At 42.6% G+C, this 144,179-nt stretch overlaps 2 protein-coding genes across 4 annotated transcripts; one reads left to right on the forward strand and one right to left on the reverse strand.

The window, feature by feature from the left end:
* Positions 1 to 13,802: 13,802 nt before the first annotated feature.
* LOC110530179 (phospholipid phosphatase-related protein type 4) lies at positions 13,803 to 37,192 on the reverse strand. Its single transcript, XM_021613047.2, has 7 exons — positions 36,776 to 37,192; positions 29,853 to 30,038; positions 25,884 to 26,013; positions 25,487 to 25,685; positions 23,934 to 23,991; positions 23,017 to 23,190; positions 13,803 to 21,371 (listed from the first exon to the last, which is right to left on the reverse strand). Exons 1-7 carry the CDS (start codon positions 36,851 to 36,853, stop codon positions 19,746 to 19,748), a joined length of 2,451 nt encoding a protein of 816 aa, XP_021468722.2. The 5' UTR covers positions 36,854 to 37,192; the 3' UTR covers positions 13,803 to 19,745.
* A 19,562-nt stretch (positions 37,193 to 56,754) lies between these two features.
* On the forward strand, positions 56,755 to 119,646 carry LOC110530181 (phospholipid phosphatase-related protein type 5-like). Of its 3 annotated transcripts, none has more exons than XM_036985740.1 (6): positions 56,755 to 57,680; positions 79,425 to 79,557; positions 84,209 to 84,459; positions 90,057 to 90,233; positions 91,354 to 91,442; positions 91,676 to 94,839. In XM_036985740.1, exons 1-5 carry the CDS (start codon positions 57,477 to 57,479, stop codon positions 91,417 to 91,419), a joined length of 831 nt encoding a protein of 276 aa, XP_036841635.1. In that variant the 5' UTR covers positions 56,755 to 57,476; the 3' UTR covers positions 91,420 to 91,442; positions 91,676 to 94,839. The 3 variants fall into 3 exon arrangements, with proteins under 3 accessions (XP_036841635.1, XP_036841636.1, XP_021468723.1); XM_021613048.2 differs by lacking the exons at positions 91,354 to 91,442; positions 91,676 to 94,839 and adding exons at positions 110,309 to 110,449; positions 117,747 to 119,646 and having other exon boundaries at positions 56,758 to 57,680; XM_036985741.1 differs by lacking the exon at positions 91,676 to 94,839 and having other exon boundaries at positions 91,354 to 91,604.
* Positions 119,647 to 144,179: the final 24,533 nt, after the last annotated feature.

Here is a 144,179-nt window from a genome sequence, read left to right on the forward strand (position 1 = left end):
CAGCTACTTCAGCATTTACAAAATAGCTTCCAATCAGCAAACTGGATGGAGTCTATCACAGTGCCATCCGTTTTGTCACCAAAACCCTTATACAACCCACCACTGCAAACTGTATGCTTTAGTCGGCTGGCCCACGCTACATATTCGTCGCCAGACCCACTGGCTCCAGGTTATCTGTAAATCTATGGATTTACTGGTCACGATAACAACACCCACCTGACTGACTGCACGCTCTCCAGCAGGTATATCTCACTGGTCATACCCAAAGCCAACACCTCATTCGGCCACTTTTCCTTCCAGTTCTCTGCTGCCAATGACTGAAACGAATTGCAAAAGTCGCTGAAGTTGGAGATTAATATTTCCCTCACTAACTTCAAACATCAGCTATCTGATCGCTTCAGCTGTACATAATCCATCTGTAAATAGCCCACCCAATCTACCTACCTCATCCCCATATTGTTTTAATTTACTTTTATGCTCTTTTGCACACCAGTATTTCTACTGGCACATCACCATCTATCTACTCATCTATCACTCCAGTGTTAATTTGCTAAATTGTAATTACTTCGCTACTATGGCCTATTTATTATATTATTATATTATTATAGGCCATAGTAGTGAAGTAATTACAATTTAGCAAATTAACACTGGAGTGATAGATGAGCAGATGGTGATGTGCCTCATCTCCTCACGCCATTTGCACACATTGTATATAGACTTTTTTTTATTTCCCATTGTGTTATTGACTGTACCCTTGTTTATTCCATGTGTAACTCTGTGTTGTTGTTTGTGTCGCACTGCTTTGCTTTATCTTGGCCAGGTCGCAGTTGTAAATGAGAACTTGTTCTCAACTAGCTTACCTGATTAAATAAAGGTGAAATATATAGATATATTTTTAAAATGTTTTCATTTATAAAGCCCTTTTGTAAAAAGTCCCACTGAATCGAACATCTTTACAAAACTTTAGACATTTGAGTTACCACACTTGGTCTCAGGGATGGTTAACTCTGGAAATTCCTTTGGTCTCTACTGCGTTAACTAAACGCAGGATTTACCTTTGTTTCACAAATAAGGCGCAAGAATCTTCAAAATGTTCTTAAATGTTATGTTTTGGTGCCTCTAGAGCAGTTCAGAAGGCTTGGATTTTGAATTTTATTGCTGCGTGTATCTTCTGTAATTTACAGTACCAGTCAAATGTTTGGACACACCTACATCATTCAACGGTTTATCTTTATTTTTTACTATTTTCTTCATTGTAGAATAATAGTGAAGACATCAAAACTATGAAAAAACACATATGGAATCATGGAGTAACAAAAAAAGTGTTAAACAAATCAAAATAGATTTTATGTTTTAGATTCTTCAAAGTAGCCACCCTTTGCCTTGATGACAGCTTTGCACACTCAATGCATTCTCTCAACCAGCTTCACCTGGAATGCTTTTCCAACAGTCTTGAAGGAGTTCCCACATATGATGAACACTTGTTGGTTTCTTTTACTTCACTCTGCGGTCCAAGTCATCCCAAACCATCTCAATTGTTTGAGGTCGGGTGATTGTGGAGGCCAGGTCATCTGATGCAGCACTCCATCACTCTCCTTCTTGGTCAAATAGCCCTAACACAGCCTGGAAATGTGTTGGGTCATTGTCCTGTTGAAAAACCTATGATAGTCCCACTAAGGGCAAACCAGATGGGATGGCGTATCGCTGAAGAATGCTGTGGTAGCCATGTTGGTTAAGTGTGCCTTGAATTCTAAATAAATCACAGACAGTGTCACCAGCAAAGCAGCACCATGCCATCACACCTCCTCCATGCTTCACAGTGGGAACCACACATGCGGAGATCATCCATTCACCTACTCTGCGTCTCACAAAGACACGGCGATTGGAACCAAAAATCTCAAATTTGGAGTCATCAGACCAAATTACAGATGTCCACCGGTCTTATGTCCGTTGCTCATGTTTCTTGACCCAAGCAAGTCTCTTCTTATTATTGGTGTCCTTTAGTAGTGGTTTCTTTGCAGCAATTTGACCATGAAGGCCTGATTCACGCAGTCTCCTCTGAACAGTTGATGTTGAAATGTGTCTGTTGCTTGAACTCATTTGTATTTGGTAACTCCAATTAACTTATCCTCTGCAGCAGAGGTAACTCTGGGCCATCCTTTCCAGTAGCGGTCCTCATGAGAGCCGGATCTATAATGTAGAAAATAGTAAAAATAAAGAAAAACCCTTGAATGAGTAGATGTGTCCAAACTTTTGACTGGTAATGTATGTAATCTGTAAAGGAGACCTTGGTCTCAGTATGACTCCCTGATATAATAAAGGTTAAATCAAATAAATACAAATAAATAAACATGAGGTCACAGTACAGAATGTCACTTTTAGTTAAATGTTTTTTTTTTTTTTATTTAATTTTTTTTTTTACCCCTTTTCTCCCCAATTGGTAGTTACAGCCTTGTCCAACGCTGCAACTCCTGTGCAGACTCGAGAGAGGCGAAGGTTGAGAGCAATGCGTCCTCCGAAACACGGCCCTGCCAAGTCGCACTGCTTCTTAACACACTGCTCGCTTAACCCGGAAGCCAGCCGCAGCAATGCGTCTGAAGAAACAACTGGCGACCGTGTCAGCGTGCATGTGCCCGGCCCGTCCCGAGCGCGATGGGACAAGGACATCCTGGCCGGCCAAAACCTCCCCTAACCCGGACGACACATGGGTAACATAGCGTGGAACTGAGAAAAAGTACTTTAATTTACCTTGGTTTCACAGTAACTTTATGCAGTTACTGCTAACATGACCCTCATTTTCTCCAAAACACAATACAACAGAGGAAGGATACTTGTCCACATGATTAAGCATGTATTTAATGTAGCAAAAAATGACATTTTACCAAATGAAGAATTACTGCCTTTTTGCTTTGTAGGGCAGTATAGCACTGCGATGCAGTACTCGGGAGGCCCCTAATTTGATGGTATTTTAATACCATTTTTACCACTGCACCCTCCTGAATAGACCACTAGTTTCGCTGTGTAACATGTGTAACATGGTGGTTGGCTGGGTGGGAAATGAGAGAGGAGAAATTTCCTCATTGAATAGATTTTTCTGGTGTCACACCCTGATCTGTTTCACCTGTCTTTGTGATTGTCTCCACCCCCTCCAGGTGTCGCCCATCTTCCCCATTATCCCCTGTGTATTTATACCTGTGTTCTCTGTTTGTCTGTTGCCAGTTTGTCTTGTTTGTCAAGTCAGCCAGAGGTTTGTCTCAGCTCCTGCTTTTCCCCAGTCTCTCTTTCTCTCGCCCTCCTGGTTTTGACCCTGTCCTTTCTCCAAGCCCGCCTGTCTGACCACTCTGCTTGCCCCTGACCTTGAGCCTGCCTGCCGTCCTTGTACCTTTGTCCCACCTCTGGATTACCCACCTCTGCCTGACCCGACCCTGAGCCTGCCTGCCGTCCTGTACCTTTCCCCCACTACTCTGGTTATCGACCCCTGCCTGCCTTGACCTGTCGACCCCTGCCTGCCTTGACCTGTCGACCCCTGCCTGCCTTGACCTGTTGACCCCTGCCTGCCTTGACCTGTCGTTTCCCTGCTCTGTTGCTGTAATAAACATTGTTAGTCCGACACAGTCTGCATCTGGGTCTTACCTTCAATCCTGATATGGAGGATAATTTGGCTGTTGAATAGAAGGCTCGCTCTACGTCAGAGGAGAACACACAGGAGAGATGATGCTACTGTATATGGGTCATTCCAGCAGTGCCTTTTGGAAATGGCAAAAAAAAGAAAAACAGAAAAAAACATGTTTTCCCATCTAGAGAGGTGTTTCTTATTGTCCAGGTAGTCTTTCCCTGTTTCAGTCTATTTTCTTCTGTTTTGACCCCGATCTAGTAGCTACATATTACGACTGCCTCCAATGCGCGAGATCATATGGGTTGTTCCACGAGTATAGTGCATCCCTTTGATATTTGAAGTAGATATTGTGCACCACTATTGAATTGTAAAAGCCTGTTATATTAAAGGAAGTGCCCTTTGATATATACCACATGGAACATTCAATAAGTCAGATCTTTTTTGATATGAATCAAGACTTGCTAAAGTGCCACAAATCAGAATTTTGACGCCTCATGTTTTTCCAACTTCTAGGAACTACGTTTTTTTATACCATCATTATAAAGCCTAGTTGCCTTTTTTTTCTTTGACGAAGTCATTTCTGAAGATTATTATTTATTTAATGCGATTAATTAACATTTGTCCCTCATTTTAAGGTCAATGCCGTTATGTGAACTGAACTCTCGCTTGAATCATTCCTTCTTAGATCATTTTTTCTAAAGAACCATTGAACATCTAATAGTCAAATGATAGTATAAAGCAGTTGAGCTGGTTCTGCTCTTTTTTTTGCCATTTTCTGGTGTTTTGTGATGGAAAAGTGAAGCTTTCATTCAATTGCCCCTCCCCGTTGTTCACAACAAGCACCCATTCCCCTTGGCACAAGGGGAGTTATGTTTGATTTAAGATAAACGTCAAACCTTTTTCTTTTATAGACACTTATTTGGCGCTTGCTATAGTAAAAAAGTATATATATTTAAAAAAAACTTCTAATGAATGCGACCCTGCCTTTTAAGTATTTTATTATTGTTGTCTCTGGTCTTTGAACATGAGAGGACCCACCAGTCCAGCAGGTATGCAGCAGACCGATGTGCATTCCAACGAGCATCATCAATGCCTGTTTAGTTACATCAATGTTTCAGTATGACATCTTTTACACTGACAGCCTCCAAAAGGCTGTAAAATTAATTAGTGTGTTCCTGAGATTAAATGAGTGTGTGTGTGTGTGTGTGTGTGTGTGTGTGTGTGTGTGTGTGTGTGTGTGTGTGTGTGTGTGTGTGTGTGTGTGTGTGTGTGTGTGTGTGTGTGTGTGTGTGTGTGTGTGTGTGTGTGTGTGTGTGTGTGTGCGTGCGTGTGTGTGTGAGTGTGTGTGTGTGACTGATGTTGTATTAATGCCTGGCTGAGCCATCGGGAGAGTACAGAAACATACTGGCCCTCCTGAGACCAGTTTCTCCTCTCAGTGAAGTTCCACAGTTACTGAGACTGTGATTCATGAAAACAACTCCCTGAAAATGCACAATGGAATCCGTGTATGATCTTAATTAAACGTTAAATCAGATCAAAGGAGTCGATTATTGACCTTGATAGTGTTGTACTGATTGTTGAAAGATGAGTGAGATGATTGAAGACATTCATTTAGCTACAAATGGTATATTCCCAGCAGTACAGAGCAATATGCTGTTTGCTGCATAGCCAATTTTCCTCTGTACTATTGGGGATATATTGCATACTGCAGTTGAGTCTTTTAACAACACATTTGTATTACCCATAAAATGTCTCATCTGACACAAACTGTCTCTCTCACACAAACACACACACACACACACACACACACACACACACACACACACACACACACACACACACACACACACACACACACACACACACACACCTAACCCTCACTCCGGTGAAGCTATTCAGTGTTCTGCTCCTGTGCTCCTGGATCATAATGAATGAAGCAGTGAGTGAGAGCTCAGATCCTGGACCCTCTGTAGAGCAGCAGGCCCTGCCCCGTTCAATCAATCCCCTGTCATCTCCATCCCCTCTGGCCTCGGCTCTCCCTGGGGCTTCCACTAATATACCTCCCCCTCGGTGGAACTCCTGCTATGGAGCTTATCCTGTGGAGAACACCTGATGACTGATCGTTGACCACAAATGCTGACCTGGCTGCTGAGTCAGACCATAAGCCATATGTTTAGTTTTACTCTCTCCCTACTTCCAACCTGGCAATAAATTAAGCATGGACCAGAATGAGGCCAGGGTTCGTAGTAACACCTACGCCTATTTTGTACAGACACTTTGGGGAGTTGTTACTGCTCACTCTACTCCCCCCAAACCCGGCATGTTGTGTAATACAGGATATCTTGTTCACTCACATGCTCTTTCTCCTCTTACACTATAGTGTAGCACCCCTGCATTGGATCAGAACTTGACTTTCCCTTCAAACTGTCCCGACGCAGCTTCTCCTCCACAGATCCCCAGAACAAGCTCTACTCGGGGTAGTGTTTGAATCTCTGTCAGCACAGCCTTATACAACGCCATCAGAAAGTATTCAAACCACTTGACTTTTTTGTCTCACATTTTGACGTGTTTTACAGTCTGAATTTACTGGCCTACACACAATACACCATCATGTCAAAGTGGAATTGTGTTTTTAGGAAGTGTCACAAAAAGTTGAATTGTTTCGAGTCCATAAGTATTCAACTCCTTTGTTATGGCAACCCTACATAAGTTCTGGAGTAAACGTGTGCTTAATAAGTCACATAATAAGTTGCATGGACTCACTCTGTGTGCAATAATAGTGTATAACATGATGTTTGAATGACTACCCTATCTCTGTACCTCACACATACAATTATCTGTAAGGTCTCTAACTCGAGCAGTGAATTTCAAACACAGATTCATCTGTGTTCATCCGCGCAAAGAAGGGCACCTTTAGGTAGATACAGGTGTCCTTCTTAACTCAGTTGCCGGAGAGGAAGGAAATCGCTTAGGTATTTCATCATGAGGCCAATGGTTTAAAAGTTTCAGAGTTGATTGACTGTGATAGGGGAAAACTGAGGATGGATCAACAACATTGTACTTTCTCCACAATACTAACCTAAATTAAAGAGTGAAAAGAAGGAAGCCTGTACAGAATACAAATATTCCAAAACATGCATCTTGTTTGCAATAAGGCACTGAAGTAAAACTGCAAAAAATGTGGCAAAGAAGTGTACTTTATGTCCTGAATACAAAGTGTTATGTTTGGGGGAAATCCAACACAACACATCAATGAGTATCACTCTACATATGCTCAAGCATGGTGCTGGCTGCATCATGTTATGGGTATGCTTGTTGGCAAGGACTAGGGTGTTGTTTTAGGGTAAAAAGAAATGGAATAGCGCTAAGCACAGGCAAAATACTAGAGGGAACCCTGGTTCAGTCTACTTTCCAACAGACACTGGGAGACAAATTCACATTTCAGCAGGACAATAGCCTAAAACACAAGGCCAAATCTACACTGGAGTTGCTTACGAAGACAACATTGAATGTTCCTGAGTGGCCTAGTTACAGTATGGACTTAAATCAAACTTAAACTAACTTGACAGAGCTTGAAGAATTTTTAAAAGAATATTGTGCAAATATTGTACAATTCTGGTTTGCAAAGCTTTTTGAGACTTACCCAGAAATGCTTACATCTGTAATCACTGCTAAAGGTGATTATAACATGTATTGACTTAGGAGTGTGAATGCTTATGTAAATGAGATATCTCTATATTTCATTTTCAATCAATTTTCAAGAAGAATTCTGAGAAACCCCCCCACCACCCCCAATTGAATACATTTTCAATTCAGGATGTACACGCAACAAAATGTGGAATAAGTCAAGAGGTATGAATACTCTCCGAAGGCACTGTATGTAATGTAGCTTGAGCATGCCCTGTGGGGTGAAATTCACCTGAGGTGTCTGTTTGTGAGGTGCTGTTGAGAGGGCTACTGTGGTCACATTGCATTACTGTGGGCAGAAGGCATTCCATAGCCGTGGGAGCGTTTGTGTTAAGTTCCTGTCTGCGGTATAACATTGAAAGACCGCTGAACCGCACATGAACCCGACAGCGTCATGTCGTCACTGTGGTGTCAACCTCTCGTCAAGCTGTCACTGGTGACTTCCCTCCATGGCGTGGGATTGCCAGGTGATTTCACAGACAATGATGTGTTTGACGATGTGTGATCAAGTTGCACTTGTCACCTTCACTGTCATATATTCAATATTCCAATATTATGCTAGGTAGGCTAACACTTTATGTTGCTGTTATACCTGTGTCATAACAGTGTTGTTACATAGTAGTTACATGGTAATGGAGGGGATTTTTTTGTTAAATATTAACGAAAGGGGAATAAAGAATGGTCTTACTGCAAACTACAAATCCACAGAAGAGCTTCTGGGCAGCGTGTATCATTGTACTGTACTCAAAATCAAAATGGCTGACATTCTTTCTCTGTTCTCAGAGTGGATAACCAGTGGAAACTGAACAGATAATGACTCCGTCGCTTTACCCCACAAAGGGACTAGGAACAATTATTGTAATAGCTACATTAGCGGTAGCTTTTGTAAATGAAGATCAGTTAACGGACGTGCAGATTTTTCCTTAAGCGGTACTTTTATTCTCTTCTTCTTCTTCTCTTCCCATTCACAGGATCTCTCTCTCTCATGGCCTGACCTACATTCTCTAGACCAACCCTCTTCTTCGTTTTAGAGCGAATAAACCCCCATGAATATCCCAGACAGAATAAGACGTGATAATAACTCTATAGGAGGGATAGGAATAGTTTTCCATTCATTTTGGGTAGAACTGAAGTCTATGGGGGGAGGTGCTTCAGGGAAATACAAATGCTGTTTATCACAACAACTGCTTGTAAACAATTACTGTTTTATTTCACAGATACTGAATCGTCAGTAAACAGTAACACAACATGATATGTATGAAGTTGACATGATGCCATCAAACATGAAATCACCCATAACACTCCTATCTTTAACCAAAGTGATATCATCACGGATTCATACCACAGAGGTAGGCATATATCAGTACATCTTACAGTATTATAGCTGGAGAGTAACTGTTTGACCTCTTTAGTGATAAATCATATTACTGAGGACAAAGCTGACAATGCAGAAATAATCTACAGCGCCTGCTTCAGTCTTCAGCTGCAGAGAACAACTCTTCTCTCTCTCTCTCTCTCTCAGTCAGACAGTCAGTCAGTCAGTCAGACAGACAGACAGACAGACAGACAGACAGACAGACAGACAGACAGACAGACAGACAGACAGACAGACAGACAGACAGACAGACAGACAGACAGACAGACAAGCTTGATTGATGTGCGATAGAGTGTGCCACTTCATTACTGACTCAGTCTGATGCACTAAACAACAGAGGATGGACTCTGGGGCTGGACTGGCTCAAGGTGTCTGGGAAATAACTACCTTCCGTAGATTTGTATTGTGGGTTGAGAGGTGGCAGTGGAAGGATCGCATTCTCAGTCATGTCTGTCTGGTGATCTCACACTGAGACAGGAATAACAGAGAGGAAGAGAAGTGTGATGATGACCAAATAAGGAACTAAGGAGCCATAAAACTCTCCCAAGTATTTCAAAAGGAATAAGAAACAAAGGAAGAAGGAAGGATCTGTGTAACCCCGAGCTATGAAAAGCCTGGATGATGCAGTAGTGCATCAAAGTTGCAGCATAATTTAACATCAACAGTAAAATTTCGAACAAGAACATGCATTATTTAAATACAGCTGTAATACCTTATTCACAAAGATAATGTGCTTCATCCTGATATGTTAAATAAAATGTTGACCATTTTGGACTTCTAGTACTCATAAACCTAGTTCTGGAGTAGAACATGCTTTGATTGGACAGGGAAGAGAGATGGATTGAAAGAAAAGAAGCGATGGAGTAAGAGAGACTGACAGAGAGAAAGAGAGAGGAGAGAGACAGAGGCAGAGATCGGAGCCCTGAGAAGAGAGACATTGAAATAAATAAATACAGTAGCAGTCAAAAGTTTTGGAAACAGCTACTGTACTCATTCCAGGGTTTTTCTTTATTTGAAATATTTTCTACATTGTAGAATAATAGTGAAAACATCAAAACTATGAAAAACACAAATGGAATCATGTAGTAACCAAAAAAGTGTTAAACAAATCAAAATAAATATTATTTTTGAGATTCTTCTTTACCTTGATGACAGCTTTACAAGCTCTTGGCATTCTCTCAACCTGCTTCATGAAGTAGTCACCTGGAATGCATTTAAATTAACAGGTGTGCCTTCTTAAAACTTGTGGAATTTCTTTCCTTCTTAATGTGTTTGAGCCAATCAGTTGTGTTGTGACAAAGTAGGGGTGTATACAGAAGATAGCCCTATTTGGTAAAATACCAAGTCCATTATCTGGCAAGAACAGCTCAAATAAGCATAGAGAAACGACAGTCCATCATTACTTTAAGACATGAATGTGAGTCAATCCGGAAAATGTCAAGTTTCTTCAAGTGCAGTAACAAAAACCATCAAGCGCTGTGATGAAACTGGCTCTCATAAGGACCGCCACAGGAAAGGAAGGCCCAGAGTTACCTCTGCTGCAGATGACACGTTCATTAGAGATAAAGATAAATGCTTCACAGAGTTCAAGTAACAGACACATCTCAATATCAACTGTTCAGAGGAGACTGCATGAATCAGGCTTTGATGGTTGAAATGCTGCAAAGAAACTAACGGCCACCAATAAGAAGAAGAGACTTGGGCCAAGACACACGAGCAATGGATATTAGAGCGGTGGAAATCTATCCTTTGTTCTAATGAGTCCAAATTTGAGATTTTTGGTTCCAATCTCCATGTCTTTGTGAGATGCAGAGTAGGTGAACAGATGATCTCTGCATGTGTGTTTCCCATCGTGAAGCATGGAGGAGGAGGTGTGATGGTGTGGGGGTGCTTTGCTGGTGAAACAGTCTGTCATTTATTTAGATTTCAAGGCACACTTAACCAGCATGGCTACCACAGCATTATGCAGCGATACGCCATCCCATCTGGTTTGACCTTAGTGGGACTAACCATACTTTGTTTTTCAACAGGACAATGACCCAACACATCTCCATGCTGTGTAAGGGCTATTTTATCAAGAAGGAGAGTGATGGAATCAGATGACCTGGGATGAGTTGGACCGCAGAGTGAAGGAAAAGGAGACAACAAGTGCTCAGCATATGTGGGAACTCCTTCAAGACTGTTGGAAAAGCATTTCAGGTGAATCTGGTTGAGAGAATGCCAAGATTGTACAAAGCTGTCATCAATGCAAAGGTTGGCTACTTTGAAGAATCTAAAATCAAAAAATGTGTTTAACACTTTTTTGTTTACTACATTTACTACATATAAAATTGTTATTTTACAGTTTTGATGTCTTCACTATTATTCGACAATGTAGAAAATAGTTTTTTAAAAAGAAGAAAAACCCTGGAATGAGTAGGTGTGTCCAAACTTTTGACTGGTACTATAGATACATAGAAAAATAGAGTGAGTGAAGCCCTGCAGTGTCGTGTCAACCATTCAGCATTCAAAGGAATGCTCCAGACACATTAAAAGCAGTAAATGAAACAACTTCATTCGAGTGGTTTGTCGTATCGATGCCCCTGCCTTTGATCTAGTCATCACTATACATTTTTATGACTTATCTAGGCCTCAATATCCTGCTGTTTATATACCTCCCTAGGCTCCACCATTATGCTTCACAGCGGCTCACCAGAAATGCAGGAATAAAAAACATATCCCCCTCAGAAGGGATATTGGACTTGGTTTTCATTTTGTTTTAGCACCTCCGGGCCAGAGAGCACATTAGAGCACTTGGATTATTTGGTTTGTTTCTGGATGCATATGTGTTTGTGTGTGGTAGTCGGGTTTCACAACGCTACACACTCATGCCCATCTTTTGACACAAAGCATAGACTGGTAACGCTGCCTCTCCTCTATCTGGAGAAAAAAAGGACGAGAGCTCTCGCGCTCTCCTTCCCGGGGTTGCCGTGGCAACGTGTCTGAGACAGCAAATGTGCGGTACTTCTCTCAGAGGCTGCTGGTGACCGCTAAATAGGACCCTAGTTGAGAAAGAAGACAACACAATGCAGTGGTAGAGTCCTCGCCAAAAGCTCCAGTCCATGTACTGTGTACGTGCTGCCCGGGAACAAGATTGAGTTTAGACGGAGTACATTATTACATTATACTTTTACATTTGAGTCATTTAGCATGACGCTCTTATCCAGAGCGATTTACAGTGGTTAGTGCACACACTTTCATTTGTTGCATTCATGGTCTTTCTTGTTCCTCCAACATGTCGACAGGATTCAATTGTTCCACCCGACTGCTTCACCTACTGGAGCCGAGGAATCATGTACTGGCCCTGACAGAATTATCTATTTGAAATCCATCTGAAACGTGAATATATGATTTAGACTACACCAGTACCCTTTGTGTATTTCATCAGTACTGCAATGAATCATTGAGTCTTCATAACATATTTTAAGTGATACAGGATCAATCAAGGCTATTGACATCAATTGAAAATACATGAACTGTTTACAATTGTCTTGTTGCTATGTCATTTACTGTATCTAAGGGAAAAAACATGGTAGAATACAGAACTTGAAGTGTATGTTTATCAAACTGAAGGCCATCCACTCTCACACTGGAAAATGTTTTCTAATTTTCTAATCTCAATTGGCATAATGGTTTCAGGGGTTTTAAAAAGGGCAGCTATCACTCCGTCCCTTAGCTCCATAAGAGGGCCTACTATTGCTCTGTCGCAGAGTTTCATCACAGTGCCTGATATCGCTCCACCACAGAACCCCCTCCTTGTCCCTAAGCCCCACTACCTGTCCTAGTGCTCCATCATGGAGTGACATCATGACAGGGCCTATTATCTTTCCTTCATAAGTCCCTTTCTCATTCCATCTTCAGAACTCTAGTCTGTTCCATCAGTTGAGAACGTCTGGTGCATTTATCTGCTAGAAATGGGATCGGTACTGGTACTTCCTGTATATAGCCATGTGATTTTTACTCATTATTCACTGTATATTTATTTCTTGTGTCATTATTATAGTTTTTTTTTAAATGTATCTTTATCTCTGCATTGTTGGAAAAGGACCCTTGAGTAAGCGTTTCACTGTTAGTCTACACCTGCTGTTTACGAAGCATGTGACAAATACATTTTGATTTGATTTGATAATGTCCCTAAGACATCTTAAGAGGTACATTGATTTCTGCCTCTCTTCTAAAGCGGCAGTGGCCAGTCTCCAACTCATGTGTTACTCCTTGGTTCCCACCGAAGCATCTCAAACGCTAGCCCCTGTTTTTCGCTCTGTCTCTTCTTCTCTCATAGTCTCTCCACCACCGGTCTGTCTCTCTCTTTTATCCCTCAGCACATTCCCTTTTGGTTCTCGGGGATGCTGTTTAAGCTGACGAGGAGCAGGAGCTCTCCCTTTCAATTTAGGTCAACTTTCTGCCCTACTTAAGACCTCCCTCTCCCCCATGATAACTAGGTCACTTTCCAACATCACATGCCTGCACACCCATGTGTATCATCTATACAGCAATTCTATTAATTATAAAGAGTATAGGATGTTATGGCAGCGAACAATCAGTATGGGCATTGGGGTCATGGAATGCAGAGGCCGATGAAAGAAATGAAAGCTGAAATTAATCATTCTCTCTACTATTATTCTGACATTTCACATTCTTAAAATAAAGTGGTGATTCTAACTGACCTAACACAGGGAATTTTTATTAGGAATAAATGTCAGGAATTGTGAAAAACTGAGTTTAAGTGTATTTTGCTAAGGTGTATGTAAACTACCGACTTCAACTGTAAGTATGTGATACTGAATTGACATCACAATATGCCATTGTGACACAGAGACATGACATCACAGTGTGCCTCTGTGACACAGGGAAATGACATCACTATGAGCATACAGTATGTGACACAGATAAAGGACATCACGGTCTACTTCTACCCCTACCAAAGAACTACATCAACATATGATTCTGTGACACAGGGAAATTACATATACCATTACATATACCATTACATCACAATGTATACATGCAATACAAAGATGACATCACTATGCGTCTCTGTGACACAGATGAGACAGAAAAAGATATCACCATCAACAAACAATCTAGTTTGATAATCAAACATTTATTTCAATATTTAGACATAGTCAACTCCATAGAATAGTGAAATACAGAGTGTATTTAGAATGTGGAATACAGAGTATGTCTGGTGGTATCATTATACACAATGATAGGAATTCGACCCTCTAAATAAGAGCGACTTCTGACTGAGGCTTCTGTTTCGCTAGCCACAAAGCTATCTGCCAATCACCACATCTGTTCTGAATGTGCACAGGCCAACGTTGCAGATGTATAATAAAGCCAACTGTCAGTTCGACCATAGAAATAGAATGACTAGATTATTATAGATTCCATTTCTATAATCTCAACTCTGTACAAATGCATCCTCAGTCTATTGAACATCAAAACATCTTCTGCCAAACATGATTTTATTTCTGTAGATATGCTTTCCTAACAACATTGTCTGCATGGCAAAGTTACAAATATTGTATTTACAGTGATAGAAATAATTCAGAGTTAATCAATTGGTTGATTGATTGATCAATTGAGTAGGTATAAATCAAGGTACCAGCCAGAACTTTCAAAAGGTGTCATATACAAAAAAATAAGCCTTTAGATACAGTACATATCAAAATGACCATGCAGATATGACCACAGTTTAAAGCCATCATGAAAGTACACAGGCAAATATGAAACATTTTCCCCTTAAGCTGTCGCTTCCAATATACCCTTTGAGACATAAAAAATATGTAGAATATTTATATAATATCAATTCAGTGTCACTGAAAAGAAAAACACACACACACACACACAAAAAAAACGTGATTATCGATGGACATTTTTAACAACATCTTCATTTAATACATCTTACGTTCATATTGTGTACAGACACAAACAAACTGAATTACATTCCTTATCTTGGCAATCCAAATGCGACTGACATATCATGACCACTGTAAAAAAAAAAATTAAAAAAATGATACTGTGGTAGATATCTCATGTTACTTCATAAGTAGATAGTGTTCTTTACGCATAACACTCATGTCAGGGGTCTCAAACTGGCGGCCCACGGGCCACACACGTATTTAATGCGGTCTGACCTTGATTTAACCTCGTTGAAAGAGAACGTGGTCCCCGGCGAAATGGCTTTGAGACCCCTGCTGTATATGTGCAGTAAGCTCTTGGCACAGTTTTGTAAAGGTATCAGCCTACTATAATATACGTACTATACACACCCTACTTACATTTATAGATTGCTGAATGGTTCTACCTTTGTACACAACAAACTGGATATAAATCATTGATTATTTGTCCTTGAACAATAGTCTTGTTCAGTGGCAGCATGTCACACACATATAGATCAGGTGTGATAGTTACAGTGCCACTAACCAGTGGTAGTGAAAGTAATGTTATTTTTTCACTTCTGTACTTTAGATCAAGGTTGTAATAGTTGTGTGTTTATATTCACTTTTATTTCTATTAGTTTTGACATTTTTATTTGAAATTCAGCTTAGTTTCAGTTCGTTTTCCGACCTGATTTGTTAGTTTTGATTTAGTTTTGAGTTGTATAAAAATATTTATATTTTGTTTTGATATTATTTAGTGCTGGATTCAATCCGTATCGCCAGAGTGTCGCCGAAGATCCACGTTAAAATGTAAAGGTCATTTCCGATTGAGCCGACATATGCAACGTTTACAGTGAATGCAGTCGCCGCGCCCGCGGGGAACGTTGCCTTAAATTGTCAATCACGCTATATAGCGGATCTTCAGCGCTATGGATTTAATAGAGCCCTTAGTTTCAGTTTTAGTGTTAGGGACAGACAGCATGCATGGGAGGCTAGGAGCCATTTGTGTTGCATAGTTTTTTGGGGGTGTTTTTTTGGGATGTCGTCTTCTTGCAACTGGGAGGCAGTTATACATAAGGTGACTTTTAAGGTCATAGGTTAGTTTTAAATTATTCAATAAAATTATTAGAAATTATTAAATCAATCTCAATGTAAAAAAAGGAATAGCGAAAGATCTGGAATAGCAAAACATACGGTGATAGGAAACTTTCTCTAGAGTATGTTTACACCAGTGCTTTTTACATTTAGTAGTACTGTACATGTAAGAATACCTAGACTATTTTTAGCTAGTGATAGTGTTCGAAGATTATGACACTGATCCTTTTTCTCAAATATTTTATGAGTTGGAGAACACATCGGGAGGGACCTCAGACCATTCCTCCATACAGAATCCTTCCAGATCCTTGATATTTTTTGTCTGTGCTTATGGACTGCATCTTTCTGGATTTTGATGTGTGCTTGGGGTAATTGTCTTGCTGGAAGATCCACTTGTGGCCAAGTTTCAGCATCCTGGCAGAGACAACCAGGCTTTTGGCTAAATGATGCCATGAAGCCGTTGACCTTAACAAGGGTCGCAGGACCAGTGAAAGCAAAATAGCCCCATAACATCAAAGATCCACCACCATTTCACTGAGTCATTTGAGTCATTTTTTATCAAGGTATCTTTACTTTTACTCAAGTATGACTACTGGGTACTTTTTTCATCACTGCAAAATTGTTTTTCTCAAAGTTGTCGGAATTCCACGTGAGTCCACTTAACAATATAAACATTACGGCTATTCGATCAAATAAGCCTCACACAGCAAATTAGCAATTCAAATGTGTTTTGACCAAATTTGACAGCTGCATACAAATAAATCCCCACTTCCTCTGCTTCTGTCTGTTTTTTTCCACATGGACAGATTTTGGGGTAGATTCAAGTCTCTCGCTTCGCCTCTTCCTCTCTGTAGCGATTCACAAGCTAGGCCTATTTGAAACGTCGCCATCTCCTGGACGCATTTACCACCCAATTTGTTTGTAAAAAAATAAAAAATATAAAACTGGACACAATTCATGATGCTTTATTTTAGTTAGTTTTGGAGTCAAAGATAATAGTTTCAGTATAGTTTTAGTTTTTCAAAACAGGTTTGTTAATTTTGTTTTACTAAATTGTTTTTTCATGATTAGTTTTGGTTTCAGTTTTAGTTTACTATAATAAACTTGCTTTCGACCGATTATGACTCACTTGTTTACTATTCCTCTTGTGGGAGGGAGAGGGATGGTATTGGCATTATACAACCTCGTCTCTCAAGACTTGTTTATACCTGGCGCTAACATGCGTTCTTAGTGCTGGTCTTGCCCACACTCTGATTGTGCCCACATTTTCAGAAATGCATCTAATGTGGTATTAAAATGTCTCAAAGGCTGCATTTACACAGGTAGCCCAGTTCTGATCTTTGTTTCACAAATTGGTCTTTTGACAAATCAGATCACCTCTGAAAAATATCCGATGTGAAAAGCCTAATCCGTCCACTGTGTCTGCATTGGTACCAGATTTCCTGGTTCCTCCCTGTATGTAAATTATTTGACTGCTATTCTTTCAAAAAAATATTTATTTATTTTAAGACACATATTGACATCTGTCAATGATTTTAAAGGGCGAGATAACGATGATTTAAAATGGTTGAACTGTCCACATCTGTCTATACTTGTGTGCCTGACCACCTATGTGTACCTGACTACCTCCGGATGTGGGCTGAAAGATCTGATCACTATCCAATCACAATGCACAGTCAGAATGTGAACAAGATCAAGAAAGGACGCATGTTAGAACCAGCTATAAACAGGGATTCAGTCGTGACTCGTACACTGTACATTATAGCCCAAGGGAGACGAATGTATGATTTAATTTAATCTAACAGTACAACCAAAGTCCACAGTACAGGCTTGGCTGTCACATTGTCCAATCTGGAAAATCAACCGGATAATTAGACCAATTGGTGTGCGCATAGCAATGGGTTGGGAAGTGAAGCCTCTCCCGAGAGTGGTTTCCTTTTTATGGCACTCATCAATAGATCCATTTACTTGAAAATGAGTTGAGTGCAAAGTGAGTAGCATTCACAACATGTACAGCAGTTATAGATTTTAGTTGGCTATATGAGCTGATAGGAAAAAGGGTACTTTATCAAAATATTTATCAAAACAGCGAATACTTATTAGTATACTTATTTTAAAGGCAACAAAGGACACAAAGACTCAAAGTCCTTCTTGAATTTCCCATCTTTAAGAAATGTTTTTTTAAATTAAGGCTCCTAGTAAGCAATTATCTTACATAGTTAACCCACTGCCCCTACTAATAAATTATCTTACATAGTTAACCCACTGCCCCTACTAATCAATTATCTTACACACTGTATGCACTGCCCCTGTTCATCTATTAATATACAGTATTTGCCACTGTATACCACTGTGAGCAAAAAAAAAGAAAGCATGATATACTGTTTTCCAGAAATCCTGGTTGTAAGAATCCCAGCGTCAGAAGGATATCCACTCACGACTTCTGAAAAACCTGGGGATTTTGGGAGAGTTACTGGGATTTCTAACCCCAGTGATAACATTTGGTGATTTCTCAAAACATCGCTCTTTTATAAATCACCTGCCAAATCAATGCATATCCTGCTAAAGTTCCAAAAACAACAATAAACACATCTCTGGTAAAATAGACTATCAATAATTAGCAAAAAGCAAATGAGGACATGTGAATATTGTTGTCAGCACAATCAGAGTACTATAAATATGTACAGTACATAGCAAAAAAATAGAAACATTTATTTTCACAATTGTCAGAGCACTATATGTATGAAAGTTGTATTATGAAAAGCACCTCTAGAGTTGCTATGCATTTACTATGCAGTTGCTATGCAGTGCAACACACTATGACAGTCACATTACACAGAGATATTAATATGCTGAGAAAGAGAACAGATCGTCAATGGAAAAAGCCTACAAAACATCATGTCTATCAACTTTGGGTGCGTTCATAAAATTCACTCTGGCTATCTACTCAGATTTCAGAGCACTCTCGTCAGAGTGTGCCAGAGAGCAGAATAACTGATGAATTTATGAACGCTCAACAGCTGTTGAATATGGCCAGTATCAGTAAACATAGGCAAAAAAAAGCGTTACTAAATTGTTGCCAGCAGCACAGTTACAGTCATCAACGCTCTGGATAACATAAACAGCCTAACCAGCTCTGCTAGGGTGAGTAAAATGGTCAGAGTGAGCTGTTCTCTCATTTATGTCTGGAAGTAGCTAGCAAGCTAGCTAACTTTAGCCAGTTAGCTTGGGTGATTGACTGCCGTTGACTGCCAACTCTACTCCTCGGCCAGAGCGTTCAGTGTGCGCTCTGAACGCTCCGAGAGTGAAACGCTCTGAATGTACAAACAGACAATCTGACAACGCTCTGAATTTACGAACGCACTCAGAGCACCCTCTGGCACTCCGGAGAGAATTTACGAACGCACCCTTAATAAACAACTTGCACGGTTTATTGCCATCGAAGGCTCTTGCCGGGTGATAACAAAATAGTATCAAATTCCTAGTTCAAACCACTTTAGCCACTATATAAAAAGAGTTAGAAGTTGTGCTTCTCAAATGGATCAAAGTTAATGTAATGAAAGGAGGGTTGAAAAGTGTGCGCAAAATGACCTTGTGGCGATTATCCAGCGTCTCCTGCATTCTTAAAGGATTATTGTGCGTGCTATAGTTTCATTTTCTCAAAGAACACACAGCAATAAAGGTAGCCCCGGTCCTATCAAACCAGGTCTAACAGTAAAACAACTGCGAAAAATGAAGAAGGATCAGATTATTGAGTAATGGAGAAACCCCTATGTACTGTACAGTGGCCTTCCTGGACCAGACACACTAAGATAGCTCTAATGAACTATATGACCATAGGACAATTTATCCAGCCCAGCTAACTCCACTGAATCCATGACGGGTTTGATAATATACAGCCGTTTATGAGCTGAATGTTCTCATTGGTCTTGTTGTGAGGTCCAGACTAGATCCAGTGTAGAAGGCCACTCATGGGGGGGGGACAGATAGGACCACCACATGGGCAGTAAGGGGGAATGGTAAGAATAAGTGCTGACTGTGCAGCTGTTCACTCCCTATACGCCAGACCCAGGGTGGGGGGCGGTGTTTGGGAGGCACCTTTGAAATAGTTCCTGGAGTTGTCCGGACTTGGACCTCTATCCGGGAGCAGGATGATTTTGCCCTTCCTCCGCAGGGTGGACTCCCGACTGGAGGCGATGGAAAGGGTCTCGGAGGCGGCCTCGCTGCCCACTCCACTTAGTCCCTCCACAGGGGTCACACGGATGGTGGTGATGCCCTGGTGGGGGTGGTGGTGGTGGTGGTGGTAGTGTGGGTGGTGCACGTAGGGGTGACCCCCTCCCCGCTCGCTGCCAGTGTCCGTACCCGTCTGACTCATCCTCCCGTCGATGGAGCCGTAGCCGTCCTTGAGCGAGTCGCAGCTCTCCGAGTCGCGGTTGAGGTCGTTGAGCTCAAAGGACTGGCGGATGCTACCCCGTTGCTCCTGCGGCTTCCACCTCCAGGAGCCACTGCCGTCCGGAGGCTTGATCACAGGCTTGTTTTCCGGGTGGGCCTCCACCCTTACGATGCCCTGGCCCGGCTCCTGGTCTGTCAGGGCCTTGTAATGGATGGAGCCTGTGCAGCTGACCACGCTACCGTCCTCAGAGCTCTTGGGGCTGCCGTGCTGGAGTAGACCCTGCTGCTTGGACACGGTGATGACCTGCATGATGCGCGGCTGGTTAGTTAGGCTATTAGTCCTGCACAGGGCGCCCTCTTTGGCCACTTTCAGCCACTTGGAGCGCGCCGAGCCTCCTCCGCCAGGGATCCCACCGCCGACATAGCTATCCTCTCTGTCCTCGTCATCCTCATCCTCCCTGGTGGAGGTGCTGCTGTTGTGCTCCTGGGTCTCCTCGGGGATGTGGACCAGCTGGGAGGAGCCTGGCCGGGACTGGATGGAGACGCGGGCCCCCGCGGCCAGGCCGCTGCTGCCCCCATTGTGGGGGAGGTGGTTGGACAGCGGCACGATGCTAGCTGCCAGCTTCATGTACTGGGCGGGGATGTGGCCCTGAGCACGGAGCTCCGCCTCCAGGCCCATGGCGGACGGCTCAGAGCTGCACCTCAGCTCCATGGTCCTCTGGGGCGAGGAGGAGGAGGATGTTGAATGGTGGCGTCCCACCACCACCCCACTGTCCATCACCTGCAGTGAGAACTTGCGGTTCTCGTTCTTGCTCTTCCACTGCGACAGCAGCTGCTTGGAGCGCGTGGAGTCCATGGAGGCGTGGATGCTCGCGTGGCGGCGCGGGACCCGGTGCTCTTCGGGGAGCGAGCCGCCGTGCGACCTGGGTAACGTGCTACTGTTAAAGGTCACCAAGCTGTCCTGTTTACACAGCGTGCTTGACGAGGTGATGCACTCCACATCAGCACTGGCCCTCTTCAGGTTGTTCAGGGAGCTGGACTCGCGGCAGGAGGGGACCCGGGTCAGGAGGGTCGCGGGACGGGCGGCGGTGAGGGTATCGGTGGTGCTGATGCTGTTCAGGCTGTTCATGCTGTTGAGGCTGTTGGGCTGCAGGTGGCGCCCTGCGCTCTGGCTGACGTTGGGCACGGTGTTGCTCCTGGGGGGCTCACGGAGCGGGGGAGGCTGGGGCTGCTGTCTGGACGTGTCCCGAGTAGGCTGAAAGTTACCCACTGCATACAGACCCTGAAGGGAGGACAGACCATGACAGCATTCTTTATAGGTTGAACTACAATCCTGAGCTACCTCTACCTACCTATCTATACCTAATATATCTGTATCTACCTATAAACTGTCTAAAATTGTCTTAGGCGTCTGTAGACAGACATTAGTACACAATCAAGCATCATTCAGTGAACATATGTAAGACAAAAAACATTTTTAAAAAAACAAGCAAGGGCAAAGAGCCATTCGTTCAACATGAGGTCTGCACGATTGTGTCAGTGGATTTGGTGTGCCACTGGTCATGTGACATGTCTTAGTCACTGAGTCATAGATAATGCAGCAGCCAACTGCATTACTGTCGTGGTAAATTGTCAGTGGCACGATCATAGCCACATCATAGCCTCAAGCACTTCTGATTTAATATTCCTCAATGTGAGGATATTGTGTGGGTGGGTGTAGGTGGTGTGACATGAATGTTTGTGGGATGTGCATGTCTGTTATTTATACATGTCCATGATCCAGTACCATGAAAATCCAATATTTTGTCGCATATTGCTGAAAAGGATTTGAGCAAATGCACAGTATCTTTACCAATCGTAATCATGTTATGTATTTCTGATGCTGCCCATTAAGCTAATTCAATGCACATTTCATTTTGGTGACATATCCATTACCATGTAGCCTAATTATAGCCAACAGTATTTGAATAATGTTGAAACATTGACACCCTCATACAACAGCATGAATCATATTGCTCAAAACTAGTGCATCCTGCTCTGTTCAGCATGCCGGTAATTGGATTTCTGGAACCCCATTTACAAAAGCACTACAGACTCAACAAACAAGCTAGCAAAACATGCCACTATTCATTACATCCATCAATATACAGACAGACAGTTGCACCTTTTCCTAGAGGCTCCACTCTTAGAAAAAAATGGTTCCAAAAGGGTTCTTTGGCTGTCCCCATCGGAGAACCTTTCGGTTCTAGGTAGAACTCTTTTTATTTCAAGTTAGAACTATTTTGGGTTCCATGTAGAACCCTCAGTGGAAAGAGCTCTGCATGGAACACAAAAGGGTTCTACCTGGAAACAAAAGGGTTCTACCTGGAACCTAAAATAGTTCTTCAAAGGTTTCTCCTATGGGAACAGTCGAAGAACTGTTTTAGCTTCTAGATAGCACCTTATTTTTTCTAAAATGCCAGAAGGAGATGAGAGGCTAGCTATATCAGAGGTGTGCTCTAGTATTAGAAAGAATGGCTTCAATGAGATGAATCTTCAGATCAGTGTTCTTCAATCCTGGTCCAGGTGACCCACCGGGTATGCAGGCTTTTGTTCCATCATGATACTTGCACACCTAATTCAACTAAATCAATTTGGCATGTTATTTCATTTACAAGGTGAATGAGGTGTGTTACAACATGGACTGGAACAAAAACCTGCACCTCTTGTCAGTCTCCAGGACCAAGAGCCTGGAGTGTCCGAAATGGCACATTATTCCCTATATAGTGCACTTCTTTTGGCCAGAAAAAGTAGTGCACTTTATAGGGGATAGGGTTCTCTTCCATACGCAGACCCAGATCTACAGTCGTCGAGTGTCACCAGTTAGTCTCCCCGGACCAAGACCTAGAAGATCAGTGATCAACTAGAGATCTACTAGAGCATCTCACCAGGTAGACGGCGATCCCGCCTCCGATGAGGAAGCCACAGTAGACGTCGATGGCGTGGTTCTTGAACTGGATGATGCGGGTCAGGCCACAGATGATGCCACCCATAATGAAGGTGAAGACCAGCAGGGGCTTCAGCAGCTTGGAGGAGTCCGTCAGCGTAGCGTTGAAGTACATCTGGAGGAGAGAGGAGACTCAGTGTGCCATTACTCAGGCATCCATATTAGGAAGTCGCCAACTGACAACTGTGGAAGTTTTGTCGGAAAACTCACCATACTTACATTCTAAATAGTAGGCATTTTGGGTATGCGAAAATATAAACTTTTAAAGTATATGCATTCTTTAAATGCCAGGATGTCATACTCATTTCGGTTAATTATCTAGTAGAATTGTCTGCACACTATAGAGGAAGAGGATCATCTTTTCAGATCCACGTGCGATTGACAACAGCTGATAATCAGAATATGGGACTCGCTCTACAAAAATGAACGAATGACCGGTAACAATTGCACATTAGATGATGCCTTCACAGTATAGATGTATTATATAGTATGCTGTTATTTGTTGCATACTGCATTCAGTTTTACCAAACAGTATGTTCTAAATAGTATGTAGTATGTAGTATGAGTATGTAGTATGCAGTATGTAGTATGCCGTTTTAGTAAGTAGCAGGCAAGACAGATTTCAGCCACAGCCAGGGAGTTTTGTCTGACAACTGGCGAGTTCCTACTATGGATGGCGTACAGCTAATAATTCAGCTATCGTCTATACAGTTATCTATTTACCATATATCCAGTTGCATTATGGATTCGACAAATTGTTCTTGTTTGTAGAGAGGCCTTAGGCTGCGGAGAAGGATGTGTGTGTGTGTGTACGTCTGTGTGTGTGTGTGTATGTGTGCTTGTAGCTGGATTACTTACAGAGACGTAGACAGCAGCGAAGGCGGCCAGAGTGGCATGCTGCGAGGGAAAGGACTTCCTGGAACGACAGGAGAGGGAGACGGTCATTTTTTTATCTTCCGCTTGAGAGACGGTGAGACGGACTGAAGGGAGATCCACCGTGAAGGGCGCAACCCGTGATCGATTTGCCACAGCAATGAGTTGGTTATATTTGCCCCACAAATCACTGACCATATTTTGAGCAGTTTGAGCATTAGCATTGCGAGTTATTGTCACATCCCTAGCCTGCATTAGCTTGCCACCGAGGAATAAAGTCAACAAACAGCTGTTAATTCACTTTATTAAAAATGTCGGACAATCAGACTTCAGGAGCAGCACATACCTACTGTGCTGTAGCCGTCATTCATCTATGGTCCTCCTCCAGACTCACTTGCCTATTAAAGTATTCCATAGCCTACATCATTTATACAATACAAAAACTGCACCCTTAAAGGACTTGAAACATATGCTAATCCTAAGAAAATCAACAATGTTTAATCTGACAACTGAGGGACCTTCTAACAAGGATTACAAAGGGGCCTATCTCCATGCAGATGTGCACAGGCCTACTTCCCTTCCTGAGAGGCTGGACGGAACAGAATACACACAGTACAGATTCCGCATATTGAGTAAACAGAAACTGACAGCCTCGGTAAGAGCTGAAAATGATAGCTGTGAAATACTCAGTTGCAATGGTCTGTGTGTGGGTTCAGGCAGATCTGCCACACATTCCCTGTTTCGTAAGTGCACCGGGATGAACTGAGTGGGCTGTAGGAACAGCATCTCCGGTTCTCCTTGCTCTCTTTTTATTTCTGTACCGGCAGACCGTAGCTAGGACAGCTACATTGTACAGTGAGTCAGACACAGTATTTATTAAGTTAAGCAACTTGGTGGAGAGAGTGGAGACATTAAAGTAAAGAAGATTCACCCATTTTTTTATGTTATATTGTATTTGTGCTTCTCTGAGCGATGTCCTATCAATTCCCAGGGTCATTTCATGTTTTCATGTGTATCCGAGCTACATGTGTTGCCGTTCAAGCAGGCCGATATAACATTTAAAATGGGTGATTATTTCCTTTAAGTGCCTTTAACAAACGAATGCCTCAGACTGGTGGTGAGTCACTCCTGAGGTAGAGGCTAGTGTGGGTGTTGTTTAGCAAGCTAGCGCTATTCTTAACATTGCAAATTAGCATTTCGTAACATAGCTTTCCAATGTAGAGTATATGAACAACAGATAGATGTACAGTAGGCATGTTGTTGGTTTACTGGCGGGGAAAGGTGTTCGCTGTAATAATGTGTGAAACTTCTGTATATACTACATTGGAGAGATATGCTAATGGCCATCTGTGGCGGCCCACTATAGACGACGTTGCGTGCCACTTGCAGTGCACAATTTCAGTGCCTGTGTTTACAAACTCCAGGGTGAAGTTTCTCCTACGTTTCCCCTTCAAATCTAGGACAATGTTCCCCTCCACCAGTCCTAATCTTTAATTATGATCTAAATGGCAAACGTGATCCTAGATCAGCACTCTGACCTGCCAGCGTCGATGACGGCTGGGTCTGCTCCTCCAGAACAGAAGTCCTCTGTGATGAAGGAGCTGTCGTCACAGGTCAAGTTGAGCGTGGTGTAATTGGGTTTACACACTGTCAGGAAGTATGGGGCGTGGTAGCCCGTCGACAGCTGGATGATATCAGTGATGAGAGCCGTCAGGCACAGTCCAAATACATGGACCCCTGGTAGAGTGATGGGGGGGGGGGGGGGGCAGGAAGTGGGAGAGCAAGGGAGGTATTACTCAGCTAATCACCAAAAGACAAGACAAAACACTATGTAGAAAATGTGGGTGTTCGCTACACAGCTGTGTCAGTGTTGTGAAGTTAGATACCGCCATTATGTTTTCAAGACCTCGCAATTGAGAAAATACCAAAACTTACCAACAAACCGAACAGCACGCCGTATGTACGAGTTGAAATTGCAGCCGGCTGCATTGATATTGGCCTCTGTTTTGACCCCAGTCTTTCTCCTAGACAGACAGCAATACAGGATACCTTCTCCTATCATTATCTAAGAAGAGATTCGACAGAAAGGACAGACAGAGGGAGGGTTTAATTAACACAGACCAGGTTTGGGGTCCATCCTAGTTCAGTTTCTGTATGTTGAATAATTGGACCAAATAATTTATTCATAGGATTGCTCCTGAATTGACTAGAAATGTATTAGGTAACACTGACAGATAATGTATTCATAATCTCAGTGGATAGCAGCATCTGTTAGTGAAGGAGAGATGGCTAAAGTGAATGCAGGGCTGCTCCACCACCTGAGGCAGCTAAAATAACTACATGCCTTTGAGGCAGCTACACTAACTGGCTGCCTGAGAGGCAGCTACTACAGTCTGACACCTTCCACGGCTCCCAGTGCCATGCTAAGGTAGAGATTGGCTACTACACAGGACCACAGCTGGGACAAACCACAGGACCCGCGTGGGAAACTCCCCACGACAGCTGGCACGTACTATCTCACCTGCGGGGTGAGAAACAAATTACCCTGTTGGGGAAACACTGTACATCTGGGTTGAACCATCTAAGCAGCGGGGGGAAATATCTACTCCATGAGAACAGGTGGGAAACACCATACAATGACAGACTGTATGAGAAAGAGGAATACATCGACATGGAGAAAACTCCAGGGGATAACTTCAATTATGTATGAACACATACAGAATGTGAGATGCTCAGAGATGCTTGGGAAAATGGTCACAACGGGGGACCAGCGTGCGTGTGTTTCAGGGGAAAGGGGTGTATCCGAGCTCCTTCAGCTAGGACTTGAAAACCTCCCCATTCTTGCTCAATGTTGCATGCCTTCTCAAACAGCTGCGACTGTATATCCATTCGCACGTCAAGTCTTCTCTTGAGTTGGGTTCGAGGATGGAACAACTGTTGAACATCTGAGCTTGTGGTTGTTTGTGGGGGAAGGGTGGGGAGAGTGTGTGTATGTATCCCACATCTGTTGCTAAGAGGTAATGATGTTCGGAACAGTATAGGATGAATCACAATAACCGTTTCCCAAAAATAAAATGTTGAAAAAAGTGTAGGGATCTGAATACTTTCTGAATGCACTGTACATATTTAAAATAATATTTATATTTGTTAAAAAATATATATGTGGGGGATTGGAAAGAATGCAGACAATTACTGTACAATGATTGAAGCCACAATCTATTTGCAATATTAAAGCCCCTACAAAAATTATTCAAAACAAATAATAATAATAATAATAATGAACACATACACACAACACATTTGTGAATGTGTATGTGTGAAACACTGGAAAAGTGTGTTCAATCTCCAAATTGTAAAAGTCGTGGTAGAAAACAGAATCCTAAAGGGGTGAAATTTGTTTTGGCAGAAGAATCACCCATAAAAAAAAATGGAATTTCAACAAAGAAGACATTGGACAAAATACACATTTCAAACATAACCAATAAATGATGACACTTGAACCCTTAAAAGCCCAAGGGCAAAACACTTCTAGAAGAGTGAGATACATTCATGCTACACAGGCATGCCCTCTAAATAAATGAATACCCGTTGTCAAATTGGTTAAACGTTCTATAACGGTTTACAATTGTCCATTCTAGGAGCAATTACTACAGTATAGCCTATACTGTATAATGTAAAGTGTGCGTTCGGCACAGTAGGAGGAACATGACATTAAATACATTATTGCCTGCATTTACTTTAATGATGAGAGGATCAGCGAGTGGGAACAAATTAAATAGGCAGGATTTATAGTCCATCAATAATCTCCTGCTACAGAATATTGATGTTATAGAATCTATATATATGATTTATCTCAAACAAGGGGGATAATATGAAGTTAATGACTCAAGGAGGGAGATAGGGAGTTGCATTAACCATCATAGCCCATGTTGCTAGAGGCGGACTCATTAGCCATTGTACTGAAAATATTTGTTGTATGCTTATATGGCCGTCTTGTAGTTTTTGTGTATAATACTTAAGATGTATAGTGACCTACTTCTTAAAAAAAAATAACATCAGTACAAGTCACAGCTTAGTATCTGAACCATATTCATTTTGGACTGCAAAGCTGGTAACATAGTCCGATAAATGTAGTCATGTAGCTAAAGTAGAAGAAACCTAAATAGAGAAACCAGGTGTAGATTCCTCTGTGTGCTTCCACCTCGAGACCAGGTCATGCACGTATTAAAAAAACACAAGAAAACCCTTCAGTGGAAAGCTGTATTATAAAATCCATAAATGGTTTTAGCAGGTGAATTTCACCTATAACAATATTTGGCCTTATCATGGCTATGCTTTATTGTAACCAACTGCCATTCTAAGCACCCCAAGGGCCCTGTTAAATAAAGCATGCAGTAGGATACTATAGGGCTTTAACAACAACAAAAAATCACCACAGGACCAGAGAGATGTCTGTCTGTCTGTCTGTCTGTCTGTCTGTCTGTCTGTCTGTCTGTCTGTCTGTCTGTCTGTCTGTCTGTCTGTCTGTCTGTCTGTCTGTCTGTCTGTCTGTCTGTCTGTCTGCCTGCCTGCCTGTCTGTCTGTGTTGATGTTCAGCCAGTGGCCCTAGGTGGGCAATAGTCCAATAGAAGCTGACAGCGCCAGCCAAACTGTATGGGTCTGAGAGACAAAGCATGACACCGCAAGAAGCACAACACCCCGCAGGTTGCCTAGGTGATAACAGCCGAAAGAGAGAAAGAGAATGTGTCGCCGAGCGAGATGCTGTCAGGGGAATTTTTGCTGAGGACCATAGAGAGAGCAGCAGCAGCAGAGTGATGCTAAGGATTGTATGAATTTAACACGCAATTATTCACCAGAGAAATCTGAAGATGTTTTGGAACGTGTAGGCCAACACTTTCCATAAAAGGTCCATGGGAAACTGTATGGCGGACACCTTCAGGTCTGTTGTTTTCTCACACGAGCAGTGTCTAATATAGAGAAGAGACGATAGATAGAACACCATAGATGTTATCTTTATGGAAGAAACGATTCCAAAACCAAGACCTTTAGCAAAGTGATGGCACTTGAAACCCTTACAAGCCCAAAGACAGAACACTTTTGGAAGAGTGAGATATTACATTTGAAAACAATGAAAACCTATTCTTTACTAGACCCTAAAGGTAAATCCACTGTAAAGGGGGAAAAAAACCTAGGGAGTGTACACTTCTGGGTGAGTGAACCCTTAGAAGTGATCCTACAGCCTAGGAGTGAATTCATCTGCATGAGTAAACACATTGTGACATACCGTTGGGAGAAAACCCTTCTGATATAGTAAGTCTAGGTAAATGAGCATGCTAAGATATGAAAAGGCATACCTTTTTGAAGTGAACCTCAGACAGTGTAAGTAAGCCCGTTGGATTCTCCCTGAACTCTCATTCAGCATGAATAAACCATATGTGACTACTGAAATGTGGAGGAACCCTTAGGAGGGAACACACTAAGATTAAGGGCATGCTGGCCGTGAGTAAGCCCTTAGAAATGAAACATGAAGAGTGAATTTAGCTGACAATCTGAATATGGAACCCTTAGAGGGGGACTAAGCACACACACAGTGAGTAAACCAGGACCGAGTGAGTTTTCCAGCACAGGCCCTAAACCCTAAGAAGTGATCCCCTAAGAATACATTTGGTTGAACACTGACTGTGAGTTCAGCTAACACCGGAATGAAAGTAAATTGAAGAGCACACTGATGCCACTAGCTTGGTCCCAGATCTGATCGTACTGTCTTTCCAACTTCTATGGTCATTGTTTGGCGTGACTAGGAGTTGGTAAGACGCCAAAAACAGATCTGGAAACAGGCTATGATGCTAGACCCTTCAGGCAACCAATAGGGAGCGAGGGAATGAGGTTTGTGGTTATACTGACCGTAGCTGTAGGTCCAGCGAAGGCCAGGCTGAAGAGCATGAGGAAAGGGATGACTTCCTCAGCGGGCCTGATGTAGGGCATACTCAGACTGCGGTCATTGCAGCTGTAGCCCAACCGCACCGGTTTGAACACGTCGGTCAGCTCCAGGAAATACAGGCTGACCACAGAGGAAGCCATGATTGGGAGCTGGAGGGAGAGAGTGGGGAGGGAGGGGGAGAGGGGAATGGTAGGGAAGAGAGATGAGGTTGAGAGGAGGATAGAGGAAGACAGAAAGAGAAAGAGAGAGATTAAACAGAGGAGGGCAATAGGCAGATGTTTCAGAAAGAGAAGAGAGAGAGAAATGAGAGACAGAGAGGGGGGAAAAGGTTAGAAGCTGTCATGATAACATATGGCAGGCAGCAGACAGAAAGCAAACTACTATAAGAGCCCTGTCGGACAAGCCAACCAAAATAAAACCCACTATTCTTCAAAATGACATCCTTCCTGAGCACTGAGATGTTAGCCTTTTTAAACAGCAATGCTCTTCCAGACAGGGCCACAAAGGGGCCCCTGTTTCCAATTAGCGACTTCATTTAGCAAACTAAGAAACATAGAGAATACAATGATGATAACTGGTTTGATATGAAACACCATTGCGCTAAAGAGTGATTGGATCCCGACAGAATTCCACAGTCTTAAGAGATTTACCGCCTAGCACTTTGTTGATAACCATCTGTTACCCAAGCACAACAGCACTGTGTACCACACCGCATAGTGCATACAGAACCAACACAACAACACGAACTGTGAACATGGAGAACACAAAACGAGCGGTTTATGAAAGCACAGCGATTACAATGGGGTAGATTTCCCATGAATTCTTCCTTCGTAGTGCACTCCACTTCAGAACAACCCAAGAGCTCCGTGAGAAATGTGTTTCTCCAGAAATCACACAGGCGGTTTCCATGTACCCCTTGCAGTGGGGATGACACATTATTACAACAGCAACAGAATGGCATAGCACGCAGGCTGCTGAGGATGCGTGAGGACTATTGATTAACCAAACAAATATATATATGGAAGCGTAGAATTTCAAAGGAAAATACATTTGAGGGGAAATGTTTATCTTTTTACCGCTGACCAAAGGCATCTTCAGAGGCTGTGATGGCATTTACAGATGTAACACCAGTGAGAGCAACCATTCTCTGTTGGTGGGGGTGTTACTGTAGTAGGAGGGACTCGTACGAATACAGGATTGGTGTGTGTGTGTGTGTAACTGTCTGGTAAACACTTCAGTGTCCGACAGCTGCTTTACCTTAAAGCTGCACACATAACAAGCATCATTACTATCGCAGAGGGACAACGCAGATACATTTTCCGCGGTCTACCCATTTCCTCCAGCCCTTGAAGGTCTGAAACAAACTGTCAAAACATGTATCCTAGTTGGTAACTCTCCTACCTGGAATGGGTCATACCAACTCACTTCTACAGAGGTGACATTATCTTTCTGAAAATACATCACAGTATTTACACTTTCTAATAATAGCATACAATCCCTAAGCCCGAAACAATACAGAGGCCGTACATTTACGTACTCAACAGAGAGAAACTAAACCCCTGCTCCAAAATGTGGCACCACCACACGAGGCAATGTGAATGGGCATCCAATGCGGCACATTGCCTCCCCCTAGGATCGGAAGCACACATCGGACATGGGGGAAACAATGTCACAATTAACATCTCTAAAAGGCTGCTGCAAGCTCACGTTTCGAGTTTCAATTGATAATGCCATTGGTAAACAGGCCATGATGATTGAAAGGTCCCCAAATCCCACTTGATGTCTGAGGATGAGTTGAGGTGACTGGGAATGCAGCAGTCTCTTGGATGGGTTCACAATATGATTCATGATACCCAGCCTCCCACTCTCCTGTTCAGACAACCACTATCAAAGTGATCTACAATAGGGAACATTCCTTAGAACATTTCTTCCTGTCAACATTCTAATGTGGTATTCAGTGAATACTTGTTTTAGCTCCTGTTATTTTTCTATCACTCTAGTACACATTAATTGTTGTATGATTTCACAAAATTGCTGCATGTAAAAATATATATAAATATATATATATATATATATATATATATATATATATATATATATATATATATATATATATATATATATATATATATATATATATATATATATATATGTGGCCTCCCGAGTGGCGCAGCGATATAAGGCACTGAATTTCAGTCCTAGAGGGGTCTCTAGAGATCTGGGTTCGATCCCGGGCTGTGTTGCGACCGGGAGACCGATGAGGCAGTGCACAATGGGCCCAGCGTCGTCCGGGTTAGGGGAGGGTTTGTCCGGCCAGGGATGTTCTTGTCCCCTTGCGCTCTAGCGACTCCTTGTGGTGGGCCGGGAGCATGCACACTGACCTCGGGTCACCAGCTGTACGGTGTTTCCTCCGACACATTGGTGCGGCTGGGTTCCGGGGTTAAGCGAGCAGTGTTTCAATAAGCGAGCAATGTGTCAGTGTGGCTTGGCGGGGTCGTGTTTCGGAGGACGCATGGATCTCGACCTTTGTCTCTCCCGAGTCCGTACGGAGTTGCAGCGATGGGACAAGATTGTAACTACAAACTGGGGCGAAAAAGGGGTAAAAAAATACATTAAAAAATGTATATACATATCTAAAGTGAGTAATTTATTACTTTTAATGATAGCTAAACGTGGACCATGTGAACTGAGAACTGTGAAACGTATCTTAAACCATCTGCTCGTGTGTGAGACGTTATTGACATGACAGTATAACCAAACAAACACAGAAGCAAAGGTGAATGAAGCGGCACATTTCTTCAAACACAACAATGTTGAATAATATTTAGCTTAACGCTAGTAATAAATAGGTAGGGTAGATGGACGCAAGGCAAGCCGCGTTGTCACAGGACCATTGAAGCAACTGAGCCCCTTCCATAACATGAATGATGATGAAGAGATATATAGAGTAGGCCTATAAGCCACAGTGCCAGAATTTCTACCGTATTGTTCATCACAATCCAATCCATCCACATGCATTCATTTCCGAAGCATCTTACAGTTGCCAAAAAATGATGGGTATAAAGCTAATCGCAAACAAACACCTGAGGAGCTGTGCTGCCTGGTTGCCCACCATACTGATAGCACTTTGCAACCTCATGCTCGTTTAATAAGAGCTTACCGTGCAAGTCTGTTCCTGCATCTGTTCGATTAGTGCAATCCAGGTTCTGTGTAGGCTCTCTGCTCGCTATGATGCCACCAGTTAATTGACTAATTGAGCTCCATAAAGAACTTAACTAAACGATGATCTGCACGATTATCTTGCCTGTCCTTAAGCGATCGTAAAGGAGCATCGATGTAAATCGACTGAAGGAGGGGCAGTGGGTTGTTCCCCGCCCAAGGGCATATTTAAAAAATGCAGTGTCACATTGAATATTTATGTTAGAATAATACAGTTTCCCCGGTCGAGCGACCAATGGTTTATCAGCCACATTTTTCTTTCCTTACCGTGGCTCTGAATAAATAGTCGCCATACCTTTTACCAACATATTATACATCAATTGAGTTTGTGGATTACACTTTACATGTTTCCACTTTTCATAATGATTTTTTTGTTGTTGTGGTAGAGATATAACTTTTTGTTTTTCAGTGGATATACCCTTCTATTCAATCCCATGGTAGAGCAGGCTGGGCCACCAGGGCAGTGATTTAAGTCCCATGGTATGACACTTTTATATTACAATGATCACTCACTCTCTCTCTCTCTCTCTCTCTCTTTTCTCTCTCTCTCTTACCCAGGGCAATCCTTCTTGTTGATGTCACACATAGACAAGAGTTAGCCGTTCTTCATATCCCGTTGAGCGTCTTTATGCTTACTCAAGCATAGTAAACACAGTCGACATCGGCTAAAGAGAAATGAACCGAGGAAGAAATAGAGGCTGGAGCAGAGAACTCTCCATGGTGCTAAAATGAGATACTCTGTACCACCGTGTGGTTCTCCATTTTCATTACTCTAATCTTATTTTTTACTCACCTTTCCACTGGCTTTTTACTGATATCAGACATGTTGTGCATTTATGGGGATGGAGAAGGCAACCCACATTTGGTCAAAACTAGCATTGCCATCCACTACAGTCACTACTTCCAAGAATGGTATGGAATGGTATAGAATGGAATGAACTATTGAACTAACCTAACGTAGCAGCCATAAAAGACACACGTGAAACTAGATCCCCTACATCCCTCAAACTCAACCCTGGACCTCGAAGCCAGTTCCACTGCCTTTTTTTCCCATTGTACCCCTCTAATCAGGGACCGATTTAGACCTGGGACACCAGGCGGGTGCAATAAATGATCAGGAAGAACAGAAAAGCAGCAGGCTCTGGACCTCGTAGGGTAAGATTTTAATACCCCTGCCCTAAATACTGGTCTTGAACAGAAGAAGAAAAATAACTGTTGGGGGAGGTTCTCTTGTGCACTGTTCAATGAATCCAGTAAATGTGGAGGAGTTAAGATGGAGTGTCGCTTTGTTAGCGTCCAAAAGCGGAAGTCTCGTCACAGGCTCTCTTTCCATTTCCCTTGAAAACCGGACCGTCCAGTTGTTGGGGACTCGGCAGAGGCTACTATTGAACTAAAGCCAGCTCTGTTATGAGTTGGACCGTTAAAGGTCCAATGCAGCCGTTTTTTTATCTCAATATCAAATATTTTCCGGGTAACAATTAAGTACCTTACTGTGATTGCTTTCAATCACAATGGTCAATAAGAAACAGAAATAGCTTCTTAGTAAAGAGCAATTTCTCAATCAAAAATGTTGCTAGGACTGTCTGGGAGTGGTCTGAGTGGGGAGGGGGAAAACTGAAAACTAGCTGTCATTGGCAGAGAGGTTTGGAACTTCCTTTCTTATAGGTCTATTAACATAATATAAATATTATTAACTCCAGGTGATGTCACCAGGCAGGCCAAAAGTCCACCCAGCCAAAACAGGCTGAAATTTCAGGCGGTCTTTTTAAACAGCTCTAACTCCAACATCAGTGCTTAAAGGCACTGGGCCTTTAAGCCTGCACGGCCCACATATTCTCCAATCCAGACATACACTGAGCATACCAGACATTACAAAGACCTTCTTAATATGGAGTTGTGGCCAGTTAAACAGTCAGAGCCACATCCAACTCACAAGTTAGCAGGACATTTATGTTGTTCATCCTCAACTCATATCCATAGGGCATATATTTCCAATAGTGACTGAAACCAAAGAAGTCAGTGTTGACTTCCATCTGCTTGACGGACAAAGTGAAGGGAACCTCTGCATCTCAACGACATGTTTGCATTACAGCCCTCCTGCCTGTACTTTAGAAGCCCCATGAGAAAGCTTGTTCAACTTAATATGGGGATCTAGCCCTCTCCAATGTGTCCATCCAAGAACCAGGCCATATAGCCTAGTATAGGGGGAAAACGTGACCAAAGGAGTCCATCCTCACCTCTTCTATCACCGTCTGGTTTGGATCTGCGTCTACCCGCTGCAAGGGCAAACAGCAGCGCATCGTCTGGTCTGCGGAGGTCACCGGTTGTCACCTGCCTTCCATCAAGGACCTGCACGCCTCCAGGACAAGTAAGCGTGTAGGTCAGATCATCGCCGACGCCGCCCACCCCGGACACCCCATCTCTCAAAGACTCATGACCAAAACCGCCTGCCACCTGAACAGTTTCTCCCCTGCGGTGGCCCTCATCAACCGGCCATCAGGCTCATAGGGATTAAGTGACTTTGCATTGGGCCGATTACTGCACCTTGTCATCAACGACCTCGAATACCAATCTGCACTCTATTGCAATGGCCCAACACTGTATACTGTATTCGCCAAGGCAACTCTGCTTATTTAGATATTTCCCATCTGTAAATTGTATATTCCCACTGTTATCAGCCTATAATACACTCTAGAGTTTTATGTTTTATGGTTAGTGTTCCGATATTGTATATTCTGTATGATGTCTATTTGGATTCTGATTCTAAAATCCATTATTTCAAAGACCAACCTGATGTTTTTTTCAGGTAATCATCTATAGTTAATCATCAATCGATCTATAATGAATGGAAAACATGGCCTACATATTTGGTGGAGCGTCACTAAACCCACAGTAATGCTTTGTAACTACACAGCAGTCTTCACCATCATGGAGAACTCCCAGATTCAGCAGGTACCATTACTACCTTTCTGACGATTAGGCCTCGAATCACACAAAATGCTAATGAATGAATCAACCCTTGGCTACATGAATATTTGACATGGGTGTAACAGGCTGTTTAAAACAGTAGGCCTGTATAAACTGGCATGGCATATTAATATTCATGATCCCTGCTTGGGAGAAAACAAACAAGGCTAAACATGTTTAATTCTTTGAGTCATTTTTGCATAGTCCAACTAGTTTTTATGAACACTCTCTAAATGATGTGGGTGTTGAGTTATATGAGCAATGAAACAGATATGAAACAAGAGTGATGTGACTATTCAGATGAGAGTGAAATGATTTATGGTTTGTCATGTTCAACACTTCAGTTGATTGGCTACTGTATGAATCTGTTATATGACACATGACAGAAAGACATGAAGATAGTCCCCACCGCCAGCTCGTTAACCTTGAATAAGTAATTTCAGGGCCGCCTCATCATTCATCCTAGCCTTCAACGTGACTGCCATACCAATACACAGTGCCGCCGTGACTGCCACACATTCTGCGCGGCTACCTGTAGGCAATGTGGTGTTGTGCATAAAATATGATACAGCTGTATTTCGTTACATTTCCGCTGTCAGTCACCGCATATTCATTCAAAACACATTGTTTCTCTAGGCTACTCCAGCGCCAGCGGTTCAATGCGCATTGGAGCTGTCGCGGAATGGTAAAACTCACCTACCTCAACGAAATAGAAACAAGGCAGCAAGGTGACGCTGTCTTTGGTCACCTTCCCTTTTAGTCTCTCTTTAGCAGACATGATGAACCTCCTGTCTCTCCTTTGAGAGGCCGGAGACAGAGAGTTGTATTTAATTCCGCCCGTAATTTTGGCAATGTAAGAGATTACGCTTCTGTAGCTGGTGGTTTCAGCTTCATCGCCAAGTGTCGCGCTTGTGTTGAATGAACGGCTCCACTGCAGCCAGTCACTCGCGCACCAAATCACTATCGAAGCAAACCGCAAAACCAAATGGTACAATAAAAAATGTTGTGAGTATTTAGATATCTAGTGGGAAAAACATGATCCAAATATTGCATTGTATTCCTTGAGAGTATTGAATATTTTGCAAGTGACAACAACGACGTGCAACGAGAAGGAAAATGCAAAAAGATCGATGCAAGTGACGTCAGACCAATGTGCTAAAAACCTATTTTTCACACGGGTGGCACGCATGGAAGTACGCGCACACCCGAATGAATACACGGTGCTTTGGAAGCGTGTGTGTGTACGTGCTACACATATAACGATTGTAGACCCTCTAGCTCTGCACTCATTGTTAATTTTCATGTAAACATCTGTCATTGAACACAAAATACATGTAATCATTGCAGAGGGGAATTGAGGCAGAGTTGCATATCTAGGCTACTGGTAATAGATAGATCACCTAAGCCTTTTATGCATATTTTGCTATAGTAGCCTAAGGGTCTTGAAGAGAGAGATTCAGGCAGACAGACAGACACATACAAATACCCACCTCTAACTTCATTGCTGTACAACACAAAAACATCCTCAACTTTCCTTGTGTGTTTCCTTTTATGCAGAATGCTTTCCAATCCAGTCACGTTAGCTGGTTTTCGCTTGTTTGTTATTCCACACAATATCTTTGGGTGAGAGATTCCTGACATCTTCCATTTCTTATGCCAATTTAGTGAATACTGGGGCAGTTAGCTGAATTGTGCCACCGAGCATGGGATTTAAACCCTCAGCTCCAGCTTTGTTAACTCCTTCACGTGGTCAGTAAATTCTAATACTTTTCTTACCATTTTATTTTTCATTTGTTCTTATGTGGTGGTTGTGGTGACAGTTGTATCATGGTATCGTTTTGTAAGTGTAATTTCAGCTTTATTCAGGAAGACACTCCCAAGTAAATGTTTGTTTTCCTCACCCTTCAATGTAAACACCAGACATTCTAATGTTATTACAGTTATTACAACAGATGTATGCAAACGAAAAGGGCAACAACCCAACAAACAACCAAATTTGAACTCATTCTTCAATGACTTTTAGATATCAGATTCAAAACGGATTAACCAAGGCCATAGTCTTAAAAAATGTTTGGGGTGGGATGTGTTTCACCTCGTGTGCACAATTCAGAGCTGGTAACTTCCGCCATCTAGTGTTAGAGCTTGAATATTACAATAAAAGGGAAGGTTGCGTCCCAATGGTTTTGAACAGCCTCCTTTCCTCACTACCTTAGTAACATCCCTTGATGACCAATTATTTGAAACGACCTGATAAATATTGCCCTGAGACATGAGTTGACCAGGAAAAACTCTTTATCCTTATGATAAACTACAAACACTCCCGAGCACCCTGAGTTTTTCATGGTCAAGTCACATGGTCAGGAAAAATCCAGGGGCCCTAACTAAAAGTTATATTATAAAGGTAATTTCCAGTCTTTATAACTGTCAGTGATTATATAGTAAATAGTGTTATTAAATGGTATTGGAACATTGCCAATGGTGTGCTGTTAAACATGCAAGGTCCTTAATTAACACCTACACACTCACAGCTCAGAATATCCACCACAGCCAGGCTGGCAAGCTGGCAGGCAGGCAGATGCATGCTTTCCCAACTCCCTTTGTTAAATGGGAGCCAAATAGGTGTTAATGGTAGGCTACTCAAACAAACACGCATGACTAGACACTTCATTAGCTTTTTAGATTAAAAATCATTCATTTCACACTTTATTGTAAGATTAGCAATTTGAGATAGTGATATCTTCAATGTAATGTGTATCCATCGTAGTCCAAACTTTATTTGCCACATGCGCCGAATACAACAACGGTAGACTTTACCGTGAAATGTTTGCTACAAGCCCTTAACCAACAGTGCAGTTCAAGAAGAATAAAATATTTACCAAGTAGACTAAAATAAAAAGTAATAATAAAAAGTAACAAAATAAGGCCTCCCGGGTGGCGCAGTGGTCTGTGCCACCAGAGACCCTGGGTTCGCGCCCAGGCGGCAGCCGGCTGCGACTGGGAGGTCCATGGGGCAACACACAATTGGCCTAGCGTCGTCCGGGTTAGGGAGGGTTTGGCCGGTAGGGATATCCTTGTCTCATCGTGCACCATTGACCTCTGTGGTGGGCCGGGCGCAGTGCACGCTAACCAGGTTGCCAGGTGCATGGTGTTTCCTCCAACACATTGGTGCGGCTGGCTTCCGGGTTGGATGCGTGCTGTGTTAAGAAGCAGTGCGGCTTGGTTGGGTTGTGTTTCGGGGGACGTATGGCTTTCGACCTTTGTCTCTCCCGAGCCCGTACGGGAGTTGTAGCAATGAGACAAGATAGTAACTACTAACAATTGGATACCTCAAAAAGGGGGTCTTTTTTTAAAAGTAACACAATAAGAATAACAATAACGAGGCTATATACAGGGGGCACCGGTACGAGTCAGTGTGCAGGGGTACAGGCTAGTTGAGGTAATCTGTACATTTAGGTGGGGGCGAAGTGACTATGCATAGAGAACAAACACACAGCAAGTAGCAGCAGTGTACAAGAGGGAGGGTGTAAATGTAAATTGTCCGGTGGCGATTTTTATGAATTGTTCAGCAGTCTCATGCCTTAGGGATAGAAGCTGTTGCGGAGCCTTTTTAGTCCTAGACTTGGGGCTCCGGTATTGCTTGCCGTGTGGTAGCAGAGTAAACAGTCTATAACATTGGTGACTGGAGTCTCTGACAATTTTATGGGCTTTCCTCTGACACAGCCTGTTATATAGGTCCTGGATGGCAGGAAGCTTGGCTCCAGTGATGTACTGGGCCGTTCGCACTACCCTCTGTATTGCCTTACGGTCAGATGCTGAGCAGTTGCCATACTGGCGGTGATGCAACCGGTCAGTATGCTCTCGATTGTGCAGCTGTAGAACCTTTTGAGGATCTGGGGGCCCATGCCAAATCTTTTTAGTCTCCTGAGGGGGAAAAGTTTTTGTTGTGCCCTCTTCACAACTGTCTTGGTATGTTTGGACCATGATAGTTTGTTGGTGATGTGGACACCAAGGAACTTGAAACTCTCGACCTGCTCCACTACAGCCCCGTCAATGTTAACACCTTTTCCTGTAGTCCACGATCAGCTCATTTGTCTTGCTCACATTGAGGGAGAGTTTAAAGGTTTTGTTCACATCGGCTACCGAGAGCGTTATCACACAGTCATCCAGAACAGCTGGTGCTCTCGTGCATGCTTTAGTGTTGCTTGCCTCGAAGCGAGCATAAAAGGCATTTAGCTCATCTGGCAGGCTAGCGTCACTGGGCAGCTTGCGTCTGGGTTTCCCTTTGTAGTCAGTAATAGTTTTCAAGCCCTGCCACATCCGACAAGTGTCAGAGCCGGTGTAGTAGGATTCAATCTTAGTCCTGTATTGACGCTTTGCTTGTTTGATGGTTTGTCTGAGGGCATAGCAGGATTTCTTATAAGCGTCTGGATTAGTGTCCCGCTCCTTGAAAGTGGCAGCTCTAGCATTTAGGTCGATGCGGATGTTGCCTGTAATCCATGGCTTCTGGTTGGGATGTGTACATACATTCACTGTGGGGACGACGTCATCGATGCACTTATTGATGAAGCCGATGACTGAGGTGGTGTACTCCTCAATGCCATTGCATGAATCCCGGAACATATTCCAGTCTGTGCTAGCAAAACAGTCCTGTAGTGTAGCATCTGCGTCATCTGACCACTTCCGTATTAAGCGAGTCACTGGTACTTCCTGCTTTAGTTTTTGCTTGTAAGCAGGAATCAGAAGGATAGAATTGTGGTTAGATTTGCCAAATGGAGGGCAGGGGAGAGCTTTGTATGTATCTCTGTGTGTGGAGTAAAGGTGGTGTAGGATTTTTTCCCCCTGGTTGCACATGTGACATGCTGTTAAAAATGTGGTAAAACTGATTTAAGTTTGCCTGCATTAAAGTCCCCGGCCACTAAGAGCGCCGCTTCTGGGTGAGCATTTTCTTCTTTGCTTATGGCCTTACAGAGTTGGTTGAGAGCGGTCTTAGTGCCATCTTCGCTTTGTGGTGGTAAATAGACGGCTACGAATAATACAGATGAGAACTCTCTTGGTAGATAGTATAGTCGACAGCATATCATGAGGTACTCTACCTCAGGCGAACAATACCTCAAGACTTCTTTAATATTAGACATCACACACCAGCTGTTCACCATGACGAATAGTGCTTGTGCAGGATCCTACTGTATGTGTTGATCAACATACTGATCAATGGAATGCGCGCAAAACTGAAAGCGCGAACCACCGCATTTAACTATGGAAAGAGGTATGAGAATGTGGCTGAATATAAACAGTGTAGTTATTCCCTCCACAAGGCAATCAAACAAGCAAAATGCCGGTACAGTGACAAAGTGGAGTCGCAATTCAACGGCTCAGACATGAGACGTATGTGGCAGGGTCTCCAGGAAATCATGGACTACAAAAAGAAAACCAGCCACGTGACGGACACCGACGTCACGCTTACAGATAAACTAAACACATTCTTTGCCCGCTTTGAGGATAATACAGTGCCACCGTCGAGGCCTCTAACAAGGTCTGTGCCCCCCCCTCTCCTTCTCCGTGGCCGATGTGAGTAAAACATTTAAACGTGTTAACCCTCGCAAGGCTGCTGGCCCAGATGACCTTCTTAGCCGCGTCTTCAGAGCATGCGCAGACCAGCTGGCTGGTGTGTTTACGGACATATTCAATCGCTACCTATCCCAGTCTGTTGTCCCCACATGCTTCAAGATGGCTACCATTGTTCCTGTACCAAAGAAGGCAAAGATATCTGAACTAAATGACTACCGCCCCGTAGCACTCACTTCTGTCATCATGAAGTGCTTTGATAGACTAGTCAAGGATCATATCACCTCCACCTTACCGTCCACCCTAGACCCAAAAAGGTCATCAAGGACAACAACCACCCAAGCCACTGCCTGTTCACACCGTTACCATCCAGAAGGCGAGGTCTGTAAAGGTGCATCAAAGCTGGGACCCGAGAGACTGAAAAACAGCTTCTATCTCAAGGCAATCAGACTGCTAAACAGCCATCACTAACTCAGAGAGGCTGCTGCCTACATTGAGACCCAATCACTGGTCACTTTAATAAATGGATCACTAGTCACTTTAAACAATGCCACTTTAAATAATGCTACTTTAATTATGTTTAATAATGTCATCAGGCCTTCACACAGGTGTTGCTATGTATGTTCATAGTCATATTCCTGTTCGGCTAAGAGAGGGTCTCATGTCAGATTATATGGAAGTAATATGGCTACAGGTTCATCTGCCTCACCTAAAGCTTATTCTCGTAAGAAGTTGCTATAGACCACTGTGTGCTAAAAGTCAGTATTTGGACTATATGTGTGAAATGCTCGATAATGTACGTATGTGATATAAACAGGGGTATATTTTTTGGGTGACCTAAATATTGCCTTGTTGTCATCAAGCTGCCCGCTCAAAAATAAGCTTCAAGCTGTAACCAGTGCCTGCAATATGGTTCAAGTCATAAGTCAACCTACCAGGGTAATTACAAACAAAATAGGAACTTAATAATGCATGTGTATTGATCACATCTTTAGTAATGTTGCAGAAACCTGCTCTAAAACAGTATCCACACCCATCGGATGTAGTGATCATAATATAATAGCCATATCTAGAAAAACCAAAGTTCCAAAGACTGGACCTAAAATTGGACCTAAAATTGTGTAAAAGCGATCATGTTGGTCTGATGTGTGTAATGAGGAACATCCAGACGCTGCACTTGAAGCATGTATGAAACTGCTTCTTCCGGTTACTGATAAGCATGTGCCCATCAAGAAACTGACTGTTAGAACGGCCAAATCCCCATGGATAGATGATGAATTTAAGAACTGTATGGCTGAGTGGGGTGAGGCAAAGGGAATAGCAAATACATTTTAAGTATCGCTGTTAATTCAGTTGATTGTGGTGTACCGCAGGGCAGCCAACAAGGACCAATCTTGTTTTCTGTTTTCACAAATGACCTTCCACTTAACTTGAATAAAGCCTGTGTGTCTATGTACGCTGACGACTAAACAGTATACACGTTGGCTGCAACAGTAAAATAAATAAATGAGACACAACACAGAGCTCCGGTCTGTTTTCTAATGGGTAACTAGTAATAGGCTGATGCTAAATATCTCAAGAACTAAAAGCATAATTTTTGAGACAAATCACTCGCTCAACACTAAACCTCGTTTAGATCTATTATTGAGTAATGTGGCTATTGAGCAAGTTGAGGAGACTAAACTGTTGGGTGTAATCCTAGAAAGCAAGCTGTCATGGTCAAAACGTATAGACTCAATGGTTGCTAAAATGGGAAGAGGCCTGTCCATGATAAGGCGTTGCTCTGCCTTCTTGATATCTCAGTCGACCAGACAGGTTCTGCAGGCCCAAGTTTTGTTGCACCTGGACTACTGCCCAGCTGTGTGGTCATGTGCGGCAAAGAAGGACATGCTGTAGGTAAATTGCTGTTGGTCCAGAACAAAGCAGCACGTATCGCACTTAGATGCACATGGAGTGAAAGTGTCAGTAACATGCATGTCAGTCTCTCCTTGATCAAAGTTGAGGAGAGATTGACTGCGTCACTATTGGTCTTTGTGCAAAGCATTGATTCGTTGAAGGTACCGAACTGTCTGTTCAAACAGTTGGCACACAGTTCAGGCACTCATCGGTACAACACAAGACGTCTCTTCACAGTCTCCAGGTCCAGAACAGTGGCTGGGAAACGCACAGTATTAAATAGAGCCATGACTACATGCCACCCCAGGTAACTCAAGCTAGCAATAAAACCAGTTTCAAGCAGATAGAAAAGCACATTGCCGCACAAAGGGGACTGTGAAGAGAGAGACATTTTATATATATTATATTGTAATTTGCAATGTACTACGTATTAGATCTAGATATTGTGTGTATGTACTGATATGTAGGCTATGTGTGACGTTTTAAATGTACTGTATGTATTTCAGTCCTTGACTAATAAAGTTCTATACTATGTATTATGTCATGTCTCATGTGGACCCCAGGAAGAGCAGCTGATGCTTTTACAGCAGCTAAAGTGGACCGTAATTAATACCAAAAAAACAATAGAGAGGTCTATTTTCATTTATACTCTATTATGTACAGTTCTAAAGTTTGGTTTGAAAAGGTCAACACGGCTGCACATATTGGCTTCTTATGTTTTGGTTAGTGGGAAGTGGCGGCTCCTGATAAGGTCACTGTCCACCATCCTTTTTTGCTGAACTTTGGAATTGTGATTCAGTTGCGGTCTGCTTCAATGGTGCTGAATTGGCGATTGGCGCTGTTACACCTTGTTTACTTTACCATTGACCTTTTACATTGTGACAACAAGTTTACCACAGGAGTGTCGCTCAGTGGGCAAAGCTTGAGACCCCCGAAATAGAGGACATATCAGCAGTAGGGAAGTGTCGGAAAATCCAATTTCACCACGGAGACCTTGTCAGTTGGTGTGTACACTGCAAGTCTGCCCACACAATTTACAAGGAGGGATTGTGTAGTTCCCTTGGGTTTAGCTAACTCTAGGTCCATGTGAAGATGAAGAATAAGACTGTCGTGTCCTCTGGGTCCTTTGAGGAATAAACAATGCTACCTCCAGTTAACACTGAACCCTGAACCAGTCCTATAGTTACCAAGCTGCAATGTACCTTTATATCAACACAACCGTATTGTTCTGTGAAGGTTTCCTAGTTCCATTATTCACTATTTAGTGCGATGGGGTTCTCAGGAAGCGAACGGAGGAGACTGTTTTCCTTGTTGTCTCTTCTTATTACAGCACAGATGTGTTAAAGAAATGATTCATAGAGTGTGTTCTCTGTCCCTGCAATGTCTCCAAGCCTTGTCTGTGCCACCACTCAAGCCTTAGTCACTATACAGCAATAAAACAATGCAAAATAAATCATTATCCCACCAAGAGTGTCCATAGAGAACGCATGCAGTAACTGAACCAAGATGGCTGTTTAGTTTTGCTTGCTGACTGAGCTACCCTGCTTTATTTTAGGCATTGTGACAAATCCATTTGTAGGCTCCACATGTCCTATTTAGATTCCAAGTCTCATCACCTCATACTCAGATTGAGGCTACCCTGTCTCATTGCAAAGGGTCTAGCAGGATTGTGTGCATTTCTTTGTCTATTGCTGTTGTGCCGACCTGAGAAGGATTGATTTAGTACATATATTCAGGTGTCCCGCAGTGGACCTTTACTGAAAAGGTGACATTGATCTGACGTTATGAAATATGACTTGTTGACTGGGATATAATCTCAGTTAAGACATAACTAAAATCTAGGGTTATTTGGTCTGATGCTTTTTGTAGTCTACCCATGAGATGCTAGAATGGATTATTTTTTTAATCAGTTCATCTCTAGTGTGACGTTCAGTAACAGCGAGGTCATCATCTTGTCAGGACTAGGACACAAACATTTTCTTGTTCATCATATTCCACTAGAGGGCACACAGGCATGCCACAATATTGTTAAAGTGAGGGAACTAAAACCAACCATGATTAATATTTGTTATCAAGAGCCAAATGTTCTTAGTTACATTTCCACAGTATAAAATGTTACTGAATATGCTGGATTCTCCCTTCTAGTCAATCTGCTTGATTGTCAAGGTGATCTGAAAATGAGAGGTGTCAGCTTTTCTTGGTGAATATTGGACAATAGTAAATTATAGTAAAACAAGACACTTCATCAGTCTTGTTGTTACTGTAGCCCACAGTATTTCATTCCTCGTGTACTGTACATTCAATTAATTCACAGTAAAAGCTTCCCTATCCTCTCGAACCACGTGTCTGTGCTGTAGCATCGAAGGGAGACCAGCAAAAGCCACGATAGTAATATCGTCTCAAGAAGCTTGTGATCGAGACAATGAGGGCAAATACATAATAGTATCAGCATCTGATTTTTGTCATCCATAATCTGAGGATTTATCATCTTAATCTGTGGGCTACTGTACTTCAGATCGCCTCGCTTCTGCTTATAAAGTGAGCCTTGTTTGTTACGTGAAAAAAAACGAAATATTGAAGATTTCCAGAGTGGCCACTCGAACAATACCTAATTTCCTTTGAAATAATAATGAGATTGCTGAATAAATTATGGAGCATTCAGCTTATTTAGCTGAGCCACAACTTTTAGAAAGAGGGATTGTGACAGTCACGGCACATCTTAGGTTGGACTAGGAGCCGCAGTCTCATTGGATCACCATCAGAAACCCTCTCTACATAAATTAAGTGGTTAGTAGGGGAACACGGTTAAAGATGATAATCAACAAGATTTATGAAGACGGTGAGGAGGACCGTGGCAGTAACGATGTAAACAAGAAGAAGAAGAAGACAGACGGACATAAACACAATATTGGATATACTACGTAAGGCTATTGGCGTTTAGAGGGGCAAGTCCATGGTCCCAACCAATACCAAACTGTGGTCTCTTTATGTTCCGAGTCAGAGTAACGGCCTATTGCTAATTCACTTCTTCCACAAAGTGAAGGAATCAAACATAAAGGATGTGTCAAATCTCACTGGGCAAATGTTCTCTTATTGTTCTACAGCCACCCATTAGTGTTGGATTTGCATGGATTTAAGCACTATTACAATGATTTTCATATAATCTTCACAGAGCTCTGTCTCTAATGATTTTCTGTCCAAGGATAAAGAGAAGGATTTCGGTTATTCGGGAGAAGGAACTAAAGTCACATTTACTAAGTCTTACCACTATGTTCTGGCTATTTTCAGAGTGAAATCTTTCTCTTTTCAAGATACACAGTTTATTAGGTACACCCATCTAGCACCATGTCGGACGCCCCTTTGCCTCCAGAATAGCTCATCGGGGCATGGAAACGTTGCTCAATTGATATCAAGGGACCTAATGTGTGCCGCCAGCCTGTATCATTGACACCAGGCAGGATGGGGCCATGGACTCATGTTGCTTACGCCAAATCCTGACTCTGCCATCAGCATGACGCAACAGGAACCAGGATTCGTCGGACCAGGTGATGTTTTTCCATTCCTCAGTTGTCCAGTGTTGGTGATCGCACGCCCACTAGAGCCGCTTCTTCCTGTTTTTAGCTGATAGGAGTGGAACCCGATGTGGTCATCTGCTGCTATAGCCCATCCGTGAAAAGGAATGACGAGTTGTGCATTCCGAGATGCCGTTCTGCGACCACTGTTGTACTGCGCCATTATTTGCCCGTTTGTGACCTGCCTGTTACCTTGCACTATTCTTGATATTCTCTTTCTTCCTTTTATAAACTAGCTGTTTTTAACAACAGGTCTACTGCTGACTGGATGTTTCTTGTTTGTTGCACCATTCTCGGTAAACCCTAGACACTGTCATGCGTGAAAAGCCCCAGAGGCCGGCCGTTTCTGAGAAACTGGAATCGGTGCGCCTGGCACTGACGATCATATCACGCTCAAAGTCACTTAGGTCACTCGCCCAATTTAATGTTCAACAAATAGTAACAGAATGCTATGTCTGTCTGCATGCTTTATATAGCAAGCTACAGCCACGTGACTCACTGTCTGTAGCAGCGAACCATTTCTGTGTACCTAATAAACTGGCCACCGAGTGTGTATATCTGTTGTTATCCACATGCTTGAGTTTGAAGTAACCTCCTGTCAGAACAAATCATAATGAACTCCAGATTGGAGTGAGAAAAGTATCAATATTGTGTCCGTATACTGTCCCACGATCCGTGTGTATATTCACCATAACTCACAAATAAAACCATGATCTGTGAATATCTACAACTATTTCACAAATAAAACCATGGTCTGTGAATATCTACAACTATTTCACAAATTAAACTGTGATCTGTGAAAATATTAAAATGTTTCACAGAAAAAACATGATCCATATACTGTATACAGTGCCTTCAGAAATATTGACTTATTCCACATTTTGTTGTGTTACAGCCTGACTTCAAAATGGATTAAATAAAAAAAAATCTCACTAACCTACACACAATACCACATAATAACAAGGTGAAAATGTGTTTTAAGACATTTTTGCTAATTTATTGAAAATTAAATACAGAAATATCTTATTTACGTAGGTATTCACACCCCTCAGTCAATACTTTGTAGAAGCACCTTTGATGGCAATTACAGCTTTGAGTCATCTTGTGTGTGTCTGTATCCACTTTGCACATCTGGATTTGAGGATTTTCTACCATTCTTGCTTACAGATTTTCTCAAACTCTGTTAAATTAAAGGGTGAACAGCAATATTCAAGTCTTTCCACAGATTTTCAATGGGATTCAAGTCTGGGCTTTGACTGGGCCACTCAAGGACTTTCACATTCTTGTTCTGAAGCCATTCCAGCATTGTTTTGGATGTATGCTTAGGGTCATTGTCCTCTTGGAATGTAAATATTCACCTCAGTCTAAGGTCGTTTGCACTCTGAAGTAGATTCTCATCCAGGTCTGCCGGGATGGGTGGGGAGCGTCGCTGCACAGCTATTTTCAGGTCTCTCCAGTTCGATCGGGTTCAAGTCCGGGCTCTGGCTGGACCACTCAAGGACATTCAGAGACTTGTCGCAAAGCCACTCCTGTGTTTTCTTGTCTGTGTGCTTAGGGTCGTTGTTTTGTATGAAGGTGAACCTTCACCCCAGTCTGAGGTCCTGAGCGCTCTGGAGCAGGTTTTCATCAAGGATCTTTCTGTACATTGCTCCGTTCATCTTTCCCTGAATTCTGACTAGTCTCCCAGTCCCAGCCGCTGAAAAACATCCCCACACCATGATGCTGCCACCACCATGCTTCACCGTAGGCATGGTGCCAGGTTTCCTCCAGACGTGACGCTTGGCATTCAGGCCAAATAGTTAAATATTGGTTTCATCAGACCAGAGCATCTTGTTTCTCATGGTCTGAGAGTCTTTAGGTGCCTTTTGGCAAACTCCAAGTGGGCTGTCATGGGCCTTTAACTTCTTATGGCTGGGGGCACTATTGAGTAACTTGGATGAATAAGGTGCCCAGAGTAAACTGCCTGCAACTCAGTCCTAGAAGCTAAGATATGCATGTTATCAGTATATTTGGAAAGAAAACCCTCTGAAGTTTTTAAAACTGTTTGAATGATGTCTGTGAGTATAACAGAACTCATATGGCAGGCAAAAACCTGAGAAAAAATCCAACCAGAAAGTGGAAAATCTGAGGTTCGTAGTTTTTCAACTCTTGGCCTATCGAATACACAGTGGGCTATTGGTCATGTTGCACTTCCTAAGGCTTCCACTAGATGACAACAGTCTTTAGAACCTTGTTTGATGCTTCTACTGTGAAGTGGGGGCGAATGAGAGGGGAATGATTCAGGGCTCTGGCAGAGTGCCATGAGCTGGCCACGCTCGTTCACGTGAGAGCAAGGTCTGTTCCATTGCATTTCTACAGACAAAGGAATTCTCTGGTTGGAACATTGTTGAAGATTTATGTTAAAAACATCCTAAAGATTGATTCTATACTTTGTTTGACATGTTTCTACGACCTGTAATATAACTTTTTGGACTTTTCGTCAGTACTTTCCGCTGGACTTGCACGCTCGTTGTGAAATGAGGTATTTGGACATAAATGATGGACATTATCGAACAAAACAAACATTTATTGTGGAACTGGGATTCCCGGGAGTGCATTCGGATGAAGATCATCAAAGGTAAGTGAATATTTGTAATGCTATTTCTGACTTCTGTTGACTACACAACATGGTGGATATCTGTTGGGTTGTTTTGGTCTCTGAGCACCGTACTCGGATTATAGCGTGGTGTGCTTTTTCCGTAAAGTTTTTTTGAAATCTGACACAGCGGTTGCATTAACCTCTCTGATCTCCCCATCCCGGATCCGGTATCAGGAATACAGACTCAAGCTCATTACCATAACGCAACATTAACTATTCATGAAAATCGCAAATGAAATGAAATAAATATGCCATCTCTCAAGCTTAGCCTTTTGTAAACAACACTGTCATCTCAGATTTTCAAAATATGCTTCTCAACCATAGGAAAACAATAATTTGTGTAAAAGTAGCTAGCTAGCGTAGCATTTAGCGTTAGCATTAGCGTTAGCATCCAGCACGCAACATTTCAACAAAAACATAAAAGCCTTCAAATAAAATAATTTACCTTTGAAGAACTTCTGATGTTTTCAATGAGGATACTCTCAGTTAGATAGCAGATGCTCAGTTTTTCCAAAAAATTCTTTGTGTATTAGAAATAGCTCCGTTTTATACATCACATTTGGCTACCAAAAAAAACAGATTTTTTTTTCCAAATTAACTCCATAATATCGACTGAAAACATGGCAAACGTTGTTTAGAATCAATCCTCAAGGTGTTTTTCACATATCTCTTCAATGATATATCGTTCGTGGAAGCATGGTTTCTCCCCTCAATCAAATGGAAAAGTACAAGCAGCTGGCAATTGCGCACCGAATTCCACGACAGGACACCAGGCAGACACTTGGAAAATGTAGTCTCTTATGGTCAATCTTCCAATGATATGCCTACAAATACGTCACAATGCTGCTAACACCTTGGGGGAACGACAGAAAGTGTAGGCTCATTCCTTGCGCAATCACAGCCATATAAGGAGACAATGGAAAACAGAGCTTCAGAAATTCTGCTCATTTCCTGGTTGACGCATCATCTTGGTTTCGCCTGTAGAATGAGTTCTGGGGCACTTACAGACAATATCTTTGCAGATTCTGAAACTTCAGAGTGTTTTCTTTCAAGAATATGCATAGTCGAGCATCTTTTCGTGACAAAATATCGCGCTTAAAACGGGAACGTTTTTTATCCAAAAATGAAATAGCGCCCCTAGAGATCAAAGAGGTTAAGGAGAAGTGTATCTATCCTTCCGTGCATAATAGTTGTTTCTTTTATCAATGTTTATTATGAGTATTTCTGTATATTGATGTGGCTCTCTGCAAAATCACTGGATGTTTTGGAACTATTGAACGTAACGCGCCAATGTAAACTGAGATTTTTTAATATAAATATGAACTTTATCGAACAAAGCATACATGTATTGTTTAACATGAAGTCCTATGAGTGTCATCTGATGAAGATCATCAAAGGTTAGTGATTCATTTTATTTATATTTCTGCTTTTTGTGATTCCACTCTTTGGCTGGAAAAATGGCTGTGTTTTTCTGTGACTTGGCTCTGACCGAACATAACCGTTTGATTTGCTTTCACTGTAAAGCCTTTTTGAAATCGGACATCAGATGACACTCATAGGACATCATGTTACACAAAACTCTCAGTTTACATTGGCGCCTTATGTGCAGCAATGTTTAAATAGCGAAAACATCCGGTGATTTTGCAGAAATACTAATAATAAACATTGACAAAAGATACTAGTTTTATTCACAGACAGAATTAAAGATAGACTTCTCCTTAATGCAACCGCTGTGTCAGATTTCAAAAAAACTTTACGGAAAAAGCATAATCTGAGAACGGCGCTCAGAACCTAAAACAGCCAGAGGAACAGCTGCCATTTTGGAATCAACAAAGTTAGAAACAACACCATAAATATTCACTTATCCCAGAATCCCAGTTCAACAATAAATGACTGATCTGTTCCATAAAGTTCCATCATTTATGTCCAAATAGCCACTTGTTGTTAGCGTGTTCAGCCCAGTAATCCATCTTCATGAGGCACGAGCATTTCATCCAGACAAAAACGCAAAAAAGTTACGTTACAGTCCTTTAGAAAGATGTCAAACGATGTATGGAATCAATTGTTAGGATGTTTTTAACATAAAACATCAATAATGTTCCAACCGGAGAATTCCTTTGTCTTCAGAAAGGCACTGGAACGAGAGGTAACTCTGTCGGGGACGCGCGTCATGAGACCAAGGCTCTCTGCCAGACCACTGAAAAACTACAAACCTCAGATGTCACACTTCCTGGTTGGATTTTTCTCAGGTTTTCACCTGTCATATGAGTTCTGTTATACTCACAGACATCATTCAAACAGTTTTAGAAACTCCAGAGTGTTTTCTGTCCAATACTAATAATAATATGCATCTATTAGCATCTGGGACAGAGTAGGAAGCAGTTCACTCTGGGCACGCTATTCATCCAAAGGTGAAGATGCTGCCCCCTTTCCCAAAAAGGTTAACCAGAAGTGTATCTTTTTAAAATTGTGTAAAATACTTGTATGTTTGAGGAATTTTAATTATGAGTTTTCTGTTGTTTGAATTTGGCGCTCTGCACTTTCACTGGCTGTTGTCATATCAATCCCGTTAACGGGATTGCAGCCCTAAGAAGTTTTTAACAAGGGCAACTACAAGGAGCCCTTGTACGCTATGATGCTTTACTTACTGAACATATGTAACTTTTGACTGTCTTTTCCGGGATGTTGAAAACAATTCCGAATGATTTGATAGCTTCCATCACCTCATCCATTAAAAGTTACATTACATTAAAGAGAGAGGTTGACACAGCATTTTTTTTCGTGTGCGCTCAGATAGGCTTTCCACTTTCCTCCTGTATTTATTTAGCAAAGATGATAACAATCACTCCAGACAGACACAAGCAAAAACTCATTACATAAATGTTGCAGCAGCCTAGGCTACACCTAAACGTTAGAGATCTGACATGCTGTATCGGATGAAAACGAGACGATTTTTCAGTCTTATCAACTGTTAAAAATTGCCCCACCGCTCTGGGACCTGCACCAGTCTGCTTGCAGTTGTCTGTTATCGTTAGGTATGTGGATGATCAAGGCTGTATTCAGGAACGTTTCTTGGTCTACTGTGTCAAGTGGGCGAGATGCACAGTCTGTGTTTGACTTTATGAATTTTGAGATGTTTAACTTCATAGAGAAATGTGTTGTCAAAACCTAAGATGGCACAGCTGTAATGGAATGTATCTGCTATTTGTATTTACAGCTAAGTCCCCTCCTGTTCCCTGATTTAAGAAGTGATGACTACTCCACTCCACTACCATTGTCAACTTTCTCCTGACATAATCTGAAGCCACGTCTCATGTGCCCGCTCATCCACTGGCACATTGAATGTTTCCCCTCCAAGCACAGTGAGTACCCCTATCAATTTTCTCACATTACTGTATGTAGAGTTAATCACTTACACAATCACATTATTACACATCAATGATTTTACTCCTTGCTTGGACTAACTCATTCTTAGCTCTTTTGTCTATCTATGTAGTGTGTTGTCTTATAGTCTTTTGTCTTCCCAGTCAAATCCTGGCCTGCACTGGTCAAGCCTCTGAACACTCCAACTCATGCCTCATACCCTCATTCAATCACTGCTGTGATCCCTTTCCAACACGGTGTAAGTAGCCCTCTCATTCCCATTCCCATTCCCCATAATATTGTACTTTAAATGTCTTTATTAAATGCTTTAGGTTAAAATAATCAGTCTTTGATGATTTTTGAAGTACACTTTGTCATTGCCGTGCGTTCCGTGCCTATACCGTGGGTCTCCCATCCTCCTCAAGTTTTCAAGTCACCAGCCTCCACTGGTATATTTATATATATATATATAAAGACAGGTGAAACAGATCAGTGTGTGACATATATCACACACTATGTCACACACTGATCTGTTTCACCTGTCTTTGTGCTTGTCTCCACCCCCCTACAGGTGTCGCCCATCTTCCCCATTATCCCCAGTGTATTTATACCTGTGTTCTCTGTTTGTCTGTTGCCAGTTCATTTTGTTTAGTCAAGCCTACCAGCGGTTTTCCAATGCTCCTATCTTTCTCTAGTTCCTGTTTTCTAGTTTTCCCGGTTTTTACCATTCTGCCTGCCCTGACCCTGAGCCTGCCTGCCGTTCTGTACCTTATCACACCACCCTGGATTACTGACCTCTGCCTGCCCTTACCCTGCCTGCCGTTCTGTACCTTCCGGACTCTGCTCTGGATCACTGACACCTGCCTGCCCTTGACCTGTCGTTTGCCTGTCCCCCTGTTTTCGTAATAAACTTTTGTTACTTCGAAACTGTCGGCATCTGGGTCTTCTCCTGAGCCTTGACAATATATACATATACATACGGATCATTACTTTATTTGAAAAATATTTGAACACATTCACAGATCATGGTTTCATTTGTGAAACATTTTAATGTATTCACAGATCAAGGTTTTATTTGTGAGTTATGGTGAATATTCATGTGGATTGTGGGACACTATACAGACAAAACATTGAGACTTTTCTCACTCCATGCTAGACGACCAGGCGTGTGTTTGTGCGAAGAACATTGTAAATATGATTTGTTTTTGCTGCCAGGATGATGCACAGCTTAGAAGATCAAAAAACATCAACAACTTTTTGGTCTAGCTAAACACTGACAATCTGTGGACCCCCAAGGTTTCTAGTAAAATCATGTTTTGTTTGTTTTTATTCAAAAAGACCACTAGTGTCACGTTCTGACCTTTATTTCCGTTGTTTTGTATTTATTTAGTATGGTCAGGGCGTGAGTTGGGTGGGCAGTCTATGTTTGTTTTTCTATGTTTTGGGGCATTTCTATGTTTTCGGCCTAGTATGGTTCTCAATCGGAGGCAGGTGTCATTAGTTGTCTCTGATTGAGAATCATACTTAGGTAGCCTGGGTTGCACTGTTTGTTTGTGGGTGATTGTCTATGTTAGTGGCTTGTGTCAGCACAGGTCTATTTTGTTAGCTTCACGGTCGTCATTTGTTTATTGTTTTGTATGCAGTGTCAGTACTTTCTTTATTAAAGATTTACCATGGACACTTACCACGCCGCATTTTGGTCTACCGATCCATCTCACCTCTCCTCTTCAGATGAAGAGGAGGACGGTCATGACAGAATCACCCACCAACCAAGGACCAAGCGGCGTGGTAGAAAACAGCGACGACAGCAGCAGCAGCAGCAGCAGCAACAACAGCGGCCGGTATCACAGGACTCCTGGACATGGGAGGAGATACTGAACGGAGAGGGACCCTGGGTACTAGGCTGGGGAATATCGCCGCCCCAAAGCAGAGCTGGAGGCAGCGAAAGCTGCGCGGCGGCGATATGAGGAGGCAGCACTGCAGTGCGACAGGTACGAGAGACAGCCCCAAAAAATGTTTGGGGGGGCACACGAGGGGTGGAGCTAAGCCAGGTAGCAGACCTGCGCTCACTCCTCGTGCTTATTATAAGCAGCGTGATACTGGTCAGGCACTGTGTTATGCGGTTAAGCGCACGGTGTTGCCAGTACGTGTCCATAGCCCGGTGCGCTATAGGACAGCCCCCCGAGAGTGTCATGCGAGTGCGGGCATCGAGCCAGGGCGTATGGTGCCTGCTCAGCGGGTCTGGTCGCCGGTACGCAGTTTTGGTCCAGGGTATCCTGCGCCGGCTCTGCATGTTGTGTCTCCGGGGCGCTGGGAGGGTGCAGTGCGTCCTCTGCCTGCGCTCCGCTCGTGCCGGGCGACGGTGGGAATGGAGCCTAAGGGAGAGGTGCGTGTAGTAAGCACTAGATCTCCCGTGCTTACCCACAGCCCGGTTCAACCTGTGCCTGCACTCCAGAGGGTCCGGGCTAGAGTGGTTATCCAGCCTGGGAGAGTGGTGCCAAGGTTGCGCACCAGAGCTCCAGTGCTCCCCCACAGCCCGGTCTTTCAGGTGCCTCCTCTTAACCCCAAGCCTCCTGAAGGTCTCCCCAGACTGGTGGTTCCTGTGGCAGCCCCACGCACCAGGCTGTCTCTCTGTCTCCTTCCTGCAGGTGGTCCTGTCTGCCCGGCGCCGCTGCCGGAGCCTCCCGCCTTTCCGGCGCCGCTGCCGGAGCCCCCCGCCTGTCCGGCGCCGCTGCCGGAGCCCCCCGCCTGTCCGGCGCCGCTGCCGGAGCCCCCCCGCCTGTCCGGCGCCGCTGCCGGAGCCCCCCCGCCTGTCCGGCGCCGCTGCCGGAGCCCCCCCGCCTGTCCGGCGCCGCTGCCGGAGCCCCCCCGCCTGTCCGGCGCGTTGCCGGAGCCCCCCCGCCTGTCCGGCGGCGCTGCCGGAGCCCCCCCGCCTGTCCGGCGCCGCTGCCGGAGCCCCCCCGCCTGTCCGGCGCCGCTGCCGGAGCCCCCCCGCCTGTCCGGCGCCACTGCCGGAGCCCCCTGTCTGGCGCCGCTGCCGGAGCCCACCTCTGTCCCGAGCAGCTGCCCCACCTCAGTCCCGAGCTGCCCCTCTGTCCCAAACAGCCCCTCTGTCCAGTGGGGTCATTGAGTAGGGTGGCCATGGTGAGAAAGCCACGGAGGCGGACAATAAGGCGGACCAAGACAATGATGAAGTGGAGTCCGCGTCCCGCGCCGCCACCGCGGACAGACGCCCACCCAGACCCTCCCCTATAGGTCAAGGTTTTGCGGCCGGAGTCCGCACCTTTGGGGGGGGGGGGGGGGTACTGTCACATTCTGACCTTTATTTCCGTTGTTTTGTATTTATTTAGTATGGTCAGGGTGTGAGTTGGGTGGGTAGTCTGTTTGTTTTTCTATGTTTTGGGGCATTTCTATGTTTTTGGCCTAGTATGGTTCTCAATCGGAGGCAGGTGTCATTAGTTGTCTCTGATTGAGAATCATACTTAGGTAGCCTGGGTTGCACTGTTTGTTTGTGGGTGATTGTCTATGTCAGTGGCTTGTGTCAGCACAGGTCTAATTTGTAGCTTCACGGTCATCATTTGTTTATTGTTTTGTATGCAGTGTCAGTATTTTCTTTATTAAAGATTTACCATGGACACTTACCACGCCGCATTTTGGTCTTCCGATCCATCTCACCTCTCCTCTTCAGATGAAGAGGAGGACGGTCGTGACAACTAGGAATTCAGCCAAAAAATGTGTTTCATTTTTATAGGAAATCTGTTCCCAAAATTCCCACAAAAAATATATATATATGTGATCGTGTCTCAAAATGCAATGAAGCTGTGAAATTATGTCATTTTCAAATGCAATCTCCTTTTGAGCTTAGTTGTGGTCAATTTGAGGTGGACAAATTATTATTATCCAACAAACAACCACTCGTTCCGACAAAAATTGGATTTTAGCTGAATCTAGTTGCCTACAGATGTTGCTGTCCTACACATGAACGTTAACAAGATCCTGTGGCTCATGCTAATGGTTGGCGCGCGCTGTCACTCATCATCGCTCAAGGCGGTAAGAAGTCTGCATGCCTATGGTTCCGTACATTCCACGCACATCTCTCACGCCACGGAAGGAAAGTCGATTCCATCCCACGCGCTCATGTTCCCAACCCGCTCCACACTCTCTTTCTGTCTTAGCGCTCACCCTCGCATGGATCTCTGAGCGGTGTCAAGACTGAGCTCGCCTCTTCACCTAAACACGATGTTTTATGGATTATCTTCCATTGTAGTAGCGAGAGATATATGTGGATGGAACGCGGAGCGAGGTGGAGTACTGGACGGGTTACAGCAGTAGCCTAAAAACCGGGCGGCTGGGTGTTCCATTCAACCATGCTTTACTTCCAGCTGGTGATCATGGCTGGGACTGTCATGTTGGCATACTACTTTGAGTACACCGACACTTTCAACGTGCACGTCCAAGGGTTTTTCTGCTATGACAATGCCTACACCAAGCCTTACCATGGACCCGAGGCGTCCAGCGCTGTTCCTCCTGTAATACTTTACGCAGTGGTCTGCGGATTGCCGTTGCTTTTGGTGAGTTTTGGAAAATGGGCAAATATTTGTATAAGGAAGGCATAAACTAATGGACACACCAACTGCATAGGGATGAACCACACAAATGTACAACTTTAGGTTACAACAGTAGCAGTTGAACAGGTCTCCATTGGGAAAGAGGTATTCAGACCTCAATGGTGCAACCTGTCTAGGTAAACATTAAGTGTTTGTTTTTCTACATTGGCAATGAATCGACGGAAGTTAGTCGTGCCAACCATATATCTTATTGATAAGACATACAATATATCCCCGTTGCTTTTACATGGCTGATACTGTGTAGCACCCGCTGTACTGTACCCTTTTGACAGTCCCCATGGATGTTTTCAGGTGTTTCGTGACATGTAACTTTCTTCTGGGCAAAAACTGGTTGAATCAACGTTGTTTCCACGTCATTTCAAAAAATAATATGTGATTAAGTTGAATCAATGCGGAAAACTAATTGGATTTGCAAAAAGTGGTACTGAGTTAGTGCTTTTTGAAGTCGGTTTGGTTCAATTATTTAAAAAAATATATAACGGTTTTCAATTTCGGTTTTGCTAGTTTTTTTAAAACATTAAATGCACTATACATTTTGTGGGTTGAATTCTGTAACAACACAGTATACAACAATTAATAAAAGCCCCATGATTACTTTAATAAAATAATTCAATTGCTATATACGGGTTAGAATGGTTCAGGGAACATAACCTAAAACTGGAAAATAACGAAATTATTTGAGGAACAAAACCCAAACCGGAAGCGATCTATACTGTTCCGAAAGAGAAGCATTATTTTAAAAGCATGGGAACCGCTTAATAACGTTATTTTACGTTCCGTGCATTTTTTTCCAGCCCCACAAATATCGCAACAAAGCGCCTATGCAAAGCACTCACTCACTCTGTCACTCAGAAATGTATTCCAGCGTCTGCCTGCCAGCTGGAAATCTAGTGCTGGTGGGTGTGTAGGCTACATGCCCCTCCCCTCTGAAGCATACAGTAGGTTACTGTTGCCTGCTAATGACATTACAAGAGTGATTCAGAAATTAGGGAGAAATGTTTAGAAGAATGCATTAACTTTTTAAGTTCTTGTTAATAACCTCTTAATGCTCCACAGCATACTGCTCTATCCACACTGATTGGTGAAGTAATTTAATGTTGAGCTAAATGTAAAAAAATAAATGTAAAAAAATAAATTTAAAAAAATAAATTTAAAAAAAGGAACAGAAAGGAATGATATTAACCGGTACTTTTTGGGGTTCTAACCGGTTCAGAACTTTATTTTTCCCGTCGGAACAGTGGAACGGATTAAAAAAATAATATTTTGTTCAGAACGAAACCATTGGCTCTATACACTGAACAAAAATATAAATGCAACATGTAAAGTGTTGGTCCCATGTTTCATGAGCTGATATAAAAAATCCCAGAAATGTTCCATACGCACAATTTTGTGCACAAATCTGTTTACGTCCCTGTTAGGTTTTGCCAAGATAATCCATCCACCTGACAGGCATGGCATATCAAGAAGCTGATTAAACAGCATGATCATTACACAGGTGCACTTTGTGAAGTTTTATCACACAACACAATGCCACAGATGTCTCAAGTTTTGAAGGAGCATTCAATTGGCATGCTGACTGCAGGAGAATTGAATATCCATTTCTCTACCATATGCTGCCTCCAATGTCGTTTTAGAGAATTTGGCAGTACCTCCAACTGTTCTCACAACCGCAGACCACGTGTATGGTGTCGTGTGGGCGAGAGGTTTGCTGATGTCAACGTTGTGAACAGAGTGCCCCATGGTGGCGGTGGGGTTATGGTATGGGCAGGCATAAGCTATGGACAACAAACACAATCGCATTTTATTGATGGCAATTTCAATATACAGAGATACCGTGACGAGATCCTGAGGCCCATTGTCGTGCAATTTTTATTTATTTATTTTATTTCACCTTTATTTAACCAGGTAGGCAAGTTGAGAACAAGTTCTCATTTGCAACTGCGACCTGGCCAAGATAAAGCGTAGCAATTCGACACATACAACAACACAGAGTTACACATGGAATAAACAAAACATACAGTCAATAATACAGTAGAACAAAATAAAACAAAAAGTCTATATACAGTGAGTGCAAATTAGGTAAGTTAAGGAAATAAATAGGCCATGGTGGCGAAGTAATTACAATATAGCAATTAAACACTGGAATGGGAGATCGGCAGAAGATTAATGTGCAGGTAGAGATACTGAGGTGCAAAGGAGGAAAAATGAATACCAGTATGGGGATCAGGTAGGTAGATAGATGGGCTGTTTACAGATAGGCTGATCTGTAAACTGCTCTGACAGCTGGTGCTTAAAGCTAGTGAGGGAGATGTGAGTCATCAGCTTCAGAGATTTTTGCAATTCGTTCCAGTCATGGCCAGCAGAGAACTGGAAGGAAAGACGACCAAAGGAGGAATTGGCTTTGGGGGTTACCAGTGAGATATACCTGCTGGAGCGCGTGCTACGAGTGGGTGCTGCTATGGTGACCAGTGAGCTGAGATAAGGCGGGGCTTTACCTAGCAGAGACTTGTAGATAACCTGCAGCCAGTGGGTTTGGCGACGAGTATGAAGCGAGGGCCAACCAACGAGAGTGTACAGGTTGCAATGGTGGGTAGTGTATGGGGCTTTGGTGACAAAACGGATGGCACTGTGATAGACTGCATCCAGTTCATTCATCACCTCGTGTTTCTTCATGATAATGCATGGCCCCAAGGATCTGTACACAATTCCTGGAAGCTGAAAATGTCCCAGTTCTTCGATGTTCTGCATAATCACCAGACATGTCACCCATTGAGCACGTTTGGGATGCTCTGGATCAAAGTGTACGATAGCATGTTCCAGTTCCCGCCAATATCCGGTAACTTTGCACAGCCATTGAAGAGGAGCTTGATCAGCTCTATGTGAAGGAGATGTGTCACGATGCCTGAGGCAAATGTTGGTCACACCAGATACTTACTGGTTTTCAGATCCATGCCCCTGCTTTTTTTTTAAAAAGGTATCTGTGACCAACAGATGCATATCTGTATTCCCAGTCATGTGAAATCCATAGATTAGGGCCCAATTAATTTATTTTAGTTTCCTGATTTCCTTATGTGAACTGTAACTGAAATTGTTGCATGCTGCGTTTATATTTGAGTTCAGAATCATTTTGGTTCCAACTCCTGGTTGTGTATATTACATTTGTTTTATTTGATTACTTTATTATTTCATTCCAAATCATCATCAGATCACTATAGAGCTGCTGCCTATGCCGTCTGACAAAATCACTATTTTAGTAATTCTTCAAAGTAAATAAGGCATACTTTTATGACTGCTGAATACCAACTATCAATCACTTAGATCATGTATTTTCAAGTATAGATACCTCACGAAGCAACCCCTCTCTATCACGCATTCTTCTCTCTCCTCTCCCTGTCTGGCCCACACTAACCTAATGTAGCAGGCATAAAAAAACACACACTGGACATGTAGGCGCTCAATGGATTATGTAGTTAATTACCATGTTTTCTGAGCTAATATGTTGATTTTTGGTCTTTTGGAAACTACAACTCACACAGTTCGGGGTTGATTTGATTTATCTCTAGAGAAACAGTGCAATGTGCGCATTGAGCTTACATAATAGAAACAAACAAAATGGAATTCAAATAATTGAACCTCATTTATTTCAGGCAATTAGTGGTTTAAAAAACTAGCAAAAAGTCATTAAAGTAAGGGCATTTCATCCTTCTTTTAACCCAACTTTTTACCTAAATCCAATGACATGGTGAAATTTTAATATATTTTTAATATATATATATATATATATTTAATTAACGTTAGTTAACAACTTAACCAAAGGTACATCAAAATTAAACGTGCCAAGTGGGTAATTTTGCATATAAATAAATGTATGTCTGCATCAAGCAGATGTCTGAAAGGAATAGTGAAGTTGCCATATGGTCAAATAGAACTACTAGGCATAATGTAACTTTCAATAGTCATTCAGGTGCTGTACTCTGCTGTTTTGGATTCAGGCTTAAAAAACAGCTAGATGCATTGGGTAACAAGGATAATATGTATAATTATTGGCCATGGCCCATGGGGCCCTGCCGTTTGTCAAACCTATCTGGTTTATTTGTGAAAAACACAGCCAAACCCTGTCTATGAATTTACTCATATTCTTATACCTATCTCTTCGTATCTGTCAAGATATGTCCTATTTGTCAAGATGTGGTCCCCTGAGTCTGTTCGCTTACAGGGTCGTTCCATGGCATTTCAGCAAGCCATGACACCCACCATCTCAGATTGCTCTGAAATCGTTTCCGTAGTTAGAAACAGATGAGTATCACTTCTGAAACGTTATTTAGTTGAAATATGATTTGATCTCAGAGAAATTAAGCTAATTGATTGAAGAAAATGTAGTCTATTTCAGAAGAACAGAAAAGCATACTCGGACTTGTCCTTATGTTAGGTCCTGATCTGACTATGTCAAATGGCTATGGGCTATACTAGTTCATTTAGCAGACAAGATTTGCTTAGAATTCTATGGCATTTTTTTTATAGTATAAAGAATACAATTGAAAAAAGCTGAATAAAATAGAAAGGATATTTTCTCCAAACGATTTGAGGGAGTGCGCACATACAGCTATTCTGTGTTGAGCGGTTAACAAAGAAATAGGTATTCCAGATGCTTAATTTAGTTATTAATGTAACTTTAGTTTTTATACAAACGTTGGGCTATGTGTTTTGATTTTTAATACATTGTAAGGCTGCATGATACGACTCTAATGATGATTCGAAAAAAGTTGCTTGAAGGCATCAGCTCTGCTTTTGTTTTTTTGCGCAGGCGGTACACACTAGATCAGTCACTCATTCACAATTTGACAAGCACTGGATAATGCCTAGAATTTAACGGCGGCATCCCCTTTGTGTGGGCGTAACGCACCATAAAAAAATCCATGCCTTTTGCAGCCAGTGGCCTGTGTGCCCTTCTCCCTGAGTGCTGAGCGCTCTGAATTACCTCTCACTCTCATGACTCTTCATCACGTGATCGGGTCTTTCTCACAGGCTACAAGTGAAGACAGACACATCGGGGACGCAATTGCGCGGGTCCTTATCCAATTCCCGAGTTGGAATTGAAGATATTGCAATGCGCACAAGGAAGTAGGCTATAAGCGCGAATGTTCCATTATCAAATTGTTATGCTTTTATTATAAATGCGCATTTTTATGGTGATAATGGCCTTCCCCAAACTTGAAACTCACATGCTGCTTATGTATGCCAGTTAGGCTCTGCACCCCTTGTAAAGTGGATTAATGTGCTTAATTTTAAGAAGTTATTTGGCAACTTTAGTTGTGATACAAACATTATCAAAACATACAGGCCTATGGGCTAGGCTACATGAGGTGTGCGACTGATTCGAAAAAGACACGCAAAAAAAAGGCATTGTTTCTTATGCTGGGCATCATTCACAAGTGATAGGCTAATATTGTCACCCTTCAGACTATTCTTGATTTAATCTTGTCTTTACATATACTAAATAATATATGTGTGAAATTTGTTTTTGATTTAGAATGGACCATTATCATGCACCTGTATCGAAACAGGGGCAGCGGGAATACAAGTAATCTATGTACTTGAATAGCGAATGAAGGATGTTTTGTGGCGTGGTTCAGTTAAACAAAGTTTAAATAAAATAAAAATAAAAACATTTCATGCAAGCCAGGTAGGCTATACTCCTGTTGTAAATATAAGCAATGTGCTTGTTATTAGGAAAGTTGAGAAATACATATAGTAGGCCTCCTCTTTTTTTCTCTCTCAATTACATAGCCTATAGAAATGTTGCTCAATATGAGCTCATGGGCTCTCATGAAGTGTTTGATTCGATTTTCGATCACATTTGCATTGATGCCAGAGTGATTAGAGGGACAATAGAGTGCTGAGTACCAGGCAGTTAGCAAGTTTGGCAGGCTACTAATGACCATCAGCAGCATCATAGCTTGGATATTAACTCAACTTTGTATAAGACTGTAATTGAAACTGTACAGCCTAACTGTGCTGGAGGACATCTGCAAGATGGTGCTGGCATGCTTAAATAAGGAAATTAATGTAAAATCATTTGCACTAAGTTGTTTATATTTTTGTTTGCTGTCACAATTTACTGTAAGTTGTAAAAAAAAACTAGTTCTTAAGTAGATTTCTGACCAGATACCTTTTTACTTTTACCAGAGTAGTTTCTAAAAAGGGTTACTTTTACTTGAGTAAATTACAATCTAAGTAAGGTACTTTTACTTTAGGTCAAACGTAATATCAGAGCTCTGACTTTGTGATAGACTGAGTGTAACGGCATTCCTCCCTCCTCTTCTGAGGAGGAGTAGCGAGAAGAATCGGAGGACCAATGCGCAGCGTGGTAAGTGTCCATTATGTTTAATATGAAAAACAACAGAACACTAGAACAAAACAAAATAACGTGCATCAACGAAAACCGAAACAGTACCTTGTGGCAACAAACACACACACGGAAAACAAACACCCACAACTCAAAAGTGAAACCCAGGCTACCTAAGTATGATTCTCAATCAGAGACAACTAACGACACCTGCCTCTGATTGAGAACAATACTAGGCCGAAACAGAAACTTAACATAGAAAAACAAACATAGACTGCCCACTCCAACCCACGCCCTGACCATACTAAATAAAGACAAAACAAAGGAAATAAAGGTCAGAACGTGACACTGAGTCAGGGCAGGCTTTGGGTCAGTCCTTACCTCATCTCCCCAACTGAGTCTGACTACCCTGCACCTCTGTGCCGTTAAGCGCTTCTATCCAACTGTCTCATTACTGTCACTCATCTCGCACACCGCTCCTCTAGACCCATCCATTCCCATTCATTCCCCCAGAGTTGTTAGCTTTGAGAAGGAAGGGGACAGAAAAAATTAAATCCATACCAATATAAGATTAGTTTTTTTTTTTTGCAAATAGAGAGGGAACAGCGAAGAGGTTCATAAAAAATTAAGCTTTTACTCAACTGCACCGAGACCTGAGCTTTGGGCAAATTTACAGAGGTATAGAGCTAGATTAAAAAGCATGATTCGACACCTCCGTGTACTTGTCACGGCCGTTGTTGGTGGAAGAAGGATCGGACCAAAGCGCAGCGTGGTATGTGTTCATGATGTTAATATTTAATGAATCAAACTGAACACTGAAATACAAAACAACAAAGTGAAAGAACGAAACAGTCCTGTCTGGTGAAGACACACAACAGAAAATAATCACCCACAACTCAAGGGTGAAAACAGGCTACCTGAGTATGGTTCCCAATCAGGGACAACGATTGACAGCTGCCTCTGATTGAGAACCATACCAGGCCAAACACAGAAATCCCAAATCATAGAAAAAAGAACATAGACTGCCCACCCCAACTCACGCCCTGACCTTAATAAAACAAAGACAAAACAAAGGAACTAAGGTCAGAACGTGACAGTACTATTGCAAATTTGAACTAGCTAGCGAGAGCACGTCATAGCTTGTCGAGTGGTCACCTTTATTTGGGCCATGAAGTACTACCATGGTTTTGGTAGGCTACTGATTGTCAGTAGCTATGGTCTTACGTATTGTTGTGAACTCGAGTCCTTTTCAAATACTTTTGTCTAAGGACCTTTGAATTGAGTGCACCAATCCTTGACTCTGTGGGTTCCTATCCTGGGCGGGCAGCGATGATGTTACATCATTAGATGGGACAGTCCAACTCCTGAATCCTAGGCAGACGAGAATCAGTAATGGTTCAAGCCTGGCCCAGTCCAACCCCCGAATCCTTGACAGACGAGAATCAGAAACATCCACTGAAGAGTGTCTCACCCCTAGCCTTCCCCTAGACTTCCCCTAGCCTTCCCCTAGACTTCCCCGGACATCCCTTATGGCCCTATGTAATGTTGAGGGGGAATTTATGATGAGCGGATATTGACGGACCCAGCTATCAATAAAACAGTAGCAGCGTGACCATTGAGACGCATTTCTCCGCACCATAACTTGATCAATGAAAGGTTGCCCTTGCCTGATACCAAGGCCTCTTAGATTCCCTCTCCCAATCACTATTATTATCTGCTATGTTCTGGGGAATTGTGTTCGATAATGGGCTAGGATGGATGGGACTACTAACAGGTCATAATCTCACACTCCACTAGACACGTAATGATAGCCATTATTATTATAAACCCTCCAGAAGCTGTTCAGGGATGCACTGAAAAGCGAACAAATTCTCTCCTGCACCTTGAGGGTTATGGTGGTGCACATCCATTTAGTAATCTTGACAATGGCTAAGGGTGCTAGCTTTGCTGCAAGGTTGATAACTTACAAAGAGAGTATACAAAACAAGGACAGGAACCATGCCTCAGTTGTGAACGTGTTATGAGCACAAACACATGTAATGCACATATTATACATGTTATGAGCTACAAAGGGTATTTCTTTGGTATTTTAGGGAATGGTGCTCCTTGGACTGAAGTCTCACAACATGAGGGTGACAAGCCGTTGTAAACATTGACTTTACGATCAAACCGTTTTTGATTCATAACCACAGGTCCTCACTACTCTGTCTTGTCCTGACCCACAGCAGTAACTCGCAGCTGTAAGAAATCAACACTGCAGGAGAAATCGATATGTGTGTGGAGAGCTGTCTCCGCACACACACACACACACACACACACACACACACACAGACACAGACATACATGCAGGCACTTACTCACACACACTGACAATTCGAACAAGGACTACTCAAGCTGAATCAAAGGAGACGGCACAGTTATCCACTGTGCCATCTGTCTGTCTGTCTTAACAAAGGAGTTAAGAGACTGTAAAAACAGAGACTGTGAAATACAGTCCCACAGTGGAACTAGAGAGGCATATTTGGTTGTTGTAGAGAATATAGTTGAAAGCGGCAATCTGCACTTGCTACATACATTTTTGGACTTATAAATGAATGATGCGTACCCATTGATTCGTGAAGAATATAACTTATTCATCGCTCATGAGCTTAGTTCAACTGTTCAATATAAGCTTGTTTTACTCCGTAGTTTGTTAGCGATGTACACTGAACAAAAATGTAAACGCATGATATAAAGTGTTGGTCCCATGTTTCATGAGCTGAAATACAGTGGTGGAAAAAGTACCCAATTGTCATACTTGAGTAAAAATATAGATACCTTAATAGAAAGTTACCCAGTAAAATCACCCAGTAAAATACTACTTGAGTAAAAGTCTAAAAGTATTCGGTTCTAAATACACTTGAGTATCAAAAGTAAAAGTAGAAGTATACATCATTTCAAATTCCTTCTTTTAAGCAAAGCAGACGTCATCATTTTCTTATTTTTTTAATGTATGGATAGCCAGGGGCACACTCCAACACTCAGACATCATTTACAAAAGATGGATTTGTGTTTAGTGAGTCCGCCGGATCAGAGGCAGAAGGTATGACCATGTGTTGTCTTGATAAGTGTATGAATTGGTACATTTTTCTGTCCTGCTAAGCATTCAAAATGTAACAAGTACTTTTGTTGTCAGGTGAAATGTATGGAGTAAAAATGGCATTATTTTCTTTAGGAATGTAGTGAAGTAGAAAAGTTGAAAAATATAAATAGTAAAGTACAGATACCCCCAAAAATTACTTAGGTAGTATTTTAAAGAATTTTTACTGCAGTACTTTACACCACTGCTGAAATAAAAGATCCCAGAAATGTTCCATACACACAAAAAGCTTATTTTTCTCAAATTTTGTGCACAAATTTGTTTACATCCCTGTAAGTGAGTATATCTCCTTTTCCAAGATAGGTGTGGTATATTTGCTGAGACAGGTGTGGTATATCAAGTAGCTGATTAAACAGCATGATCATTACACAGGTGCACCTTGTGATGGGGGGACTATAAAAGACTACTCTAAATGTGCAGTTTTGTCACACAACACAATAGCACAGATGTCTCAGGTTTTGAGGGAGCGTGCAATTGGCATGCTGACTTCAGGAATGTCCACCAGAGCTGTTGCCAGAGAACTGAATGTTTATTTCTCTACCATAATCCGCCTTCAATGTCGTTTTAGAGAATTTGGTAGTACTCCCAACCGGCCTCACAACTGAAGATCACATGTATGGTGATGTGTGGGTGAGCGGTATGCTGAGGTCAACGTTGTGAACAGAGTGCCCCATGGTGGTGGTGGGGTTATGTTATGGGCAGGTATTGTCTATGGACAATGAACACAAATGCATATTATCGATGGCAATTTGTATGCACAGATATAGCGTGACGAGATCCTGAGACCCATTGTCGTGCCATTCATCCACCACCGTCACCTCATGTTTCAGCATGATAATGCACGGCCCATGTCGCAAGGATCTGTACACAATTCCTGGTGGTCACACCAGAAACTGACTGGTTTTCTGATCCACACCCCTACTTTAAAAAAAAAGGTATCTGTGACCAGTCATGTGAAATCCAAAGATTAGGGCCTAATAAATGTAATAAATGGGGTGGGCATTCTATGTGTTGTTCTAGTTTTGTTTTTCTATGTGTTTGGCCTGGTATGGTTCTCAATCAGAGGCAGCTGTCAATCGTTGTCTCTGATTGAGAACCATATTTAAGTAGCCTGTTTTTCCCCACTTGATTTGTGGGTAGTTGTTTTCTGTTTAGTGTATTTCACCTTACAGATCTGTTTTGTTTCATTCGCCGTTGTTATTTTGTTTAGTGTTTAATAAATATGAATATGGACACGAACCACGCTGCATATTGGTCCGATCTCTCCTGCTCCTCCGAACGTTACAGAACTAACCCCCCCCCCCCCCCCCCCCAAAGGACCAAGCAGCAGCGATCTCAGGACTCCTGGACATGGGAGGAAGTCCTGGACAGCAAAGGACCCTGGGCGCCGAATATCACTGCTCCAAGGCAGAGCTGGAGGCAGCGAAAGCTGAGAGGCGGCGATATGAGGAGGCAGTACGGCAGCGCGGCTGGAAGCCCGAGAGGCAGCCCCAAAAAATTATTGGGGGGGGCACACGGGGAGTGTACACGGGGAGTGTGGCGAAGTATGGTAGGAGACCTGCGCCAACTCCCCATGCTTACAGTTTGTATAGTAGTGTGTATTACTGTATTTAGTAGCCTCAAGCATCCTGACATATACTGTACCTCTCCCCAACTCATCAAACAATATATTGGTTGCAATCACTTTGCTCTCATTGTAGCCTTGATAGGACTAGGAAAATCTCAGGGCCCTCCAAATCATTGTAATGATCCATATTGAGTAGTGATTTGACATCCATTATCCACAATGTGAAAAAAAGTCCATGCCTGCTATTTAATTATTGTCATGGTATTATTTATTTTCATACCATGACATGTATAGCGTCATGGGAAGGGACACATTAGCTCTACACATTGTGCACTGCTTCTGACTTCATCAGGACATCAGTCTCTCTCCATGTCCAGTAGAGTATGTCCACATTGATTAAAACACACATGAACACACCCATGCATCTACTCAATCATGCAGACACAATTATTTGGACACACACACACACTCATACACACTTATAACTTCCCCTTGGTTGTTGGACAACAATTCTCTTTTTCCTTTTGATGGATGAGGTTGCAAGTTAAAATCCCTGAGCTGATAAGGTACAAATCTGTTGTTCTGCCCCTGAACAGGCAGTTAACCCACTGTTCCTAGGCCGTCATTGAAAATAAGAATTTGTTCTTAACTGACTTGCCTAGTTAAATAAAGGTAAAATAAAAATAAATAAATACAATATCATTAAAACCGGAGCTATGTGAACCTGTCATTACTAGTACAGTCCCCACACATATAGTGAACTTGCTTCCTCCCCTCCTTTAGCTTCCAGCTTTATTTATACTGTACATCATCTGTTTAAAGCACTTCAGGCCCCTGCGACGGGATCTCAGGATGCTTAAAGATAGATCTAGGCATTTATTAATCCACGGTGCTGCGTTGTGAGATTTTCCACTTGACGCGTTGCTTTAAAAGAGATCATTTGACTCCACGAGGTGGACTCACTTTACCAGGGTGATTTACGCAAGTGAGATTTTAGGGGAAGTTGGTCTCTTTCCCTAATCTCAATATTGTGAAAGACTGAATTTGGGTCATCATTGGTAGTCACAAAACTTAATTTCAAGTGGAAATGTTTATTTGTAATTCTTTAAATGGATCATGTGGTGTATTGGGAAATGTGTTCATGAGTTTCGCTGTAAAAATGGTTGCAAATAGCCAATGGGATTTGTATGCAGGGGTTGAGTTATTTGAATTAACAAATGATAATGGGGTTTCCGTTCTTGCATTGAAGGGATTGGATTATGAGATGCAAGGGCGGTAAAAGTTAAATTATGTATTGGAGAGTTGGGCTGAAGACACTGGAGACAGTAGTCGACTCTTCAGTAAAAGAACCCAGCATATTAGGATGCAACAGATCAGTTATCTTTTTACAAGATTCTCCAAGGCATTAGATAACAAATAGTTAATTGCTATAGCAGTTGTAGACAGTCTTGTCTTTCAGGCTTTTATTTCACAGTTGTTCTGCTTTGTTCAGTTCTTCAATGTCTTCACAAGTTATTCAGAGGCAGACACAATATACTAGTTAATATACTAGTTAAGTTATACAGCAGTTGAGGACATTCCAAAATGTAAAGGTTGTCCAATATGTCCTCTTTGCCATTGTCACGCCCTGACCTTAGAGAGCCGTTTAATTTCTCTATTTGGTTAGGTCAGGTTGTGATGTGGGGTGGGCAATTCAATGTTTTCTATGTTTCTTTATTTCTATGTTTTGGCAGGGTATGGTTCTCAATCAGGGACATCTGTCTATCGTTGTCTCTGATTGGGAATCATACTTAGGTAGCCCTTTTTACCCCCCTTTCAGTGTGGGTAGTTATCTTTGTTAGTGGCACTATAGCCCTGTAAGCGTCAAGGTTGTTTTTCGTTTGTTGTTTTGTTGGTGACATTTACTAAAATAAAAGGTAAATGTACGAGTACAACGCTGCACTTTGGTCTACTTCTTACGGCGCCGTGATGTTAGCACATCATTTTCAGATGTAGCCTAGCTCTGATTGTCCAGGCCAGCTCTGATTGACCACTAGCCGCACAGCTTGAGTAACCTCTAACTAATACTCACCTCATTTCAATGTAATTTGAAGCTTCAAATGAGCAGTGTAAACGGCAAAGTTTAAAGCCATCTATGATGTACACACCAGAACACCAGATCCCCCTTTTTTTTTTTCACCCAATCAAATGTGTACTTATGAGAGGCATAAAGTGCAAGTATCAAATTCCACCCAAAGTTGTGCCCCATATGGGAATAAGGTGTCATCTGTGACAGAGCCACAGGTATGGGTTGGTTTCAATACTAGACCAGTGGTTCTCAACTTGTTTTGCTTTGGGACCCAAATTGAACCAGGTTGTCTCAGTCGCGATCCAATATTCACATCACAATGTTTTTGTTGTTGCAAAAATGCAATCTGGAAAACTATTTTTAATGATATATTGATAGTAAATGTATCAGTTATATTACAAGGGAACGAAAGTCCCCACTTTTTCGTTGTCAATAATTCCATTTTGCCCATATTCTTGATGAAGAATGTTAAGCTCACTGCTATGAGACCACAACATCAACCAAATACGCTAAATAGCGCTGCTAATAACTCTATATTGAAAATACTGTGATTGAAGACATAGTTCAAACTTCAAAGGTTAGTTTCTACCTGGTTTTAGTCGTTTAAGTTTAGACTGTAGTATTTTTCATTAAATAAATCTGAAACTCGTGACCCATTTAAAACCTCCCACCAACTCCAGACTAGCTCCCCTCCCCTGGTCTTCTGTCAATCATGATTATCAATCAATCAGTCAAATTTATTCATAAAGCCCTTCTTACATCAGTTGATGTCACAAAGTACTGTACAGAAACCCAGCCTAAAACCCCAAACAGCAAGCAATGCAGGTGTAGAAGCACGGTGGCTAGGAAAAACCGGAACCTAGGAAGAAACCTAGAGAGGAACCAGAATATGAGGGGAGGCCAGTCCTCTTCTGGCTGTGCCGGGTGGAGATTATAACAGAACATGGCCAAGATGTTCAAATGTTCATAGATGACCAGCAGGGTCAAATGATAATAGCCGACCATTCAGAGTACTCTACCGCTCCCTCTGTCTCTAGAGAGTTGAAAACAGCAGGTCTGGGACAAGGTAGCACATCCGCTGAACAGGTCAGGGTTCCATAGCCGCAGGGAGAACAGTTGAAACTGGAGCAGCAGCATGACCAGGTGGACTGGGGACAGCAAGGAGTCATCAGGCCAGGTAGTCCTGAGGCATGGTCATAGGGCTCAAGGAGAGAGAGAGAGAGAAATAACTTACATTTACACCGTATAAGATATATCTGGAGAAATACTCCAGATATAACAGACTGACCCTATCCCCCAGACACAAACTATTGCAGCATAAATACTGGAGGCTGAGACAGGAGGACACTGTGACCCCGTCCGACGATATCCCCAGACAGGGCCAAACAGGGAGTATATACCACTAGAGGGATATCTTCACTACCAACTTACTATCCTGAGACAAGGCAGAGTATAGCCCACAGAGATCTCTCCCACGACACGAACCCAAGGGGGGCGCCAACCCAGACAGGAAAGACTTAAAGGCAGAGACCGAGTCTGCATCACTCACATGGATAGGCAGACCATTCCATAAAAATGATTAGGTTTGCAAAATTCCGGGAACTTTAAATATATTCCCTGATTTTCCCAAAATCCCGGTTGGAGTACTACCTCCTCAACTATTGAAAGTTGCCAGAATTTTGCAACCCTAATCATGATTGAGCTCCATAGATCAGAATAGACTTGACTAGAGGTCAACCGATGATGATTTTTCAACACCGATACCAATTATTGGAGGACCCAAAAATGTGTAATAATGACAATTACAACAATACTGAATTAACACTTATTTTAACTTAATATAATACATAAATAAAATCAATTTAGCCTCAAATAAATAATGAAATATGTTCAATTTGGTTTAAATAATGCAAAAACAAAGTGTTGGAGAAAAAAGTAAAAGTGCAATATGTGCTATGTAAGAAAGCTAACTTTTAAGTTCCTTGCTCAGAACATGAGAACATATGAAAGCTGGTGGTTCCTTTTAATATGAATATTCCCAGGTAAGAAGTTTTAGGTTGTAGTTATTATAGGACTATTTCCCTCTATACCATTTGTATTTCATATACCTTTGACAATTGAATGTTTTTATAGGCACTTTAGTATTGCCAGTGTAACAGTATAGCTTCCATCCCTCTCCTCGCCCCTATGTGGGCTCGAACCACCCTCTAAGCAGCGTTACCCATGCAGAGCAAGGGGAACAACTACTCCAAGTCTCAGATCGAGTGACGTTTGAAACGCTATTGGCGCTCACCCCGCTAACTAGCTAGCCATTTCACATCGGTTACACCAGCCTAATCTCTGGAGTTGATAGGCTTGAAGTCATAAACAGTGCAACGCTTGAAGCATTGCGAAGAGCTGCTGGCAAAACGCACGAAAGTGCTGTTTGAATAAATGCTTACGAGCCTGCTGGTGCCTACCATCGCTCTGTCAGACTGCTCTATCAAATCATAAACTTAATTATAACACAGAAATACGAGCCTTAGGTAATTAATATGGTCGAATCCGGAAACTATCATTTCGAAAACAAAATGTTTATTCTTTCAGTGAAATACTGAACCGTTCCGTATTTTATCTAAAGGATGGCATCCCTAAGTCTAAATATTGCTGTTACAATGCACAACCTTCAATGTAATGTCATAATTACGTAATATTCTGGCAAATTAGTTCGCAATGAGCCAGGCGGCCCAAACTGTTGCATATACCCTGACTCTGCGTGCAATGAACGCAAGAGAAGTGACACAATTTCACCTGGTTAATATTGCCTGATAACCTGGATTTATTTTAGCTACAGTGCCTTGCGAAAGTATTCGGCCCCCTTGAACTTTGCGACCTTTTGCCACATTTCAGGCTTCAAACATAAAGATATAAAACTGTATTTTTTTGTGAAGAACCAACAACAAGTGGGACACAATCATGAAGTGGAACGACATTTATTGGATATTTCAAACTTTTTTAACAAATCAAAAACTGAAAAATTGGGCGTGCAAAATTATTCAGCCCCCTTAAGTTAATACTTTGTAGCGCCACCTTTTGCTGCGATTACAGCTGTAAGCTGTAACAGGCAGGCTCCTTGTGAGGCAGGTGGTTAGAGCGTTGGACTAGTTAACCGTAAGGTTGCAAGATTGAATCCCTGAGCTGACAAGGTACAAATCTGTCATTCTGCCCCTGAACAAGGCAGTTCTTAAATGTGTTCTTAACTGACTTGCCTATTTAAATAAAACTCTAAAAATAAAACTGAAAAAAATATATATAAAAAAAATTATGCGTCCAGAAATACCGATTTCCGATTGTTATGAAAACTTGAAATCGGCCCTAATTAATCTGCCATTCCGATTAATCGGTCGACCTCTAGACTTGACCATTCCCACCAAACTGGTGATCAAGTCAAAGTGACCCATTTGGGTAGAGTTTGGGACACGCAAAGCGGGATGTAAAGGCAGCCAACAGCGTCACAGAATCCTACTATAACTTTGAGATTTTTCATTGGCTCGATAGGCTGCAAATATAGCTTGGCGCTGTCACTATACGGAAAAATGAACAAGAATCAAATAATAACCTGCTGAAGTCCTTGTAAAGCGGCCAGAGGAACATTCCCACTTATCAGGGTTGTTGACATGTGTGGGCCAAAGATGGCATGATTGCTATTATTAGTGAGCAGTGAATAAGGCTCTGGCTTGTTTGTGAACGACTACACTAAATGCTCTGTAATGTCAAAGTAAAAATAAATACAAAATAAACAAATATATCTTGATTAGGTAAGTATTCAACCCCCAGAGTCAATACATGTTAGAATCACCTTTGGTAGTTATTACAGCAGTGAGTCTTTCAAGAGATTTGCACACCTGGATTGTGCAATATTTGCGCATTATTCTTTTTAACATTCTCTTGACATGCTCTGTCAAGTTGGTTGTTGATCATTGCTAGACAGCCATGTTCAAGTCTTGCCATAGATTTTCAAGCCGATTTAAGTCAAAACTGTAACTACAGTAGGCCACTCAGGAACATTCAATGTCATCTTGGAAAGCAACTCCAGTGTATATTTGGCCTTCTGTTTTAGGTTATTGTCCTGCTGAAAGGTGAATTTATCTTCCAGTGTCTGTTGGAATGCAGATAACCAGGTTTTCTAGGATTTGCCTGTGCTTAGGTCTATTCCATTTCTTTTAATACAAAAAACGTAATCTTCCTTGCCGATGACAAGCATACACATAACATGATGCAGTCACCACCATGCTTAAAAATATGAAGAGCGGTACTCAGTGATGTGTTGTGTTTGATTTTCCCCAAATATAACACTTTGTATTCAGGACATAAAGTTAATTTCTTTGCCACATTTTTTGCAGTATTACTTTAGTGCCTTCCTTCTTTTCACTGTGTCAATTAGGTTAGTATTGTGGAGAAACTACAATGTTGTTTATTCATCCTCAGTTTTCTCCTATCACAGCCATTAAACTCTGTAACTATTTTAAAGTCACCATTGGCCTCATGGTGAAATCCCTGAGAGGTTTTCTTCCTCTCCACCAAATGAGTTAGAAAAGACGCCTGTATCTTTGTAGTGTATTGATAAGTGATGTAAAGTAATGAAGTAAAAATACTTTAAAGTACTACTGACGTCGTTTTTGGGGGTATCTGTACTTTACTATTGATGTTTTTGACAACTTTTACTTTTACTTCACTACATTCCGAAAGAAAATTATGTATTTTTTTGTCCATACATTTTCCCTGACACCCAAAAGTTACATTTTGAATGCTTAGCAGGACAGAAAATGGTAAAATTCACACATGTAAGGGGTGTGTAACCGGTGGCAGGGAAGTCAGACTCAGGAGAGCAGAACTGTGTAATAGCCGGAGCAGTTTAATAGCAAAACCAAAGGCATAAAAATAACAAGATATTGGGTACAAAAACCCGTCGCGCACCAATCAACACGTGCACAAGCACTTACAATAAACAATCCCACACAAAGACATGGGGGGAGGGAACAGAGGGTTAAATACACAACAAGTGATTGAGGGAATTGAAACCAGATGTGAGGAAAAACAAGACAAAACACATGGAAAATGAAAAGTGGATCGATGATGGCTAGAAGACTGGCAACGCCGACCGCCAAGCGCCGCCCGAACAAGGAGAGAACCCGACTTCGGTGGAAGTCGTGACAGCACACTTGAGAGAGTGTTCAAGAGAACATCCCTTTACTTAAATATATTTTAGCAACTACATTTACTTTTGGTACTTAAGTATATTTAAAATTTTAAAAATGTACTTCTACTCAAGTAGTATTTTCCTGGGCGACATTCACTTTTAATTGTCATTTTCTATTAAGGTATCGTTACTTTTACGAAGTATGAGATTTGAGTACTTTTTCCACGGGTATTGATACACCATCCAAAGTGTAATTAATAACTTCATGCTCAAAGGTATATTCAATGTTTGCCGTCTTTTTTCTTTACAAATACGTGCCCTTCTTTATGAGGCAAAAGAGAGGAAAACCTCTCTGGTGGTTGAATCAGTGTTTGAAATTCACTGCTCGACTGAGGAACCTTGCAATTATCTGTATGTGTGGGGTACAGAGATTATGTAGTCATTCAAAAATCATGTTAAACACTATTCTTGCACACAGAATGAGTCCATGCATTTTATGTCAAATGTTTGAGTGCTTCAGAACTGTACCATTATGACTTGTGAAATGTATGTTTACAGCTTACATAGTGCTGAAAATCAAAGTACTTACAAGGGATAAGCCCAGTTGGCATACTTTTCTGGTGTGACTCCATCATCATTATGTTCTTGATTGGACCACACTCACAAACAGTGGCAAACAAAACAAAAAAATATGTGATGCATGCCAGCAAAGCCACTACACTACACAACACAACACTAAACAATACATTAATTGCACTATAACGGTGACAAATGGTGCCCACAAACTGTTATGGCTGTCCCAACAGCAACGTCCCAACAGCAGTCCCAACACCTTACCACTGCTACACCTGGCTATCAGCAGAGCCTTGTCTGGCAGCGAAACAGTTCATTCAGCCTCATTTAATGCCTTTAAAAAAACAAAGCTGATATGGCTCACTTTCTTAAACAAATGTGGTTAATACTGACAATTGAGATGTACAAACTATGGCATAAGGGGACAGCAAGCAGATAAGAGGCAATCCGTAATTTCGATTAAGACATTAATGAGCACGCTAGGACAGACGTAGTCAATTTAACTATTGGTTCAGCACTTTTGAAATATACAGCGACAGAATTCAGAACAGGGGCCATTCTTTCAGTGTTCTCCCTGTACACCAAGTCGGAACAGTAGGTAAAAGAAAGGGGGCATATAAGCAGACAATGAAAGCTCTTACAATATTTTATGATTACATTTCTCTAAAACAGGTTATTGGCTACATGTGCACCACAAATGTGATACCTGTGCACCACAAAGTCAGAACAGTAGGTGAATTTAAGATGGGAAAATATACCAAATTATTAGGGTGAGGCACATGGGCTACTAACAGCTTACTACACAACATACACTTAGTATTACTTTCTTACCTACATATCTCCCTGGCATATTACATAATTTATGCAGCAGCGTACAAGACGTTTATGGACTCACCTTGTTGTGCTGTGCTCACTTGCACAGGAAGGTGGTGCGCCAGTCCTTTGTGGGCAAATTTTGTCATTAAACTTTGTCATCAAAGTATGGCATTCTATGGATTTATGGTGCTTTCAAGACAACTGGGAATTTGTAAACAAGGTCGAATCATGATGACGTCAGTGATCTTCAGGTTGTAGCTCTAGAAAGAGGCCCAAGTTTGCACAATCGATTCACTTTTAGATGGTGCATTTGGCTGTTTTGGCTTCCAGAGCCAATTCACCCTTTAAACAGAACATGTAAGATCCTTGGACTAAGGAGTAACGTTACACTTCTTTTAGTTCAATACAATACAATACAATACAACTTACAATTCCGAGTTGGCTGACCGTTCAAAACGTATTTTCCCAGTCGGAGCTCAATTTTTCCCCAGAGTTCCCAGTTGTGTTGAACTCATTGAAGTCAGATTTCCCAGGTCTGTGTTAACAGTTGTTTTGAGCGTGGCAGAAATCATGCTGGATTGACAGCATGGCCAATGTTGACTGTTTATCATTTTAAGCTTGGAATAGATACACTTAGACCCAGAATTAGGACCACACACCCACTCCACTGAATAGCAGGCTAGTGATTGCTTTGCAATGCTTGCAGTTAGCCACTGATTCCTTCCAAACCACTCATTGTTAAGTTTGCGATTTCCAACTTGTAATGTTTATATGCAATGGTCGATGAGCACCGATACATTTTGTCTATAATTTCTCTATAATTTCTCTTCATATGACAAGAATTAAAAATGATTTGACAGTAGAATGTCAACTTGATTCATGATGATGACTGCTATCTAAGATTTTGAAAGTATGATGTTGATCAGTCCAATCAAAGCTACTGTAGATATAACGTGATTTGACGTCATTTTATCTGTGGCCAATGACCTTGAGTCTTCTTGGATGGGCACTTCTAATGCAACTCTATGGCAGCACCCAAGGGGCTTGAATTTTCACTGTGTTCCCATGAGTGACAGAACACTAAGCCAATCATGGCGCAACTAGAGAACATTACCAATCCCTGCGCTCCGTATTTTCTGCTAGCTGCCCCACCACAACAGAAAGCACTGAGCTAGGCTGAAACGCCTACATTTTGGAGCAGTCCTACTCAAGAAAGCAATAAAGAGACCATGCTTTATTAACTCAAAGATTATTATAATATATTTTTTTACATTGTTTGCAAACTGATATGTAACACTTATTAATGCCAACACTTTTTTTCCCAAATAATGTGGAGCTCAAAACAGGTGGGGCTCTGACTGCAGCTAGAGTCTAGGGACACCAGGGAGACAGTATAATATAATCTCACTGAAATGGATTCAACTCACTGAAGTGGATTAAACACAGCATCCCTGAGGCGCTGGTCTAGGTAAACCTGCAGACTAAACCTGATGCCCTGTGTCACGAATGTGTCATGGTCGCCAACCTACCTTGTCACATACCAAGGATTAACACTCTACCACCACAAAATGCCTATGTTTGTTTCCGGGAAATTATTGCAGACTGGGTGTCTGCACAGTGTCTTTACCTAAAGGTGCTTATCACCCCATTGAACTTTGGCAATTGGGCTAAATGGCCCAGTCAAGTCCAACAGCTGTAGTTGAACACTGGCATTACAGCTGAACCGAATCTCAGCCCAAATCAATTGAATTGTTCATTGGTGCAGTATTCTTCCGTCTTAGGTCTAAGTGTTGTACTCTATGCGTGGTTGCAGAGAGAAAACAAAATAGATGTTAATGTATGCCCTCAATAGGACATTTGGTTGATGTGGCACGAAGGCATTGCTACAGGGAAGATGGTTTAACGGGGACCATGGTGTGCATTCTTTGCCCAAAGAATTCACAATATTCAGATCCTGTTATCAGTGATTAAAGTCTCTCTCTCTCCCTCTGTATGTTAGATCACAGCCATAGAGTCGGTGTTGTTTCTGCTTCAGTATATGTCAGAGGACCTGGACAACAGGGAGAAGATCATCGTCATGGGAGACTGCTGTTACCTCAATCCTCTGGTGCGCAGGACCTTCCGCTTCCTGGGTACGTGTTTTGGCAGTAACCTACCTCCATACCACTTGCCGAATGCTTACTGTCCCCATGCAGAATGGCTGCCCAAATTCATGATGTGGTAGCAAGGACCTTCGTTGCAATGTGATGTCAAAGGTCTGCACTCAAAATAAGACAAAGATTGTTGGTATACAGTAAGTGGTGTACAGGAAATGTCTGACTCAAAATGATGAGTGATGATGAGTGATGTTTACCTATATTTAATGCAGCTAGTAAAGTACAATGTAGCAACATTTTCTAAGCTATCAGTAGTGTCAACAAAGTTAAACCTACCCACATATGCCTAGGTCTGGCTGCAGTCAAGATGGTGAATGGAGTGTTTGTCATTGCCGTGTGCTGGCTTGAAGCCATGCTCTGTGGTGTTTACCCTTGCTGTAAGAAAATAACATTTCCAAAAGCCCTAAAGAAATGAAGTGGAGCGGAATTGATTGGATAAAAGCTGTTTGAATATCTGTAATATAGTCCGTGCTATTTTTTTTGTACAGACTGAGACTGTGTTTTGGCCAGTGACAGCTTATAGGACAAGAAGCCCAATGCTAGTGTAATCAAATCAAATCAAGTGTTATTGGTCACATACACATATTTAGCAGATGTTATTGCAGGGATGCGGATGCGAACAAGTCACCTTTCGGTGAAATTCGTCGTTTTGAATCCAAAATAGGTGACCTACGTGAATCGTGCAGATCCGATGAGAAAAGTTTAGGGGGGAGAGGCTTTGGATCATTACTGGCTGTAAGCAAACGAGTGATGTGTGTTTGGAGAAATACCTGCTGTATCCAAGGCTCAGCCAGTCGTTCACATAACAACAGAATGCCTCACGCGACTGAAGAGAAGAGACAACCAATTTGATAGTTACAGAATCAGCGTGCGCTCTAGAAAGACAGCAGATAGTGCAAAGACAGTTACAGCAGTGTGTCCCCTGAACTATAACGAAGAGGTAGATGAGAAGCCTTTTAGCTAGCCAGAGAAATGTTGAGCAACATTAGCCTACTTAGCTGATCTAATAATTGAGTTTAATGTGTGAAACTTTTCTGGCTAATAAAGTCAGACAGCTAACATTAGCTAGCTAACGTTACAACATCAGATGAGCTAACGTTAGTAACTTAACCAATTCGCTACAGTATTAACTGGTATACGACTCCTTGCCGTTCCTCAAGTTATAACGCGTTAGTTGCTTTCTGGACCCTGGCAATTTGTGTGAAATGTTAACTAGCTAACTAGCTAACAAACTAACTACTATCTGTGAACTAATGTTTTCCCTCTACAGAATGCGGTTCATTTTCAGAATGAGAGAATTAGGTGAAAATGTGTAGCTGGAGTTGGGCCTGGTTTATTATGCTAGATGCTAATAGAGGTGAAAGAAATTCCATACACTAACCCTCTCAATACAGTGGATAAAAGGGGTATGCCGGGTGTACTCTCTGCCTGAAAGAGGTTATACCAACCAAGGGTATCATGCTCTGCTGGCACATTGTAGAACAGATGTCCACAGGCAGAAAGTGTACAATGTAATAATGTGCAGTGTAGCTCAAGGATATTGCTTTTTTTGTGTTGAACTTGACAGTAACACTTTTGTGTGAGTGAGGGGGGTTATTTTTGCACACATGTAGCCTTGTGCACTTGATCAATGTCTCCTATAGTGGCCACTATAATAGAGCAAACATAGAATGCCTGTTTGTTTCATTCTATTTCTACTTTAACCCTAGGATGCATAGTAAACATGGCGCCCCAAGAATGCATATGCCGGGTCAAAATGACCCGATAATGTAATATCTGTGTTTTATTTATATGTGTCTAAAATATTATCCATTTTGTGGAACATAATTATTTTGAGTGATGATTTGGACCTTTCAATAATTATTTTGTTTGAAATGCTTTTTGCCGCTCTTCAACAGTTTGATGCACATTTCAATGATAACGTATTATGAAAATTCATTACAGCTATTGAAAATCTTCGCATATTTTTTATTACAATCAATCTTACAATCAAAGTTTCACATTCAACCTTTTAGTGTGAAGAACAAAATAAAACCACCTTTAAGACTGTTTATAATATTTCAAAACATTTATTTGAAAATCCGAAGTTCATCATCAATTTCAACGACAACACTAACAATTGTGAATTCAGAAAACATGAACACTAAAAGGAACAAAGTGACTGCTCTTTGCAGACACGTGTGTTGCACTGAGAACACCAGCAGCTGACTTTTCCATCCTTTGCGCTTGGGCAGAGCTGGCACCTCTTCCTCTTCTGGACCTGGCTGCTCTGAGTGGTGGTGGCATGGCTCTCTTGCATCACCCCATATCTTTCCATTGCCTCAGTTCTTCTGTGGAGATGGGAGAACCGTCCAGAAGAATAACCATCTCTGCAGCACTCCACCAATCAGGCCTTAAGGTAGACCTGCCAGACGGAAGCCACTCCTCAGTAAAAGGCACATGACAGCCCGCTTGGGGTTTGCCAAAAGGCACCTAAAGGACTCTCAGACCATGAGAAACAAAGATTCTCTGGTCTGATGAAGCCAAGATTGAACCCTTTGGATGGAATGTGAAGCGTCACGTCTGGAGGAAAGCTGCTCATTCACTGTGACGCAGTCGCTGGGTATGAACCTTCACAGTTTGCTGGACAAGGTCCCACACATACCGGAATGCTGCCAGGTGGTCAGTTGCCTCTCTGGACACTCTGGTCCTCTTGTCATCAAGGCAAATGATTTACTGTATGACAAATTAATACTACTACCAATATTGTTAATACATATTTCTAAAACAAAAGTCAAAGAGAATAACACACAGCTCAAAAAAAAAAAATCTTCAAAAGTGGCTTGTATTCACCTATCACCTTGGCGATCTCACTGCAGAGTTACAGGGTCAGAGAGTTAGAGGGCTAATCCTTAGGAAGACATCCTGACCATCCAAGTTAAAGTTGTTATTGAAGCAAGAAAAAAACAAAGTAAACTTCAACCCATTTGAAGTAACTCAACCATTACCAACATATTTTTCCTTTTACTGGCAGGCAAGTGAAGAAAAGCTATTTGCATATTTACCAAAGGCCCAGGGAACCTAATTTGCATATGTACCATAGGGGACCGGTAATACCCCTTTAGATACATGACTCTCACATCGTGACTCACATCGTGACTCATGCGTCCCCCAAAACCAACACTGCCTAATAAATAAAAAATAACAAATCAAATTACAGCTCTTGATAACTCCATAAAGTAAAAATAATTGTATCTCATGAGGTAATGGTAAAAACAGACTAGAGACAGGTGTCCCACATTCAGGGGCAGCGCTCTCTCCCTGACATTCACGTGGCCTGAAGCACACATAGGACTATTGATCAATTATAAACTTGTTAATGATCCGGGCACCTTTAACTGCTCTCCCAAGGCACTTGCCTTAGGAAGCCTTTCAAAGGGAGAGATATGTAATCATTCATAAACAGTTGTATATGGAATTCAGACACATTAGATTATGCAGTGTCCCGATAAGGTGAATAGGTACCTACTGAAGTTAACAATCCCAGAGCCCCTCTCTTGTAATCATTGTCAGTTTGACCTGTTGCATTGACATACAAACAGTCCCTGGGACATAAACTATGTTGGTGGAGAGAGAAATGTGCAGTTTACAGCTAATTACCTGTGATTCTACATATAGAGAAAATGTAGTTTTAAAGAGAGTTTGCTGCAATTGTAACCATTCTGTCAAATGTGCAGTTTCACAGACAATGTCCTGTATTTCTACACATTTTGCCATAGGGTGGAGAGAAATGCTTGCCATTTTTAAAATGATATCTGAGTGAGAGTGACTTAAAAAATTGACTATGATTACTACAAGTTTAAATAGCTGGGTAGATTAATTTACCAATCCAACACTTTGGCTGGCATGGGCTAATTGAGTGACTGCCAGTGACTGACATGACAATAGAAAAACAGCTGATACACAACCAAACTTCTAAATTGCACTTTGTGTATTCTACTGTTCTAACTCTCAACAGTAAGTTGAGACCTCCACTGATGCCGCATTCACATGCTAGTCGGAACTAGGAAACTCTGAAATGTCTGATTTGGTCATTTGTTGAACACGACACGTGATTAACTACAAGTTAGACATTTCAGAGTTTCCTAGTTCTGACTAGCACGTGAATGCGGCATCAGTTCCCCCCCAAAAAACTATTCTGCCACAAGTTGCCCATCCCTGGTCTAATCAGACACTGCAGTCAAGCCTTTAACAATTTTTCATTTTCTGGAGGATTTCAAGCTGAAGGAAGACATTCAAGGTGAAGGATTCTCATCTAGACAAAGATAATCACATACTCATCATTAGTCTACGACTAATTTAACACAGTGGTTGGAGACCATCCTGTCTCTTCACTTCCTCACCTCTAACCTTTGTTGATTTCTCTCTCTCTCTCTCTCTCTCTCTCTCTCTCTCTCTCTCTCTCTGTCTCTCTGTCTCTCCCTCTCTCTGTGAGTATGTTGAGTATTGAAAGCCTTGTCAAGGATATTTACATTTTCTTCCTCTCTCTGTCTCTCTCTGTCTCTCTCTGTCTCTCTCTCTCTCTCTCTCTCTCTCTCTCTCTCTCTCTCTCTCTCTCTCTCTCTCTCTGATTCCCATCTCTCTCCAGGTGTGTATGCGTTCGGACTGTTCTCCACAGACATCTTTGTAAACGCAGGCCAGGTTGTAACAGGAAACCTGTCCCCCCACTTCCTGACGGTGTGTAAGCCCAACTACACGGCCCTGGGCTGCATGCAGACCGCCCGCTTCGTCAACCAAAAGGGGGTGTGCACGGGAAACGAGGACGACATCATGCGCGCCCGCAAATCCTTCCCCTCCAAAGAGGCGGCACTCAGTGTCTACGCCGCGCTCTACACAGCGGTAAGTGTAGTACACTATTTGTAGAAGTTACTATTATGTATTATTTATTTATTACTATTCCGTATTTGTTTGTTTGTTGGTGGACTATTAGGGATGCAGGATGATATTACCACAGTTATCTATTATACAGTACATACGGTGAAGTGGGGGAGCTCATGCTAACTATGCATATCTGATCCTGCCGACTACGCCAAATGTACTTCTAAGGACAGTTTGAAGATGATCTACACCACTTTGTTTAAAAGGCCTATTATCCATAGTTAATTTATATTGGTGGTCCTACTTCAGAAATTTGATGTTGATAGAGAATCTTCCCCGATCTGCTCAAGCGAGGTTGTTGCTATCAAATCCAAAACGGAATTTCTGCTTATTTCAGAATGTTAATGATTGCCCATTCATTTTTATGAGACTGAGCTTAGTTTCATTGTAAGGTTTTCGGCTTTACTTCTTTGAACAGCCAAATTATGTTAAATGTGTACAACAGACATTTTTTACAATATCCTTGTGGTAACCATCTGTTTAGTTCAGATTTAGAACCAAATTGCATCCAGGTTTTCAGAAAAGTAGGCCCATGGCTTTTCACTCCGAGCCTATATTGTGCTGCTGCTGTGCTATTGAATGAAACAGTTGGATCTAGACTGAGCAGAATGCTTTGCTCTGCTCAGAATGCTGCTCCGTTGATATTTTGGAGGGTTGCTGCTGTTGTTGGTGGTGTCTATGCTGTTGAGCACCTTGATCAAATTAGTTCTTATTGAAGAATTTCCTCTCTGAAGACGGTGCAGGGGAAAGGGTGCTCCAAAATCACTTCCCCATCCTATTCTGTTCTCCCTCCTTTCCAATTTCAGCTCAAGTGGCCCGCCCTCTAAGATTGGATGTCTCTGTTTTTCTCAAAGCGACTGATTGTATGTGAAGCCTGAGGGTAGAGGCTAGACACAGGAGTTTGGTGACATGCTTATCATTAACACTCATCCAGCATTAAGAATGTTTAGAAGACAATATTTATATTTGTGCAATCATGTCTAATGTTTTGTTTGAATCAAATCAAATCAAATCAAATTTATTTATATAGCCCTTCGTACATCAGCTGATATCTCAAAGTGCTGTACATAAACCCAGCCTAAAACCCCAAACAGCAAGCAATGCAGGTGTAGAAGCACGGTAGCTAGGAAAAACTCCCTAGAAAGGCCAAAACCTAGGAAGAAACCAAGAGAGGAACCAGGCTATGTGGGGTGGCCAGTCCTCTTCTGGCTGTGCCGGGTGGAGATTATAACAGAACATGGCCAAGATGTTCATATGTTCATAAATGACCAGCATGGTCGAATAATAATAAGGCAGAACAGTTGAAACTGGAGCAGCAGCACAGCCAGGTGGACTGGGGACAGCAAGGAGTCATCATGTCAGGTAGTCCTGGGGCATGGTCCTAGGGCTCAGGTCCTCCGAGAGAGAGAAAGAGAGAAGGAGAGAATTAGAGAACGCACACTTAGATTCACACAGGACACCGAATAGGACAGGAGAAGTACTCCAGATATAACAAACTGACCGTAGCCCCCCGACACATAAACTACTGCAGCATAAATACTGGAGGCTGAGACAGGAGGGGTCAGGAGACACTGTGGCCCCATCCGAGGACACCCCCGGACAGGGCCAAACAGGAAGGATATAACCCCACCCACTTTGCCAAAGCACAGCCCCCACAACACTAGAGGGATATCTTTTATGAATCATTTATTTATTTATCATTTATTGTTGCCAGAGGAGGGGTGCATTTGGAGTCAATGCAGGGCTAGTTATTCAAATAGCTTTCTGGTTAATACTGTATTAATGGTTAATACTCTATGGTTAATACTCTATGTCTCTGGGTCTCAGGGCTGCTCTGTGCCTACTAGCTAGCGCTTAGCGGTAATTGCTGCCTCTTGCTCTTCAGCCTTATTGGACGTTGTCTCTCAGAATCAGACACAGACTCGGCTGAATAACCCTTGTCTCTCCTTCATGCTTGTCGCTAGAGGGGTGAGGGACTGGAGGTTAGTTGGAAGAGCAGAAACAATGTCCTCTCCAAACGTTACTAGAGCAAATGTTTCATCTCCACTTCATTGAAACTTCAAATTAATTGAAAGTTTAAATATATACTGAACAAAAATATAAACACAACATGTAAAGTGTTGGTCCCATGTTTCATGAGCTGAAATAAAAGATCCACATTTTTTTCCATACGCACAAAAAGCTTATTTCTCTCAAATTTGTTAACGTCCCTGTTAGTGAGCATTTCTCCTTTTCCAAGATAATCTATCAACCTGACAGGTGTGGCATATCAAGAATCAGCATGATCATTACAGAGCTGCACCTTGTGCTGGGAACAATAGCAGGCCATTCTAAAATGTGTAGTTTTGTCACACAACACAATGCCACAGATGTCTCAAGTTGAGGGAGTGTGCAATTGGCATGCTGACTGCAGGAAAGTAACCACGCTAGCCCAGGACCTCCACATCCGGCTTCTTCACCTGCTGGATCATCTGAGGGGGCAGTTCTGAAGAGTATTTCTGTCTGTAATAAATTCTTTTTGTGGGGAAAAACTCATTCTGTTTGGCTGGGCCCTGCCCCACAGTGGGTGGGCCTGTGCCCTCCCAGGCCCGCCCATGGCTGCCCCTGCCAAGTCATGTGAAATCCATAAAGTAGGGCCTAACGAATGTATTTCAATTGACTGATTTCCTTCTATGAACTGTAACTAAATCTTTGAAATTGTTGCATGTTGTGTTTATATTTTTGTTCAGTATAATTAACCTTTGGTGGCAGAATCAACATGACTTTTCATTCAGCAAATTAACTACAGAGACATAGAACTTGGAAATCTTAACAGTGTTCATTGCAATTGACCCTGCAGCGGTAGGAAAAGTAAGCCTTGCCTGAGTCAGACTCCTTCCCTATGGGCTATTCTATCTCCTGTTTCTATAGTGTGAGGCAGCTTGACATACAAGCACAGCCCCATAGACAGCAGAGACACCAGGTCCCAAATGTTTTGTCTTTCATATGAAATGACTGGAAATCGAACACCCAACCTTCCAATCTGATGTACTGAGTACGGAGACTATGCTTCTCGGAGTCATGGCTGAACAAGGACATGGATAATATACATCTAGCTAGTTTTTCTATGCATCGGCAGGACAGAATGGCAGATTCCGATAAGATCAAGGGGGTGATGTGTGTCTCTTTATTAACAACAGCTGGTGCACGATCTCTGATATTAAGGAAGTCTCAAGGTTCCAAAAGGGTTCTTTGGCTGTCCCCATAGGAAAACCCTTTTTGGTTCCAGGTAGAAGCCTGTGGGGAAAAGGTTTTACATGGAACATAAAAGGGTTCTACCTGGAACCAAAAAGCATTCTTCAAAGGGTTTTCCTGTCGGAGAACCCGTTTAGGTTCTAGATAGCAGCTTTTTTTCTAAGAGTGTAGAATACCTCATTATAAGCTCTATACCAGGGTTATTCAAAGCTTGCCCTACGAGGTCTGTGGAACTGGCTTCGAGGTTCAGTGTTGACTTTGAGGACTGTAAGACCACACTATTCACCAAGATAGTTTTCAACTGTATTTTCCGTAGCTGTCTATTTATCATCACAAACCGATGCTGGCACTAAGGCCGCACTCACCGAGCTGTATAGCGTAATAAGCAAAACCAAAAATGCTCATCCAGAGGCGGCGCTCCTAGTGGCCGGTGATTTTAATGCAGGAAAACTGAAGTCCGTTTGACATAATTTCTACCAGCATGTCACCTGTGCAACTAGAGGAATACAAACTCTAGATCACCTTTACTCCACACACAGAGACACATACCAAGCTCCCCCGCCCTCCTTTTGCCAAATTGGACCATAAATATATCCTCCTGATTCCTGCTGACAAGCAAACACTCAAATCACGCTCTCTGTGGTGAGTAAGATATTTAAACAGGTTAACATTCAGAAGAATTACCAGGACGTGTACATAGAGCTTGTGCTTACCAGTTGGCAAGTGTCCTCACTGACATTTTCAACCTCTCTCTGACACGTCTGTAATATCTACATGTTTCAAGCAAACCACCATAGGCCCTGTGCCTAAGAACGGCAAAGTAACATGTCTAAATGACTACCGCCTCTGTAGCCATGAAATGCTTTGAAAAGCTGGTCATGGCTCACATCAACACCATAATCCCAGACACCCTGGACCCACTCCAGTTCGCATACTACCCCAGCAGATCCACAGATGATGCAATCTCTATTTCATTCCACACTGCCCTTTCCCACCTGGACAAAAGGAACACCTATGTGAGAGTGCTGTTCATTGACTACAGCCCAGCGTTCAGTGCCCTACAAGTTCATCACTAAGCTAAGGACCCTGGGATTGAACACCTCCCTCTGCAAATGGATCCTGGATTTCCTGATGGACCGCCACCAGGTGGCGAGTTTAGGCAACAACACATCCGCCATGCTGACCCTCAACGTGTGGGCCCCTCAGGGGTGCGTGCTGAGTCCCCTCCTGTACGCCTTGGTCACACACGACTGCGTGGCCGCGCACAACCCAAACAGCATACTTTTAAGTCTGCCGACGATTCGCCGGTGGTAGGCCTGATCACAGATGACGATGAGACAGACTATAGGGACTAGGTCAGAGCCCTGGCAGTGTGGTGCCAAGACAACAACCTCTCCCTCAACCTCGGCAAGACAAAGGAGCTAAATGTGGACTACAGGAAACGGAAGCCCGAACAGGTCCCCCATTCATATCAACAGGCAAAAAAAAAAAAAAAAAAAAACAGGGCAATAGTGGAGCGGGTGTACACTATCATGGTCCAAACACACCAACACAGTTGTGAAGAGGGCATGAAAACGCCTCTTCCCCTCAGGAGGCTGAAAAGATTTGGCATGGGCCCTCAGATCCTCTATGTTCTACAGCTGCACCATTGAAAGCACTTTGACTGGCTCCATCACTGCTTCGTATGGCAACTGCTCGGCATCCGACCGTAAGGCGCTACAGTGTGTAGTGCATACAACCCAGTACATCACTGGGGCCAAACTCCCTGCCATCCAGGACCTCTATACCAGGCGACCAGGTGGTGTCAGAGGAAGGCCCTAAAATTTCTCAAAGACTCCAGCCTACCCAGGCCATTTGGAATTTACATTGACTCCCTTTATTATCTATTTATTTATCTTAGTTGTTTTGCGCTGGCTCTATGCACTCTGACACTCCAACACACACACACACACACACACACACACACACACACACACACACACGCACACGTACACGCACACGCGCACACACACACGTTCACATTTCACATATGCTGCTGCTACTCTATTTATTCTGTATTCTGATTGCCTAGTTACTTTTACCCCTACCCACATATACATACTGTATTACCTCAACTACCTCGTACCCCTGCACATTGACTCAGTACTGGTACTCCTTGTGTATAGCCTCGTTAGCCTGTTTTTATTGTGTTACTATTTCCTTTTTTATTTAGCAAATATTCATCTTACTTTTTAACTGCATTGTTGAGAATGGGCTCATAAGTAAGCATTTCTCTGTAACTTCTACACCAGTTGTTGGATTTGATGTGTGTCTCCCTGCTGCAGATGTACATCACGTTAACAGTGAAGGCCAAGGGGACCAAGCTGGCCAAGCCTGTCGTATCTCTGGGTCTCATATGTCTGGCGTTTCTCACGGGCATCAACAGGGTGGTGGAGTACCGCAACCACTGGTGTGACGTCATCGCCGGATTCATCATTGGAGGGGCCATAGCAGTCTTCATGGTGAGGGATCTCAACATCTTTATACTACAGCCTTCTTTTTAAAGATAGAGGGATCGTTTCTTTGAACGGGTTTGTTACGTATTGTTAGGTTCTTATTTTTTAGAGTAAATGACTCACGGACACTAGAGAAGCTTTAACCAAGTTGAATTATTCCCAAAGGTTCTGTACAGATGTATTCAGACAGCAAAACATTTCTCTCCATCACAGTTATATACATCCCACTTAAGACACTCCTCCTTCTCTCCAATCCTTACATCTTATGGTTCAACAGAAAGAGGGTAAAGAGGGTAACAGGATACCAAACCCTTATTACTACCTTAAGGGAATCTGTCCTCACCTCCTGACCTCAATCCCTCCGCCACCTAATCCACAGATATCCATCTGTCTTCCCTATATCAACAGTTGCTCTCCTCTCGTTCGCTCAACACATTCCAAAGCCTTCTGGCTTTCTACAGAGAACCATTAACTTGTGACATAAAACCCAGTCTCTTTCACTCTTTCTATTCAAGGCTTCTTCTCTATCGTTTATTTAATATCTCAATGTTCAACGTTTAGCCGATTCCAACAGTCCTTCCTCTTGAACAATAGCGTCCTAATGTTCAATTTACAAAAACTTATAAATGACTTATAAATGGATAAACCATGATAATAAAACATGAATTTACACAAAAACAAAAACAAATTATTATAAAACATGAATTACACAATCTAACAAATGGAACAAACAATGAACAACATTCACCTGTACTATGATCACACAATTTTAATTCCCATCTATCATCACATAACAAAATGCCATTCCAGCTGAATCACGCTGTCTTGTTATATGTCAGATGGAGTGGCTTTGGTTTCTCCACTTCCCCCTTCTGGTTCCTAAGAGAGTAATAGCACAAGACTTGGAAAGCAACAAAAAGACACACAAAACATAACAGTATAAACAATGTGATAAGCTATGCATAATTATATATAAATGAAAACCAAAGTCTGAGACCCTGACAATTCCCACTCTCTCTTCACCCGACCTATGCCTCCCGGATACTTTCCTGCTGAGTTCCACAAAAATTAAAGCTCTAAAAAAGCTTCCTCATGCTTACACCCAGTCTTCCCCTTTCGGCCCCAGGTTCCGAGAGGTGTTCCCAAGTCATGTCATTTCCACTTTGTTCTCCATCTCCTCCATTTCAACTGATAGGCACGTCACCTGATATGCAAGTACGTATCCCTAATCAACATTACATCATCTTGAGGTCACTCAGCACTGTATCTGCTTTCACATCAATGCCTTCAACATTTTTGTTCAGAGTACAATGACCCCTCTATCCTTTATCATATGATGCATTAACCAAAAAAGCAGCTAACCCCAACTATGATGTTTATAGTAGCTCCCAGACCCCACACATCTGTATGTCTTACAGTGGAATCTCTCTCTCGCTCCGCTTCCTCAGTCATGGTGTTTTCACCCACCCATCATGCAGCTGAAACTCACTTCACGTGAGAACTATGCACCCCCCCAAGGAGAGACATGACGATCTTTACCGCTGCAGGTACTGTATGGAGTAGTGTGGGTCCCAAACCAACGCTGTCCCAACACCCCCGCCTGGTGTCTCTTGTATTCAGCCCGTGCCCTTGGTTATACCTCTGCTTCCACCTGAGGATATACACACTGCAGCACATGGGTCATTTCCTGACAACATCATTTGTGATATTTGAATAACCACATGTGTCCTCCCATCGGCCCCCCATTTACCAGTTACTAATCCATGTGACATGAGTCGTCATAAACTGATATCCCAACAATGCTACTAAAGTAACCATTGCTACTTAGTAACCATTGCTACTTCCAACATGGCCCATGACAATAGTCTCACAATACCGTCATTTGTGCAGTAGCCCAATTCCATGCTATCAATATAGCATCCTTCGCTACTAATACTGCTCCTTCAGTTACTGTCCCTACAGCGCCTGCCGTGAGAACACCTCCTGCATGTAATCTGTCAAATGTACACCGGCTGTTAGAAATTGGAGAAAAATGAACGAGTTGGGAATAATATCCAAACTAACAAAACTCTGAGTCACAGGTGTCCTGAAAGCTTTACCATAGTGTCTGAAATGCCACCACAATCTCTTCTACTCTTACCACGATCTAGGTATGTGTAATGTTCAACTAAATCCCCATATTGTGTACAGTTAGCTGCTCTCCCTCTTCCATTAGAGGTCTCCTGTAACAATATACAGTCTCCGGGGAATGATACTCCTCCATAATCTAACCCATAACACACTATACTCCTAATGCATTTTCTACAGTTATAAACATACTAACACAAAGTACATGTTTAATAGCTTTGCACAACTCATTGATGCGATGTAACGTAACAATTCTGAGTGCAGGGTAAAACAGTTAAAACCTTCATGGTTGTCCCAAGCTTTCATCCAGTGATTCCCCCCCAAACAATCCACCTCCCCTCAGGATGACACTCAGCGATAAGTATCCCAATCACAACTGAAACGTTTGATCAATTCTCCAACCCATATTTAGATTGACTGACCTCAGTGCTGACTTTGAGTCTAGGGCTCAAATTCCAGTTGACCAACTTAGCACAGATCATCCCTGCTAGAACATACATTTATAAACAACCTTTTATTGCTGGTCATAACTCTTCTCAATACAGCCCCCCCCCCCCCCCCCCCCCCTTGTCCCTGTTTTCCTGTCATGATTGGCCTGGTAAAGAAAGATCAGTATCTCAATGCATTCTTGAGTCTAAATAGTTAGCAAGGCGTATTCCAACTCCCGGATCCCAATCTGGTGATATTTGTATCAAAACAAAAACACAACATGAAATCAGCAATACATATATCACAATCCATTTGAAGTAACTGTCATCCCTATTTGCCTTTCTATATGCAGCCTGAACACAGTACCACTGTATAAGTACCCAAAGACCAGGACCTCAGGGAACTGGTCATTTTCCCCTTTCAAACACGTGATTAAACAAAAACATGTTAAATCAAAAATGAACAAATTCGAATAACTAATCCACTTAGACTTACAACTCTTTATAACTCCCTACGGAAATAATAATAATTTCCTAAAGTAATGGTACAATTTGGATAGAGAATGGTGTTTCTCATGAATTTTATAATGAAATCCCCCTGTTCCGTCAATTTCTAATGAGGGTGATCATTCCTCATTAGGATTTTGTTTGTGTACAGAGCTTTCTACACCATTAAAATGTTTCCTCTCCCTTCCTTTCCCTTTCCTTTGGAAACCATTTAAATAGCTCTTCAAAACATTTCCATCCTCCTGCATACCCAATTTAACTGCATTGAAAAGACCCCATACAATAAATCCCACAACATCGCGACAGTATCTCTCTACCGAGTCCAACGATTCACTGGTCTCCTTTTCCCCATGATTCTCTATAACCACCACACCACATAAAATATGAAAAGTAAATTTTAGGTTTGGTAAGCCCTATACCAATTCCTCATGATCCCAGTTCATTTTAGGTTAGGTAACCCCTATACTAATTCCTCGTGACCCCTCCACTCTTTCGTCCATTCTAGAATTCCATTCCAGAATAAGACATCAAATGTAAATTTATTTAAAAATAAAACCAAATAAAATGTCTGATTTAAACAAACCCTAAGGAGTGTTTGGCCATATAATTGAAATGTTTTACCTTTAGAATCCATTCCCCTGGCATTTCGCCTTGATTCTTCAACCCAAAATACATTTTCCTGTGGCAAATTTAGCCAATTTGTCATCGTAAGGAATTCGCAATATATACATATGGTTTTCTAACACTTTCTCTCACCAAGGCAGCCGCCTTAGCCATTCTGTCTGCTTTACGATTCCTTATGCCGATTTTATCTGTACGACTAGTATGAGCTTCACATTTCACCACTGTTAATTTACTGGGTAACTGACATGCTTCTGATAATACCTCCAGACCATTTTTAATTGTGTTCCTGTCGCTTAACATGCCCCGTTGTGACCACAATGTACCGAAATCATGAACTACTCCAAATGCATACCACACACAGCGTACCCCGTTATGTTACTCTCTTCCCTTCAGTGTTCATGTATCTAGAGCCATCTGTATACAATATTTTTCCCGATTCCAATGCTGTCTCTTGCAAATCAGGCCTAGGTTTTGGAGTAATCTGATCTGGGTGACATGTCTGCGATTCACCCTCCCCATGCAACGACATTAACGACGCAGGTTTCAAAGCACCAATCACCTGAAATTGTACATTTTCATGTGATGTTCACTATGGTTGCTACTGCGTGTGTAACATACAAATCTACTTTTTAACCCATTGTAATGGAAGCCGTGTTATGCAACACTGTTTCTGACGCCTGTACCTCCCTAAGGTACGGTAGTAGCATTCCTCTTGGCCCTCTTCATTTTTGCGTAACCATCGCGCTACAATGTTTTTCCTGTTCACGAACAACATTTTTTAACAGATCATTTTAGATTTGGCAATCCCAATGCTGGCACTTGACACAATTGCTTCTTTAACTCGACAAACGCTTCCTCACACTCTTGAGTCCACTCTATCCTCTCATGGGGGACCCCCCCCCCCTTTCGTCAACTTTGTAAGTGTCTCAACAATTTCAGAAAATGACGAAATAAAATGTCTTACAAAATTGAAAACTCCTGAGGTTTTCCTGAGCGTGCGAGGAGTGTTTGGTCATGCCAAAGAACGCATTGTTTCTACCCGATCCCCGGTAATGCGTATCTTGCCCTTAGAAATCAAAACCCCAAAATAAGTTACCTCTTGCTTTGGTAGTTGTGCTTTGTCATATGATGCTTTATGACCCTGTTACGCCAAATTGTCTACCAATGTGTTGCGGTCTCGCACATAAAATGTCTATGAACCACTTATTGATAGAACAGAGACTATACACCAATAGAACAGAGGCTATGCACCAATAGAACAGAGACTATACACCGCTCGGTGAAAGTTCCATTCCTTCTACTTTCCGGAGGATTTGTTGTTGCGCTTTTGAAAATGATGCAAACGCTTGCCTGGCAGCATTTTCTCCAGTCCCTTTTTCAATGACCAATAGCCCCACTCCTAATACAGGACTCAGTCTCCATACGCTTTGATGCTTTTCCGCTAAGTTTTTTTGTCTTGTCTTGGCCATTGAAACTATGGGTAGTGATTTTCTCAATGGCCCTATTAACCCCTCGCCGGTCTGCGAGTTAAGCCTTGGTAAGATTTCAGGGAATAGAAAAGACTGCTCTATGAATATTTTATATGAGATGAATGCAGAGATGACAATCTGTAGGGGACTATGACACCACATTCCAAGACTGTCCTAATAACATCCTCTGGGATGCCCCTGGAACATACCGGGAACTAGACAAAATCTCCAGGGGACCATAATACAATGCCCAAGAACGTCCTAAAATCGTCCCTGTGGACGTCCCTGGGTAAATGCGGGAACTACACAAACCTCCAGATGACCATGACACAAAATCCTGACCACTTTTGGCACACACAACGCGGGCGGTGAGGTCGGCATGTAATGGACATCATAACAACTTGTTATACTGTGACCAAACCGGGACCTATACTGAACATCCTCTTCTGGTCCCGAGGTTAACGATATGTTTTAATATTCCTGGAACGTTCCCAGAACGTGAGTTGGATAAAGTCTCGCCAAAACCCTTAAAGGGACCTAATGGGAACTTTGCAGAATGTCCTTAGGACGTCCCCTGTTTGCTGGGTAGTGAATACAACCCTGTGTGCGTCCCTTTTCTCTCACCATCTTTTAAAAAAAGAGGCACCAGGGATAGCCACAAGATGTAGGATGACATTTCTTCTAAGCACTGATCTAAGGCCGGTTTTACCATTTCCTCCCAATGATTAATCTTAAGACTGTCATAGATTGATCCTTGTTTAACTATCTACTGTAGATCTGGGTGGAAAACTTGGAAAATCAATGGTCATGGCTCAGTTCTGTTTTCTGTAAGTACATGGAGTAGCCAGCCAAATAACAAAAGTAACCAACCAGGGAGTTCTGGGCTTAAGAGGTTCGGGGGGAAAACATTGCAGAACAAGCTCTATTTTTGTGGCCTCTGGTACATGCGAATGCCTTGAAATACACAGCTAATTTTAATACTTTAACAATTTTACCTCCAAGATTGTGGTATTGAGTAAAAAGACATTACTTTACAATTAAAATGACTAAAAATGTATGAATTCAGTGTTTCGGATATCATCTATTGTCTAGGCCTATATGATCAGGACAATTTTTCTAAGTAAGATAACCTTTTTTAAACATTTAACCAGTGTCCTCTTGAGATTAAAATCATATTTACAGTTTTACTGCAATATATGAATTGCCACAATAATGTTTGTTCGTCAAATGACAGTGCATTCGGGAAGTATTCAGACCCCTTGACTTTTTCCACATTTTGTTACTATAGCCTTATTCTAAAATGGATGAAATAGTTTTTTTCCCCCTCATCAATATACACACAATACGCCATAATGACAAAGCAAAAACAGTTTTTAGAATTTTTTTGCACATTTATGAAACAAAAACCCCCCAGAAATAATGCATTTACATAAGTATTCAGACCCTTTACTCAGTACTTTGTTGAAGCAGCGATCACAGCCTCGAGTCTTCTTGGGTATGACACTACAAGCTTGGCGGAGCTTCTCCCATTCTTCTCTGCAGATCCTCTCAAGCTCTGTCAGGTTGGATGGGTAGCGTTGCTATACAGCTATTGTCTGGTCAGAGTTGTTCGTTCGGGTTCAAGTCCGGGCTCTGGCTGGGCCACTCAAGGACTTTCAGAGACTTGTCCCAAAGCCACTCCTGCGTTGTCTTGGCTGTGTGCTTAGGGTCGTTTTCCTGTTGGAAGTTGATCCTTTGTCCCAGTCTGAGCGCTCTGGAGCAGGTTTTCATCAAGGATCTCTCTGTCTTTTGCACCATTCATCTTTCCCTCGATCCTGTCTAGTCTGCCTCTGAAAAACATCCCCACAGCATGATGCTGCCACCGCCATGCTTCATTGTAGGGATGGTTCCAGGTTTCCTCCAGACTTGACACTTGGCATTCAGGCAAAGAGGCCAATCTTGTTTTCATCAGACCAGAGAATCTTGTTGCTCATGGTCTGAAAGTAATGTAGGTGCCTTTTGGTAAACTCCAAGCAGGCTGTCATGTGCCTTTTACTGAGGTGTGTCTTCTGTCTGGTCACTCTACCATAAAGGCCTGATTGGTGGAGTGCTGCAGAGACGGTTCTCCCATCTGCTCTGTCAGAGTGATCATCTGGTTCTTGGTCACCACCCTGAATAAGGCCCTTGCCTGATTGCTCAGTTTGGATGGGAGGCCAGCTCTAGGAAGATTCTTGGCAGTTCCAAAGTTCTTCCGTTTAAAAATGATGGAGGCCACTGTTCTTCGGGACCTTCAATGCTGCAGACATTTTTTGGTACCCTTTCCCCTGTCTCGGAGCTGGACAATTTCTTCAATCACCATGGCTTGGTCGACTGTCGGACCTTATATAGACAGGTGTGTGTGCCTTTCTAAATCATGTCCAATCAATTGAATTTACCACAGGTGGACTCCAATCAAGTTGTAGAAACATCTCAAGGATGATCAATGGAAACAGGATGCACCGGAGCGCGATTGAGTCTCATAGCAATACTTATGTAAATAAGGAATTTCTGTTTTTTCTTTGTACATTTAAAACAGTTGTTGCTTTGTCATTATGGTGTTTTGCATGTAGATTGATGATTTAATACATTTTAGAATAAGGCTGTAACGTAACAAAATGTGGAAAAATTCAAGGGGTCTGAATACTTTCCGATTGCACTGAATGTATTTTATTGGCTCTGCTGCTGTGGACACTTAGGGTAAGGAAAGCAATGTCATTTTGTAATTTGGGTGAACTATCCCTTTAACAGTTTGTACTTTCAATCAATCACTGTGGGTGGGACTGTCAGGGGAGGGGGCAGGTTGTTTTTGAGTCACAGAATATTTAGGGTTTCAGACCTGTCAATCACTGTGGGTGGGACTTAGAGGAAGGCTGTAGATTAGTAGTCAAGTCAGAAAAACTAGTTTAGTCTACTATTTTAATTGAATTTATTGTAGCAAAATCTAAATCTAGTCTACACTTCAATTGAATGTATTGTGGCAAAAACCTAATAAAATCTTTTGTGTTCTTTCAAGTAAACATTGATTCCCTGTTGTGAAAAAATATAGAATCACAGGAAATGGTTTTAAAAATGCAACATTTTCAGGGGGAGGACCCTCAGACAGATACAAAGTCAGGCACCCATGAATAGACCTACAGGTATGATTCAGTGGAGGCTGCTGTCGCGGGGCGGACGGCTCATAACAATGTATGGAACGGAGTAAACGGAATGTTATCAAACCATGTGTTTGATGTATTTGACACCATTCCAGTCATAATGCTCCAGCCATTACCACGAGCCCATCCTCCCCAATTAAGGTGCCACCAACCTCCTGTGGTATGATTCCTTGTATCCTGATGACTAATATCCAATTGCTGGATAATAAACTTTGTGAACTCGAGTAAGGCTTCAATTACAGAAGGACATCAGGGAATGCTGTATCTTTGTTTTTACAGACACATGGCTTACATACAATTCACTCGACTGTGCTTTGTAATTTTGCGTATGGTGACTTCTGATTAAGGTATGGTGGAAGGTGTATGTTTCCTCGTCAACAATTCCTTGTGTACCGAAGTTGAAAACATCTCGAGCTCCTATTATCACAGCTGTGTACATACCCCTACAAGCACACATCAATGCCGCACCTAGTGAACTATATAAGCACATTAACCAGCAAGAATTGTCTCACCTGGAAGCAGTCTTGATTGCCGTGGGAGATTTTAACCAAGCAAATTGTAAACAAATGATTCCAAAGTATCACCAACATGTAAACTGCCACACGAATGGAAACAACGTGCTGGACCATGTGTACGCAAACAGCCGTGATGTGTAAAACGCCATCCCCCACCCTCACTTCGGCCAATCAGATAGCGTCTCTCTGTTCCTTCTCCAAGCCTACAAGCAGCAACTCAAGAGGCAGCCATCAATACAGAGAATAGTGAGGCGCTGGACATAGGAGGCAGACTCGATGCTTTCAGGACTGTTTTTGAAAATACTGATTGGAATATGCTCAAAGATTCCTCAACCCAGGATTCATCCATCAACATTGAGGAATATACATCGTCAGTCACGGGCTTCATTAGGAAATGCGTTGATGATGATGTACCCACAATAACAATCTGGACATACCCCAACCAAAAAAACTGGATGAACTGAGAAATCCATACCTTGCTGAGAGCCCGAGGTTCAGAATTCAATGTCAGCAGAACGAACCCCGACGACCCTGTGTCGCGCAACGCGTAGAATGCAAGTAGCTAGGAGCTCCGCAAATCCACCTGTGTGGTGCACACACACATAGAGTATATGCATTCATGCTACACACAAATTACAACGACTGCTACCAGACTCAATTTGCTCATACTGCACAATTTAAACACTTGCCCTCCAATCCCTCCTTGTGTAAATATTGTACCATAAATTGTGCCTTCCTGTAGTATACCTATGCTAAAATGTCTATTCTATTCTATTCAGCCATTTACTTTATGTTCATATTTTTATTTTCTTATTTCTTATTGTTGTTGCATTGTCGAGAAGGAACCTGCAAGTAAGCATTTCGTTGGACAGTGTATACCATGTGTATCCTGTACATACGACTAATAAAACTTGAAATGTGATTGAAGCATGTTGGTGATCAGGCATTGTGTCATCAGCAAACTTGATGATTGAGTTGGAGACGTGTCTGGCCACGCAGTCATGGGTGTACAGGAGGGGGCTGAGCACGCACCTTTGTGGGGCCCATATGGCGAGGATTATCGTGGCGGAGGTGTTGTTGCCTACCTTTACCACCTGGGGTCGGCCAGTCAGGAAGTTCAGGATAGTTGCACAGGTCGGGCTTCAGACCCAGGGCCCCGAGCTTAGTGATGATCTTGAACAGGGAGAGGAAGTAGGGGGCTAAGCATGCACCCTTTTGGGCACTGTGTTGAGGATCAGCTTGGCGGGAGTGTTGTTGCCTATCTTCACCACCTGGCGTCGGCCCGTCAGGAAGTCCAGGCCCAGTTGCACAGGGCGCGGTTCAGACCAAGGGCCCCGAGATTAGTGATGAGCTTGAAGGGCACTATGTTGTTGAAGGTGAGTGTTCAATCAATAAATGGTGTTCAATGGCTTTCAATCAAGAAATTGATAATAAAAACTTTTGCTAGACTTTTGACTTTGCTGAAAAAACGTATATGTTATTGATTTACGTTCTCTGCTATATCGTGGATCAAGAGTAACCTGTCTAACCGAAAACAGAGGGTGTCCTTTAATGGAATTCTCTTCAACATAATCCAGGTAGAGTCGGGCACAACCCCAGGGCAGCTGTCTACTAATGACCTGCCACTGGCACTGAGTAAAGCCTGTGTGTCTATGTATGCTGATGACTCAACATTATACTTGTCCGCTACCACAGCAAGTTAAATCACAACAATACTTAACAAATAGCTACAGTCAGTTTTAGAATGGGTGGCAAGTAATAAGCTAGTCCTAAATATTTCTTATAATAAAACCATTGTATTAGGTACAAATCATTAACTAAACCCTAAACCTCAACTAAATCTTGTAATGAGTAATGTGGAAATTGAGCAACTGCTTGATGTCACCCTGGATTGTAAACTGTCATGGTCAAAACATATTGATGCAACGGTAGCTAAGATGGAGAGAGGTCTGCTTTCTTGACATCGCTATCAACAAAACAAGTACTACAGGCCCTAGTTGTATTGCACCTGGACTACTGTCCAGGCATATGGTCAATTGCCACAAAGAGGGACATAGTAAAATTACAATTGGCCCAGAACAGAGCAGCACCTCTGGCCCTTAAATGTACACGGAGAGCTAACATCAATAACATGCATGTCAAGCTCTCCTGGCTCCAAATAGAGAAGCGATTGACTGCATCACTGCTTGTCTTTTTGAGAGGTATTGACTTGTTGAAAGTACCGATCGGTCTGTTCAAACGGCTAGCACACCCATGCATACCCAACAAGACATGCCACCAGGGGTCTCTTCACAGTCCCCAAGTCCAGAACAGACTCTGGGAAACACACAGTACTACATAGAGCCATGACTACATGGAACTCTATTCCACATCAAGTAACTCAAGCAAGCAGTAAAATCAGATTTAAAAATCAGATTAAAACTACACCTTATGGAACAACAAGGACAGGCATGCACACGCATACGCAAACATATTCTAAACACACTACACAGACGTACATTGTAACGTTGAAATATTATGGTATTATATATTTTGTATTGTAATTATGTAGTAGTGGTGTAATAATGTGTTGTATGATGTTAAATAAAGCAGTACATGTTGGGTGACGTAATTGCCTTAATCCTGTTTGGACATTGGCAGCAGCTAATGGGGATCCTTAATAAATACAAATGCAAATCTGTTGTCTTTTATCGTATTTTGGACCAGAATGAGGCACTCTCTTCACTTCCTATTGATCCTGCAGTGAGGATTCAACACCGTCGAATGTTTTCATAATTTATCTGCAGATAATCGGCAAAAAGCAGTAGCAGCCTACCAGTATTCACGTGCCACAAAACAATAATTAAGTGGATTTCAACTCATCGTTACCAGTTACATTACAAAGGACGTGTAAATTCACTCACAGGAGATGAGGAAGAAGCATCATGCTCTCCTCCATAAATAGATTTGACTTCAGCCAACCACAGGGCACAAAAATAACACCGGTACCAAGAGGTGGAACAGACAGCAGATTGAAAAACTGTACAAACCAGCAGTCTCACTGTCATCGCTCGCTTTGTGACTGACAGGTGCCTGTCCTACCAATAGATCAATGTAAGATGCACATCGTTCATTCTAGCGGGAGAAGACTAGGGATTTTTCTGACTAGCGAATTGAAACGTCTAAATGAAAAGAAACCTAGTTAATTTATGAAGTGGAAAAAGTAACCAGCTTACAATGACTCTGTTATTGTCTATTTAGCCGACGGGCCAGCACTTATGGAAAACACTGGGTTTTCCCCCTATATGGCTGGATAATTGGCTCAGATGAACACAGTAGGGCCATGTGGATCTGTTGTGTTTAGTATAGGGAAAGTGACTGAGCTCCTCTATGAGTGGGCTCCTTTTTATATCTCTGCAATACACGTATTAGTTGGTGTGTCTCTTGCTAGAGCGAGTATGAAAACCGTTAGATTTGCTTGAGTTTCTCAGATTTCAGAGCACTCGTCTATGGAGAAATCTTGCTTAATTGGTTGTGCATACAAATTGGGTGTGGAAACAGTGCAAAGTTGCTGCTCATGGCATGTTTATCCTCAACAACTCTAAATTACTACTAGCACAAAGATCATCCATTTCTGACAGGATAGGTGGAGAGTTGTAGTGTATCCCTGGGTAGAGGAGAGGTGGAGGGTTGTGCTACTGTACGTCCCAAATGGCACTCTATTCCCTATGTAGTGCACCACTTTTCTAACAGCCCTTGTCAAAAGTAGTGCACTATGTAGGGAATAGGGTGCCATTTGGGACACAGTCTGGTATGACCTAGTTAACGAGAATGGGGAAAGGGGAAAGGTGGGAAAGGACCCAGCAGGAGATATCGGAGATCAAACCACCGTATAACAGGCGAGCAGGAGCACATCACGCATCATCAGCAAGAAAGCACAGTGCCTAACAGAAAACAGCAGGGTGCCTGGGCCATGGGGTGTGTGTGTGTGTGTGTGTGTGTGTGTGTGTGTGTGTGTGTGTGTGTGTGTGTGTGTGTGTGTGTGTGTGTGTGTGTGTGAGCGTGTGAAAACCGCAGGGTGCCTGGGCCATGGGGTAAAGGTGTGTGTGTGTGCAGGTTTACTTGCATCCATGTCTGTGTCTTGTGTGTGACTGCATGTTTTTCCCCCTAAAGTGGAATAGAGTACATGAACCTATAACGACAGAATGCTATTTCCTGGATGTATTCACAACATGTGTATGTGTCTCACGTTAAGTCAAATATGTCTTTTACCTTTGATGTGCCCTACTTTTGTCAATTCTCTGTACGCCTGTGCCCTGCTTGTGTTATTCACTCTCACATGCAGTGTTCAGTCATGCATGTGTATATAATTTAGTGCCGTGGCGTAAGATTACAACTTGCGCACAAACTATTATTACTACATTGCAATTTCATAACATACCATATCTGAAGCGGAAGTATACTGACCCATATACTGAAAAGAAGTACCACACATACGGTATTATTTATTGTTGGGATATAAGTCAACAAATGACTGCAGGGCCTTTTGGCCTTGTAATGGAAGAGTCCCTCTAGATCAGTGGTCACCAACCTTTTCTGAGTCAAGATCACTTTGAGTCCAAAAGCAAGGCAGGATCTATTAAACATTACTTTAAAAAAACATAAGCGAATGCAACATTAACTTGTTAAAAAACAGTTCTGTAGCAATGAGGTTTGTGCAGTAGGCTATAGGCCCAATACATTATTACTGCATACTGGCTTTGCTGGAATTGACTTGCCAATGTTGTTCTTCTCAGAGCATTTTGACATTATACTGAACAAAAATATAAATGCTACATGTAACGTATTGGTCCCATGTTGCATGAGCTGAAATAAAAGATCCCAGAAATGTTCCATATGCACAAAAAGCTTATTTCTTTCAAATTTTGTGTACAAATTTGTTTACATCCGGGTTAGTGAGCATTTATCCTTTGCCAAGATAATCCATCCACCTGACAGGTGTGGCATATCTAGAAGCTGATTCAACAGCATGATCATTACACAGGTGCACCTTGTGCTGGGGACACTAAAAAGACACTCTAAAATCTGCAGTTTTGTCACACAACATAATGTCACAGATGTCTCAAGTTTGAGAGAGCGTGCAATTGGCATGCTGACTGCAGGAATGTCCACCAGAGCTGTTGCCAGAGAATTTAATGTTAATATCATAAGCCGCCTGAAACGTCATTTTAGAGAATTTGGCAGTATATCCAACCGACCTCACAACCACAGACCACGTGTAACCATGCAAGCCCAAGACCTCCACTTTCGGCTTCTTCACCAGCGGGATCGTCTGAGACCAGCCACCCAGACAGCTGATGAAACTGAGGAGTATTTCTGTCTGTAATAAAGCCCTTTTGTGGGGAAAACCCATTCTGATTGGCTGGGCCTTTCTCCCCAGTAGGTAGGCCTGGCTCCCAGTTGGGTGGGCCTATACCCTCCCAGGCCCACCCATGGCTGCGCTCCTTCCCAGTCGTGAAATCCATAGATTAGGGTCTAATTAATTTATTTCAATTGACTGCATATGTCGGGGGTCACTACTTCACAGGAGAGCCGTTTAAACTTTTAAAAAGTTTAAACAGAAGAAATGCCTTCTGGAACATGTGAACTTTCATGTGCTTTAATAACAAACTTGTATGCCATCTGTAAATACAAATAAAATTGTTAAATGACAAGCCTAGTTGGTTTGGCCACATAAATAGACAGCAACCTTCCCACTAGCCATGATTGGCTGAGATAGAGTTCAGTGATTGGCTGAGATAGAGTTCAGTGTGTCAAATCGGAGGGCCTGTTGTCCGGACCTCTGGCAGTCTCTTTGGGGGTGCTACAGGGTTAAATTCTCGGGCCGACTCCTTTCTCTGTATATATCAATGGTGTCGCTCTTGCTGCTGGTGAATCTTTGATCAACCTCTATGCAGACGACACCATTCTGTATTCATCTGGCCCTTCTTTGGACACTGTGTTAACAAACCAAACGAGCTTCAACGCCATACAACACTCTTTTTGTGACCTCCAACTGCTCTTAAATGCTAGTAAAACTAAATGCATGCTCTTCAACCGATCGCTGCCCTCATCCGCCCGCCCGACTAGCATCACTACTCTGGACGGTTCTGACTTAGAATATGTGGACAACTATAAATACCTAGGTGTCTGGCTAGACTGTAAACTCTCCTTCCAGACACATTAAGCATCTCCAATCCAAAGTTAAATCTAGACTCGGCTTCCTATTTCCTACCGATCCTTGACTTCGGCGATGTAATTTACGAAATAGCCTCCAACACTCTACTCAGCAGATTGGATGCAGTCTATCACAGTGCCATCCATTTTGTCACCAAAGCCCCATATACTGCCCACCACTGCGACCTGTATGCTCTCGTTGGCTGGACCTTGCTACATATTTGTCGCCAGACCCACTGGCTCCAGGTCATCTATAAGTATTTGCTAGATAAAGCGCCGCCTTATCTCAGCTCACTGGTCACCATAGCAACACCCAACCGTAGCACGCGCTCCAGCGGGTATATTTCACTGGTCATCCCCAAAGCCAACACCTCCTTTGGCCACCTTTCCTTCCAGTTATTTGCTGCCAATGACAGTTATTTGCTGCCAAATGAGAACTTGTTCTCAACTGGCCTACCTGATTAAATAAAGGTGAAATAAATGAAAATAAATAAAAAATAATAAGTGGACTGGACATGCCGAGAGTTGAGTTTGGATTGGTCTGCCATATAGCTGCTTCTGTCTATTTGAGCTGGTTCTATTTGAGCTGGTCAGTATGTCTAGGTAGTCTCTAACTATGCTTTGAAAAAAATGTATTGCGTATTAAAACTTCATAAGCCTAATGTCAAGTCAAAGTGTACTGTTAGCTAGCTAACGTTACGTGTATGCTCTCCACTTTCTGGAGGACTGACTTTGAGACAAGTGGAATTTGAGTATGATAGCTAAGGAGATGGAGAAAACACCTGTCTCCATCTTCATACTAAGAGCAACCATGGCGTCCGAAGGAGCTGCATCCATCGATGATTAGTTCGGGTAAGATAGTCTAGCTAGCTACATTGTGGTTTAATTTCAAGTTAATTTCAATTTAAAGTGTACTGTTAGCTAGCTAACGTTAGCTGGCTGGCCAGCTAGCTATTGTTCCGTGTGTGATCTTATTATTTGTATCTCAGACCCATTTGCTTGACTAGTTATAGCCTAATGTTAGCTACTGTAGCTAACATTAAACCTGGTTGGTTAGCTACCTACCGATTCCTGCATGGTAGTAACGTCATGAGTTAAGATAGTGCCGGAAGAAATGGCAGCCGTTTTACAGGCGCCTAACCAATTGTGCTATTATGTGGTTTTTTTTGCGTTATTTGTAACTTATTTTGTACATAATATTTTGTACATAAAAAGCTTCTGGATATTAGGCCAGTGACCACTCACCTCGGATTAGACAAAGATTTTTTCTTCAAAGAGCAGGACGCACAGGATGTACTTCAGACACCCGACAAGGCCGAAATCCCCGTCATAGGCAAGAGAAAGAGACACGGGGCGGGGTGCCTCGTTAGGATCCGCCGACGCCCCTTACCATCAATATTACTTGCCAACTTACAAACATTGGACAACATCGATCACGAATATCCTATCAATGGGACATCAAAAACTGTAATATCTTATGTTTCACCGAGTCGTGGCTAAATGACAACATGGAAAACATTTAGCTAGTGGGATATACGCTGCACCGACTAGACAGAACAGCACACTCCGGTATGATGAGGGGGGGGGGGGGGGGGGGTCTGTGTATATTTGTAAACAACAGCTGGTGCACGAAATCTAAGGAAGTCTCTAGATTTTGCTCGCCTGAAGTAGAGTATCTCATGATAAGCTGTAGACCACACTATTTGCCACACTATTTCATCTATTTTTTTCGTGTCTGTTTATTTACCACCACAGACGGACGCTGGCGCTAAGACCGCACTGAGTCAGCTGTATAAGGAAATAAGCAAAGAGGAAATCGCTCACCCAAGGGCAGCGCTCCTAGTGGCCGGGGACTTTAATGCAGGGAAACTTAAATCAGTTTTACCTCATTTCTATCAGCATGTTAAAAGCGCAACCAGAGGGAGAAAAAATTCTAGATCACCTTTACTCCACACACAGAGATGTGTACAAAGCTCTCCTTCGACCTCCATTTGGCAAATCTGAACATAATTCTATCCTCTTGATTCCTGCTTACAAGCAAAAATGAAAGCAGGAAGCACCAGTGACTGTCTATAAAAAAGTGGTCAGATGAAGCAGATGCTAAACTAAAGGACTGTTTTGCTTGCACAGACTGGAATATGTTCCAGGATTCTTCCGATGGCAATGTGGAGTACACCACATCAGTCACTGGCATTGTCAATAAGTGCATCGAGGATGTAGTCCCCATAATGATTGTACGTACATACCCCAACCAAAAGCCATGGATTACAGGGAACATTCGCACTGAGCTAAAGGGTAGAGCTGCCGCTTTCAAGGTGTGGGACTCTAACCCGGAAGCTTATAAGAAATCCTGCTATCGTACTACACCGGCTCCAACGCTCGTAAGATGTGGCAGGACCTGCAAACTATTACAGACTACAAAGGGAAGCACAGCCACAAGCTGCCCAGTGACACAAGCCTACCAGACGAGCTAAATACATTCTATGCTTGCTTCGAGGTAAGCAACACTGAGGCATCGTTGAGAGTATCAGATGTTCTGTGTGATCTCGCTCTCTGTAACCAACATGAGTAAGACCTTTAAACAGGTCAACAGTCACAAAGCCGCTGGGCTAGACGGATTGCCAGGACTTGTGCTCCGAAGCATGTGCTGACCAACTGGCAGGTGTCTCCACTGACATTTTCAACATGTCCCTGATTGAGTCTGTAATACCAACATGCTTCAAGCAGACCACCATAGTCCCTGTGCCCAATAGCACTAAGGTAACCTGCCTAAATGACTACAGACCTGTAGCACTCATGACCATAGCCATGAAGTGCTTTGAAATGCTGGTAATGGCTCATATTAACACCATTATCCCAGAAACCCTGGACCCACTCCAATTTGCATACCGCTCAAACAGATCCACAGATGATGCAATCTCTATTGCACTCCACATTGCCCTTTCCCACCTGGACTAAAGGAACACCTACGTGAGAATGCTACTCATTGACTACAGCTCAGAGTTCAACACCATAGTGCCCTCAAAGTTCATCACTAAGCTAAGGATCCTGGGACTAAACACGTCCCTCTGCATCTGGATCCTTGACTTCTTGACGGGCCGCCCCCAGGTGGTGAGGGTAGGTAGCAACACATCTTCCACGCTGATCCTCAACACTGGAGCCCCTCAGGGTTGCGTGCTCAGTCCCATCCTGACACCTTGTTCACCCACGACTGCATAGCCAAGCATTGTTCCGACACCATCATTAAGTTTGTAGACTACACAACAGTGGTAGACCTGATCACCGACAACAAAGAGACAGCCTATAGGGAGGAGGTCAGAGACCTGGCCGTGTGGTGCCAGAATAACAACCTTTCCCTCAACGTATTCAAAACAAAGGAGATGATTATGGACTACAGGAAAAGGAGGACCGAGCACGCCCCCATTCTCATCGACGGGGCTGTAATGAAGCAGGTTGAGAGCTTCATGTTCCTTGGTGTCCACATCACCATCAAACTAGAATGGTTCAACCACACCAAGACAGTCGTGAAGAGGGCACGACAAAACCTATTCCCCCTCAGGAGACTGAAAAGATTTGACATGGGTCCTCAGATTCTCAAAAGGTTCTACAGCTGCAACATAGAGAACATCACTGCTTGGTACAGCAACTATTCGACCTCCGACTGCAAGGCACTACAGAGGGTGCTGCATACGGCCCAGTACATCACTGGGCTAAGCTGCCTGCCATCCAGGACCGCTATACCAGGCGGTGTCAGAGGAAGGCCCTACAAATTGTCAAAGACCCCAGCCACCCCAGTCATAGACTGTTCTCTCTGCTACCGCATGGCAAGCTGTACCGGAGTGCCAAGTCTAGGACCAAAAGGCTTCTCAACAGCTTTCACCCCCAAGCCATAAGACTCCTGAACAGGTAATCAAATGGCTACCCAAACTATTTGCATTAATATTAATAATAGTTTATTTTAAAATGACCAGAGGAAATGAAATATTCCTCAATATAAAAAAATACACAAGCCGCTAAAGAGAATCTTGCAAGCTTATCGAAACGCTTTTCTATACTCATTCATTGCAGCTGCAGTGCTGGTTGTAGCGTGAGTGGAAGTAGTGAGAACACACATTTAAGACTTGTAAAAGTGTTGAATAAAATGTGCTGAATAACAACATAAACATGAATTTACTTTTAAAAACAGCAGCTCTTTGCTGTATTCATTGTCTCTCTCTAGTCATGGTTTTAAACGTTTGGAAATCTCACAGTATCAACTTTGCAGTGGCTTTGCTTTATGTCTATGGCTCGAGGAAACTGCAGACACAGTGATCTGAACTATCTGATTGGCCAGTGATAGGCCTATAGGTGCACTTGCTCTCTGGGCCTGCCGGGTATGAAGAGCTCTACCTTCAGACACATTAAATGGTTCAAAATAGGAACACTTTGCCTTCTTGGCACTAGTGCTGCTGAATCATGTGCACCTACCACCAACAAAGAAAGAATTATAGGAACGCAAGGCTTTATCGTTTTTTTTTTGTTTTTTTTTACAGAAATGTTTGGTAAACGACTACAAATGCCTTCGAGATTGAACAGGTTGGTGACCACGATCGACTTTGTTGGTGACCACTGCTCTAGATGATCATTGTTCTCTGAGTTGCATTTCTCCTCCATCTGAACATTGCCTTAGATAGCAAAGCAAATTTGGGCTCTGGTAATGGATGAAACTCCTTGAAGACACATGAATTCATGAAACTCATTGAATTCATGTTTTTGGGCAACAAGCCATGCGATTCCTTTATAATAGAAAAAAATACTTACATAACCCATACTAACATAACCCATGTTATGAGACGTGAAAGGCACTCTGCCAGGCACTCAGCTCTGCAAAAACACCACAGACACTCTATTTCCATCTCAGCCTAACTAACTTACTAAGTCTCCCACTCCTTCTCCTCTCTCTCACATCTCTATTTCTTCTTTCTTTCCGTCTCTCTTCCGCGCACATCTATCCCCCCTATCTATTTTCCTTTGTCTGCCCCGTGACCGTGGCTGTGAGTGCAGGTTCTAGGGGTGGTGCAGAACTTCAAAGGGAAGACCCTGCTGAACGAGATCCCACCGGAGGAGAGAGTGGTCGGCAGTGTTCCTATGATGGGCCAGCCCCGCATCATGGACAACACCATGGAGAAGTACATAGCCTCACAGGTATTGTCAGCTACACTTCACTGCAGTAGGCTAAATGCAATATAATGTGCTTTTGCTTGGAAGTTTTCTAGAGTACCTTGTTTGTCAGCCTCAGTCCATTCTGTTGTGTCCACCATACAGAAAGACACATCAGATACAGTATATCCTTCATTATCTGTATAGAAAGATACAAATGTCTTCCAGATGTGTATTATGAAGGTTGAAAATTGACCAAAGAATATGAACATTGACAAAAATATACATTGGGGTTTGGAATATAAAGTATGTATCACTTTTGGGTTGAGAGTCTCATCTTCTTAGTTTTTTAGTCCAGGTAAAGATAAGCTCTTACAATGCCTCTGGCAAGAGGTACACAATCCCAGTCCCTGAAAATAGTCTGTCTACTAATCATCTGTATACAGGTGATTAGCAAGAAGCCACACACATTGTTACATTGGGCTAAATCGCACACTGTTTAAACTGATCATGTAAGAATGAAAACCTGTCTATACAAAGTGTCTTGATAGCAAAGCTGTTCGGGTATAAACATTGTGTGTCAAATTGGGTTAAGTAGCCCATTTGATGTGTATTGATTAAAACACTGTTCAGAACATTGGAAGCAACAGTTACCACATACGGTTGAAGTTTACATACACCTTAGCCAAATACATTTCAACTCAGTTTTTCACAATTCATGACATTTAAACCTAGTAAAATTCCATGTCTTAGGTCAGTTAGGATCACCACTTTATTTTAAGAATGTGAAATGTCAGAAAAATAGTAGAAATAATGATTTATTTCAGATTTTATTTCTTTCATCACATTCCCAGTGGGTCAGAAGATTACATACACTCAATTAGTATTTGGTAGAATTGCCTCTAAATTGTTTAACTTGGATCAAACATTTATGTTAGCCTTCCACAAGCTTCCCACAATAAGTTGGGTGAATTTTGGCCCATTCCTCCTGACAGAGCTTATGTAACTGAGTCAGGTTTGTAGGCCTCCTTGCTCACACACACTTTTTAAGTTCTGCCCACAAATGTTCTATAGGATTGAAGTCAGGGCTTTGTGATGGCCACTCCAATACCTTGACTTTGTTGTCCTTAAGCCATTTTGTCACAACTTTGGAAGTATGCTTGGTTCCATTGTCCATTTGGAAGACCCATTTGCAACCAAGCTTTAACTTCCTGACTGATGTCTTGAGATGTTGCTTCAATATATCAACATTATTTTCCATCCTCATTTGTGCAAACTATTTTGTGAAGTGCACCAGTCCCTCCTGCAGCAAAGCACCCCCACAACATGATGCTGCAACCCCGTGCTTCACGGTTGGGATGGTGTTCTTTGGCTTGAAAGCCTCCCCCTTTTCCCTCCAAACATAACGATGGTCATTATGGCCTAACAGTTCTATTTTTGTTTCATCAGACCAGAGAACCTTTCTCCAAAAAGTACGTATATGGGGACAAAGTATCTTTGTCCCCATGTGCAGTTGCAAACTGTAGTCTGTCTGTTTTTATGGCTGTTTTGGAGCAGTGGCTTCTTCCTTTCTGAGGGGCCTTTCAGGTTATGTCGATATAGGACTCGTTTTACTGTGGATATAGGTACTTTCGTACCTGTTTCCTCCAGCATCTTCACAAGGTCATTTGCTGTTGTTCTGGGTCCTTTGCTGTTGTTCTGGGTCCTTTGCTGTTGTTCTGAGATTGATTTGCACATTTCGCACCAAAGTACGTTCATCTCTAGGAGACAGAATGCGTCTCCTTCCTGAGGGGAATGACGGCTGCGTGGTCCCATGATGTTTATACTTGCGTACTATTGTTTGTACAGATGAACGTGGTACCTTCAGGCATTTGGAAATGGCTCCCAATGATGAACCAGACTTGTGGAGGTCTACCATTATTTTTCTGAGGTCTTGGCTGATTTCTTTTGATTTTCCCATGATGTCAAGCAAAGATGCACTGAGTTTGAAGGTAGGCCTTGAAATACATCCACAGGTACACCTCCAATTGACTCCAATTGAAGATTCTAAAGCCATCACATCATTTTCTGGAATTTTCCAAGCTGTTTAAAGGCACAGTCAACTTAGTGTATGTAAACTTCTGATCCACTGGAATTGTGATACAGTGAATTATAAGTGAAGTAATCTGTCTGTAAACGATTGTTGGAAAAATTACTTGTGTTATGCACAAAGTATTGTGGAGTGGTTGAAAAACGTGTTTTAATGACTCCAACGTAAGTGTATGTAAACTTCCGACTTCAACTGTATGTGTTGACTGAATATAAGCTAAATAATCAAGTTGATGGTGCAGTCATATAGCCTCGGCACCTACATAGAGCTGAGTGACTCACTCATTCATAGCTTTGGATCAAAATAAATAAGTACCAACATTCTTTCGGATAGACTTTAATAAAGAAATGTAAAGAAATGCAATTGATCAGCATTAAAAACTTTGTGGATGGGGCCTCCCAAGTGGCGACGCGGTCTAAGACACTGCATCGCAGTGCAAACTGCATTTTGAAAGATGCGGGTTCGATACCCCTCCCATCCCGACCGCGACCGGGAGACCCATGAGGTGACTTTGGGCTTTTGGTTTCATCTCCCTCTAAAAACAGAAAGAAATCATTCTAAATAACAAACTGGCTTTATTTACAATTTAGTAAGAATATCTCACCCCATGTTCAAGAATGGCCTTTTTCTCACTCACTTTAGGTTATTTGAAATCTACAAAATATTGTTATTTTTTAATCAAAATTATTATTATTATCATTCTGAATTAATTTAGAATGATATAAAAGCCCATTAGATATTCTCATAGATCCGATTTGCTCTAAAGAAAAATACCCCTTAGATATTAATTTAGAAACCTCCAATCATCTAAATCTAATTATTGGCGGATAGTCACGTCATTGAAAAAGTATTTTTCAATATACTGTAGGCCTATCGTCGGCGACATGAGTCTCACTAGTGTTGAAAAGCATATTGAAGTTAGAAGCAATAGGATTTGAAGCAGTAGCCTACCCGCTGTGGTCAACTATTTAGCACCGTTGGGGACTGGTCTTGATAAATCAATGAGATTTGTATTTTCACTGAATTTCCATTTGGGTATTGGTTAGACTACAATTAGGATGTGGAAATGTATGCTCTTAGTACTGTAGCCTACTCCCGACCGTCACGTAGTACAGTGCCATATTTTCCTAACGGAAACACTGAGGGTTTTGTTTTTCTTGGAATAGAAACAATATAATATTAATTAAATTAAGCTAAATTTCTTAAAATCAATCCCATATAGTATGTTCTTACAAAAAAAGGTTTTAAATTCTCTAGTACAGCCAATATTGAAGGCTATCAAATGCTTCTCAAACATTTTTTTTTCTACCTTTATTTAACTAGGCAAGTCAGTTAAGAACAAATTCTTATTTTCAATGACAGCCTAGGAACAGTGGGTTAACTGCCTGTTCAGGGACAGAAGGACAGATTTGTACCTTGTCAGCTATGGGATTTGAATTTGCAACCTTCCGGTTACTAGTCCAACACTCTAACCACTAGGCTACCCTGCCGCCCCAAACACGCATACACACATATCCTCTGGTGGTCAAGCTAGCACTAACTAGCATTAATGGTAACAATGGCTGACAATTAAATAACTTGCCATAGATCTCTGCGGCAGCCTGCAAGGTGTGCTGCAGTATGAAGCACACCTTACAGGAAGAACCACTGCACTTTGAATGTGCTGAGGGGCTTGTTAGGCTGTCTGTCCACATACACACACACACACCTGCATGCACACACACACACACACACACACACACACACACACACACACACACACACACACACACACACACACACACACACAAAGTGGGCAAAGTAGCATGAGGCTAGCACACTGTACAGCTCATGGGTTGCCTCTATAAGCATAATACAGTAGCATTGCTCCTGAAGATTAATGATGTAGCCTTTGCAGAACCTATAGCGAGGGGAATGCAAGGTCATGCATTACAGGGACATACAGTATGTCTCCGGCCCCCTTGGTAATTTTGATGAAGTGCCTTATGGAGACCCAGTGCTCCCCCTATTTGAAATCACAATGAGTCCAGGGGAAGTTACATTGGGCCATTCATCAACGCAAAGGAGGATGACCACATCTCATTAGACTGAGGTGTGTGAGGTGAATCTGAACGAGGAGATGTGGAGAGATGTGTTTGTGTTTGCGTTCATGCATGCATGCTTGAGAGGTAGATGAGCAAAGCATTAATGGCAAGAATAGTCAAATATGTAGTAGTTGAGGTTTGAGGGACTATATGTACTTTAGAAATCCAAAAACACCCAGTGGAAACCTAAACTGCTGTATGGATTCACTCATTGCACAGTTTAGTGTAGCAGCAGGGAGACTGTAGCTAAATGCATTTCCACACTAAATGCATTGCCACACACAACATCAACATGGCCATAGGCCATCTTCAAACTCAGTACAGAAGGTGACCCAAATAAATCTGACACATTAGGATGCGTTAGAAAACCTTTTGGATCCAGGCTCACTGCTCGCTTTGACTGCCTGGCTGCCTGCTTCAGTGTTCATAGATTTTAAGGGAGGTAAATTAAACACGCATACACCATCCCATAATTAAGCCAGTAGTTAGTAGTGAAGGATATCATGCCTTGCTAAGTAAGAAAGAATGAAAAATAATATACCATTATTATTTTAAAAGGCATTTTCCAAATTGATGCTATTGGTGTATATAGGATACATGAATTCATCTGAAAACAATAACTAAAGCTAAGTTAAGTTATTATAAAAATGAATAATTCATGTTGTGGAACACGTAACCCCATCCATCTACAAGCACTGTGTATTTCCAGTAGCTTGTAAGTTTTCAGTGTCAGGCCAGCAGTTCTGTTCTTCTCTCCTGAAAGTTACAGTTGAAGTCGGAAGTTTACATACTCTTATGTTGGAGTCATTAAATCTCATTTTTCAACCACTCCACAAATTTCTTGTTAGCAACCTATAGTTTTGTTTAGTTGGTTAGGACATCTACTTTGTGCATGACACAAAACAAAATCCAGAAAATGATGTGATGTCCTTTAGAAGCTTCTGATAGGCTTATTGTCATCATTTGAGTCAATTGGAGGTGTACCTGTGGATGTATTTCAATGCCTACCTTCAAACTCAGTGTCTCTTTGCTTGACATCATGGGAAAATCAAAAGAAATCAGCTAAGACCTCAGAAAAAATAATGGTAGACCTCCACAAGTCTGGTTCATCATTGGGAGCAATTTCCAAACGCCTGAAGGTACCACGTTCATCTGTACAAACAATAGTACGCAAGTATAAACACCACAGGACAACGCAGCCGTCATACCGCTCGGGAAGGAGACGTGTTCTTTCTCCTAGAGATTAACGTACTTTAGTGCGAAAAGTGCAAATCAATCCCAGAACAACAGCAAAGGACCTTATAAAAATGCTGGAGGAAATGGGTCCAAAAGTATCTACATCCACAGTAAAACGAGTCCTATATCGACATAGCCTGAAAGGCCACTCAGCAAGGAAGAAGTCACTGCTCCAAAACAGCCATTAAAAAAGCCAGACTACGGTTTGCAACTGCACATGGGGACAAAGATCATACTTTTTGGAGATAAGTCCTCTAGTCTGATGAAACAAAAATAGAACTGTTTGGTCATCCTGACCATCATTATGTTTGGAGGAAAAAGGGAGAGGTTTGCAGGCCGAAGAACATCATCCCAACCGTGAATCACGGGGTTGCAGCATCATGTTGTGGTGGTGCTTTGCTGCAGGAGGGACTGATGCACTTCACAAAGTAGATGGCATCATGAGGCAGGAAAATTATGTTGATATATTGAAGCAACATCTCAAGACATCAGTCAAGATGTTAAAGCTTGGTTGCAAATGGGTCTTCCAAATGGACAATGACCCCAAGCATACTTGAAAAGTTGTGGTAAAATGGCTTAAGGACAACAAAGTCAAGGTATTGGAGTGGCCATCACAAAGCCCTGATCTCAATCTTATAGACAATTTGTGGGCAGAATAGAAAACGTGTGTGCGAGTAAGGAGGCCTACACACCTGACTCGGTTACACCAGCTCTGTCAGGAGGAATGGGCCAAAATTCACCCAACTTATTGTGGGAAGCTTGTGGAAGGCTACCGTAAACGTTTGACCCAAGTTAAACAATTTAGAGGCAATGCTACCAAATACTAATTGAGTGTATGTTAACTTCTGACCCACTGGGAATGTGATGATAGAAATAAAAGCTGAAATAAATCATTCTCTCTACTATTATTCTGACATTTCATATTCTTAAAATAAAGTGGTGATCCTAACTGACCTAAGATAGGGAATTTGTACAAAGATGAATTGTCAGGAATTGTGGAAAAACTGATTTTAAATGTATTTGGCTAAGGTGTATGTAAACTTCCGACTTCAACTGTATATCTTAAGAATATCATGGAATATAATTGAACATTTTCATTTCTCTTAGAATAAAAAACTTAGTGTAACAACAGTTTTAGTAAGTAATACTGACGACTAGGGTGTGTGCGTGCAGGACAGAGCAATTCTTACACTATTGTTCTAAATTCAATCACCTCCTTCATCCTCATCATTCAGTTCATTGAAATTGCAAGTTTCTATTTGGTTTATGTCGCCCATTCATTGTCAGTTAGAGACACATTAGCGCCTTGGGATCCAAAAGCACAATCAGTGCTCTAACTCCCCATTGCGCTGGCCTGGAGAAATGAAGTAGTGACGCAGGGTACCGTACTAAACCACAAATTACCTCTATGTCCCACAGCATAATCTGAAATCTTTTAGTTGAGCAACCACTGTAGAGGCAACCCAAGAGCTGTACACTGTGCTAACCTCATGCTACTTGGCCCACTTTGTGTGTGTTGTTTGTGTGCGTTTACATTTTGTGTGTGTGCATGTGTGTGTGGACTGTCAGCCAAACAAGCCCCTCAGCGCAATCAAAGCAACTGACTCATTAGCTCGAGGTTATGTAAGGGTCGTTATATAATTAAAATACGGAAAGCAAGAGATTTTGGGGACAAAGATGTCACAGGACTGATACTGTATCTTGACTGTGCTAATTTGTGTTTTTGAATTTTTTATATCAAGATCGCAAATATCATGTTACCAAGCAAGTAATGTCTAATCTGAAGTAATCAGTTTACTTCATAAAAATGCTTCAGTACTTAATAGTTCCTTTATGGCGTAACTAATCTTGGGATGTATTGAATGCAGCGAATGTCTTGAATATTAAAAATACTGAATCATTGAAGACACATTTTGCTTCTTTTTTCCTTTAGAATTCTAATACTTTCGCCGAGGTCACATGACAATGAATGTGTCACCTGACACACAGTTGGATGTGGTTGCTGCTCACTGCCATGGTCGCCAGAGGGCAACACAGATCCTGAAGATGATATCTATGTATAACAGGGTTGTGGTCAGTAGTACTTAGTGAATTCTGGAAGTAAACTGAAATTCAATAATTGAAAAAAGGCATCTGTTTTCAAGACTTCTCAATAAACAAAAAAAAATGTTGTTTTCCATTATTTTATTTTAAATTCAAATCACTTCAAGAATTGACTTCAATTCAAATTGACCCCAACCTTGATCTATACAGTATGACCCGATTTCCAAATCAAACATCCTTTAGCTTTACTTTTTTTTTGCTCTCCAATCAACATGTTCGCTCCTTCTGTTCTTTGACTGATGAATGGTGTTCATTGATTTCCCAAAAAGTATTCCTTATTTGTATATACTATAAGTTACTGTATCAAACACGTCTCATATACAGTATGTGTGTATATATATATATATATGTATTGTACGGCATTTTTATTTTATTTCCTTTAATGTCAACGATCATGAATCCTAGCCAACAGCGTAAACGTGTATAATGTGTTTTCTATCATGGCTGTTTATTACTTTTTATGTGCTTGCTTGTGAAAGTGCAATCCAAGCTGTATCTTGTCAGAGCCAATATGTATGGGCCTACTTCTGTCTAGATTTTACCAACCAGACCTGAGAGAATGAAGAGCCAAAGATCATTGCCATTTTATATAGGCTTTGGTAGTTTTCAGAGAAATCCATGAATGAATTGTGTCCCTCTTACGATTAGCTCGAAATACATGTGCATTTAGGTGTGCAGCTATGCGACTGTGTGTGCATATGCGCATGGAGCCGTAAAAGTGTGTCCGTGTGTGTGTGCTTGATAAACCTTTGAACATAATTTTCTCTTGTGGATTGAAGGATGTTGCTTAGGGCTTGCCAGACAATCAACAACCATAATATGACCACGGTCAGGCAACAGAGCCAGTGCGGAAATAATATGGAAATAAAGAGATGTTTTTTCATTTCTCGGGTTTCATTCCTCCTATTTTATTGTGTTGCAAAAGCATGGATCTATACTGTTTGTTGATATGTCAGATACCTGTTAAGCACAATATGGAGTATTGTTTTAAACTCACAGGCCAGCAATGATATTCATAGTTGATGCATGACCAGACTTTAGTTTCCCAAATGCATTATGGGTAAAGTTATTTTTATACCACCACAATTTGATGAAAACCCCTGTTATATGTTAATCTCCAAGATGACATTTTTACACTGTTGTACTGTACGTTGCTGTACTGTTTACCGTGTACTGTCTGAATGGTATGTCGTACTGTATGACCCCTAACAGTCTCAGACCGTCATCTGAAAATAGGGAGGGTTCTACTATTCATGTGCAGTTAGAAAAGGTTTCTATACATGTACAATGTGATGGCATGGTTTTTATACTTTTAACATCTCATTATTTACTTTGTCTTAGTTTTTATAGAAAATGTAGGGGGCATTTGAATGATTCTGGAGATTGTTGTTCACTATCAACCATTTCGTTTCTTAAAAAATATGTAAAAATATTAATTATAATATATAATATAAAATGTATAATATTAAAGTTGGATTTGTGTATTGTTTTGATCTTATATATAGTTTGAGTGTTAGTTTTCGCTTGTACAGATTTCGTTACTTTTATAACTCTTGTTTTGATATTGTCCCATTATACCAGATCTTTGTTTATTGATCTCATCACTATGAGTAACATTAACCCAGCAGCAGCTGCAGGACCTCTTACACTGTAGAAAATGAAAAAATAACTAAACTGTGAGAAAGTTGCGGTGTAAATGTATTTGAATGAAATCAAAATAAATAGGTTTGACTCAAGCATGTCTGTTTTGAAGTTTCATTTCAAAACCTGATACTATATATCCATTTTCAGAAATGTTTTTAAATTGACATGAATTAACAACACATCTTGTGAAAGAGATAGAGCTCAGCTTTTTTCATCTTAACATGACATGGGCTAGTGAAAAGACAGATATAATTTTGTTTCAAATATATTGCAAGGTCATTTTATTTTAGAGAGACAAATAACCATGCTTTGTGGCAAAATGCTATATATCCACTTCAAACAACAAAACTCCAATAGAATAAGTATCATGATTGGGATTTAAACAGTTGCATGTAAGAAAGTATCGATACCTAAATTAATAAATATTAAAATAATCAATTTCTTTCAACTTTATTGTGCAAAATAGCCTATATCACATTGCCAATTTATTGTATCCAGAGAGCAAACAGTGTATACAATGTGTTTTTTTTTTTTTACATTTAAGCAACTTTTGAAACAAATTCAGCGGGTTTTACAGGTTTTATCATTAGGATAAATTAAGGAAAGCTTCTTGAGTTTCATTATACAGTGCCTTCAAAAAGTATTCACACCACTTGACTTTTCCCACATTATGTTGTGTTACAGCCTGAATTTAAAATGGATTAAATTGAATTCTTTGTTACTGGCCTGCACATAATATCACATAATGTCAAAGTGGAATTATGTTTTTAGACATTTTTACAAATGAATACAACATTTAAAGCTGAAATTTCTCAATAAGTCAATACGTATTGAACCCTTTTATTATGGCAAGTTCAGGAGTAAAAATGTGCTTAATGACCTTAGGGATTCCAAAAAATGAGAGAAACTGAGTCAAAACTTTTTACACAGATTTAGTTGTGATAGATCGGAGAGGATAGGCAGCAGGAAACCTAGTGGTCTGACACATCACAGTGAACAGGTAACTGCTACCCTTTTTAGAATGAGGCAGGGGACCCACACAGTCAATAATCAGATACTCAAAAGGTTGGCTGAGTACAGGAATAGGAAACAATGGTACCGGTTTAATAGCTTGATTAGGCTTACCAGTTAATTGACAGGTGTGACAAGTTTTTATAAAATCAGAAACATCCCTCTTTAATCTAGGCCAAAAGAAATGTCTTAAAATGCGATTGTAGGTTTTCCTCACCCCCATATGTCCAGCAACGTCGCTGTGGGAAGTTTCCAACACCAAGTCACGAAGCTTAACTGGTACAACAACCTGACTAATTGCCTCCCCCAGAAAACAACTATCATGAGACACCCACTTTCTCATCAGGACATCCTCTTGGAGAAAATAGCCATGGGCGACATCTCCCAACTGTTCTACAGGCACAATTTGGTCACGCAACTCTTCTAACGTGGGGTCATCCCGTTGCGCATTAATTAAATCTGAGTGGGTTACAGATAACGGAATAACAGGGAAAACAGTGGCATACTTCTTTGTATTATTATCATTAGTCGGCGCAGTGACCAATTCGCCACGGCTCATAGAACGTGTCACTGCACACGCAGAGAACACCTCTGGGAAACTCTGTACACTCTCATCAGGAATCCCAACAGATGACGGCTTAGTGGAAACCACTAGAGATGGAAACACGGCAGGCCATACACGCTCACCAGCCAAGTTATTCCCAAGGATAACGTCGATACCCTCAATAGGCAACGAAGGCCGCACTCCCACAACAACTTCACCTTTCACCAGTCCACAATCCAGCATCAGTTTATGCAATGGAACTGACAGAGTTCAAACCTATTCCCCTAATTAGAACACTATTCCCCGAATCAGTCTTAGCAGAAAAGGGTAACACAGATTCCAACACAAATGATTCAGAAGCACCTGTGTCTCTCAGGATCTTCACTGGCACTAGGTCTTTACTTCCTAACATAGACACAAAACCTTCCGTAATAAAAGGTAAATAGCCTGGATCAATATGGACTTTCACATTCTCCTGGGCCTGAGGAAATGAGTCATGAGTGAACTGATGTGGAACAGGTGCAGCTAACGCGGTAGGCTTGGATTTAGCGTAAGCACCCTTTGACCTGAGAAGTGGACATTCGTTTTTCCAATGACCGGAACCTTGACAGTAGTGACACTCCTGCCCAAAGTCAGCTTTACCATGGGAGTCAGGCTCAACCTTAGTTGAATAGAACTCTGCCCGTGAACCAAAGTATCTCAGTGAGCGAAGCCCAAATCTATCCGAACGCCCCCACTCTTTCCGAATACGAGGCTCTGCAAAGACACTTTTGTGAGTCAACACACACTCGTCCGCCAAAACCGCAGCTTCAGCGACATTCTTTACTTTCTGTTCGTTAATATACGTGGCAATACGATCAGGAATTGTGTCCTTAAATTGTTCTAACATAATCAGATCACACAGCCCTTGGAAAGTCACAACTGCAGAGGCGGAACACCAGCGATTAAACTGTAAAGATAATTGTTGCGCAAATTCAACATGAGATTGCTTATCATCCCTTTTTAATGTTCTAAATCGTTGGCGGTAAGCCTCAGGGGACCAATTCATAAATCTGTAACACAGCTGTTTTAACTTTATCATAATTGGCACTGTCGTGTACACTAAGAGCTGAATATGCTTCCTGCGCTTTACCAGTCAGCACACACTGCAACATTAAAGTGCGGTCAGAATCAGGCCAACTCCTAGCGTCAGCAACACGCTCAAACAACGAAAAGAATGTCTCGGGATCCCTTTCATTAAACTGAGGCAATAACCGTAAGTTCCCGACAATATCAAATGTCTCTGGGGCACGACCAAAAGAGGAACTACCCCTAGGTAAATCTGGATCACCTTCCCAAAACAAACTCTCCCCTGAGATCTTTCCTTCCCTAACCAACTCTATACGTTCTTGTTGCAACTTGATTTTAGCACGCTCCATATCTTGTTTAAATGCCAATTCCTTTTCATACTTTACACGATCATGCTCTAGCTTCTCACGATCATGCTCTAGCTTCTCACGATTACTTTGCCGATCATGCTCTAGCTGTAACAAAAGCAGTTCTTTCTGCTGTTCAAAAAGAAGACTACTTGGACTAACCGATGGAATGGCCATTGTAACGTTATGGGGAGACGACAAACTCTCAGCAGAGGCTGGCTCAGTGGTAACTTCAAGAATACCACTCTCCATCAGATTGGCCTTCAATATCAACCTAATAGAATTCTTTAGACGTTTATCACTAATCTCAACATTGTAGTGTTCAGCGACCTTCAACAGTTGTTCTTTAGTACCTAAATCTAACCATTTCTCCGATGGAAAGCGAATGAATTCATCTATATAAGATGCCATAGTTACAACAACAAAACAAAAAACGTAATAATAATCTCACTCTTCCCCTCTGCTGAGCACACCAGACCATAACCCGAGAATTGACAATCACCCTGAGCACCACAGCAGAGAGATGAGATACGGAGCTTCCCCAAAACCTACAATAACTCAACCCTAGTCTTCGTGCAGATTTGCAGTGGGAATTTACGCACTGTAGCCCGCTGGCAAGGAAAAACTCCCCAGCATGCTGGTAAATTCCACCAAGCCACGGATGTGCCCCCGAGACAACTGCTCAGTCCACAGACACCACACAAAAATAAACATTAACCATGCCCAACATATTCCAAAAATGAAACATGTCACTAAGCCTATCAGGGGAAAAAAGCTATAGCTCCAGGTAGCAAGTTCCACTACCCTACCCAAATCTCCCACTGAGGTACACAGCCGATTACTCACCTCAGGCTGATGTCCCAAAAGAAAGTAGAACAAACGTTTCCAGGCTAGGCAGGGCCTGGAAACTAACCATTATACTTATACTCTCTCCAACGCAGCACACAACCCAAACAAAGGCAACCAATACTGGGCCTATTAAACTCAAACACAATATACAAACACATACTTCCACGGTCTCCCAAACCAACAGTTCAAATATCCCGGACGAGCCCCCACTTGTCACGAACCGGCTCAAAGCCCGTAACAAAGGGAGACAACGTGGAGATAAGGAGTAACAAAAGATATTTATTAACTAAAGCAACTAAGGAAAATATACAATGATGTGTGTAATCAGTAATCAGTAGCGTAAGTGAGTGTTTTGCATGCATGAATGTGATAATGCAGGGTGTTGAAAGGTGCCAAAGCAAACAAACAAACAGCCAACAAGAACCACAACAAAATCTACAAAATGTCTGCATGGAGAGAGTCTCCTCCATGAATGGGGAAGGGGTGTATTTATCCTGGGAAACACCTGGGCCCAGGTGTTTCCCATGTAGCTGACGACCCTCTCAACTCCGCCCACCGGCATCCTAATAAGGAAACAAGAACAAAGACAAAATACGGCAGACAGAGTGGGAGGGTCGTCACACAAGTCACAATAAGTTGCATGGAAATAAGTGTTTAACATGATTTTTGAATGACTACCTCATCTCTGTAACCCACACATACAATTAGCTTAGTCAAGCAATGAATTTCAAACTCAGATTTCCAATGCCTCCCAAAGAAGTGCACCTATTGGTAGATGGGTAAAAAAAATTGTAAAACAAATAAGAGACATTGAATATTCCTTTTAGAATGGTGAAGTTATTAATTATACTTTGGATGGTGTATCAATACACCCAGTCACTACAAAGATACAGGCGTATCTTTCCCAACTCAGTTGCCAGAGAGGAAGGAAACCACTCTTATATTTTACCATGAGGCCAATGGTGACTTTAACAGTTACACAATTGAAGGGCTGTGATAGAAAACTGAGGATGGATCAACAACATTGTAGTTACTCCACAATACTAACCTAAATGACAGAGTGAAAAGAAGGAAGCATGTACAGAATAAACATTTTCCAAAACATGTATCCTGTTTGCAATAAGCCACTAAAGTAAACCTACAAAAAAATTGCCAAAGAAATGTACTTTATGTCCTGAATGGGGCAAATCGAACACAACACACCACTGTTTAAGGGCACAGAGTGAGACCCAGATGCAGACACGGGAGGCAGATGGTTCAAGTCTCTGATATTTATTAGTATCCAAGGGGCAGGCAAGAGAATGGTCGTGGACCGGCAAAAAGATCATAACTTGATCTTAAAAGAGTCTTGGAGGTACAGAGTGGCAGGCAGGCTCAAGGTCAGGGCAGGCAGAATGATCAGGCAGGCGGGTTCAGAGTCAGGGCAGGCAAGGGTCAAAACCGGGAGGACTAGAAAAAGAGAAGAAAAAGCAAGGGAATGGAGACTTCACCCACAAGTAGTAAAGATGATATGGCAGCGGTTTGGAACAGCACATGTGGACCTGTTCACCTCAGAGCAAACATCCCACTGGGCATGGACGCCTTAGCCCACACATGGCCGGAGGGCCTACTGTATGCTTTCCCTCTGCCCACCCTCTAATTTTAGAAACACTGTATAGGGTCTCTTAGGCAAAGCACAGGATGCTGCTTGTATCACCCAGATGGCCATTGAGACCCTGGTTTCCAAACCCCCCAGTCTTCTGTAGGGAGAGCCATGGCAGCTCCCTCACATACAGGACCTGCTCTCACAGTTGGATGGCAGGAAATGGCACCCCAGCCCAGACCAACTACAGCTATGGGTGTGGCATCTGAAGAGCCAGACCCTCTACTGATCAGCTGTGATCCTGCTATTTTCCAGATGTTACAAAATGCCAAAGCCCAGTCGACCAGGATGATGTATGATGGTTCTGGAAGCTATTTACCAAATGGTGCTCTACCGGGGGGAGGAACTGATGTACTGCTCTGTACCTGTTATATTGAGTTTCCTTCAGAAACTATTGAACTCAGTGCCTCCCGAGTGGCTCAGTGCTCTAAGGCATTGCTACAAACCCGGGTTTGATCCCGGGCTGTGTCACAACCGGCCGTGATCAGGAGACTCATAGGGCGGCACACAGTTGGCCCAGCGTCGTCCGTTTTAGGGGAGGTTTTGGCCGGGGGGGCTTTACTTGGCTCATCGCACACTAGCAACTCCTTGTGGTGGGCCGGGCGCCTGCAGGCTGACCTCGGTCGTCAGTTGAACGGTGTTTCCTCTGACATATTGGTGCGGCTGGGTTAAGCGGGCAGGTGTTAAGAAGCGTGGTTTGGTGGGTCATGTTTCAGAGGACGCATGACTCAACCTTTGTCTCCCAAGCTCGTTGGTCGAGGTGCAGCGATGAGCCAAAATCGAAATTGAGGAGAAAAAATATTTTTTTACATGCACAAAATATTGTACTCTACCTTGAAGGTGAATGCCTCAGCCATATCGGCTAACCATTTACATATCAATGGAAAATCAGCAGGGGCCCACTACCTCATCTGCCAATTCTTCCACGGTGTTCACTGGCTGCATCTCCCCAGGGCTGTCCGTGCTACATCTTGGGAGCTGCCACTAGTAATGGAGGCTTTGATGAAACTTCCATTTGAGCAAACAGAGGAGCTAGACATAAAATGGTTCTCTCTGAAAACGACTTTCCTCTTAGCAAAACATGTGAGTGAGCTCCATACAGTCTATATGAGCCCTCTCTGCCTATGATGGAAGGCCTTTATGGCCCAATCCAGTCTTTTTGCTTAAGGTTTTACTTTTTTATTTTACCTTTATTTAACTAGACAAGTTTATCACCATTTCACATCAATCTAGACATCGAACTGGCGGCCTACTGCCCCCCTCCTTTCCAGAATGTGGAGGAGGAGCGAGAAAATCTCCCGTGTCCAGTCAGTTCCCTCAAACGCTATATGCAAGCATCGGAGCGCTACAGGAAATCAGACCAGCTGTTTCTGAGCTAGGAAGTCAAAAGTCCTTGTATTGTCCAAGCAGAGGCTTTCACACCGGGTTGTGGATGTCATCACTCAGGCCTACGAGGGTGTAGGGCTCCCTGTCCCAGAAGGTGTGATATGTCACTCGACCAGAAATGTCGCCACATCCTGGGCTGCACAGAGAGGCGTCCCCCTGAATAACATATGCGCAGCTGCTACCTTGTCATTGCCCTGCATGTTGTCATGACTGTCATGTGAGGATCACAATGGGTCAGATCAGCTTGGCAATGATTGACAATAACCAGACCTTCTCTCACCCACAGAAAAGGGGAAGAGGGAACTGGGCCGGTTCGACAGTTCACAGTTCACAAGGGGGGGGGGGGGGGGGGGGGTGGTCTTTCTCCGCCTTTAGTATCTTTGTTTCACAGACAGTTTTCCCTCTTAAACTCTAACACGGTCGAAAGTGGATATTGGATCAGTATTTCTAACATAAGAATGTGGGGAATGGTCAGTGGGGAGTTACACTACCGGTCAAAAGTTTTAGAACACCTACTCATTCAAGGGTTTGTCTTTATTTGGACTATTTTCTACATTGTAGAATAATAGTGAAGACATCAAAACTATAAAATAACACATATGGAATCATGTAGTAATCAAAAAGTGTTAAACAAATCAAAACATATTTCATATTTGAGATTCTTCAATGACAGTTTTGCACACTCATGCCATTCTCTCAACCAGCTTCACCTGGAATGCTTTTCCAACAGTCTTGAAGGAGTTCCCACATATGCTGAGCACTTGTTGGCTGCTTTTCCTTCACTCTGCAGTCCAACTCATCCGAAACCATCTCACTTGGGTTGAGGTCAGGTGATTGTGGAAGCCCGGTCATCTGCAGCACTCCATCACTCTCCTTCTTGGTCAAATAGCCCTTACACAACCTGGAGGTGTGTTGGGTCATTGTCCTGTTGAAAAACAAATGATAGTCCTACTAAGCGCAAACCAGATGAGATGGCGTATTGCTGCAGAATACTGTGGTAACCATGTTGGTTAAGTGTGCCTTAAATTCGAAATAAATCACAGACAGTGTCGTGTCTTTGGCTATGCCAGATTAAGTGATATGACATGCTATTCTATAAAATAATTTCTCTGTAATTGATATTACCTGATTAAGCTAATCAGGTAAATGTAATTAACCAGAAAGTCGGGCCACCACGAAAGAATGTTTATAGAGCTGTTATCTTCAGAATGAACTCTTAAAGCCTGGTAATCTTTTACCTCATAGCAGTCCATATTTAATCGTCACCTTATTTAGTCTCATCTGAAAGTTGTAAATTCTTGGTTATCTTCATGAACCCTGGCTAACAAGTTGAACCCGCAATACAAAATGTGGTTTAATTATTTATTTACTAAATACCTAAACAATCACACAGAATTACATATACACAGAATGGATCATACATTGATTACAAATTATGTCATACAGGAAAACGTCCCTAGCAGACGGAACAGATATGACAACTGGTTACACAAAGAAAGGGGGTTGGGTTTTTAATGAAAGAGCGGGAAGACTGAGGAACAAATAGATTTTGTGTCTCTATTGGGCCATAGGCAGTTACTCTATCGTAAATACAGAATCTTATGCATTCTAAATAACCACCCATTTGGAAAAGGAAAATGCAATTAATATTTACTCTGAGCTGCGCTTTGATCGGTTGGTCATAGATGGAAGGGCTTGTTGTCATTTGAAGAATTTCTGGTGGTAGAACGGGTACTTGGTAGTATCGTCGTTGTGTGGTAGAATGTTCGGCTGGTATAGTCGAAATCCATCATTTTGTCGTGTGGATTGTCATCTTCACGTTGAAATTCAATGCTAATTTCCTTAGGTTCTTGTCATTCAACCAGAGCTCACGCTGAGGTAGGCTTAGTTCTGTAGGTGACCTTGTCCCGTTTAACGCGGGGATTGCAAGTCCTCACGTCCTTGGAACAGGAAGTTGAATTTTCATCAACGGGTTTATATATTGGTGAATGAAGAGCGTGTTTCATAGTTTACAACAAATAGTTTCATATTTAAACATTTAAATTGCACAACAATTCCATGTGAATATGACAACTCGAATGTGTCGACTTTCCAAGATACAGTTTATGTCGTCCTATCATCAGTAATAATGTCTCAGACGCCAACTGATCTGACATCATATTCTCTAAGTACCAACGCATATTTTCAGCTGGTTGGATTACCGAAACATGGTTCCTTTCCCCCACCTTTTGATGTTCCCAGACTCTCTATGTTAACAAAGGGCTTTTCAAGAGTCAACTCTATAGAGTAGAGAGAGAGAAACTGGGGGGGGGGGGGGGGGGGTGTATTTATGGGGGTCATAAACCTCCCCCAACAGGCCAACGTCATGACAACAGTGTCACCAGCAAAGCACCAACACACCATAACACCTCCTCCTCCAGGCTTTACGGAGGGAAATACACATGCGGAGATCATCCGTTCACTCGCACCGCGTCTCACAAAGACATGGCGGTTGGAACCAAAAATATCCAATTTGGACTCCAGACCAAAGGACAAGTTTCTACTGGTCTAATGTCCATTGCTCGTGTTTCTTGGCACAAGCAAGTCTCTTCTTATTATTAGTGTCCTTTAGTAGTGGTTTCTTTGCAGCAATTTGACCATGAAGGCCTGACTCACACATGTGTCTGTTATTTGAACTCTGTGAAGCATTTATTTGGGCTGCAATTTCTGAGGCTGGTAACTCTAATGAACTTATCCTCTGCAGCAGAGGTAACTCTGGGTCTTCCATTCCTGTGGAGAGCCAGTTTCATCACAGCGCTTGATGTTTTTTGCAACTGCACTAGAAGAAACTTTCAAAGTTCATCAACTGTTCCATATTGACTGACCTTCATGTCTTAAAGTAATGATTGACTGTCATATCTCTGTGCTTATTTGAGCTGTTCTTACCATAATATGTACTTAGTTTTTTACCAAATAGAGCTATCTTCTGTATACCTCCCCTACCTTGTCACAACACAACTGATTGGCTCAAACACATTAAGAATGAAAGGAACTCCTAAAATTGACACCGGTTAATTCGAATTGCATTCCAGGTGACTGCCTCATGAAGCTGGTTGAGAGATAGCCAAGAGTGTGCAAAGCTGCCATGAAGGCAAGGGGTGGCTATTTGAAGAATCTCAAATATATTTTTATTTGTTTAACACTTTTTTGGTTACTACATGATTCCACCGCGTGGGAGGACGTGGGGGCACGTCCTCCCATGCTGTCATGTCCTCCCACGCTGTCACGTCAGCAGCGTGGAGCGCCAGGGATATAATCCATAATTTAAACCGTACTGACGGTCTTCCAGGTATTCGCAGAACCACAGTTACATTCGTTACTTCCGTTATGGACTTGAGGCTCCTGTACGACGCACTCGAACTCATCCTACTGTCCAAGTGCTAAGAAAACAGAAACGCACCACCTCTATTGCGTATGCAGACAAACTGATCCACCGCATGAACTTTATCACCAACCAGATCTGCCTTGTTGTTCATAAAACTCCACAGGACCCCCCCCCCCCCCCCCCCCCCCCCCCCCCCCCCCTTGTGCAGTGGAACCCTGAAAGATACGGTGCTGGCCTTTCAGCACCATGACTTTATAATCACTTAAAATAACCCTGATCGAGTTATGTTGCCTACGCCTAATAATCCTACTCATCACTTATTATTATAGAAGGTTATCACTTCTCATAATGGTGCTCGTTTAGTAGTTAGATCAAAGCTGAATCAATGGCTCAATGAGTTTTGTGTGCAGGTTGATGGCTGATTCCTTGATCTATACCAATTAACCTTCCCGCCGTCTTCATCAAGTGTTGAAGCTTGATTTGGTCTTGCACTCGCATGTTTCCGAACACGCATATCCGACCAAAGGACGGCACATTCTGCAGGACAGATTTATAGAACATTTGAAAGATATGCAATGTCTTTATCTTTACAAAGGCACAGTCATTGAATATCAGTTTATCAGTTTGTGAATATCAGAATATCAGTTTGTGGTCACTCGATCAACTGATTCCCCACTGATCTTCGTAAGGGGTAGTGGAGTTTTTTCCCTTCTGAAATCAAGTTCCATCTCTTTTGTTTTGTCGACATTTATGTCCTTTTTTTGTAAAAACCTTGAAGATAGGCTTGGTCTGGGTGGAGAAAACCCACAACAGCAAATGGAATAGACAACAGGTGGAAATTATAGGCAATTAGCAAGACACCCCCAATAAAGGAGTGGTTCTGCAGGTGGTGACCACAGACCACTTCTCAGTTCCTATGCTTCCTGGCTTATGTTTTGGTCACTTTTGAATGTTGGCGGTGCTTTCACTCTAGTGGTAGCATGAGACGGAGTCTACAACCCACACAAGTGGCTCAAGTAGTGCAGCTCATCCAGGATGGCACATCAATGCGAGCTGTGGCAAAAAGGTTTGCTGTGTCTGTCAGCGTAGTGTCAGAGCATGGAGGCACTACCAGGAGACAGGCCAGTACACCAGGAGACGTGGAGGAGGCCGTAGGAGGGCAACAACCCAGCAGCAGGACCGCTACATCTGCCTTTGTGCAAGGAGGAGCAGGAGGAGCACTGCCAGAGCCCTGCAAAATGACCTCCAGCAGGCCACAAATGTGCAGGTGTCTGCTCAAACGGTCAGAAACAGACTCCATGAGGGTGGTATATGAGGGCCAGACGTCCACATGTGGGGGTTGTGCATACAGCCCAACACTGTGCAGGACGTTTGGTGTTTGCCAGAGAACACCAAGATTGGCAAATTCGCCACTGGCACCCTGTGCTCTTCACAGATGAAAGCAGGTTCACACTGAGCACATGTGACAAATGTGAGTCTGGAGACGCCGTGGAGAATGTTCTGCTGCCTGCAACATCCTCCAGCATGACCGGTTTGGCGGTGGGTCAGTCATGGTGTGGGTGGCATTCTTTGGGGGGCCGCACAGCCCTCCATGTGCTCACCAGAGGTAGTCTGACTGCCATTAGGTACCGAGATGAGATCCTCAGACCCCTTGTGAGACCATATGCTGTTGCGGTTGGCCCTGGATCATCCTAATGCAAGACAATGCTAGACCTCATGTGGCTGAAGTGTGTCAGCAGTTCCTGCAAGAGGAAGGCATTGATGCTATGGACTGGCCCGCCCGTTCCCCAGATGAGCACATCTGGGACATCATGTCTCGGATGCTTTAGTCCAGGTCTGGGAGGAGATCCCTCAGGAGACCATCCGCCACCTCATCAGGAGCATGCCCAGGCGTTGTAGGGAGGTCATACAGGCACGTGGAGGCCACACACAATACTGAGCCTCATTTTGACTTGTTTTAAGGACATTACATCACAGTTGGATCAGCCTGTAGTGTGGTTTTCCACTTTAATTTTGAGTGTGACTCCAAATCCAGCCCTCCATGGGTTGATCAGTTTGATTTCCATTGATAATTTTTGTGTGATTTTGTTGTCAGCACATTCAACTATGTAAAGAAAAAAGTATTTAATAAGAATATTTCATTCATTCAGATCTAGGATGTGTTATTTTAGTGTTGCCTTTATTTTTTTGAGCAGTGTATATTTCACTGTTATTTAACTAGGTAGGCTAGTTGAGAACAAGTTCTCATTTGCACCTGCGACCTAGGCAAGTCAGTTAAGAACAAATTGTTATTTTCAATGACGGCCTAGGAACAGTGGGTTAACTGCTTGTTCAGGGGCAGAACGACAGATGTACCTTGTCAGCTCGGGGTTTTGAACATGAAACCTTTCGGTTACTAGTCCAACGCTCTAACCACTAGGCTACCCACATGAAAGTTGGTGGTTCCTTTTAACATGAGACTTCAATTTTCCAAGGTAAGAGGTTTTAGGTTGTAGTTAATACAGTATTTATAGGACTATTTCTCTCTATACCATTTGTATTCCATATACCTTTGACTATTGGATGTTCTTATAGGCACTATAGTATTGCCAGTGTAACAGTATAGCTTCCGTCCCTCTCCTCGCCCCTACCTGGGCTCGGACCAGGAACACATCGACAACAGCCACACTCGAAGCAGCGTTACCCATCGCTCCACATAAGCCAAGGCCCTTGCAGCGCAAGGGGAATAACTACTCCAAATCTAAAAGCGAGTGATGTTTGAAACGGTATTAGCGCACACCCAGCTAACTAGCTAGCCATTTCACATTGGTTACACCAGCCATTAGGCTGATAGGCTTGAAGTCATAAACAGCCCTGTGATTGTGAAGAGCTGATGGCAAAAGCACGAAAGTGCTGTTTGAATGAATGATTACGGGCCTGCTGCTGCTCAGTCAGACTGCTCCATCAAATCAGACTTAATTATAACATAATAACACACAGAAATACGAGCCTTTGGTCATTAATATGGTCGAATCCGGAAACTATCATTTTGAAAACAAAACGTTTATTATTTTAGTGAAATACGGAACCGTTCTGTATTTTATCTAACGGGTTTCATCCCTTACTCTAAATATTCTTGTTACATTTTACAACCTTCAATGTTATGTCACAATTACGTAAAATTCTGGCAAATTAGTTCGCAATGAGCCAGGCAGCCCAAACTGTTGCATATACCCTGACTCTGCGTGCAATGAACGCAAGAGAAATGACACAATTTCACCTGGCTAATATTGCCTGCTAAACTGGATAAGTAGTTATAACTAGTGATTATGATTGATTGTTTTTTATAAGATAAGTTTAATTTTAGCTAGCAATTTACCTTGGCTTCTACTGCATTCGCGTAACAGGCAGGCTCCCCGTGGAGTGCAATGGTTAGAGCGTTGGACTAGTTAACTGTACGGTTGCAAGATTGGATCCCCTGAGCTGACAAGGTGAAAACCTGTCGTTCTGCCCCTGAACAAGGCAGTTAACCCACCGTTCCAAGACCTTAATTGAAAATAAGAATGTGTTCTTAACTGACTTGCCTGGTCAAATAAAGGTATAATCGGCCATTCCGATTAATCGGTCGACCTCTACTTAATTCCCTCACAAAACAGTCATTCAAGAAGCTCCAAAGGCATATTGTCATGTACTGTCATGTTGTCTTGTCTCTGTCCTTTCCCTTCACCCTGTCTCCCTCTGCTGGTCGTGTTAGGTTACCTTTTCTCCCCCGCTTTCCCCCAGCTGTCCCTTGTCTCCTCTAACTACCCATTCACCCCGTTCCCCACCTGTTCCCTTTTTTCCCTCTGATTAGGTCCCAATATCTCTCTCTGTTTCTGCTCCTGTCCTTGTCGGATTCTTGTTTGTTTGTGTCATTCATGCCTGAACCAGACTGTCGTCATGTTTGCTGTAACCTTGTCCTGTCCTGTCGGAATCTGCCGGTCCATCTGAGCCTACCTATGTTTGGTAATTAAAGAAGCTCTGTTTAAGTTGATTCGCTTTTGGGTCCTCATTCACGCACCGTAACAGAAGAATCCGACCGCCTCTGTCTCTATTGCGGTTCCGCTGGTCATTTTGTCACTTCATGTCCAGTAAAAGGCCAGAGCTCGTCAGTAAGCGGAGGGCTACTGGTGAGCGCTACTACTCCTGTCTCTCCTTCAAGATCCTGCACTACCTTGTCGGTCCATCTACGCTGGACCGGTTCGTCAGCTTCCTGCAGTGCCTTAATAGACTCTGGGGCGGAGGGCTGTTTTATGGACGAGACCTGGGCTCGGGAACATGACATTCCTCTCAGACAGTTAAAGGAGCCCACGGCCTTGTTCGCCCTGGATGGTAGTCCTCTCCCCAGGATTCAGCGTGAGACGCTACCTTTAACCCTCACTGTTTCTGGTAATCATAGTGAAACCATTTCTTTTTTAATTTTTCGTTCACCTTTTACACCTGTTGTTTTGGGCCATCCCTGGCTAGTTTGTCATAATCCTTCCATTAATTGGTCTAGTAATTCTATCCTCTCCTGGAACGTCTCTTGTCATGTGAAATGTTTAATGTCTGCTATCCCTCCTGTTTCCTCTGTCTCTTCTTCACAGGAGGAGCCTGGTGATTTGACAGGGGTGCCGGAGGAATATCACGATCTGCGCACGGTGTTCAGTCGGTCCAGGGCCACCTCTCTTCCTCCACACCGGTCGTATGATTGTAGTATTGATCTCCTTCCGGGAACCACCCCCCCCCGGGGTAGACTATACTCTCTGTCGGCTCCCGAACGTAAGGCTCTCGAAGATTATTTGTCTGTAGCTCTTGACGCCGGTACCATAGTCCCCTCCTCCTCTCCCGCCGGAGCGGGGTTTTTTTTTGTCAAGAAGAAGGACGGGTCTCTGCGCCCCTGCATAGATTATCGAGGGCTGAATGACATAACAGTGAAGAATCGTTATCCGCTTCCTCTTATGTCTTCAGCCTTCGAGATCCTGCAGGGAGCCAGGTTTTTCACTAAGTTGGACCTTCGTAACGCTTACCATCTCGTGCGCATCAGGGAGGGGGACGAGTGGAAGACGGCGTTTAACACTCCGTTAGGGCACTTTGAATACCGGGTTCTTCCTTTCGGCCTCGCTAACGCTCCAGCTGTCTTTCAGGCATTAGTCAATGATGTCCTGAGAGACATGCTGAACATCTTTGTTTTCGTTTACCTTGACGATATCCTGATTTTTTCACCGTCACTCCAGATTCATGTTCAGCACGTTCGACGTGTCCTCCAGCGCCTTTTAGAGAATTGTCTTTTTGTGAAGGCTGAGAAGTGCACTTTTCATGCCTCCTCCGTCACATTTCTCGGTTCTGTTATTTCCGCTGAGGGCATTAAGATGGATCCCGCTAAGGTCCAAGCTGTCATTGATTGGCCCGTCCCTAAGTCACGCGTCGAGCTGCAGCGCTTTCTCGGCTTCGCGAACTTCTATCGTCGTTTCATCCGTAATTTCGGTCAGGTGGCAGCTCCTCTCACAGCCCTTACTTCTGTCAAGACGTGCTTTAAGTGGTCCGTTTCCGCCCAGGGAGCTTTTGATCTCCTCAAGAATCGTTTTACATCCGCTCCTATCCTTGTTACACCTGACGTCTCTAGACAGTTCGTTGTCGAGGTTGACGCGTCAGAGGTGGGAGTGGGAGCCATCCTTTCTCAGCGCTCCCTCTCTGACGACAAGGTCCACCCATGCGCGTATTTTTCTCATCGCCTGTCGCCGTCGGAACGTAACTATGATGTGGGTAACCGCGAACTGCTCGCCATCCGGTTAGCCCTAGGCGAATGGCGACAGTGGTTGGAGGGGGCGACCGTTCCTTTTGTCGTTTGGACTGACCATAGGAACCTTGAGTACATCCGTTCTGCCAAACGACTTAATGCGCGTCAGGCGCGTTGGGCGCTGTTTTTCGCTCGTTTCGAGTTCGTGATTTCTTATCGTCCGGGCTCTAAGAACACCAAGCCTGATGCTTTGTCTCGTCTCTTCAGTTCTTCAGTAGCCTCCACTGACCCCGAGGGGATTCTCCCTGAGGGGCGTGTTGTCGGGTTGACTGTCTGGGGAATTGAGAGGCAGGTAAAGCAAGCACTCACTCAAACTCCGTCGCCGCGCGCTTGTCCTAGGAACCTTCTTTTCGTTCCCGTTCCTACTCGTCTGGCCGTTCTTCAGTGGGCTCACTCTGCCAAGTTAGCCGGCCACCCTGGCGTTCGGGGTACGCTTGCTTCCATTCGCCAGCGTTTCTGGTGGCCCACCCGGGAGCATGACACGCGTCGTTTCGTGGCTGCTTGTTCGGTCTGCGCGCAGACTAAGTCCGGTAACTCTCCTCCTGCCGGCCGTCTCAGGCCGCTTCCTATTCCCTCTCGACCGTGGTCTCACATCGCCTTAGATTTTGTCACCGGACTGCCTTCGTCAGCGGGGAAGACTGTTATTCTTACGGTTGTCGATAGGTTCTCTAAGGCGGCTCATTTCATTCCCCTTGCTAAGCTTCCTTCTGCTAAAGAGACGGCACAAATCATCATCGAGAATGTTTTCAGAATTCATGGCCTTCCGTCAGACGTCGTTTCGGACAGAGGTCCGCAATTCACGTCTCAATTTTGGAGGGAGTTTTGCCGTTTGATTGGGGCTTCCGTCAGTCTCTCTTCCGGCTTTCACCCCCAGTCTAACGGTCAAGCAGAACGGGCCAATCAGACTATTGGTCGCATCTTACGCAGTCTTTCTTTTCGCAACCCTGCGTCTTGGTCAGAACAGCTCCCCTGGGCAGAATACGCCCACAACTCGCTTCCTTCGTCTGCGACCGGGCTATCTCCTTTTCAGAGTAGCCTCGGGTACCAGCCTCCGTTGTTCTCATCTCAGTTCGCCGAGTCCAGCGTCCCCTCCGCTCAGGCTTTTGTCCAACGTTGCGAGCGCACCTGGAAGAGGGTCAGGTCTGCACTTTGCCGTTATAGGGCGCAGACTGTGAGAGCTGCTAATAAGCGTAGAACTAAGAGCCCTAGATATTGTCGCGGTCAGAGAGTTTGGCTCTCCACTCAGAACCTTCCCCTTAAGACGGCTTCTCGCAAGTTGACCCCGCGGTTCATTGGTCCATTCCGTATCTCTCAGGTCATTAATCCTGTCGCAGTGCGACTTCTTCTTCCGCGATATCTTCGTCGCGTCCACCCGGTCTTCCATGTCTCCTGTGTTAAGCCCGTTCTTCGCGCCCCCGCTCGTCTTCCCCCCCCCCCCCCCCATCCTTGTCGAGGGCGCACCTATCTACAGGGTCCGTAAAATCTTGGACATGCGTCCTCGGGGCCGTGGTCATCAGTACCTAGTTGACTGGGAGGGGTACGGTCCTGAGGAGAGGAGTTGGGTTCCCTCTCGGGACGTGCTGGACCGTGCGCTGATTGATGATTTCCTCCGTTGCCGCCAGGTTTCCTCCTCGAGTGCGCCAGGAGGCGCTCGGTGAGTGGGGGGGTACTGTCATGTACTGTCATGTTGTCTTGTCTCTGTCCTTTCCCTTCACCCTGTCTCCCTCTGCTGGTCGTGTTAGGTTACCTTTTCTCCCCCGCTTTCCCCCAGCTGTCCCTTGTCTCCTCTAACTACCCATTCACCCCGTTCCCCACCTGTTCCCTTTTTTCCCTCTGATTAGGTCCCAATATCTCTCTCTGTTTCTGCTCCTGTCCTTGTCGGATTCTTGTTTGTTTGTGTCATTCATGCCTGAACCAGACTGTCGTCATGTTTGCTGTAACCTTGTCCTGTCCTGTCGGAATCTGCCGGTCCATCTGAGCCTACCTATGTTTGGTAATTAAAGAAGCTCTGTTTAAGTTGATTCGCTTTTGGGTCCTCATTCACGCACCGTAACACATATTCCCATGAAACTGATTGAGATCAAATGATTGGCATGCAGATGTGGACATTTCGCCGGTAAAACATGAAGAATTTAAATTAACAATTGACAGTGTTGATGGTCTATTTTGAAATAAGGTATGCCTTAACTCGGTCTTTGAGAGTTTTATAAATTGAAAATGGCATACTGTAGGCAGACGTTGTAATTGGAAGGTGCATTTTATCTACAATGAAATTCAAACCTCACCATGTTTAGATACCACAGTATCTCTACTTGCACATCCATCTTTTGCACATCTTCCATTCCAGTGATTAATTGTCATATTATAATTAATTCGCCACTGTGGCCTATTTGTTGCCTTAACTCCCTTATTTGACCTAATTTGCACTCACTGTATATAGACTTTGTTTTCTTTGTTTCTACTGTATTATTGACTGTATGTTTTGTTCATTCCAAGTGTAACTCTGTGTTGTTGTATGTGTCGAACTGCTATGCTGTATCTTGGCCAGGTCGCAGTTGCAAATGAGAACTTGTTCTCAACTAGCCTACCTGGTTAAATAAAGGTGAAATAAAGGGGCAAAACATTCTGGTTGACATTTTATTAATTCCTTTCGTCCTGCATTAGGTAAAGAAAGGCACTGCTTGAGGGTACCTACATCTGTACACAGTAAGATGGACGGGAAATCTTTACTTGAATGAGCAGACACGAAGAAAGTGGCTTCAGCCATTCTACAACCCCTTGCAAAAAAATAATAATGAGATCTTTATGAAAGGCAAAGAACGACTCAGCGTGCAGGAAGAGAAAGGGAAAGTACATTTCTATCCTGCAGTGAACTTTTTGAAAATAAGGTTGTTGGTTATTTTGACACTGGCGGTGAGTGCGGTTGGCTGTTAATGAGTCTAAGGGGTGAGAGGAAGGCGATAAGAGACAGTGAAAGAAAGGAAAGCGCCATACAGTGAGGGTTGTCAGGTCCTCATGTCCGTCTCTCTTTCTCAGCAGTCCATCTCCAATGCGCTCAGCCCTTTCTTCCTTTCGTGTTTACTTAGGAGCGTATTCAGACTGTAGAGTAAAAGGTGCTCTGAAGGCTCGTTTACAAGGCATTCATTACATTCGCAGGCCTGCATCATATAACATGCAATTTGTCATTCAAAAACCCACTGGGCAAAAACTGGTTAAATCAACAATGTTTCCACATCATTTCAACCCAAAAAAACACAGAGATGACGTTGAATCAACGTGGAAAATTGATTGGATTTGCTAAAAGTCATCGACTTTTAATCTAAACCCAATGACATGGTGACATTTTGTGTTGGTTTTGTTGATTTGGCAGTTACTCATCCTGGTAAAGCTATCAGTCGGACTACTGTCATCACCACTACAGATGGCACGTGAATCAAACAATACTTAGATTTAGCCATCTAGTTTATCCCCTGAAGGTTAGCTTGTTAATTAGCTCGACGTGATCAGTTATTACCTCGCTAGCCAATTTTAACGTGGTCCTTTTAATCAATGTAGCCTATCATACCTGTCAGCAATTGTGATTAAACACGATTGAATAATGTTGAAAAGGGGATAATGTTAGCTAACTTTGCTAGGTAGGCTTACATTAATTGGAGAGAAAAAATTGCATTAGGTCTACTCACCACTATCTTTAGCCAGCTGTTCAAAGTTTCTATGGATAGCTTGCAAAGCAAACACCATCGGCTAACAGTACATCAGCAAATGCGCCCTTCTGCTGCTTGACAGACAAAGCCCACAAAGAAGGTGAAATGAACCTAAGCAACTCATTCTTGTCAGGTATAGTTCACTTGTATTTTATATCACTCAAATATCCAATTAATGGTGGACAATACTGAGAAATACACAGACATGACCAAAAGTATGTGGACACCTGCCAGTCAAACATCTCATTCCCAAATCATGGGCATTAATATGGAGTTGGTCCCCCCTTTGCTGCTATAACAGCCTCCACTCCTCTGGGAAGGCTTTCCACTAGATGTTTTAACATTGATGCAGGGACTTGATTCCATTCAGTTACAAGAGCATTAGTGAGGTCGGGCTCTGATGTTGGGCATTTAGGCCTGGCTCGCAGTCAGTGTCCCAATTCATCCCAAAGGTATTTGATGGAGTTGAGGTCAGGCCTCTGTGCAGGCGAGTCAAGTTATTCCACACCGCTCTCGACAAACTATTTCTGTATGGACCTCGCTTTGTGCATGGGGGCATTGTCACGCTGAAACAGGAAAGGATCTTCCCCAAACTGTTGCCATAAAGTTGGAAGCACAGAATCATCTAGAATGTCATTGTATGCTCTAGCGTTAAGATTTCCCTTCACTGGAACTAAGAGGCCTAGCGCGAACCATGAAAAACAGCCCCAGAACATTATTTCTCCTCCATCAAACTATACAGTTGACACTATGCATTGGGGCCGGTAGCTTTCTCCTGGCATCCTCCAAACCCAGATTAATCCGTCAAGACTGCCAGATGGTAGAGCGTGATTCATCACTCCAGAGAACGTGTTTCCAGTGCTCCAGAGTCTAATGGTGGCGAACTGTACACCAATGCAGCCAACGCTTGGCATTGCGCATGGTGATCTTAAGCTTGTGTGCGCCTGCTTGGCCATTTCATGAAGCTCCCGATGAACAGTTCTTGTGCTGACGTTACTTCCAGAGGTAGTTTGGAACTTGGTAGTGAGTGTTACAACCAAAGACAGACGATGTTCAAGCGCTTCAGCACTCAGTGGTCCCGTTCTATGAGCTTTTCTTGCCTACCACTTTGCGGCTGAGCCCTTGTTGCTCCAAGAAATGTCCACTTCACAATAGCAACTTTTGCCCGGCAGGTCTAGCAGGGCAGAAATTTGACAAACTAACTTGTTGGAAAGGTGGCATCCTATGACGCTGCCACGTTGAAAGTCACTGAGATCTTCAGTGAAGCCATACTACTGCCAATGTTTTTTTGATCAGCCTTAATATTGCCAATAAACTGTAGTTTCCATCAATGTAATTGTCTGCATCATTTCCAATCCCCAATTTTTTTTTTGTAAATATATACAGTACCAGTCAAAAGTTTGGGCACACCTACTCATTCAAGGGTTTTTTATTTCTACATTGTAGAATAATAGTGAAGGCCAACAAAGTGTTAAACACAGTGTTTTAATAAATAAACGCAACATAATCCAAAACAAGAACCACGAACAACGCACAGACATGAAACTAAAACAAAAACAATGACGACTGGGGAAGAAACCAAAGGGAGTGACATATATAGGGCAGGTAATCAAGGAGGTGATGGAGTCCAGGTGAGTGTCATTATACGCAAATGCGTGTAACGCTGGTGACAGGTGTGCGCCATAAACGAGCGGCCTGGTGACCTAGAGGCCAGAAAGGAAGCACACAGTGACACATTCTCTAATTTCTTTCAGCCTACGGGTACATGATTTATGAATTCATCATTTGACATGGATAATGTACCCGTAAACCCCTCAACAAAAGAATGACAAAACCAATAAAAACGTGCACAAAAAACATAAAGGTCAACAGTTTAACTGGGCGGCAGCGCCAGGGAAAGGCCAGGGGGAAGTGTGTGTCTACTGCGTGGCAGAGATGGCGCTATCAGACAATGGATCTGGACAGAGCTGTTCTCTGTTCTCTCTCCCTGTCCTTCCAAACCACCTGGGCTAATCTAAAAGCAAATATATTTTTATTTAGGGGCTATATATGCTCAGGGGTCTTAATGCTCAGCTGTTTCAGTTACTATAATTCTTTAACCAGGCAATGACAGCCTACCCCAGCCAAACCATCCCCTAACAACACTGAAACAAGGTGCAGCGAGAGTTGGGAAGCAAGTTCAAGGAGTGAACCAGGGTCTGTAGTGACACTTTCTAGCACTGAGATGCAGTGCCTTAGATCACTACGCCACTCAGGTTTTGAGAATTTCTGGACAAAATTGTGTTGATTCTGCAAGCATAGCCTCGGGACGTGCAGGCGCTAGAGGTGAAGCACCACACCCTGGTGGTGCGATGGTAAACTGCAAGAATTTGTGTTGCAATAAAAAAAACTATTAAGCTATTTTTCTGTTGCATTATTGATATAAATTATGCTGGGAATGAGGTAGGGGAGATGATAAAACACATGGGATATTCACAGTGCCTTCATACAGTATTCACACCCCTTGACTTTATCCACACTTTTTTGTGTTACAGCCTAAATTTAAAATGGATTACATTTAGATTTTGTGTCACTGGCCTACACACAATACCCCATAATGTCCATTTGGAATGATATTTTTAGAAATATTTGCAAATTAATTAAAAAACAAAAAGCTGAAATGTCTTCAGTCAAAATGTATTCAACCCCTTTGTTATGGCAAGCCTAAATAAGTTCAGGAGTAAACATTTGCTTAACAAGTCACATAATAAGTTGCATGGACTCACTCTGTGTGTTATAATACTGTTTAACATCATTTTTTATGACTACCTCATCACTGTAAACCACACATACACTTACAGTGGGGAGAACAAGTATTTGATACACTGCCAATTTTTCAGGTTTTCCAACTTACAAAGCATGTAGAGGTCTGTAATGTTTTATCATAGGTACACTTCAACTGTGGGAGACGGAATCTAAAACAAAAACCAGAAAATCACATTGTATGATTTTTAAGTAATTCATTAGCATTTTATTGCATGACATAAGTATTTGATACATCAGAAAAGCAGAACTTAATATTTGGTACAGAAACCTTTGTTTGCAATTACAGAGATCATACGTTTCCTGTAGTTCTTGACCAGGTTTGCACACGCTGCAGCAGGGATTTCAGTTGCTTCTACACCTATGCCTAAACTGGAGGGTTTTAAGAGTTTTGATGATAGTTTCCCCATGGAAATGCCCAAGGATGTGAATGATGATTCATCAGCAGCTTTACAGTAGCAAGTGCAGAGAAGAGCTGGCATACTCACTGACTGCCAAGATGACTTGACTCTGACTGATGACGGTTCACGCCGACTTGACGGACCTGACAGTTCAAGCAGTCCTGGGGTCTTACTGATATTTACGTCAAGTGTCTCCTGCTGGTAAGAAGAAACTCATCCAGCTCATAGCCAAGTACCAGTCCATCTTTTCCAGGCACAAGTTGGATTGTGGAAAAGCTACTGGATGTCTTCCTCGCATTCAACTGAGTGATGAGAAACCCATTTGGATGCCATCCCAATGCCTTTCACCCAATCATTATGAGATGCTCAAGCAAGCGTTGAATGAGATGGAAGAATGTGAAATCATAAGGAAGTCTATTGGTGAGTTCGCCTCACGCCTTGTCCTTGTCTGGAAGACGTCTGAAGACCTGAGACTCTGTACTGATTTTCATTTGCTCAATGCTCGCACCATCAAAGACTCCCCACCCAATGTCTTTTTATCGACAATGGACCTTACCTTCGGCTACTATAATGTGGAAGTGCATGAGGATGACCGGAGATTCACAGATTTTACATTGCCATTTGGATTGTACGAATACAACCATATGCCACAGGGGTTATGTAATAGTCCTGCAACCTTTATGAGGATGAAGCTAAACATCTTTGGGGATATGAACTTTCTTAGCCTGTTGTGTTAACTTGACGATGTGTTGGTCTATGCTGAAGATCTGGCTGTACAGCACCTGGAAAGGTTTTTTGAGCGTCTCAAAGCTCACAACCTGAAGTTGGCGCCAAAAAAGTGTCACTTTATGCAGAGGCCTGTGAAGTTTCTGGGGCATATCATTCGTGCGGATGGTGTAGCTACAGACCCTGAGAAGGTGAGGGCCATTAGAGGAGTGACAGAAGCTGATCTGATGGAAGATGGCACTGACATTCCATCTCAGAAGAAATTGAGGTCATTCCTTGGGACGGTGATTACCAACAGTCCATTGAAGGTTGCTCAGCCATTGCAAAGCTTCCCTTTGGATTGACAACTGGGCACAAGGCTCCACACTGGAAAAAGGGGCGACACTCACCTGTCAGGAAGTTGATGGCTGCCGACTGGACAGCAGAATGCAGACAGGCCTTATTCCAGCTAAAGCAAGCCTTACTGGACCAGGTTTTGTTGGCCCATCCAGACTTTGACAAACCCTTTCTACATCAAGAGTACATCCCTGGGCCAAAAAATGTTGTTGCAGATTCTTTGAGCAGAGAGCCAATCTTATGACCCATTGCACTCCATCGCCTGACAAGGGTCCCATACGAGACCTTACTAGCAGAAGCTAATGCTTTGCGCACAGACAGAGTGCAAGACGTGTTTCGCTGGTCCAACCACCCCTTTGACAAAGCATCTGACTCCAACGAGGTGGTCATTAGCTGCCAGGCTACTGTTGACCCCCAATCTGGTGCTTTATCAAGACATGAAGTTGCAGCTGTACTTCATTCACACAGGTGCTGGGTGGGTGATGTGGGCTCACATGCACTGCTGTTGCCACAGCTTCCGCTGGCTGTTATGCCATCAGAGCAGACCTATGTCGATGTTCTGCCACACGACCAACTGATGAGTAAGCAGCGCCAAGACAATGTGATGAGCAGAGCGATCTTCTTTGTGGAGAGGGGGAGAAG

This window comes from Oncorhynchus mykiss, chromosome 8 (genome assembly GCF_013265735.2).
Source record: "Oncorhynchus mykiss isolate Arlee chromosome 8, USDA_OmykA_1.1, whole genome shotgun sequence".
NCBI classification, from domain to species: domain Eukaryota; kingdom Metazoa; phylum Chordata; class Actinopteri; order Salmoniformes; family Salmonidae; genus Oncorhynchus; species Oncorhynchus mykiss.

Coding starts and splice junctions, on each gene's coding strand:
- LOC110530179 (XM_021613047.2), bottom strand. CDS start 36,853: ATGTCTGCTAAAGAGAGACTAAAAGGGAAGGTGACCAAAGACAGCGTC. Junction 26,014..29,852: donor TCGCTGGACCTACAGCTACG/GTCAGTATAACC, acceptor ATCTCTTCTTAG/ATAATGATAGGAGAAGGTAT. Junction 23,191..23,933: donor TCGCTGCTGTCTACGTCTCT/GTAAGTAATCCA, acceptor TCTCTCCTCCAG/ATGTACTTCAACGCTACGCT.
- LOC110530181 (XM_021613048.2), top strand. CDS start 57,477: ATGCTTTACTTCCAGCTGGTGATCATGGCTGGGACTGTCATGTTGGCA. Junction 90,234..110,308: donor GGGCCATAGCAGTCTTCATG/GTGAGGGATCTC, acceptor CTGTGAGTGCAG/GTTCTAGGGGTGGTGCAGAA. Junction 110,450..117,746: donor AGAAGTACATAGCCTCACAG/GTATTGTCAGCT, acceptor TTTTTCCTTTAG/AATTCTAATACTTTCGCCGA.